This window comes from Pelophylax lessonae (assembly GCF_965119305.1).
Source record: "Pelophylax lessonae genome assembly, chromosome: 10".
In the NCBI taxonomy this organism is placed as follows: Eukaryota; Metazoa; Chordata; class Amphibia; order Anura; family Ranidae; genus Pelophylax; species Pelophylax lessonae.
Window position 1 is genome coordinate 83861042 of NC_138777.1, and position 144179 is coordinate 84005220.

General features: G+C 40.1%; 1 protein-coding gene across 1 annotated transcript; it reads right to left on the bottom strand.

Moving 5' to 3' along the window:
- Positions 1–45797: 45797 nt before the first annotated feature.
- On the bottom strand, positions 45798–110180 carry LOC309565516 (mucin-5B-like; the record flags this gene model as incomplete). The annotated part of the gene is made up of 64 exons (XM_082270485.1): positions 45798–46387; positions 47799–47916; positions 48398–48443; positions 51286–51405; positions 51516–51614; positions 51826–51945; positions 52327–52434; positions 52795–52914; positions 53303–53401; positions 54481–54600; positions 55009–55107; positions 57844–57963; positions 58926–59024; positions 59109–59237; positions 59556–59654; positions 59739–59867; positions 61513–61553; positions 61992–62096; positions 62195–62372; positions 63118–63149; positions 63321–63421; positions 63919–63988; positions 64323–64501; positions 65120–65318; positions 65443–65626; positions 67426–67676; positions 69968–70142; positions 72926–73179; positions 73341–75484; positions 76790–77043; positions 77608–77910; positions 78079–78174; positions 78658–78704; positions 79374–80342; positions 82387–82578; positions 85642–85685; positions 86677–86821; positions 88663–88791; positions 88927–89083; positions 92012–92251; positions 92983–93162; positions 93288–93398; positions 94811–94949; positions 95044–95195; positions 95317–95417; positions 96137–96183; positions 96484–96739; positions 96929–97055; positions 97446–97540; positions 98594–98758; positions 98845–98982; positions 99088–99157; positions 99394–99504; positions 99722–99860; positions 101890–102007; positions 102116–102241; positions 102353–102569; positions 102663–102769; positions 103378–103468; positions 103555–103669; positions 104665–104926; positions 105309–105359; positions 106124–106267; positions 110120–110180. 64 exons carry the CDS (start codon positions 110178–110180, stop codon positions 46150–46152), a joined length of 11475 nt encoding a protein of 3824 aa, XP_082126611.1. The 3' UTR covers positions 45798–46149.
- Between the last annotated feature and the right edge of the window lie 33999 nt (positions 110181–144179).

Here is a 144179-nt window from a genome sequence, read left to right on the forward strand (position 1 = left end):
CAGCGAACACAGGAACGCTCGATGTTTGAGTTGAACTTACGTTCAACTCAAACTCGAAGCTCATCCTTAATTGTCAGGAATATTTTATGTTCATGCATTTGATGCCCATTGTCAGGAATATTTAATGTTTATGCATTTGATGCAATGGGCATCAAACATATGAACATGAAATATTGATGAAAATGGGCATCAAGCGCATTAACATGAAATATTTCTGACACATTTTTAGGAATATTTTATGTTTATGCGTTTGATTCTCATTGTCAGGAATATTTCATGTTTATGTGTTTGATGCCCATTGTTATTAATATTTTATTCTTATGCGTTCGATGCCCATTGTTAGTAATATTTCATGTTTATGCATTTGATGCCCATTGTCAAGAAACAATGGGCATAAAATGCATAAGCATGAAATATTACTAACAATTTGTCAGAAATATTTCACGTTTATGGGTGTGAGGCCCATTGTTAGGAATATTTCATGTTTATGCGTTTGATGGGGATCAAACACATAAACATGAAATATTCCTGACAATGGGCATCAAACGCATAAGCATGAAATATTCCTGACTTTCATGCTTATGCGTTTGATGCCCATTGTTTCTTGACAATGGGCATCAAACGCATAAACATGAAATATAACTAACAATGGGCATCAAACGCATAAACATAAAATATTCATAACAATGGGCATCAAACGCATAAACATGAAATATGCTTTATGTGTTTGATGCTCATTGTCAGGAATATTTCCTGTTTATGCATTTGTTCCCCATTGTAAGGGAATATTTCATGTTTATGCGTTTTTGATTCCCATTGTCAGGAATATTTCATGTTTATGCGTTTGATTCCCATTGTCAGGAATATTTTGTGTTTATGTGTTTGATTCCCATTGTCAGGAATATTTCATGTTTATATCCTTGATTCCCATTGTTAGGAAAATTTCATGTTCATGCATTTCATGCAATGGGCATTAAACACATAAACATGAAATATTCCTGACAATGGGCATCAAAGGCATAAACATGAAATCTTCCTAACAATGGGCATCTAATGAAATGTAAACTGCGTTACTGCATAAACTGGCCCAATACTAGGCTTTATCACTGCATAAACTGGCACCAATACTAGGTGTTATTACTGCATAAACTGGCTCCAATACTAGGATTTATTACTGCGTAAACTGGCACCAATACTAGGCTTTATTATTGCATAAACTGGCACCAATACTAGGGGTTATTACTGTGTAAATTGGCACCAGTACTAGGGGCTATTACTGCGTAACCTGGCATCAATACTAGGGGCTATTTCTGCATAAACTGGCAAAAATACTAGGTGTTATTACTGCATAAACTGACACCAATACTAGGGGCTATTACTGCATAAACTGACACCAATACTAGGGGCTAATATTGCATAAACTGACACCAATACTAGAGGCTATTACTATGTAAACTGACACCAATACTAGGGGCTATTATTGCATAAACTGGCACCAATACCTGGTGTTATTACTGCATAAACTGACACCAATACTAGGGGCTATTACTGCACAAACTCACATCAATACTAGGGGCTATTACAGCATAAACTGACAACAATACTAGGGGCTATTACTGCATAAACTAAAAACAATACAAGGGGCTATTACTGCATAAACTAGCACCAATACTAGGGGCTATTACTGCATAAACTGACACCAATACTAGGGGCTATTACTGCATAAACTGACACCAATACTAGGGGCTAATACTGCATAAACTGACACCAATACTAGAGGCTATTACTATATAAACTGACACCAATACTAGGGGCTATTATTGCATAAACTGGCACCAATACCTGGTGTTATTACTGCATAAACTGACACCAATACTAGGGGCTATTACTGCACAAACTCACATCAATACTAGGGGCTATTACAGCATAAACTGACAACAATACTAGGGGCTATTACTGCATAAACTAAAAACAATACAAGGGGCTATTACTGCATAATAACAACAAAGAGCAGAGCCGCTCAGGTGTCAGTTCAATGGGTGGTGCTGGTCAGATCCGCCGTCCAAGCTATGAAGAATCCAAGAAAGTAGACCGCACTCAGGAAAGTAAGATGAAAACAATCAAAACACCTTTATTCTTCTTCGGTGCAGCAGACAGACAGTACAATGCACATAACAGACGTGCCGGGGATATTACTCCATAAACTGGCTCCAATACTAGGGGCTATTACTGCGTAAACTGGCACCAATACTAGGTGTTATTACTGCATAAACTGACACCAATACTAGGGGCTATTACTGCACAAACTGACAATGATACTAGGGGCTATTACTGCATAAACTGACACCAATACTAGGGGCTATTACTGCATAAACTGGCACCAATACTAGGGGCTAATACTGCATAAACTGACACCAATACTAGGGGTTATTACTGCATAAACATGCACCAATACTAGGTGTTATTACTGCATAAACTGACACCAATACTAGGGGCTATTACTGCATTAACTGACAACAATACTAGTGGCTATTACTGCATAAACTGGCACCAATACTAGGGGCTATTACTTCATAAACTGGCACCAATAATAGTGGCTATTACTGCATAAACTGACACCAATACTAGGGGTTATTACTGCATAAACATGCACCAATACTAGGTGTTATTAAGCCATAAACTGACACCAATACTAGGGGCTATTACTGTATAAACTGACACCAATACCAGGGGCTATTACTGCATAAACTGACAACAATACTAGGGGCTATTACTGCATAAACTGACACCAATACTAGGGGCTATTACTGCATAAACTGGCACCAATACTAGGTGTTATTACTGCATAAACTGACACCAATACTAGGGGCTATTACTGCACAAACTGACAATGATACTAGGGGCTATTACTGCATAAACTGACACCAATACTAGGGGCTATTACTGCATAAACTGGCACCAATACTAGGGGCTAATACTGCATAAACTGACACCAATACTAGGGGCTATAACTGTATAAACTGACACCAATACTAGGGGTTATTACTGCATAAACTGACACCAATACTAGGGGTTATTACTGCATAAACATGCACCAATACTAGGTGTTATTACTGCATAAACTGACACCAATACTAGGGGCTATTACTGCATTAACTGACAACAATACTAGTGGCTATTACTGCATAAACTGGCACCAATACTAGGGGCTATTACTTCATAAACTGGCACCAATACTAGTGGCTATTACTGCATAAACTGACACCAATACTAGGGGTTATTACTGCATAAACATGCACCAATACTAGGTGTTATTACTGCATAAACTGACAACAATACTAGGGGCTATTACTGTATAAACTGACACCAATACCAGGGGCTATTACTGCATAAACTGACAACAATACTAGGGGCTATTACTGCATAAACTGACACCAATACTAGGGGCTATTACTGCATAAACTGGCACCAATACTAGGTGTTATTACTGCATAAACTGACACCAATACTAGGGGCTATTACTGTACAAACTGACATCAATACTAGGGGCTATTACTGCATAAACTGCCAACAATACTAGAGGCTATTACTGCATAAACTGACACCAATACTAGGGGCTATTACTGCACAAACTGACACCAATACTAGGGGCTATTACTGTATAAACTGACACCAATACTAGGGGATAATACTGCATAAACTGACACCAATACTAGGGGCTATTACTGCATAAATTGACACCAATACTAGGGGCTAATCCTGCATAAACTGACACCAATACTAGGGGCTATTACTATATAAACTGACACCAATACTAGGGGCTATTACTGTATAAACATGCACCAATACCAGGAGCTATTACTGCATAAACTGACAACAATACTAGGGGCTATTACTGCATAAACTGACACCAATACTAGGGGCTATTACTGCACAAACTGACATCAATACTAGGGGCGATTACTGCATAACCTGCCAACAATACTAGGGGCTATTACTGCATAAACTGACACCAATACTAGGGGCTATTACTGCACAAACTGACACCAATACTAGGGGCTATTACTGTATAAACTGACACCAATACTAGGGGCTAATACTGCATAAACTGACACCAATACTAGGGGCTTTTACAGCATAAACTGACACCAATACAAGGGGCTAATACTGTATAAACTGACACCAATACCAGGGGCTATTACTGCATAAACTGACAACAATACTAGGGGCTATTACTGCATAAACTGACACCAATACTAGGGGCTATTACTGCATAAACTGGCACCAATACTAGGTGTTATTACTGCATAAACTGACACCAATACTAGGGGCTATTACTGCACAAACTGACAATGATACTAGGGGCTATTACTGCATAAACTGACACCAATACTAGGGGCTATTACTGCATAAACTGGCACCAATACTAGGGGCTAATACTGCATAAACTGACACCAATACTAGGGGCTATAACTGTATAAACTGACACCAATACTAGGGGTTATTACTGCATAAACTGACACCAATACTAGGGGTTATTACTGCATAAACATGCACCAATACTAGGTGTTATTACTGCATAAACTGACACCAATACTAGGGGCTATTACTGCATTAACTGACAACAATACTAGTGGCTATTACTGCATAAACTGGCACCAATACTAGGGGCTATTACTTCATAAACTGGCACCAATACTAGTGGCTATTACTGCATAAACTGACACCAATACTAGGGGTTATTACTGCATAAACATGCACCAATACTAGGTGTTATTACTGCATAAACTGACAACAATACTAGGGGCTATTACTGTATAAACTGACACCAATACCAGGGGCTATTACTGCATAAACTGACAACAATACTAGGGGCTATTACTGCATAAACTGACACCAATACTAGGGGCTATTACTGCATAAACTGGCACCAATACTAGGTGTTATTACTGCATAAACTGACACCAATACTAGGGGCTATTACTGTACAAACTGACATCAATACTAGGGGCTATTACTGCATAAACTGCCAACAATACTAGAGGCTATTACTGCATAAACTGACACCAATACTAGGGGCTATTACTGCACAAACTGACACCAATACTAGGGGCTATTACTGTATAAACTGACACCAATACTAGGGGATAATACTGCATAAACTGACACCAATACTAGGGGCTATTACTGCATAAATTGACACCAATACTAGGGGCTAATCCTGCATAAACTGACACCAATACTAGGGGCTATTACTATATAAACTGACACCAATACTAGGGGCTATTACTGTATAAACATGCACCAATACCAGGAGCTATTACTGCATAAACTGACAACAATACTAGGGGCTATTACTGCATAAACTGACACCAATACTAGGGGCTATTACTGCACAAACTGACATCAATACTAGGGGCGATTACTGCATAACCTGCCAACAATACTAGGGGCTATTACTGCATAAACTGACACCAATACTAGGGGCTATTACTGCACAAACTGACACCAATACTAGGGGCTATTACTGTATAAACTGACACCAATACTAGGGGCTAATACTGCATAAACTGACACCAATACTAGGGGCTTTTACAGCATAAACTGACACCAATACAAGGGGCTAATACTGCATAAACTGACACCAATACTAGGGGCCATTACTATATAAATTGATACCAATACTAGGGGCTATTATTGCATAAACTGACAATAATACTAGGGGCTATTACTGTATAAACTGACACCAATACTAGGGGCTATTATTGCATAAACTGACAACAATACTAGGGACTAATACTGCATAAACTGACACCAATACTAGGGGCTGATACTGCATAAACTGGCACCAATACTAGGTGTTATTACTGCATAAACGAACACCAATACTAGGGGATATTACTGCACAAACTGACACTAATACTAGGGGCTATTACTGTATAAACTGACACCAATACCAGGGGCTAATACTGCATAAACTGACACCAATACTAGGGGCTAATACTGCATAAACTGACACCAATACTAGGGGCTAATACTGCATAAACTGACACCAATACTAGGGGCTTTTACAGCATAAACTGACACCAATACTAGGGGCTATTACTATATAAACTGACACCAATACTAGGGGCTATTACTGTATAAACATGCACCAATACCAGGAGCTATTACTGCATAAACTGACAACAATACTAGGGGCTATTACTGCATAAACTGACACCAATACTAGGGGCTATTACTGCACAAACTGACATCAATACTAGGGGCGATTACTGCATAACCTGCCAAAAATACTAGGGGCTATTACTGCATAAACTGACACCAATACTAGGGGCTATTACTGCACAAACTGACACCAATACTAGGGGCTATTACTGTATAAACTGACACCAATACTAGGTGCTAATACTGCATAAACTGACACCAATACTAGGGGCTTTTACAGCATAAACTGACACCAATACAAGGGGCTAATACTGCATAAACTGACACCAATACTAGGGGCCATTACTATATAAATTGATACCAATACTAGGGGCTATTATTGCATAAACTGACAATAATACTAGGGGCTATTACTGTATAAACTGACACCAATACTAGGGGCTATTATTGCATAAACTGACAACAATACTAGGGACTAATACTGCATAAACTGACACCAATACTAGGGGCTGATACTGCATAAACTGGCACCAATACTAGGTGTTATTACTGCATAAACGAACACCAATACTAGGGGATATTACTGCACAAACTGACACTAATACTAGGGGCTATTACTGTATAAACTGACACCAATACCAGGGGCTAATACTGCATAAACTGACACCAATACTAGGGGCTAATACTGCATAAACTGACACCAATACTAGGGGTTATTACTGCATAAACTGACACCAATACTAGGGGCTAATACTGCATAAACTGACACCAATACTAGGGGCTATTACTATATAAATTGACACCAATACTAGGGGCTATTACTGTATAAACTGACACCAATACTAGGGGCTATTACTGTATAAACATGCACCAATACCAGGAGCTATTACTGCATAAACTGACAACAATACTAGGGGCTATTACTGCATAAACTGACACCAATACTAGGGGCTATTACTCCATAAACTGGCACCAATACTAGGGGCTATTACTGCGTAAACTGGCACCAATACTAGGTGTTATTACTGCATAAACTGACACCAATACTAGGGGCTATTACTGCACAAACTGACACCGATACTAGGGGCTATTACTGCATAAACTGACACCAATACTATTGTCTATTACTGCATAAACTGGCACCAATACTAGGGGCTAATACTGCATATACTGACACCAATACTAGGGGCTATAACTGTATAAACTGACACCAATACTAGGGGTTATTACTGCATAAACTGACACCAATACTAGGGGTTATTACTGCATAAACATGCACCAATACTAGGTGTTATTACTGCATAAACTGACACCAATACTAGGGGCTATTACTGCACAGACACCAATACTAGGGGCTATTACTGCATTAACTGACAACAATACTAGTGGCTATTACTGCATAAACTGGCACCAATACTAGGGGCTATTACTGCATAAACTGGCACCAATACTAGTGGCTATTACTGCATAAACTGACACCAATAATAGGGGTTATTACTGCATAAACATGCACCAATGCTAGGTGTTATTACTGCATAAACTGACACCAATACTAGGGGCTATTACTGTATAAACTGACACCAATACCAGGGGCTATTACTGCATAAACTGACAACAATACTAGGGGCTATTACTGCATAAACTGACACCAATACTAGGGGCTACTACTGCATAAACTGGCACCAATACTAGGTGTTATTACTGCATAAACTGACAACAATACTAGGGGCTATTACTGCATAAACTGACACCAATAGTAGGGGTTATTACTGCATAAACTGTTTGCTGAAATTGCTTTAAACTATAAAGAAAAACTTTTGAGAGCTTTCCTCTTTCTTAGGTCTGAAGCAATACCTGAGGAAGAAAGGAAAACTCTTGAAAGCTTGTCTTTTAAGTGTCAGGTTAGTACAATAAAAAGGTATCATTGCATACTGCATTACTCTTGTATTTTGTAACCTTAGTTTTATATATATATATATATATATATATATATATATATACATTTATTTTGTTTTTTTTTAAGTGGTATGATATAGGGGTGAAAATTATGAGTGTGCCTTTCCAGTTTTGACTGTGGCATCTTCTGTGCCACCCCTATAAATTTTTCCTAGAGTTGCCACTGATGCCGGTGGGAGGGTAAGGAAGGTACACTGACTTTCGGCTGCTACAGGAATAAAATTCAGATTGGTTCCAGTAAATGCTATCCCCCACCGCCCTTTATTTTCAGGTTCCAAGGTCGGCACGAAAGGATCACAGTCAACTTGTCACTGGTCTGTGCACACCTATACAAACATATACTGTACAGCAGGGGCATTGAATTAAAATTTACCTAATCAGTAAAATAATATTCCAGTGGAGGTCTGAATCACATGTTTGTGCAATGACTTGGGTCCTTCACATCACAGCACCCCTCCTCTTATATCACAACCCCTTTCTTACATCAGTACCCTCAGTCCCCCATTTCACTTTACAGTTTCCCTTTCACAGCAGTGTCTTTTGCTCTCCTTCACATCATAGACCCCTGCAGCTCTGCTTCCCCTGCACTCCGCAGCTTTGTCCCTTCAATTTCCTACCTTACACAGGTACACAGAGCAGGGAGCGGGAGGCAAGACAGTTCTGGACAGAGGGTGGGAGAGGCAGCTGCTGGAGTTAACTTTTTATATTAAAATGCTGAGGATCGGTTGCTGGTTAACGTGAAAAAGTAACTCCAGCAGTACCTTGTCAGGATTATTGGGGGGATTAAATAAAAGAAAAAGGGCATTTTAAAATGTTATGTGTATTCAGTCCTATATAGAGATTTTGAACAGCACAGCTTCCATCTTATTAGGGGTGATGGAAAGTTCATATGTCCTTTTTAAACAAAATGTCTCTTACAATGAGGTCTTATAATTTCAGCAGATATTTCTGTTTGTCTTTTGGTAATAAATATAGGACTTTCTGACATTTCACCCGATAAAAGCCTAGCCAGGGTGGCACCAGATGTTAAGGGGGTTGATGTCTTGATTGTCTGTATTTTATAATGAACAATAGGTTCATTTAAACTATATAAGTTTTAAAGATACATTATATCATATGTAAGAAAATATTAACAATAATTAGGTCATTATATTGTAAGGCATGTATATATTTAGAAATGCTCTGTATACCATATTTTGGGTTTATATTCTTTTTAAATAATAGTCTTACTTAAGTTGAACTAATTACTTAATTTTAAGGTATATAAAGGAGTGTTTATGTAAGGTTGTGTTTAAGTTTTTATGGTTATCATAAATACTATATCTCAGACACTATGTCTGAAGTGTTTGACCGAATTCAAATAATTAATGGATCTTCACTAGCCATATGTCAAAAAGGTTATCAGTATAATAATAGTATTATTATTCTATATACTGAACCTAATAAGCAATATAATACTGCCCTTTTTGGAGACTTCTACTAAATGCAGTCTCTGGGTACATTAGTAATTCCCAATATAAATATATATATTGTATTAAAAATATATTATTTAAATGGCTTTACCAGATTCAATCCCTGCCAAAATACATGATGGAGATATTAGATGGACATATGTGTATTATGAGAGTATGGGCAAGTTTTTATGTCTTTTTATAATTATTCTTAAATATAAAGAAATTATCATTTAATTCTATTGTCCAAAATACTGGAGGCGTGCCAATGACCTCACCAGTTAATGGATAAGTAATCCCAACCAATGGGGATAATGTTCCTCCTTCTGGGTTTAACTTATGGTAATTTTACTGGTCCTTTATTCAATACAATATAAAAAGGAGACCCCAGATGTAATAGGACACATTACTGACAACATTCATTACACCTACAACACACGTGCTACTCACATCCATCTATATACTCATCTATACATACTCCATCTTGCTCCATCATTTATCTGAAACATTGAAGGACGCCAAATGAAACTCCTCTCTAACTGGCCACCATTTTGGGAAGGCAGCCATCTTAAGGACTCTGGTAACGACCATTTTAAGCTAGCAGTCATCTTAAGTGTGGTAAATATACCTTGCTGTCTATTTGATTTTATTCAATATTGTTTATTTCCTTCCTTATATGTTTGAAATTGCATATTTAAGGGTAATGAGGTTACAATCCCAGCCGTATGAACCATAGTAGATTTTTCTCTAGAAAGCTGATTTTTGTTTGTATACATTATTATGAATATCAGATTTAGCACATATTAGCGTATTAGTCTATTGTTTTGCTTAGCCTATTCTCGCTTCATCTGCAGCGAAGTGACTGTCCGCTGTGCAATTCACAGACAATTGTGGTCTGTTTATATAGAACACTGACCTACGGTTTATGCTATACCTGGGGAAAAGGTAATCTTGCTTTTATTTTTAATTTCATTATTGAGCTACATATTGCATTTATTGTTTGAAGTTTGTATTTTATGTAGAGTTATCTTTTTTTGTCACTTCAAGTCTAATCATTTATTGTGAATACATGTCTTGTGAATAATTATTCTTATATATTCCCTACTGTAGACTGTACTCACTAAGATTGGTATATGCTGTTAAAAAGAAATTAATCGATTAAAAACGTGTTACATATTGATTTGTGGAAATAAGTTGAGATTCTCCTAACTTACAGATCTTTTCTTATTGACATAAATAGACACTGTTATATTCAGAGCAGTATAAATATTCTGAGAACCTTCTCCCACCCTCTGTCTAGAACTGTGCTGCTTCCCAGTCTCTGCTCTGCTGTGATAATGACAACAGTGAAGCTGACCTCAATGCACTGTTTCATTGGGCAACTATGTGACACATGAGGTTTAATGTTTATAAATGTAAAGTTATGCACTTGGGGGCTAAGAATATGCATGCATCATACAGACTAGGGGTCAGGGCCGCTGATAGGGGGGGACCACCATCCCTCTTGTAGGGGGCCCGAGCACACAGGGGGGCCCACACAGAGAGGGGGATTAGTGATGGACAACAAATACAGAAATCTTCCTCCAGCACCTGAATCTGATCTGTCCCTCTCCCTGCTATCAGCTTTTATCTGCCGAGAAAGAGACAGTCGTCTCTCAATAAACCCCCTCCCTGTGTGGGCCTACCTCCCAGCACTTATCTCTGCTCAGGAGTTTAATTGTAAATTGTAACTTTGTTTCTCTCTCTCTGTCTCTCTGATCACTGAGCTTCAACTGCCCAGCCTGTATATTTTTCTCATCTCATCTTCTTTTTTATTTAACATAGTTTTTTTTTTTTAGATTTAGCAGGAATTATGCGAGTTATATTTGTGTCTGCTAATAGTGATTTTGTTGTAATTTTAGCGAAATATATCTTTAATATTTTCTTGGGGGGGCCCTACCAGGTAGTCTGTATGGGGCCCCTCGATTTCTAACAGCAGCCCTGCTAGGGGTAGTACAACCAGGGCTGGTGCAAGGATTTTTGACAACCTAGGCCAAACCTCCCCCTTCCCCCCAACTCCACCCCCTTTGCCCTGCCCATGTAAACGGTGGAGTCTACACAGACCTACCTGATTCCCACATTTACCTACCTGACCACTACACTGACCTATTTAACCACTACACTGACCTACCTAACCACTACACTGACCACTACACTGACCAACCTAACCCAGTGCTGTATCTTGGCCTAGGCCAACAAGGCCCAGGCCTAGGGCAGCACTTTGCAGGGGGGCAGCAAAAAAGCTGATGGGGCTGCACTGATATGCTGCTCTGATGGGCACTGATATGTTGCACTGATGGGCACTAATAGACTGCACTGATGGCCACTGATGAGACAGGCTGATAAGCTGCACCGATAAGGCAGCACTGACATAATGCACTGATAGGCTGCACTAATGGGTACTGAGAGGCTGCATTGGTGGCCACTTATGGGGCTGTGCTGATGGCCACTGATGAGGCCGCACTGATATGCTGCACTGATTAGGCTGCACTGATGAGCACCTATAAGGCTGCACTGATGGGCACTGATGAAGCTGAACTTATGGAAACTGATGAGGCTGCACTGATGGGCACTGATAGACTGTGGTTGTGGTCTGTGGTTTACAGATGGCAGGGCGAGTCATAAACAGGAAAGGGTGTGGCCTTTACAGGAAGGGGTGGGTCATATTTAAATTAGAGGTGCCCAAGTTTAGTCTGCCTAGGGCAGCACAAAACCTAAATACACCACTGACCTAACCACTACACTGACCACTACTCTAACCACTACACTGACTACTAACCACTACACTGACCATTACACTGACCACTAACCACTAAACTGATCACTACACAAACCTACTTAACCACTAGACTACTACACTAACCACTACACTAACCACTAAACTGACCACTAACCACTACACTAACCTACCTAACCACTACACTACTACACTAACCACTACACTGACTACTAACCACTACACTGACCACTACACTGACTACTAACCACTACACTGACCACTACACTGACCTACCTAACCACTACACTGACCTATCTAACCACTACACTGACCACTACCCTAACCACTACACTGACTACTAACCACTACACTGACCACTACACTGACTACTAACCATTACACTGACCACTACACTAACCTACATAACCACTACACTACTACACTGACCACTAAACTGACCACTAACCACTACACTAACCTACCTAACCACTACACTACTACACTAACCACTACACTGACTACTAACCACTACCCTGACCACTACACTGACTACTAACCACTACACTGACCTACCTAACCGCTACACTGACCTACCTAACCACTACACTGACAACTACCCTAACCACTACACTGACTACTAACCACTACACTGACCACTACACTGACTAATAACCACTACACTGACCACTACACTAACCTACATAACCACTAGACTACTACACTAACCACTACACTGACCACTAAACTGACTACTAACCACTACACTAACCTACCTAACCACTACACTACTACACTGACCACTACACTGACCACTAACCACTACACTATCCACTGCATTACTACATTAACCACTACACTGACAACAAACCACTACATTAACCACTACACTGACCACTTCACTTACCTACCTAAGCTTTGCACTGACCACTACACTGACCTACCTACCCACTTCACTGACTACTATCCACTACATTGACTACTAACCACTACACTGACCACTACACTGACTACTAACCAATACACTGACCACTACAGTGACTACTACACTGACCACTAACCACTACACTGACCACTAACCTACCTAACCACTGTACTACTACACTATCCACTACTCTAACCACTACACTGACCACTACCCACTTCACTAACCACTACACTGACCACTACCCACTACACTGACCACTACACTGACTACTACAATGACCACTAACCACTACACTAACCTACCTAACCACTGCACTAATACACTATCCACTACACTAACCACTACCCACTTCACTAACCACTACACTGACCCCCTACGCTGACTACTAACCACTACACTGACAACCACACTGGCTACTAACCACTACACTGACCACTACACTGACCACTAACCTACCTAACCACTGCACTACTACACTATTGAGGTGGCAATATGGCTGCTTGTACAAAGATGGTTGAAAAAGTATTAATCTCTTGTCTCTCTCTCTTGACTTCTTTCATGTTTCATGAGCTTTCAAAAGCTAAAAATATATCTGATATGCTGAGATATTCTGCAACAATTAAAATTCCCTCCTCTCATAAAGAGGAACTCCGTCTGGACATCTTGACCACGGAACAATTTATATCTGAATCAAAAGTCCCCGAAAAATTCCCTGATGAAAATCACAGACATTGCAATATAGGCTTTTAACCCTATGCTTACTGTAATAAATTACTAACCCTGATTGGACAATAATATCTTAATACAACCTACTTTTTATATGTCATATGCTATATTTAAACTGCAACACAGAATAATAAATTAGATCATTTTGGGAATCAGCCATTTTGAGTCTTATCTAATCTCTATATGTAGCTACATATTTCTGATTTGGTATAACTGACTAACAGGTAACATGTATTTTGTACCTGAAAGAAAAGATTCCACGACACTATCCACTACACTAACCACTACACTGACCACTACCCACTTCACTAACCACTACACTGACCACTACACTGACTACTAACCACTACACTGACTACTACACTGACCACTAACCACTACACTGACCACTACGCTGACCACTAACCACTACACTAACCTACCTAACTACTGCACTACTACACTAACCACTTCACTGACCACTACCCACTTCACTACACTGACTACTAACCACTACACTGACTACTACAATGACCATTAACCACTAACCACTACACTGACCACTAACCACTACACTAACCTACCTAACCACTGCACTACTACACTAACCACTACACTGACCACTACCCACTTCACTAACCACTACACTGACCACTACACTGACTACTTACCACTACACTGACCACTAACCACTACACTGACCACTACACTGACTACTACACAAACCCCTAACCACCACTACACCAACCTACCAAACCGCTGCACTACTACACTATCCACTACACTGACCACTACCCACTTCACTAACCACTGCACTGACTACTAACCACTGCACTTACCACTACACTGACTACTACACTGACCACTACACTGACTACTACACTGACTACTACACTGACCACTAACCACTACACTAACCTACCTAACCACTGCACTACTACACTAACCACTACACTGACCACTAACTACTGCACTAACCTACCTAACCACTGCACTACTACACTATCCACTACATTGACCACTACCCACTTCACTAACCACTACACTGACTACTAACCACTACACTGACCGCTACACTGAATACTACACTGACCACTACACTGACTACTACACTGACCACTAACCTCTACAATAACCTACCTACCCACTGCACTACTACGCTATCCACTACACTAACCACTACACTGACCACTACCCACTTCACTAACCCCTACACTGACTACTAAACAGACCTCACACAACATCCCCCCTCCTTTTCCCAGTACAATATATTTCACTTCACTAAACCGACTACTAACCACTACACTGACCACTACACTGACCACTAACCACTACACTGACCACTACACTGACTACTACACTGACCACTAACCACTACACTAACCTACCTAGCCACTGCTGTACTACAATATCCACTACACTAACCACTACACTGACCACTACACTGACCACTAACCACTACACTGACTACTACACTGACCACTAACCACTACACTAACCTACCTAACCACTGCACTACTACACTATCCACTACACTGACCACTACCCACTTCACTAACCACTACACTGATTACTAACCACTACACTGACTACTACACTGACCACTAACCACTACACTAACCTACCTAACCACTGCACTACTACACTATCCACTACACTAACCACTACACTGACCACTACCCACTTCACTAACCACTACACTGACCACTACACTGACTGTAGCGGCCGCTCCCATAGAAAGAGGGGTTTCGCCATCAGAGATGTTCTCTTCCTCCCCCTAGTGTGAGGGATGCTGTAGAGTAGAGCAGGTATCGCTCTCACCATAGCTAGTGATTGAGCGATCCAAGCAGAAGGGAGATAGAGCTGGTATAGCCTTCTCCCACAAACATGAGATGACACTCTATGCTGTGAATCTAAGCAAGAACTGTTTATTACATTCACAGACATACAGTTTTACACGCAGCTAAGGGGCACTCCCCTTAGCCTTGCAGGGGGGGGGGAATGAGACAAGGACCCACCAATGAGAACTGAACATTTGTACATTGAAACAGGCTACAGATATCCTAATGCACACCCCCTGCGGAGATATGTCTCCAGCCCAGACCAGTGTCTGTGTCATGAGTCCACACAATTAGACACAGAAACAGGAGGGGGGGGGGATGGGCTGTAACATTACATTACATTAACTCAATGCCATGAGTCAGTTGTTCAGAGGATGAATACAGGGAAAATAAAATGCAATAAAAGTGCAATGTCCCAAAATGACACGAAGGGGTTTACAATCCAGGGACAGGGTGATCCGTCACACATAGTGATGGTTAGTACTGTCACATCTCTTCCCCCCAAAGGTAGACTAATCCAGGTACTAGACCTCCAACTGGTCTGTGCCTGAGTTAGTCGGGTAACAAGTCCCAAAGAGTCAATCCAGGGAGTTCCAAGTAAATCTGCCATGGCCCTCTCCTCCCAAACCAAAACCTATCCCATATGACCGCACTCCATCCAAACATTCAAGCGTCTGGACCTCAGAATGTAAGTAGGTCTCCGTGATGTGGGCCCGGGATCTGGACCGGCAGGAACGCTGAGGTCAAGTGGCCTAGGTCGTTCCCCAGTAAGACATCGGTGGGGAGCTCCTGTATCAACCCCACATCAATCAGACCTGACCCAGCACCCCAATTCAAATGGACCCTCGCAGTGGGTATCTGGTGCACCCCTCCCCCTGCTACCCATACCACTACTGAACCTCCAGTTCGGGCGGCATCTGGGACCAAATGTTGCTTGACCAAAGTGAGAGTGGCTCCCGTGTCTCGGAGACCTCACACAGGCTTTCTGTTTAACTGGACAGATTGGCAATGATGCTGGCGGTTCTCTGTAGCGGCTTTCACTGGGTCAGCTTCGTGAAGGGTACCCAATTGCACCTCGGTGGGTTTGAATATTGGTATGACTGGGCGAGCCTCTGCGTGATAGTAGGGGACCGTTGTCTTTACTGGAGGGGGTGACCCTGGTCGGATCCACGCAGCTTGGTCCATGCTCTGGGTACAGTCTCGTTGGTAGTGCCCAACCTGCTTGCACCTGTAGCACTGTACCCCACTGCCGGATTGGTATCTGCGTGCCTGCGAGTTGGAGGAGTCCCCCCCTCTCTGTGGTAGGGGTGGTCCAAGATTGGTAATCCGGGGCTTGAGCATTGGTCTGAGGCTAGGTTGTTGCTGCCTGTGGCCATGGTAGTAGTGGACGGCTGTCCGTGTTGGGGAAGGTGGTCCTGCTCGAAGCCATGAATCGTGGTTCCTTCTCTGGTCACAGTTTCTCTGGTAGTGTTCGAACTGTTTGCACTGATGGCACTGTACCTGGCGTTGCTGTTGGAAGCGTGGTGGTGGGCAATTGCAGGTACCTGGACTTCGGGTTGGTGCCACGGGTCCTGGAGCAGGTCTTATGGAGGGTTGCTCTGTTTTTCTGGAGTCAATATACTCATCAGCCAGACGAGCTGCTTCGGGTAAGGTGAGCGGTTGCCGATCCCGAATCCATACCTGTATCTCCGGCTGCAGGGTATTGAAAAAATGTTCCAATAGAAATAGCTGTAACACATCTTCTCCTGATTAGGGATGATCGAACTTTTGAAAAGTTCGGTTCGGCCAGAACATCCGAACTTCCCGAAAGTTCGGCTCGGATTTCAGAACCCCATTGAAATCAATGGGACCCGAACTTCGGTAATCAAAAAACACAATTTTTAAGCCCTAAAACCCAATAAATGCCCCTAAAAAGTGCCTAGGGTTCTGGGTCATGCCCCATTAACTATTAATCACACAAAAAAAAGTTCTTAAAAATTTTCATTTTTGATAAAAAAGCCAATTATTGAAAAAAAAAAAAAAGATTTTTTTGATTTTGACTTCGGATTTAGTATCTGGGGGGTCTAAAAGTTGTACATGTGAAGTTTCAGCTCTGTAGCATGTCCAGAACCATGAAAAAAAAAAAGATAATTTTTCAGTAGAACAGGGATGTGGGACCCTCCTTTAACACCTATATGATCTTTTTTTCTGTTTCTGGACATGCTACAGAGCTGAAACTTCACAGGTACACCCTTTAGACCTCCCAGACACAAAATCACACAAAAAAGTTCTTAAAAATTGTCATTTTTGAAAAAGCCAATTATTGAAAAATTAAAAAAAAAAAAGAGAGATTTTTTGATTTTTACTTTGGATTTAGTATCTGGGGGGTCTAAAAAGTGTACATGTGAAGTTTCAGCTCTGTAGCATGTCCAGAACCATGAAAAAAAGGATTGTTTGTATTAGAAAACTTTCAGCACAGGAGGTTGGCTTCGCTGCTGTAACACCTTGCCGGTTTAATAGAAGGCATTTTTTTGGGTTCTTTGCAGTCAGGAAAAACATCTGAACTTGTGTATAGTGGTACTGTGCACAAGTTCTGATGTTTTGCCTGCCTCCAAAAACCCCCAAAAAATGTCAGCAAAAACACACCTGGGCATTTTTTCTTTGACGCTAGCGTTTTTTTTGGCATTTTTTGGGGTTCTTTTGAGGCAGGCAAAACATCAGAACTTGTGTATAGTGGTGTATATACACACATACATATATTTATATACACACCTAGACATATATAGGTGTGATAGTAGCAGAAATATATGCTTTCGCTAATGAAATCATTTACAGTAATATATTTCTGCTACTATCACACCTATATATGGCTAGGTGTCTATATACATATAATTATGTGTGTATATATACCACTATACACAAGTTCAGATGTTTTGCCTGCCTCAAAAGAACCCCAAAAAATGCCAAAAAAAATGCTAGCGTCAAAAAAAAAAAATGCCCAGGTGTGTTTTTGCTGGCATTTTTTGGGAGTTTTTGGAGGCAGGCAAAACATCAGAACTTGTGCACAGTACCACTATACACAAGTTCAGATGTTTTTCCTGACTGCAAAGAACCCAAAAAAATGCCTGCTTTGAAACCGGCAAGGTATGAAAACCGAGGAGAGAAGCTAACCCCCTGAGCTGAAAGTTTTCTAATACAAACAATCCTTTTTTTTCTGGTTCTGGACATGCTACAGAGCTGAAACTTCACAGGTACACCTTTTAGACCCCCCAGACACAAAATCACACAAAAAAAGTTCTTAAAAATTGTCATTTTTGATAAAAAAGCCAATTATTGAAAAAATTAAAAAAAAAAGATTTTTTGATTTTTACTTTGGAATTCGTATCTGGGGGGTCTAAAAAGTGTACATGGGAAGTTTCAGCTCTGTAGCATGTCCAGAACCATAAAAAATAAGATTGTTTGTATTAGAACACTTTCAGCTCAGGGGGTTGGCTTCGCTGCTGTAACACCTTGCCGGTTTAATAGAAGGCATTTTTTTGGGTTCTTTGCAGTCAGGAAAAACATCTGAACTTGTGTATAGTGGTACTGTGCACAAGTTCTGATGTTTTGCCTGCCTCCAAAAACCCCAAAAAAATGCCAGCAAAAACACACCTGGGCATTTTCTTTTGAGGCAGGCAAAACATCTGAACTTGTGTATAGTGGTATATATACACACATAATTATATGTATATAGACACCTAGCCATATATAGGTGTGATAGTAGCAGAAATATATTACTGTAAATGATTTCATTAGCGCAAGCATATATTTCTGCTACTATCACACCTATATATGTCTAGGTGTGTATATAAATATATGTATGTGTGTATATACACCACTATACACAAGTTCTGATGTTTTGCCTGCCTCCAAAAACCCCCAAAAAATGCCAGCAAAAACACACCTGGGCATTTTTTTTTTTTGGACGCTAGCGTTTTTTTTTACATTTTTTGGGGTTATTTTGAGGCAGGCAAAACATCTGAACTTGTGTATAGTGGTATATATACACACATAATTATATGTATATAGACACCTAGCCATATATAGGTGTGATAGTAGCAGAAATATATTACTGTAAATGATTTCATTAGCGCAAGCATATATTTGTAACGCTCCTGCGTTTTTGTTATAGTGAGCTGGATTTGCAGCTGCAGAATCTCCACTAAGTAGTCATGTAGAGATGTGTTGAATTACCAGATCCAACTCTCCAGACTCATCACTGTGGACCCGCCTGCTTCAGCATACAAATACACATACACTCTATAAGATGTTCCTGGAGTGATAAGATGTATATGACAGTATAGAGGTGATGTGCTGAAGGGACAGGCGTGAGCAGTGATAGCAATGATAAGCACTTGATAGTAATGTTCAGGAGAGTGGTAGATGGTAATAGGTAGAATGCGAGGGGTGTGGCTTGGTCCCGATCCAAGATGGCTGCTTAGCTCCGAGCTCCTGCACCTCACGGCCCGATCTTCTCTCTTTGCTGCCCGAAATCACCCCTTACCTGCTACCTAACCATGGGGAGTACATCACGGAGCTCTTCGGCTACCCGATCCCGGTCCCCGCGGGAACCGGAGTCCCAGCCCAGCCGGAATATACCCGAAATCTTCCGCACCCAGAACAGGGATCCTCAGCGGCCTACTCCCTCTCCCTCCAGCCTACCTTGCTCCCGCTCGCCGAGTAGGGCCCCCCCGAGTGTTGAGGCCTCACCGCCTGAAGCGAGCGCTCCCAGACCAGTGGCTTCCCTGTCGTTTGCTGACCTGCAGCTGGTGGCCACGGATATCAAAATGGACATTAAAGCTACCTTCTCTGCGGCCATTGCGGACCTCCGGAGTGACTTTCAGGCCATGGCCATGCGTGTGGATGAGGTGGAATCTACAACTGTCCGCCATGATGCCTCACTGTGTCATGTTCAACAGGTCACGGAATCCCACGCAGCACTCTTGAGGGATTTGAATCGCCACATGGAGGACCTGGATAATAGGGGTCGGCGAAAGAACTTGCGGGTTCGGGGCATCCCGGAGAGTGTAGAACACCAGAACCTTCCACAAGCTGTGGCGGCCATTTGCAACGATCTGCTGGGGAGACCCCCTGAAACACCAGTCGTCCTGGAGCGGATCCACTGTGCCCTACGCCCTCGGGGCAGGGACAATGATCCACCTAGAGACGTGGTCTGCTGCCTGGCGAACTTCCAGGTGAAGGAAGACGTTCTAAGGAATGCCAGAATCCGACAACATCTCACATATAATGGCGCCGAAATTAAGATGTTCCAAGACCTCTCCAACATCACTTTGCAGCGACGAAGAGAACTGCGCCCCCTGCTGGAGGAGCTCCGCTCTAGAGCCATCGTCTACCGCTGGAAGTTTCCCTTCGGGCTCTCGGCCACCTCTCAGGGTCGCACCGCTCTACTTTGGGTCCCGGAGGACCTGGAACACTTTTGCTCCACGCTGGACATCCCCTACGTCCACTTACCGGATTGGTATAGTGAATTCCGTCTCTCGCCACTTCACCGTGATGCTCCGATGGAGGGAGTGCATCCTGCAGGCAACTTCCGCTTTGGCGTCGGCAGACGCAGAGCTCACCAGCCTTCTTCTCCTCCGGCTGAGGGAGCTGGCCCAACCCGCAATGGCAGTCCGATGGCATCCCCTGACCACCGCCGAGCACGATACACGCCGTGATCTGTGCGGCGTCTTGGTGTGAGTACCTGATGTCCCCTGTGTCCGTTGCCCTGGATTCTCCTACGTTTCTCCGGCTGTAGCCTGGCTGCCTAATGTATGTTTCCATCACCTACGCACTGTGACTGCCCTTTACATAGCCTGGACACTGAGAAGACGCTTTGATCGACGGGGCCCCCTGTCCACTTGATCCCCCCCCTCCTGAACGCTATGCTGAGCTGTACCCCTGTTGGCCTACACGCTGTTTGCTTCGGCCACCTTCTCTGTTCTTCCATGGATTCATTGCTCCCTGGGGCGTTCGTCCTCCCCCCCCCCGCCCTGCTTTATCCTCGACAGACGTTACATGTCGGTACTGTGGCGGTGGCCCTCCCCCCCCCTCCTCCACCAGACTCTGTCACCGTTCCCTGTGCTGTGCTTAGAGGGATTAGGTATATACTGTTTTGAACGGTACCCTATGCCGTCACCTCCTGGGATTTGTACTTGACTTCTGACTCTGCTTGCCCCGCAGCCTCCTGCTTTTTGGACTTGGAGTTTCGCCCTGGGCCACTAGCACCACATCTTCCAGCATGCCTCTGCACATACAGCAGCCCTCTCGGATGATACTGGCTGCTGATATCGCTGACTTTCCCTAGGTGTGATGCTGGTCATGTTTGCTCCGGAAGGATTTGCTTTTTCATTGTCATTGCGGTGTCGTGCACTGAGGGCTGCGGGCTGTGTCTTGCATTGCCATGCCAGCTGGCTCCCTCGGTGTATGACCCCTATTTGACAGCCTTTTGGGTGGAACTGTTCTGTGGTGATCGAGATCTTCTGGTGGGGTTGGGGGGGTGGGGTGGGGGATGTTGGTGGGGAGGGGGGGGGCTGGGGGTCTCGAACTGGGCCTATTCTGTTGTTACCTTTTCATGATCCACTATGTCTCTTAACCCTCTGTCCTCCTGCCGTTCCCTTGGCGGTGTTGATGTTTCCACCGCCTGGGAATTGCCTGAGTGCAGACTAGCTCTGTGAAAGTGCCTTACTGGCTCCTTGGTGGGAAACAATTTTGTGATGTTGTGATTTTCATGCACACTAATATTCTTATCTCTACAGGTGTTATGCTTTAAGGTTGGGGCACAGGCTTCTCCCTCCCTTGTTTCAGGGTGACATTAGGTACTCCATGGGTTTCTCCTTCCCTTCCCCCATACCCTTTTGTTTAGACACTGATACACGGCTCACGGTTACTTTGGGTTGGGTTATGTTGCTTTTTGGCCAAATTTGTCCAGACTGTTGCATATTTTGCTGTGTTCTACCCCCTCCTCCGTTCTCTACTTCTGTACTCCTACATTTAGGGCTGCCCCCTCGCCCTTTCCTTATGGGACTGGGCTGTATGCCCCTGTATTTAGGCTTGTATGCCAGAGCTACTCCCCTGGTTTCCTTGCATTTATAGGGCTCTTTTTTAAGCTTTCAGGGCCTTCCAGGTGCCTGGTGCTGACTCCCATTTTTGGATACTCTACCTTCCACACTCGCCAACGGCTGAGGTGATTTACCTCTCCCGAACTTGATCCGATATTTTTTCTCCCCTCCCTTCCCTAGTTGGGTAAGGTAGCAGGTCTACTTACACCCTCGGTTTTTGTCCCCTACCTGCTCCCCCCCTCCCTGCTTGTTCCCCTCCCTTACCTCTCAGACCTTTCTCTTTCCACTCTCTTCTCCCCCCCCCTCTTTTTTTTTTTTTTTTTTTATAGGGTTTTGGCTCCTACCAGTTGCTAACATGCCACGTGCCCCTTCGTTGGGCCCCGACGCCCAAAAACTGAAAATAGTTTCCTTTAACACTAAGGGTCTTAACACCCCACAGAAGCGGTCAACGGTTCTAACGCATATGCGCAGACTCAGAGCGGACGTGGTCTTTCTTCAGGAGACGCACTTTCGCTCTGATGCTATTCCCCGCTGCCACAACAAGTATTATCCTACCGTTTTTCATGCTACGTCGGCTGACTCTAAGACTAAGAGGGTTTCGATTCTGATTGCCAAGTCTGTTCCTTTCACCATCTCGGCCTCTTTAGTGGACCCCCTGGGTCTCTATCTCTTTTTGACTGGATCTATTCGTGACCAGCCTCTCACTCCGTTGAATGTTTATAGTCCAAATTGCTCCCAAGTTTCTTTTTTCCGTGCTGTGGTTGCTGAACTGATTCCCTTCCAGAAGGGCACTCTCATTTTTGGGGGTGATTTCAATGTCCCTTTGGACCCTCTGTTGGACACTTCCACGGGTTCCTCTTGCCTTCCCTACAAGGCTCTGAAACAAATTAAATTGGGCCTTCAGGAATTGTCCCTGCATGATTCTCGGCGCACTATGCATGCACGTGATAAAGATTTTACTTTTTTCTCCCCCCTGCACCGGAAGTATTCCAGGATAGATTATATCTTTCTATCCCAAAAGGATTTGATTTATCTTGCGGATGCTACAATTGAACCATCTATTATCTCCGATCATAACCTGATAACGATGACACTGTCTCTGCCTATCTCTGTTCCACGGGACAGAATCTGGAGGCTGGACGCCTCCCTGCTGACGGACCCTACCCGACTTTCCGAAATCCGCTCCTGCCTAGTGGATTACTTTTGATGTAATTCGACTCCCGATACATCTCTGGTCACTCAGTGGGCTGCACACAAGTGTGTGGTCCGAGGTAAACTCTTGGCGCTAGCCTCTGCGCTGCGGAAGCAGAGGGAGGCGACCATCTCTGAGTACTTGTCTCAAATCTCTGCCCTGGAGAGGGCTCACAAGAAGACGCTGGCTCAGGCCACGCATGACACTCTCATGGACACTAGAGAAAAGCTTCAGTTGGAGTTAGACAGGAGGACACGCAGGAGCTTTTTGCTTTCTCAGAAGCTTTTTTATGAGCATGGCAATAAGAGTGGCCGCCTCCTTGCGAGAGCCTTGCATGCCCGGAAAGCCAAAACGGTCGTCCACCACCTTCGCTCGGATTCTGGCTCGCGTATCTCTAACAATAGGGATATAGCTGGCGCATTTGAGAGGTTCTATTGTCAGCTGTATAACTTACCACGTGAGAAATCTCCCTCCTCTACCCCTGAATCGAGAGTGCGTGCTCTCGACGACTTCCTCTCCAGGAATCTGACTCAGGGGATTTCGTCGTATTCCAGGGCTTCTCTTGACACCCCCATCACCCTTCTTGAATGGACGTCGGCACTCAAGCAGCTTAAGCCAAACAGGAGTCCGGGCCCGGATGGCCTGTCTGCGGCTTACTATAAATCTTTTGCCGATGTTCTATCCACCCCATTTCTGGCGGCGTTAAATTCTCTTTTGGCTGACCAGCCCCTGTCCCCATGTATGCTTGAAGCGCACATAGTTGTTATCCCGAAGGAGGGGAAGGACTCGACCGCTCCGTCCAATTATAGACCGATTTCGTTGTTGAACGTGGATATAAAAATCTTTGCTAGAATCATGGCTAACAGGTTGCTTCCTCTCCTCTCTAAAGGGATACATCTTGATCAAGTTGGCTTTATCCCTGGCCGGGAGGCCAGGGATAACACCATTAAAGCTATAAACCTCCACCACGTCCTTTCCATGTCTCGGCAGAGGGGGTTCCTCCTCTCCCTGGATGCCGAGAAGGCGTTTGACAGGGTGTCGTGGGACTATATGGAAGCTGCCCTTCGCGCTTGGGGGTTGGGCCCGCGCATGTTGTGCTTCCTTATGTCTCTCTACGCTAATCCGAGTGCCCGGGTCCGGGTAAACGACACCCTGTCGAATGCCTTCCCCGTCCGCAATGGAACTAGACAGGGGTGCCCTTTGTCCCCCCTACTTTTTGTTATGACATTGGAACCTTTCTTGAACAGTATTAGAAATAATCCATCTATTCGCGGGGTCAAGTTTGCTTCCAAGGAATACAAGGTGGCCGCTTACGCAGACGATCTCTTGCTGTTTTTGACTGAACCTGTTACTACTCTGCCTTCGGTCATGCGGGAGTTTCGTCAATTTTCCTCTTTGTCTAACATGAAAATCAATTTTGCCAAATCTTTTGCACTGAATGTCTCCTTATCCCCTCAAGAGGGGCAAATGTGCAACACCAACTTCCGCTTTGTTTGGAAGCAAGACTCCTTGACATATTTGGGCATACAGATTCCGGCTGATCTGCGAAATTTGTTCCTTCGGAACTTTCCCCCGATTCTTTCCAAAATTAAACAGGATCTCCTCGCTTGGACTCGTTTGCCTCTATCTTGGTTTGGGCGAGCTGCGGTCTTAAAAATGAATGTTCTACCCAGGCTGCTATATGTTCTCCAAACAGTTCCCGTGGCAATTCCGCGGTCCTTCTTTGGGGACTATAAACGTCTTGTGTCCGCGTTCTTATGGAATAATAAACATCCCCGTATACATTACAACCTCCTCTGCTTGCCCAAACACAAAGGAGGTATTGGTCTTCCTGACGCTCGGAATTATCACATGGCGTGTCACTTAACTAGAATCATTGATTGGAACGTTCATGAGCCGTATAAGGACTGGGTGTCCCTGGAAGGTGGCTTCACTACACTTGATTTGGCTACGACCCCGTGGTTGAGTCCCACTCATTTGCTGCCCTCTCTTCGGCTTCACCCTTTGATCGGCCCTACTCTCCTATCTTTCCGCACAACGTGCAAAACACATGGTGTCTTGAGGGCCCAGGGTCCGATGACCCCGCTCAAACTCAATCCTGACTTTCCCCCCGGCATGCACCATCATTATTTACTTGACCACTGGCCGCAGGCACAACTGCGCATTCACCATGTCAGCGACGGAGAGGAGGTCTTTTCGGCCTCTTCTATTGCTCAGAAAGCAAAGAAACCCCTTGTTCCACCTTGGTCCTATCTTTTGCTGGCCCACTATGTGCGAACATTCATTAGAAAGTTCCCCTGTCGGGATTCCCCGACCACGTTTGACGGGCTCTGTCAGCAGGAAGGCCCCCTCCGTAGGCTTATCTCTATCACGCACTCTCTCCTGTTTGAGGACTCGGGTCAGCTTGTTCGTACCCGCTGTGCTGCCTGGGAGAGGGAACTGGCCTGTTCGTTCTCTGAAGACGAATGGGAGCAGATTTTCTTGAAAAACCACAAATGTTCGCGGAACGTTACGACCCAAGAAAACGGTTATAAAATTGTTTCTCGGTGGTACCGCACCCCGACGCTCCTTCACAAGATTACACCTTCCATACCCTCCACTTGCTGGAGGTGTCTGGCGGACACTGGCTCTCTCCTCCATATTCTGTGGTCTTGCCCTCGATTGACGGCTTTTTGGACAGAGGTCCACCGACTCATCAAACAGGTGACTACGGATGATCTGGACTTCTCACCGGCTCAATTCCTACTGCACCACTCCCCCTCCTCACATGCTTCCTACACAAAATCGCTTACTGTCCAGATGATCAACGCGGCGCGCCAATGCGTTCCTGTTCTGTGGAATTCAATGCAGGCACCTACGATTAAACAGTGGCTGCGTATAATTGCTGTTATCGCGGAAATGGAGGAGCTCATCCATGTTGCCAATGACACCCCCACTAAACATCACAAGAAATGGGCATGCTGGGCTCACTTCACAACCACACCGGAATTTGCTACACTTAACGCTTAAGCTACGCTTGTTTCTTTGGTGATACACCTTGGTTTGGTATCATATTTTGGGGCTACTTAGATGGTACATTGGTTTTCCGAATCGACACCCTCATTCCCGATGTTTCTATTATTGTTGGCTATCATTACATACGAATTGGCATTAGCTCCCCCTTTTTTTTTTTTCTCTCCTCTCTTTCTCCTGTCTCCCCCTTCCTTTCCCCGCCTTCCCCTCCCCCCTCCTTGCCCTGCCTCCCTCCTTCTCCCTCCCTGCCCCCGACCTCCTTTAGGTGCTCTGACCTGTCTGGCTGGTCCACACGGCTCGCACCTTTCCACAGCCCTTCCTGATGACCATTTTTTGTTCTTTCTTTTATTTTCTCCCTCTTTTTGATTCCCCCTCCCTACCGTTGCTGTGCCTGGGCCGGTTGGGCCCGGAGCGCGTTCATGTGCAAGGTCATGACCCTTTTGGCTTAGAGTGCCTCACAGTGGTTCTCCTTTTCTTTTGTGTTCCTAAGCTGTACGGGTTTGTTACTGTTTTTCTGTACTCCCTCACATTTTTGGATATAGGGATTTTGGATCTGAACCTTCCCCTCTCGGGGTTTGGTATATCATTACAGGTTACACATTCTATGCAAGATTTGACAGATGCTCCTGGACCGATACGCATAGCTTGGAGCTTGCGACGCCTTACGTTGGTCCTGGGTCTTATTGGCCTTTTTATGTCTGCAAATGTGGGTGGGGAACTCAATTGTTTTGATGTATACTGTATATGTATATTTACTTGCATATGGTTGTCATTTTTGCTGTATTGTATCTTTATTATTCAATAAAAAGTTTTGAAAAAAAAAAGAATGCAGATAGGTTAGTAATCATGTATAGTAACAGGTGGTAAGGACAGCAGATGACATATACAGGAGAGACTAACCCAGTGCAAGGATAGATGGTAGTAGACTCAAGAGCTAGCAATCTATGTAACAGTGTAGATGATAGGATTAGTAATGCATAGATAGTAACAGTCCTTAATGTGCAGAAGTAGATAGTGTAAGTTTGTTATGAAGGAATCCCCTGTGGGGTACTTGAAATAGCCGCTCAGAGCGGCGCTCAGTGATGATGTCATGCGGCTTAAAGGTATATGCGTTCCACCTAACTGAAAAGGTGGGACGCAATATGCAATGAAAACTGGGCAATAAGGGTACCAAAGATACCAGAATCTTACAGTACCCCCCCCCCCCCTTAAGGCCTGCTCCAGAAGGCCTATAGCACTGGTTTCTCCGGGTATTTAGAGTGAAACCTTCGTATAAGCCTGGGTGCGTGAACATCAGAAGTATCCAACCAGGTGTCGTCTTGGGGTCCATAGTTCTTCCATCTTATGAGATATTGGAGTTTTCCTCTGTGGATACGAGAATCCAAAATCTCCCTAATCTCAAATTCTTCTCTGCCTTCAACTTGTACTGGAGGTGGAGGCAAGATGGTAGGCCTTATTCCTTGGTTAGGAACATGTGGTTTCAGTAGCGACACATGAAAGATGGGATGTATTCTGAGATCTGCCGGTAAAGTGAGTTGCACTGCAGCTTTTCCAATGAGTTTCTTAATTGGGAAGGGTCCCAGAAATAAAGGTCCAAGCTTTTTGCTAGGGATCTTTAACCTTAAATTTTTCGTCGATAGCCAAACGAGGTCCCCAATAGCATATTGAGGAGAGGGTTTCCTACGAAGGTCGTAGTACCTTTTTTGTTGACTATGAGCGTGTGAGATGGTGGTATTAAGTAAACCCAGAGAGTCTTTTATTTGGGTAAGATAATCCGAGGCTACTGGGTTACTTGATGGTAGGATGCGTGGTGGAAGAAGTGTGGGATGAAACCCATAGTTTAAGTAGAACGGACTTTGCTTGGTAGTGCTGTGGGTTGCGTTGTTATAAGCAAATTCCGCCAGAGGAAGGAGGTCCACCCAATCATCCTGTAGGTATGAGGTGTAGCAACGTAGATATTGTTCAATGCACTGGTTGACTCTTTCAGTCTGTCCGTTGGTTTGAGGGTGGTAAGGAGAAGTGAGCTTTCGCTCAATCCGTAGTATATGACATAGAGCTTGCCAAAACTTGGAGATGAACTGTGAACCACGGTCGGATAAAAGAGTCTTTGGAATTCCGTGTAACTTGAACACATGTTTCATTAGTAATTCCGCTGTTTGCTTAGATGAAGGTAGTCTGCGAATAGAAATTAAATGTGCCATCTTTGTCAGATGGTCCACTGACACTAGAATGGTATTAAATCCTTTGGAAGGTGGTAGTTCTACTATAAAGTCTAAGGACACAACTTCCCATGGAACCTGGGGTATTGGTAGACTGCAAAGTAGACCAGATGGTTTTGTAGTGTCAATTTTGGACCTTGCACAGATGTCACATGAAGAAACAAATTTTTGTACAGACGTCTTCATATCAGGCCACCAAAACTGCCTGGTAAGCAAATTAAGGGTTTTAGTCATACCCATATGTCCTGCCATTGGCACATCATGTGACAATTCCAAGATCTTGGTGCGCATAGTGGGGGGTATGTAGAGTTTGTCGTTGTAGTAGAGGAAGCCTTCTGCATCAGTACTTAGTTGTGGTGGAGGTGAATCCAGTCCTATACTGTGCAAAATCTCTTCCTTCAGGGAACGAACAACACCAATAATACGTTCATAGGGTATTATAGGAATAGAAGGGATTTCGGCGCAGTTATCTTCGGTTAATCGTGATAGCGCATCCGCTTTTTTATTTTTGTCTGCAGGCGTGTAGGTCACTAGGAAGTTGAATCTTAGGAAGAATAATGACCATCGTACCTGCCGGTGGGAAAGAGTTTTGTTAGTCTGAAGGTATTGAAGATTTTTATGATCTGTATATATGAGTATTGGTAATCGGGTACCTTCAAGTAGATGTCGCCAATTCTCTAGTGCCAGTTTTATGGCAAGCAACTCTTTTTCACCCACTGGGTAATTCACCTCTGGGCTGCTTAGTGATTTAGAGAAGAAAGCAACTGGGTGGAGTGGTGAAGTATTTGTTGGTCGTTGGGAGAGAACTGCTCCTACTGCCATGTTTGACGCATCTACCTCCAGGATATATTGGAGGGATGGGTCTGGATGGCGTAGTATGGGAGCAGAAGTAAAGCTTGATTTTAACAAGCGGAAAGCTCCATTTGCTTCTTCTGACCATTTGAATGGTTTCTTTATACTTGTAAGTTGTGTGAGAGGTCTCACAATAGCAGAGAAGTTCTTAATGAACTTCCTATAGAAGTTTGAAAATCCGAGGAATCGCTGTAATGCCTTACGAGTTGTTGGTATAGGCCAATCCAGAATACACGATATCTTGCTCATATCCATCTTGATTCCGGTTTTAGATATGATGTATCCTAGGAATAATATTTCTTCTTTATGAAATAGGCATTTTTTTAATTTCATGTATAGATTGTGTGCGAGTAATCTGGATAACACAAGTCTTACATGTTTTATATGTTCAGACAAAGATCGAGAATAGATAAGTATATCGTCCAGATATACCACGACACAGACATCAAGCAAGTCTCTGAAGATGTCATTTATGAATCCTTTGAAAGCTGCGGGAGCATTACACAACCCGAAAGGCATCACAAGATATTCGAATAATCCGTATCTGGTTCTGAATGCTGTCTTCCACTCATCTCCGTCACGGATTCGGATTAGGTTGTATGCCCTTTTTAGGTCCAATTTAGAAAAGTAGGTAGCCCCACGCACTTGTTCAATGAGTTCAGGGATGAGCGGTAAAGGATAGCGATCCTTTATCGTAATGGTATTTAATTGCCTATAGTCAATAATAGGCCTAAGACTTGAATCCTTATTGCGGACAAAGAAAAGTCCTGCAGCTGTGGAAGAAGTAGAGGGTCTGATGAACCCTTTCGCCAAATTCTCATCCAAGTATTCCTTGAGATGAGAAAGTTCATCCTGTGAAAGAGGATTAACATGACCGAAAGGCAATTTGCTATTAGGGAGTAGATCGATAGAACAATCATAGTCCCTATGGGGAGGCAACACTTGAGCATTTTTTTCAAGGAAGACTTCGGTCAGATCCTGGTAGCATAGTGGTGTAATCTCATCTGACACCACAGACAGGATCTTTCCATAAGATGGGAGGTTACACGTGATCTCGCAATAGTGAGAAGGGAAGGTTAGAGTCCGCGTTTTCCAATCTATGGTTGGTTGATGTATGTGTAACCAGGGGAGTCCCAAAATAATGGGAAAATGTGGTGAAGGTAGTACATCAAAAGTGGTGGTCTCCATATGGGACTCATTAGCAGTGACAAGGAGTGCTTGTGTCTGATTGGTGATTGGAGCAGAAGATAACGGAATACCGTTAATGAAACTAACAGAGACAGGTTTAGGTTTTGAAATAATAGGTATTTTATTTAAAGTAACAAAACGTGTATCGATATAGTTCCCACAAGATCCTGTGTCGATCATAGCCTTGGTGGTGATCCTAGTTTGGTCCCACTGTAATGTCAAATGAATAAAGAGATAGGGATTAGAAAAGGAAGTCGTTAATCCCCCTAGCAAGACATGTGAACACTCATCCTCTTTTTTGCGGACAAGGGGACAGACGCTTATCAAATGATCCGGGGAGGCGCAGTACATGCAGAGATTTCTAGATCTTCTCCTGGCTCGTTCAGTAGTCGATAAAGGTGGGCGTATGGTTCCTACCTCCACAGGAGTAGGGTCAACGGCCGATTCCCGAGAAGGACTGGACGATGGCATTCCCATCTTCTCAGCCTTTCTTTCTCGCAATCGCCTGTCAATGTTGATACTGAGTTGTATTAAGGCATCCAAAGTGCCAGGTAAATCCGCTCGGGCGAGCTCGTCTTTAACGGCTTCTGACAACCCAAGTCTGAACTAAGTTCGCAGAGATGTATCATTCCACCCTGAATCAAGGGTCCATCTTTTGAACTCTGCTACAAAGTCTTCAACAGGTCTCCTTCCTTGTTTTAAAGCCCTTAATTGGATATCAGCAGTACTCTGCCTATTGGGGTCTTCATATAAGCTAGCGAGTTCCGCTAGGAATAAAGGATAGGAGTTGAGAAGAGGATCATCTTTCTCAAAGAGAGAGTCTGCCCAGGCCCGTGGATCACCCGTCAAATATGAAATAGTGGTACAGACTTTAATTTGATCAGTAGGGTGAGTACGAGGTTTTAGCAAAAAAAGCAATTGACATGCGTTTTTGAATTCACAAATTTTTTTCCGATCACCTGTAAACACTAGAGGAGGGTTTATTTTAGGTTCAGGGGGCTGAGCAGCAGTAAGCTGTGAAAAACAGGCTATCTGCTGTCTCAGAGTCTGATTTTCATCTTTTACTTCAGTAAGAGCAAGTATTAATGCATTTACTTTTTGTGTTAATTGTATCACTTGAGTGGGTAATTCTGCTGAATCCATTTTTTAGGTTCGTTCAATCTGTAACGCTCCTGCGTTTTTGTTATAGTGAGCTGGATTTGCAGCTGCAGAATCTCCACTCAGTAGTCATGTAGAGATGTGTTGAATTACCAGATCCAACTCTCCAGACTCATCACTGTGGACCCGCCTGCTTCAGCATACAAATACACATACACTCTATAAGATGTTCCTGGAGTGATAGGATGTATATGACAGTATAGAGGTGATGTGCTGAAGGGACAGGCGTGAGCAGTAATAGCAATGATAAGCACTTGATAGTAATGTTCAGGAGAGTGGTAGATGGTAATAGGTAGAATGCAGATAGGTTAGTAATCATGTATAGTAACAGGTTGTAAGGACAGCAGATGACATATACAGGAGAGACTAACCCAGTGCAAGGATAGATGGTAGTAGACTCAAGAGCTAGCAATCTATGTAACAGTGTAGATGATAGGATTAGTAATGCATAGATAGTAACAGTCCTTAATGTGCAGAAGTAGATAGTGTAAGTTTGTTATGAAGGAATCCCCTGTGGGGTACTTATCACTAGTGAGGTTAGTAAGTAGAAGGGTCCGGTAGTAAGGGAGTGATCCGGTAGCGAGATACGGGATCAGTAGCGAGGTTCCGGTCTGTTCCAGGTAAAGAGAATAGCTGGAGGCTCCGGCAGCATAAGACAAGGCTGTTAAGCATGCGGTTTGAACAAACAACCTGTGAGAGAAAGCCGGCGATTGAAATAGCCGCTCAGAGCGGCGCTCAGTGATGATGTCATGCGGCTTAAAGGTATATGCGTTCCACCTAACTGAAAAGGTGGGACGCAATATGCAATGAAAACTGGGCAATAAGGGTACCAAAGGTACCAGAATCTTACAATATTTCTGCTACTATCACACCTATATATGTCTAGGGGTATATATACAGACATATATGTGTATATATACCCCCTATACACATGTTCAGATGTCATGTCTGACATCAAACATATCCTCAAAAAAGCACTGGCAGTGGCAGCCCCTGCAGCATGAAAAATGCTTGGCTGGTGAGAAGCCATATTCCTGTGCCGAAACAATTCAGAGAAATGATCATTTCTCTATAGCGGTCACCCTGCTATGGAGGGGTTTTGTCACCCTTCCATAGCAGTCACTGTCAGTTAACCCTACACTACACTACGGTCCCCTTACACTTAACACTTTCCCTACAGAAACTACATTTTTGAAGCTAACTAAAGTGTAAAGGAGCACCCCCTGTACACATGTTCAGATGTCATGTCTGACATCAAACATATCCTCAAAAAAGCACTGGCAGTGGCAGCCCCTGCAGCATGAAAAATGCTTGGCTGGTGAGAAGCCATATTCCTGTGCCGAAACAATTCAGAGAAATGATCATTTCTCTATAGCGGTCACCCTGCTATGGAGGGGTTTTGTCACCCTTCCATAGCAGTCACTGTCAGTTAACCCTACACTACACTACGGTCCCCTTACACTTAACACTTTCCCTACAGAAACTACATTTTTGAAGCTAACTAAAGTGTAAAGGAGCACTCTAAATACACTAGATATCCCTTTCCTCACACTAATAAATGCTAAATGACACTTTTAAAGTAAAATTAACAGAACTGCTTCCACTCTCTTCCATGTCCAGTATAACAATGCTAGGAATATGGCTGGGGCGATCTTATATACTGGGAGGCGTATTCACTAATGATTGGTCTAGGGACCCCCTAGTTACTCCAATCACATTCCTAGCATTCTCCTGCCCCTCAATTGGCTTTTGCTAATGGTTCTGGTCCAATCACGGGCTTTTAAAGCCCATTTCCTGAAGCATTGCATTTTGGTCGGTTCTGGTTGCCGAATTCCGAACTTTTTGGGCAAAAAGTTCTAAATTCGGCCGAACCTCGAACACCCAATGTTCGGGCCGAACCGATGGTGGACCCGAACCGTTCGATCATCCCTACTCCTGATATGGCTTGACAACCGATAATCCAGAGGGAGGCTGTTCTGTAAAGACGGTAGGCCCACTCTGTGTAGGAATCCCCGCTGTGCTTTTTGGACTCCCGGAACTGTCTCCTATACGCCTCAGGGGTGACTGAGTACCGGGCAAGCAAAGCCTCCTTGACTGCTGGGTAGAGGTGAATCTCCTCATCAGGTATAGCTCTAAAGGCTTCGGCAGCTCTACCTGTTAATTTCCCGGCCAGGATGGTGACCCATTCGCCCGTGGGTACTTTGTGTAAGGCACATTGTCTTTCAAAGTCAGCTAAGTAGCCATCTATTTCCCCCTCCGATTCCTGGAAACTCTTAAAGGCTGCGAATGGTACCTTTTTCCGCTCTGTTGGGGCTGGAGCATTCTCCACAGTTGGGCTCACTGGTCTCTGGATCTCCGCCATGCGCAACTGGTATTGTCGCTTCTCCCGGTTCTCAGCGATAGCAGCGTTCATCACCTGGGAAATGATGTCTGCAGCAGGATTGGGTCCATACAACCCCAACCGCATACGCACAGTCCGCATCAACTCATCCTCCAGGTTCGCAGCTACTGCTCCAGTCACACCGTCGTTTCGGTCCATTTCCATCAGCTCGGCCAGTAGTTCCTTTTTGATATGGTTATTTGTTGGTCAGCCACGGTTCTCCAACAAATCCTTCAAGGTTGACCTCTTCAAGCTTCCGTAGCGATTCTCCCTCTGCTCATTTCGTTCTTGGAACCAGTTGTAGCATCACCTCTAGGGGAAAAGAACCATCCCACCGCTGCCACCTGACTACTAACCACTACTCTGACCACTACACTGACTACTACACTGACCACTAACCACTACACTAACCTACCTAACCACTGCACTACTACACTATCCACTACACTAACCACTACACTGACCACTACCCACCTCACTAACCACTACACTGACCACTACACTGACTACGGACCACTACACTGACTACTACACTGACCACTAACCACTACACTGACCACTACACTGACTACTACACAGACCACTAACCACTACACTAACCTACCTAACCACTGCACTGCTACACTATCCACTACACTGACCACTACCCACTTCACTAACCACTACACTGATTACTAACCACTACACTGACTACTACACTGACCACTAACCACTGCACTAACCTACCTAACCACTGCACTACTATACTATCCACTACACTAAACACTGCACTGACCACTACCCACTTCACTAACCACTACACTGACCACTACACTGACGACTAACCACTACACTGACCACTACCCTGACTACTACACTGACCACTAAACACTACACTGACCACTACACTGACCACTACCCACTTCATTAACCACTACACTTAACCACTACACTGGCCACTACACTGACTACTACACTGACCACTAACCACTACACCAACCTACCTAACCACTGCATTACTATACTAACCACTACACTGACCACTAACTACTACACTAACCTACCTAACAACTGCACTAATACACTATCCACTACACTGACCACTGCCCACTTCACTAACCACTACACTGACTACTAACCACTACACTGACCACTACACTGACCACTAACCACTACACTAACCTACCTAACCACTGCACTACTACACTATCCACCACACTAACCACTACCCACTTCACTAACCGCTACACTGACCACTACACTTACCACTACACTGACTACTAACCACTACACTGACTACTACACTGACCACTAACCACTACACTGACCACTAACCACTACACTAACCTACCTAACTACTGCACTACTACACTAACCACTACACTGACCACTACCCACTTCACTACACTGACTACTAACCACTACACTGACTACTACAATGACCATTAACCACTAACCACTACACTGACCACTAACCACTACACTAACCTACCTAACCACTGCACTACTACACTAACCACTACACTGACCACTACCCACTTCACTAACCACTACACTGACCACTACACTGACTACTTACCACTACACTGACCACTAACCACTACACTGACCCCTTACACTGACTACTACACTAACCCCTAACCACCACTACACCAACCTACCAAACCACTGCACTACTACACTATCCACTACACTGACCACTACCCACTAAACTAACCACTGCACTGACTACTAACCACTGCACTGACCACTACACTGACTACTACACTGACCACTTACCACTACACTGACTACTACACTGACTACTACACTGAACACTAACCACTACACTAACCTACCTAACCACTGCACTACTACACTAACCACTACACTGACCACTAACTACTACACTAACCTACCTAACCACTGCACTACTACACTATCCACTACATTGACCACTACCCACTTCACTAACCACTACACTGACCGCTACACTGACTACTACACTGACCACTACACTGACTACTACACTGACCACTAACCTCTACAATAACCTACCTACCCACTGCACTACTACGCTATCCACTACACTAACCACTACACTGACCACTACCCACTTCACTAACCCCTACACTGACTACTAAACAGACCTCACACAACATCCCCCCTCCTTTTCCCAGTACAATATATTTCGATGGATCCTCCTTAGCGCTCCATGGCTTCCAGTCTCCATCCTCAGGCTCCTTCAGCCACCCAGCCACTCCTCGGTATCCCCCGCTGATCCAGGCACAGCCACTGTATCTGCACTCCACTGCCAATAGGCTGCTGCTGTGGAGTGCACCTCATGGGGGGAGCCAATAGTACAGCACACTTGGGCCGGTGCAAAGAGGTCGGGTGAGTGGCGCCGCAGCGCCGGCCAGAGGAGCAGCCTTGGGCCCCAAAAATACTTGCAGCCCTGGACCAGTCCACCTCTGCCAGTGCCACCCTGACTATAGTGCGCTCTAGGCCGGCGCCTACCTCCCCTATAGGTAGCGCCGGCCCTGAGCACAACTGGGGGAATCAATGGTGGAGAAGGATCTGGGTGTTCTGGTAGATCATAGGCTTAAAAATAGCATGCGATGCCAAGCTGCAGTCTGCAAAGTGAGCAAAGTCCTTTCTTTTATAAGGAGAGGTATTGATTTCAGAGGGAGAGATATCATTTTATCTCTGTACAAATCATTAGTTAGATCTGGAATATGCAGTTCAGTTTTGGGCACCAATTCTCAAAAAGGATATCAGGAACTGGAGAAAGTGCAGAGAAGGGCAACCAAACTGTTAAGAGTCATGGAGGACCTCAGCTATGAGGATAGATTAGAGGAACTACATTTTTTGTCACTTGAGAACAGGAGATTAAGGAGGATATGATCAACATGTAAAAATATATAAGGGGTCCATATAGTGAACTGGGTGTTGAGTTATTCACTTTAAGACCATCACAGAAGAAAAGGGGGCACTCTTTACATATAGAGGAAAAGAGATTTTGTCTAAAAATACAGAAAACTTTTTTTTCACAAAAAGATGTGAAATGTGGAATTGACTCTCTCCAGAGATGGTTCTGGCCAGCTCAATAGATTGCTTTAAAAAAGCCTGGATTATTTCCTAGGTGTATATAATATAACTGGGTACTAACATTTATAGGTAAAGTTGATCAGGGAAACATTTGATTGCCTCTTGGGGGATCAGGAAGGATTTTTTCCCCTGCAAACTTGATCATGCTTTGCTGGGGTTTTTCACCTTCCTCTGGATCAACTGTGGGTACAGGATTGTGTATATGGGAATGTATGATTCATTTTTTTTATTAATTGACTTATTTTTATTGGTTGAACTAGATGGGCTTGTGTCTTTTTTCAACCTGACTAACTATGTAACTATGAAAGCTGAGGGAAGGAAGCAACTCCTATATGGCAGGACTATGGCGGTCTGGATGGGAAATTTTGTACTTCCTTCGTGAGGCTTCACGCATCGAGGTTCCAAGTCCACTTCCTAGGGTGGCTCCATTCCACAGTGGACCCAAAGATAGGGATCTAGCTGCTCATTGGAGTACACAACATGCCAGACCACCCCACCTACAAAACTTCTTTCATTGGCCACACCTGCTTCCTTTCCCGAGCTGGCTGTTCTTCCTTCTTGCTCCTCTCCACACTTCATAACCCAAAGTTTTAACTTGTAGTTGTCCACTTTGTTCTCCAGTTCACCCAAACACTGTGAAAGCACATTCTCTCTCTTCAAGTAAATCAGAACAGATGCTATCTCTTAACCATAACTTCTAATGTAACATCATATCATTTGCACAAGAACTATAAAGACTGATCAAATTTAGATTTTGTCTGGATAGGACATTTTTAGTTCACCCTATAGGAAGACACGCGGTGTGGTCCTTCTCATATTGTTTGAGCATTACTAAATGTTTTTCGTATTATATTGTATGATGTTAAACATTTCTGATTTATAACCAACTTTATATAGCAGCAGCTAGAGGTTGATTTACAATCATTTTTTTTGGTAATAAGTGTTCTTTCCTCTGCTACATGAGCGCTTGGGTATTTTCGCATTTGGTTCATATTATTTTACATGTTTTATTTTTTTTTCATGGGCTGAATATGTTCCAACATGGCAGTGTATGTCATGGCTTTGGCGGGCACTTTCCCTAGGGGGGAATGCTACAGCAAACTAGAAGGCTTGTCTATTTAATGCTGTCCAGGGATTGCTCTTCCTGGTACTCCTGATAAGTTCATAATGATGAAACATGTAGGGCAGGGCTTGAAGTATTTTGCTGATGGTAAAGCCATGTACCTGATCAGCATTGGAATGGTTTTAAAGTGATATTGAGGATATTGAGGATTTTATTTAGTTATTATGTGAGTGAATTTTTTATTGTTTTTCTTAAATAAAAAAAAAAAAAAAACTATGTCAGTTCTTGTATCCTTTTCAGCACTGATCCATGCTTTGTCACCTGAGCTGAGAGGATTACTGAATTTAACAAGTGAGAGTTCTGGGAAGAATTGCATGAGATCTGGGAGAGTCTAGCTAGGTTTTTAGAGTCTGATTGATTTGACCTTTTTATTGAGAATCAATCCATAAGGTGAGTGTGTGCCCAAAAAGGGTTTGGTGGATGTGTCTGCTATTACACAATCTGATCTCATTGAAATGAACTAAGTCAGACTTGATCACGATTGATAAATTAATCACAGTTTTATTCACGGACGTTTATTTGAAGGACTGTTATACGGTGATGTTGGATTGCAATTACACACATGTCTATAGTTATAACAATTCTGAATTATGTTATTGGGTTTTTTGGTATTGGTTATTGGGTTTTTAGACAAATATGTTAAGTGATTTTTGTATACCTTACAATGCTCATCCCGAACCATTTGCCTATTACTGTTGGTCACATTTACATCTCTGTGAGATCTGGAACCAGAAGCAATGAGGATTTTCTCATTGCAAGTTTCGGTTTAATGTTTACAAGCCATTACCAGCTTGTACAAGCATCTGATCAAATATATCTTGGTTTGATCAGATGCTTTTCAGGCCAGAGGAGAGATATGGGGTCTGCTAGTCCCCAGATCTCTCCAAGAGGACCTGTCACAGCCTATTCTTTTACAAGGGATGTTGTTCATCCCTTGTGATAGTAATAACATTGATCACAAAAAGTTAAATAAAATAAATGTAAAAAAAATGTCAAGTGCCCCTGTCCCCCTCATGCTCAAGTGCAAATGCAAACACATACGTAAGCCCTGCACACAAATGTAAACAGAGTGGGGTATTGCTGCTTCAGAGTGAGAGCAATAATTTTAGCTCCAGTCCTCCTGTGTAAGGCTGGGTTCACACTTATGTGAATTTGATGCGGGTTGCATCAAGATTTTCATTTTTTCGACCAATCAAGGAATTGTCTCCTTATCTCTTTTTTCATAGAATTCTTCCAATAATGGCACTATGTTTCCTCCCTTCTTACTCTTTTTAATAATCACCTTTGATGCTTCCTTTAATTCCTGGAGGGCCAATCTTTCAACGGAATCTAGATTGTTGCTTTCTTGGCATGTCCAGTTCAGGCGAGATAGATCTTCCTGTACTAGGTTCAAAAAGACCCCCAGCCCTCTATTTTTCCTAAATGGAGGCATCATTGTTGATCTAATCTGAAAGTCTGCTTCGCTTCTCCCTGACAAATGGAATTTAACTACATTTTTTTTTTTGCTTTGGTATGTGTTCCCAAGGGCAGTGCTCAGCCCTCCATTCCCTATACAAGGCAGAGTTCAAAGTTAAGACGGACAACAGTCCACTCAATTACATCCTCACAACCACCAAGTTAGATACCTCAGAGCATTGCTGGTTGGCCTTGGCTGGATTTAGTTTTAGCCTAAAGTAATGACCAGGAGTTGGGAACAGAGATGTTGATGCCCTGTACCAAAGGCCATACAACACTGAAGCCACAGAAGAAGGGTGGACTCAATTGATGCTGTAGGGAATATAGGTCTGTGTCAGGGATTCAAGCATCAAGCTTGTGGAGCAACATGAGAGACTCTACTGCAACCTGACCTAAGTGAAAGATGGAGTCTTACCCACCCTTAGCAAGAAAGATTCAAGAAAGGATGAAGTAGAGGACCCCTCTGCTGTGTAACCCATCTGCTTTGCTGATCTTGAGAAAAAGTGGCAGCTGTTTTTTCCTGAAAAACAGAAAAGTACAGTACTAGTGGCTTTTCGTGATGAACATGGCCACCTAGAACCTAAAGGGTTTCCTGGCCTTGTAGGATAACTGAAATAGAGTTATTGATATTGATGTTTGCATTGTATACAAGGGAAGACTCTACCCTCTACAGCCATCCCAGTGGACAACCTGCAGAGCCAAGGTCCCACGGAGCTGGTGTAAATTAATTTCCTGTGCTTGGAGCCTGACATGGGTGGACAAGGGAACATCCTGGAAATGACCGAACACTTGACCTGATATGCCCAAGATTTCCTAATGAAAAGTTCACAAGCTTCTACTGTAGCCCAAATCCTAGTGGAAAAGAGTTATACCTATGATTCCAGAGGAAGCAGTTCTGATGAAGCCATTATCACTTTACACAGATCCACTGACACACAAGTGCATCAGACCACTGTATCAGAGTGTGATGCTTCCATATTTTCACTTGGCAAACTGTTTAGATCACATGGGCTAAATTATCACTGCTATTCTGATGACACTCAGATATACAGTACATCCACAATAAACAAGACTTTGGCTGCTTCTCTCCTATCTAAATGTCATCTTCTCTAAGCTGATTCAGATCAGATCTAAAAATGTTTTTCTTTAGACAAGCTTTAACGTAATTCTCCCTTTTTCCTTTATTTTATCCTGTGTATTTCTTGTGTTTTCTTTGTAATGTGCTTTGAGAAGTTACCTTAAAAGGCGCTATATAAAATAAAGTTTATTATTATTATTGTATTCAAAACACCGTGGCGGGAATTTCCACCAACCACATTTTGCGTTAGGAATATTCATAAGATACGTTTAGTTAGTTTGTAACTAGAACTAATGTTTTTTTGTGGACCAAAGACATTCATTGGAGGGAATGTATAGGCCTGGCTGGCCACCCCTTTAGGGTGCAGGTGTCGCACAGCTCAGGCATTCTGAAGCTGCATGGCCGCACAGCTGCACCCTCACAATGATAGGCTAGTGCAGCAAGGAGACATTGGTGGCCTGAATGTAAGCCACACCCACCAACACACAAGTTGAAGGGAGATAGGATGCAACAGAGGACAGTCTGCAGAGAAAGAAAGCTGCAGGAAGCCCCACAGAGGGAGTGTAGGGAGCACAAAGGAGGAGAGTTGACGAAAGGCTGAAAAGAGAGAGAGACACTGTGTAGGGAAAGAAAACCCCAAGTTATCAGAGCAATGGGGACCCACGAGGCAACCAGGGAAGGGGGTACAGGGCAGGATAAAGAGAAAATTGCAGATCTCTTAACTTTCACCCTTAGAGATGTACCAGAAGCACATGGGCCAACAGAGAGATAGCTGTATTCTTGAGGTATCTATTGACATTGCATAACTCTAATTTGATGCTAGAGATTTTGAAATGATCATCTGATACCTGTAACTATACAGTATTTTACTATTAAGTATAACAAAAGTTAAAGCATCAAAACTGAAAGAAATGTGAATTGTACATTTTGGTGTACTATTACTCAACAGATAAGCAAAAGTAAGCCTGGATCGCTTGTTCAAAACCTATTTTCTGTTTTGTTCCTGTCATCTGACTGTCCACATTTAGTAGCTTCTATCCATCTCAACAAGTATTACTTAAAGAAATATATTTACTTGGACAAGTCTTGCAGCAACCATCTTCTGTGGTCGTGATTGTACCCTGAAGGATAAAAACATAGAAGACAAATAATTATTGTGTCACTTAGAAAGTGTTGACTTTCTTGCACAGTCCCATTCAACTAATTTAGGGATATTAGACAAGTTTAGTCTGCATAGAGAAAAAAGAACAGCCCAGAAGATCTACTCTTCAGTATGTTTATTTGTGGACAATAGCAAGATACACACCATATAAAGTCTTTACCATGATCCATACAATATTATGTTCATAAACGCTGTTATTTGGAGGTGAAAATGAGCCATTACCAAAACCAATGGAAATGCATTTGAAAATTTCCATTAGAAGGGGCATAAACTATATGTTAGACAAGGGTGCCTGATTTTTTTTTTCCATGAGCAATACACTGCTTGAAGTGCTATAGTAAAGTGGTCAATTATAGGCAATGTGTTACAAAGAACTGTGTTCAGATCAACAGACAGACCCCTCTCGCAAAAGCCGTTAAGTGAAAATACCAGACTACCTGCTGGGAACTGATTTATGTTTACCTTTATTGGTAAAACTCCTGCAGCTCACTGTTTAACTCTGAAAATCATCCATTAAAAAAATGCAATGCCATGACATATCTCTGAAAATGTAACACCATGTTAATTTGTTACATTTTTAGTCAGAAACTGTGAGGCCTACCTCCTGTCTGCTCCACTGTGAGGGATCCAGTGCTATCTACCTTTTAAGCACTTTTATCCAGCCTACAGGAGAGTTCATCATGGGACATACTGCTGACCAGAGGATATTCAACTGACATCTGAGTTGTGAGAGGCGTTTGGCCACCCTTATGTGTATGGAAAGTGTTTGCTGTCACTGGAACTTTACTGCCACCAACAGAGCTCTCCCCATCTGCATCACCATTTTTCCTCCTAGCTGTCTAGTGGAGCCTATTAACAGTAGATAGGCCACACTGTTAATGTTATTCTCTTAAATTCACCTTTAGGGATATTTATTACTGTGATATTTCATCTGTGTCAGCAGGGTCGTTCCCCACTTATCTGTCTAGTACATTTTGTCAAGGCCATTCACAGGGGATAAAATAAGAAATATGTAATATACTTTGTTGTAACTTTGTGTAAGATTCTGGTACCTCTGGTACCCTTATTTTCCATTTTCTGTCAATATGCGTCCCACCTTTCTAATTAGGTGGTACGCATACACCTTTAAGACGGATGACGTCATCGCCGAGTGCCGCAGAGCGGCTATTTCAACCGCCGGCGTTCTCTCTCACATTGTTCGTTCAACCTGCCTGTGTGTCCACATGCTTACAAGCTTGTCTTGCTACCGGAACCTCCAGCTACTCTCTTTTACTTGGAACAGACCGGAACCTCGCTACTGATCCCTGTATCTCGCTACTGGATCACTCCCTCACTACTGGACCCTTCTACTACTAACCTTACTAGTGATAAGTACCCCACAGGGGAATCCTCCATAACCTTACTTACACTATCTACCTCTGCACATTAAGGACTGTTACTATCTATGCATACTAACTCTATCATCTGCACTGTTACATAGATTGCTAGCTCTTGAGTCTACTACCATCTATCCTTGCACTGGGTTAGTCTATCCTGTATTTGTCATCTGCTATCCTTACCACCTGTTACCATACTCGATTACTAACCTATCTGCATTCTACCTAATACCATCTAAATACTCTCCTGAACATTTCTATCAAGTGCTTACCATCTCTGTCACTGTTCACACCTGTCCCTTCAGCACATCATCTTCATACTATCATATACATCCTATCACTCCAGGAACATCTTATTGAGTGTGTATATCTGTATGCTGAAGCTGACAGGCCCACAGTGATGAGTCTGGAGAGTTGGATCTGGTTATTCAACACATCTCTACATGACTACTGAGTGGAGATTCTGCAGCTGCAAATCCAGCCTACTACAAAAACGCAGGAGCGTTACACTTTGTTTCTGTGGTTGGTGAGGAGATGTAGATTACCTTATTATTATTCAAAATGTTTAATCATTACATCCACCTACAGGACTTACTACTGCCTAAATAAAGCCTATTTTTACTACTGGTGTGTTTATGAGCTGTCTGGGCTATTTAAATTGCAGGTCGCCACTGGGAATGGCAGAACCAGGACCAAGAACCAGAAGTTTCTTAGGGAACCATTGCTGCACTATAATAAATTATTGTTTAGTTATACTTAGCAATGGCTTTTTAATTGTAATTTTAACTCTTTGTTACAGTTGATGTGTGAATTTTAAAAGTGTTTTTAGTAGGCTGAAATCTTTGTAAAGGGTATTTATTTATAAACTTATAGTTTATACCTTATTGTATTTTTGTATTTTGGTATACAATAAACAAATTAGGTTTAAGCTTTAGTTATCCTTGGTATTGTGGATAATGCATTAGATTGTGTGCTTTGCTCATTTAATTTTGTAAATATGAAAATGTTTTTAGAAGTTTCATAGTAAAAATGTTGTATACAGTTATAATTACTAAAATGTATTACTGTTATTTTTTGGTAGAAAAAGAATTTGGAGGTATAAAGGATATAAAGAAACTCAACAAGATTATAACATGCTTAAAATATTGTTTTATTTAAATCAAACTCTTTACTCCGGAGATGAAAACATTCTCTAGATCCAATGACCCACAAGAAAGACTATAGACACCTATCACAATTTTCCACTCAAACACATAAATACAGCAAAGTTCCCATCCTTAGAAAATAAAAATTTAAGAATGAACATTTTAACAATACAAAAAAGTACAATCTTATGCTCACCTATTAGTGAAATCCAGTTTAGCTATATAGATTTATCTAAATGTATTTACTTTGTAAACAGAATCACATTTTCTAAAAGTGATAGTATAGTTGCCTTCATCTAATGAAATACAAAAATGGACCTGAGGTTGTATTACCTATCTGTTTATCAGGGCTTTAGCAATTAAACTACACAACATATATAAAATGCTTTGTATGTTAAATCTACCAATCTAAATATTTTCTACATTTGCTTTAAATTATTAAAATAATAATAATAAAAATAAAATCTCTTTATAGAAGAGTTGTTCAACAACTTTTTATAATGGGAAAGTAGACATTAAAATAATAATATAACACAGACTCTGTATACAAGGATGAAAGGATATTTGCTGTGTTGTAGTTTATGATAGGAAGTGATGCCAGGAAGCACAATTTATATTAAAGTATAGCTTGTTTAAAGGAAAACCCAGCAATAGTAAGAAGTCCCATGCCATATCTAAAATGGAAGGGCAGTTGGAGACTTCGTTGAAGAGATGTTGGCAGTGAGGAAGCAAAGCAGGGCCCAGTGGTAGAGGGTAATCTCCAGAGTATGTAGATGTTGGTTAATATTTAGTTATAGTTCATATTTCAAAAGTTCTCTTTCATCGGTATATGTGACGTGTATCTGTACTCAGGTCATTGTTCAGTTGATTTTTTGCTGCTGTTGTTCCTGATCGACTTGTTGCTGTTCTTGCTGTGATATGGAGGTTTGAATGTCCTTATCACATTCTGTGGTCGCACAACCACACTCTTCAGCATAAAGGTATGTGTAGACAGTACTTGTTCCATCCAGACATTTCAGATTCACTTTCTTCTTGCTTGTTTTTACTTCTTGACAACAGCTGCACTTGTGCTCCATTTTGTTAGAGTCAGCAGAGTACCTGAAAAGATTAAATTGTGAGACTATGAGTGCAAAAACTGATCTTTCCAATGGCCAGCCATGTTCAGAATAATACATTACAAAGAGACCATGTCATATCTTGTCATATTATGGGTAGAAAAATAAACAATTACTAGTACCCTAAGCTAAAATCAATGGACATGTAACATTACCCCATAGAGGAAATGCTGTTTTCTTATCCTTTGGCAACAGCAGCGTAAGTTAAACCAAATTAGTTTGTACCATATATCATTTTGTGAAGTACTATTCTGTCTAAACCAAGTTCAGTCATGATGTTTAACCGTTTGTGCTGTATATAAAGTAATTAAACATGACAGTGAAGATGAATGTTTGAAGTCAATGGCTAAAGGAAGGCAACAGAGCATGCATTGACTCAACTCTTCGATTTTATCATTTATAGTATATCTAAAGCCAAGAGCAAAAATATATTTTGTGTCTTTCAGTCCTTAGAAGTTGTAAATGCATTAGTACAGTGTTGTCACCCTAGGACAGTAATTGATAGAATTTATATATATACATTAACTGTAACAGCCAGAGAAATCAGGTTTTACTCTGAATGGAAGCATGAATACTATACATGAAACAGTAGCAGCACAGCCAATTGTTCTGGTTTACCCCTCTAGGGTAAACATTTTAAGGGGTAGCTTACAAGTTCCTGACCGCCCGCCGCACATTTACTGCGGCAGGCTGGCTTTCCTGCGCGAACCGACATAGCTCTACGTCGGTTGCGCGCATGATGCTGGGAGGCGAGTGCGTGCCACCGGCAGCGCTCCCGCTCCCACTAGGAAATGAGGATGCTGATCCACAGGATACCCATGATCGCTCCAGACTGAGAGAGAAGGAGGGTCAACTGTTGTAAACACAGCAGACCGTTCTTCTCTCTGAAATGATCACAGTGCGCCTGTGATCCTTCTATATAGGAGTTAGTCTCTGTGGTAATTTCACAAGCCCATAAGCGATAACTTTTGCGCAAACCAATCAAAATACGCTTATTACGATTTTTTTATACGAATTGGCCTAAAAGGATGAAAAATTTTATTTTTTATTTTTTTAATTTTTCTATTTTTGGGAATGTGAAAAATATATATATTTTTTTTTTCAGAATTGTCACTCTTTTTTTGTTTATAGCCCAAAATATAAAAATCCCACAGGTGATAAAATACCACCAAAAGAAAGCTCTATTTGTGGGAAAAAAGGACATCAATTTTATTTGGTACAGTGTCGCACAACCGTGCAATTTTCTGTTAAAATAACGCAGTACCGAATCTCCAAAAATGGCCTGGTCATTAAGGGGGCAAATCCTTCCGGTCCAGAAGTGGTTAAAATCGATTTCCAGCACAGATCTTATAAATGACTAATTGCAAATTAGTATCAAAAGAAAAGTATCTTACATGGATGATGTCATACAGCCTCCACCACAGTATGAAAGCTCCACAACTTGATCTGATTCACAAGTTCCAGACTTGATATGTCGAGATTGTTTTTGAACCTGGCATCCTTTTAGGGCACCTGCAAAGAAAATGATGAAGAATGTTACTTATAGTGAAATTATTGCAGCAGTCCTTTAAATTAATCTTAGGATAAATATCAACTTTAAAACAGAGAGTCATCTTTTGATGGGAGGTAAATAGTGGCTTACAATATATGGCATATGTCAAATCAATTGTCTTTCCTAAACACTACTTGACCAAATTCTTGAGGTATCTATTGACATTGCATAACTCTAATTTGATGCTAGAGATTTTGAAATGATCATCTGATACCTGTAACTATACAGTATTTTACTATTAAGTATAACAAAAGTTAAAGCATCAAAACTGAAAGAAATGTGAATTGTACATTTTGGTGTACTATTACTCAACAGATAAGCAAAAGTAAGCCTGGATCGCTTGTTCAAAACCTATTTTCTGTTTTGTTCCTGTCATCTGACTGTCCACATTTAGTAGCTTCTATCCATCTCAACAAGTATTACTTAAAGAAATATATTTACTTGGACAAGTCTTGCAGCAACCATCTTCTGTGGTCGTGATTGTACCCTGAAGGATAAAAACATAGAAGACAAATAATTATTGTGTCACTTAGAAAGTGTTGACTTTCTTGCACAGTCCCATTCAACTAATTTAGGGATATCAGACAAGTTTAGTCTGCATAGAGAAAAAAGAACAGCCCAGAAGATCTACTCTTCAGTATGTTTATTTGTGGACAATAGCAAGATACACACCATATAAAGTCTTTACCATGATCCATACAATATTATGTTCATAAACGCTGTTATTTGGAGGTGAAAATGAGCCATTACCAAAACCAATGGAAATGCATTTGAAAATTTCCATTAGAAGTGGCATAAACTATATGTTAGACAAGGGTGCCTGATTTTTTTTTCCATGAGCAATACACTGCTTGAAGTGCTATAGTAAAGTGGTCAATTATAGGCAATGTGTTACAAAGAACTGTGTTCAGATCAACAGACAGACCCCTCTCGCAAAAGCCGTTAAGTGAAAATACCAGACTACCTGCTGGGAACTGATTTATGTTTACCTTTATTGGTAAAACTCCTGCAGCTCACTGTTTAACTCTGAAAATCATCCATTAAAAAAATGCAATGCCATGACATATCTCTGAAAATGTAACACCATGTTAATTTGTTACATTTTCCTATGTGCGATTCATTTCCAAGAATTGGCTCTAGCCAAACTGTCCAGCCAAAGAATACAGGCATTGGTCTGGGGATGGGATTAACAAAACACATACTGGCAATGCATACTCAGTAACATTGCACGGTCTGCAAATGTAATGTTACTGTGGATGAGGACAGTGGTGTGTCAGCAACTGCACTTTTCTATCACACAGGGCCTTCTACATACAGTGGTCAGAGATATTCCTTGCTTCCCTGCCTTGATTGTCACTAGAGAAAACTGAAAAGTGAGTTCAAATGTAGAGGTTTTTAAATTAATAGGTAATCCACGTAAATCACAACATAATTTGACATCAGGAATAGTTTTACAATTCGACTGGTTACAGATCAGCTCTAAAAAGTGCTAATGTGCAAAAGTCGAGACAATTTTTTTTTTACTAAAATTCTGTAATAATTTGAGGTGTGTAGCAAAGCTCTGGCTATATTGCTTTTGCCATCATGGGACACTCTTTACTGAAAATTACAATGAGTTTTGTTTCCTTCAGTGGCCAGCACAGGGATTATTGCTCATTTCCTGACTGCAGAGAGAGAGATAGACCACTACTTAAAGCAGGAGATCATGGGACATGTAGCTAAGGTCCCAATGGATCTAATGCTTCTGCAAACTACAAGTACCAGCTGGCTGGAGAGAGAAAGAATTCTGAGTGAGCAGATAAATAGAACAGTCCAGGGAGAGGCTCTCTCCCTTCAGATACAGGTCCCGAAGCTACAGGAGTGAGAGGCTAATCTCCCCTGGTTGGTGTGAGAAGGTGCCATGGCATGGACGGTGTGGAGGGCCCTTCCATGAGGGAGCCTTATCCCTGGAGGGGGATCCTCAGCTACTGGTCTCTCATCAGCAGAGTGGCTATTCAGGGCCACTTTCTCCTATGCCCATGCAGACGTTGCTAAGCCCCTGGGTCATCAGGTTGCCAGTTGGGCATTCTTCATCTGACTGCAGGTCCTTCAAGAGCCTGTTCTGGGACATCCTTTCACTACAGCCTTGGTATCTCCAGGATTGGTGAGTGGGCAGAAGCCCACCCTTAATTTTGCTTTCAGAGACACTGATTGCAGACACCTTTACCCCACCCTTTACTTCATCAAAATGCTTTTCACTGGAAAGCACCTTGCTCATTCTATCCATTTTTGCTGGTCGTCATTGCACAGCGACATCTTTGGGCCCCTTCATAGCTATCTGAAGATTTCAGACACCCTTACTTCCAGGACTTCTTCACACAAAATAATCAGCTTTCAAAACCTGTTTATTTTAAAGGGGAACTCTCACTCAGGTTTTACATATTGTGTTTTGTTATTTATTTTCGCCTGAGGCATCAGGGTATAGAGGGGCTGAATAAAAAAAAAACTTCTTTTCCCCCTCTTATACCTGAGTTCAAGGGTCCCCTTTAAATATTTGTTGGCCTTTATTGTCAGTCTCACTGCTATTGCCATTTCTTTGGATATCTCTATAATTTTGTTTTATGCTAACATTGCAATCAGGGAAATATCCACATTTCACATTAGTCTTTCCCTTTTTAACTCAAAAGTATTCAGTAAAACAATTTCTGTTATTTCTTTGGTGACTTTTGCATTTGCATTTTCTCTGTAAAATTATGTCAGAACCCAGGGTGTCAGGGGTGGGGGGGGGGGCTTGCAAGGTCAGGGAAACCTCTGGGGACAGTCCTCTTCTAGTGAGGTGGTGCTACAGGTATATTCATTTAGACCAGGGGTCTCCAAACTTTTTAAACAGAGGGCCTGTTTTTCATCCTTCAGACTTCAGGGGGGTCTGACTGTGGCCAGCAGGAGTGGAACTTTTCCTGGCATCAGTGAGAGTAAACATCACATTTGGTAATAGGTGGAGGAACAGTGTCCCATCGTTGGTATCATTGGGAGGAATAGTACCCCATTGTTGGTGTCAATGGGAGAAATGATGCCCCATTGTTGGTGTCAATGAGAGAAATACTTTCCTGCTGTTGATGTCAGTTGGTAGAATAGTATTTCATATCAGTGGGAGGAATAGTGCCCCAAAGGCCAGATAAAGGCAAGCAAAGGTCCACATCCGGCCCCCCGGCCACAGTTTGGAGACTACTGGTTTACACTAAAAAAATGGTAATGTCTTCCTTAAGAAATATTGGTTTTACTGGTATATTATTTTAGTCACATTATTGTGGTAAATTGTTTAAAATAGTACATATTACATGAATACTAACCTCCAAACAGTCTTTAGGATTGAAAGCTGGGCATGTTGTGGTCTTTTCTTTCATGTCAAGGGAGCTGGTACATTCATATTTGATACATTTGTCTTCTGGTGACACGTACACCTCTCCAGGCTAAAAAATACAAATAACTACTGAAACATGTTCACAGACAACAATAAGGTATTTCCCTAAGATACATATGTCTAATATATATTTATATATATATATTGCAACAGGTTTACCTTCAGGATTTGTGTAGATTTGTCCGGCAGTGTCATAACACATCCAACCTTTACACAACTTCCACAGCACTTTTCTGGTGTTGTCTCATATTTGTAGCCCTGCAACAGTAAAAATGACACAGTTCAGCCTTTTTTACCTCAGATATATTGACATAGATTTATTTAAAGATTTTTAATTGTGGGTACACCGTTTCATATGCTTACATCCTTTGTAAATGTAATTACTGGAAGGGTTTTTGACACATGAAAGAATTAAAATTTAGGCTATAAATTAAACTAGAAATTGATTTTAGCAGGAAAAAACCCCTACCAATGGACAGTCTTCAATTGGACAAGCTCTTCTGATTTCTGTTGGGTTGAACTGATCGTCGATAATTTCACAGTCATATTTGACACATGGTTGATCAGGTGGGCTCCATGTTTCACCAGGCTAGAAAAGAACATTGTGTATGTAACTAAAAAATAGAAATCTCAGACGCAAAAGAACAAAATGTGAAAGGTAATTTTTCAGCATTGTAGTGCTATCAGATTTGCCCTGAGTATAAAGAGTCCCAATTTAATTCCTTCCCACATTTCATCCCACTGCAGGCCTACATGGACCAGTTTAGTGCATTTGTGAATGCTGCAGATGTCAAATAATTTAAAATATGTTTTGTAAATCTGCGTTTTCAGAACTTGAGGTCAGACTCTGATTCTGAAGAATAGAAATAAGACATATAGCACCAGAATTGTCATTCTTACTTACTGTAGGTGCAAGGGATGCAATGCTTATTATAATAATACTCATTAGCAATAAATAATTGGGCTGTACCTGCAAAATCTTTGTAGTGTTGTCCTTTAGTTTCATAACACAAGACACCTGTACACATTTACCACAGCATTCTTGTTCAGCAGTCTCATATTTGTAGCCCTGAGAAAAAGGAAATGTTAATTATTATGAGCAATATACTAATTGAAAGAAAATGCCACATTACATAGCTGGACTAGCTGTTTTTCAAAAAAAAAAAAAAAAAACAAATGCATTTCTTTACTTTTTGCAGCCAGCAGTTTCTGCGCAGCAAATTGCCTCAAAAATATTTTTGAAATATTTTTTTTTTAATATTCACAGTTTGATTGCTTTCCTTGTTTTCCTTGCCCCTAATGCCCTTCCAAACGTATCTATGAACTATTGTAGTATAGCAGAGATAGACAATTGAATTACTCAGTAGAAGGGTTGTACCCCCTATAGTGAAATTTGTAATTAAGACTAGAATTTATTTTAATAGGTTTATAAACCTACCAGTGGACAGTCTTTAATTGGACAAGTTCTTCTGATCTCTGTTGGGTTGAACTGATCGTCGATAATTTCACAGTCATATTTGACACATGGTTGATCAGGTGGGCTCCATGTTTCACCAGGCTAGAAAAGAACATTGTGTATGTAACTAAAAAATAGAAATCTCAGACACAAAAAAAAAAAAGTGAAATGTAATTTTTCAGCATTGTAGTGCTATCTGATTGGCCTATTTGTCCTAAGTATAAAGAGTCCCAATTTAATGCCTTCCCACATTTTATCCCACTGCAGGCCTCCATGGACCAGTTTAGTGCTTTTGTGAATGCTGCAGATGTCAAATAATTTAAAATATGTTTTGTAAATCTGCGTTTTCAGAACTTGAGGTCAGACTCTGATTCTGAAGAATAGAAATAAGACATATAGCACCAGAATTGTCATTCTTACTTACTCTAGGTGCAAGGGATCCAATGCCTTTTATATTAATACTCATCAGCAATAACAAATTGTGCTGTACCTGCAAAATCTTTGTAGTGTTGTCCTTTAGTTTCATAACACAAGACACCTGTACACATTTACCACAGCATTCTCGTTCAACAGTCTCATATTTGTAGCCCTGAGAAAAAGGAAACGTTAATTATTATGAGCAATACACTACTTGAAAGAAAATGCCACATTACATAGCTGGACTAACTGTTTTTGTGAAAAATCAACTGCATTTCTTTACTTTTTGCAGCCAGCAGTTTCTGCACAGCAAATTACCTCAAAATATTATTGAAACATATATATATTTTTTAATATTCCCAGTTTGATATTGCTTTCCCTGTTTTCCTTGCCCCTAATGCCCTTCCAAACTATTGTAGTATAGCAGAGATAGACAATTGAATTACTCAGTAGAAGGGTTGTACCCCCTATAGCAGGGGTGGGGAACCTACGGCCCGCGGGCCGTATGCAGCCCCCGAAGCCATCTTATCCGGCCCTGCCATTGGGCTGCCTCCTGAGGGGAAGGGGAGGGGGAGCGCCTCCTGATTACACACAGGGCGGGTTCCTCTGCTTACCCGACGCGGCCGCTGTCATACAAAGTCACGCCTCCTACCTATGCTAGACAGCACAGTGGTGACGTCTATCATAGGAGTCGGTCCAGGAGGCGTGACTTCAGATGAGAGCGCCTGTGCCGGGTAAGTAGAAGAACCCTGCTCTGTGTGTAATCAGGAGGCGCTCTAATCCCCATGCGCTCTGCATTGATGGGGGGGCACTAATCATTCTGCATTGATGGGGGGCACTAATCATTCTGCATTGATGGGGGCACTAATTACTCCGCATTGATGGGGGCACTAATCACTCTGCATTGATGGAGATCGCTAATCACTCTGCATTGATGGGGAGCACTAATAACTCTGCATTAATGGGGGAAAACCTGGAAAAGCAGTTGCCAATAACAACATCATCAATACCAGCTAACATCACACACCTCACCAAAGAGAAGCAGTTGCAGCCATCACATTAGGGGTGAGTTAATTAAATGTTTGACCTAAATATAACAGGCACATTTTTAAGTTGATAATTTTGTACGGCCGCCGAATGATTTTATAAATACCCAAATGGTCCTCGGCAGAAAAAAGTTTCCCCACCCCTGCCCTATAGTGACATTTTTAATTTAGATTAGAATTTATTTTAATAGGTATATAAACCTACCAGTGGACAGTCTTCAATTGAACAGGTTCTTCTGATTTCTGTTGGGTTGAACTGGCCGTCAATAATTTCACACTCATATTTCACACATGGTTGATCTGGTGGGGTCCATGTTTCACCAGGCTGTTTTAAAACAAAAAGCAGAATATTTTTTATATAAACAAAATACATTTAGAAACCTTAGATATAAAAATACTAGATTTTGAGTCTAATTCGCAGGCACATTTGGAATTGAGGATAAAATGTCCCAATTTACTTCCTTTCCACATTTTATCATATAACAAGCCTCCACACTGGATGTCATTTTGGAATTTTGTGAGTGCTACACATGTCATATAATCCAAAATGATTTTGCTTTATGTTTTCATATGTTTGCACAGATAATGAGGTTTATGAGGGCTGCTTCATGGATGATGGAATCCCAGAAATTACATAAGACATATAGTACCAGAATTGTCATCCCTGCTTTGGTGTCATAGGTGCAATGCTTATTATGATATGACTAATCTGCAATGATTCATTAAGATGTACCTGCAAAATCTTTGTAGTATTATCCTTCAGTTTCATTACGCAAGCCACATGTATACATTCGCCACAGCATTCTCCTTCAGCTTTCTCAAACTTGGTTCCCTGAAAGAAAAGAAACAATAATCAGTATTTAAATCAGTACAAATATATTTAAAACCTTATTATTTCTGGAGTGTTGCTTTGCTAAATAAAAACCCCAAAAATCTTTGTATTACTTGCAGCAATTGCAATCCCTCTGCTGGAATATTTTGATAATTTTCCCCTCTTCCAGGTAGTATGGAAGATTGCTCACCCCTTGCCATTTCCCACACATACCTATTGGCTAGTGAAGCAGTCTCTCGTACTGATAGGCCAATAATAATTTGTGATAGGTGGAAGGTAGTGGAATTGTCTAAGCTTTGCCTTTTTAAAATGCCCTGACATTTACCCATAGCAGCAGCAGGGAAATCTCATCTAGGCATGCTCGAGCATATATGGATGTATGAATTCTATAACTGTTTATAGCTTTTTTTTTGGATGGATTCACTTTAAAGAGCTGTTTTAACCACTTCCAGACCACCCACCGCATATACTGTATACTGCAGCAGGGTGGCCCGGCTGCGCAAAATCACATACATGTACGTGATTTTGTGCACGCTAAGCTGAAACACAGATCTCTCTTTTCCTTTAGTACATCCACTGCCCACACAGTTAGAAAGCACTCCCTAGGAGCACAATTAACCCCTGGTGTTAACCCCTTCCCTGTCAGTGTCATTTATACAGTACAGTACATGTTTTTTTAGCACTGATCACTGTATTGGTGTCACTGCCCCCAAAAGGTGTCACTTAGTGTCAGATTTGTCCGTCACTATTTTTGCAGTCCCGCTAAAAATCTCTGATTGTTGCCATTACTAGTAAAAACAATAAAAAAATAAAGTCCATAAATCTACCCCATAGTTTGTAGACGCTATAACTTATGCTGAGACCAATCAATATATACTTATTAGGATTTATTTTACCAAAAATATGTAGCAGAATACATATTGGCCTAAACTGATGAAAAATTTAGATTTTTACATTTTTTTATTGGGAATGTTTTAGCAGAAAGTAAAAAATATTGTTTTTTTCCAAAATTGTTGTTCTTTTTGTTTATAGCGCAAAAAATTTAAAAACCGCAGAGGTGATCAAATACTACAAAAGGAAAGCTCTATTTGTGGGGGGAAAAAAAGACATCAATTTTATTTGGGTACAGCGTTGCACGACTGCGCAATTGTCAGTTAAAGTAACACAGTGCCGTATTGCAAAAAATGGCCTGGTCATTAAGAGGGTAAAACCTTCCAGAGCTGAAGTGATTAAACAAAAAATAAAATGAATCAGTAAGCTACTAATGCTACAGTAAACATTGCATTAACTCAGAAAGCACACACATATGTATAGAGAATCAGTAGGGCTAAACAATGATTATCATACTCAGAAGCAAGTCAAATGCAGGGGCTTCTGAATTTTTTGATTTGCCGCTGAGTTGCTCATAGGGTCTTCCAGCAATTTATGGGGTTCTTCAAGCTGTTTTAGTTTCTATATTTCTTTATTAGTTATTCATATTTAGGAAAAACAAGGTGTACAATGTATACAGCAGGTCAGATGTTTCAACTGGAGCATATAAAACCAATGGTAGATAAATACAGGTCAATGATAGGCGTAATCAACATGAACAGAACTTAAACCATACATAAAGGAACTATAAATGCCAGGATTGTTGCTTCAAGCTGTTTTAAAGCAGAACTTCACCCAAAAGGGGAAGTTCCGCTTTAAGGACTCGTTCCCTGCTCCTCTTGCATAATTGGCACTTTTGAGGATCTGTTCTTCTTTCTCCCTTCCCCCTGCAGTCTTCTGGGACACTGACAGGTCCCAGAAGACTACATCCATCAATACAGGTTGCGCCGCTTGACTCTCACATGCGCAGTGGGTGCCTGTCTGTGAAGCCGCAAGCTGTCACAGCCGGGTGCCCATAGTAAAGATGCCGGCACCACCAAGGGAGGACAGAGGAAGAAGACGGCTGCGGTGAGCTTACCGCTGGACCGTGAGACAGGGGAGTGTCTGTTTTTTAAAGGTCAACAGCTACACTTTTTGTAGCTGCTGACTTTTATTTTTTTATAGGTGCCTGGAGTTCCTCTTTAAGTTGCTTTTGCGTTCAATTTGATTTGTGTGTTAAACAAAAACATCTGAGATACATTTAAAAGACCCCTTTTCTAGTATTAATAAGTACATTTAAATTTCCAGTGTGGGCTGATGGTTGTAAAAACACTTATCTTAATATTTTACATATTTTACATTGACATTCTGGCCAAACATATTTTTCCATGCTTTGTTTAAACCCTGTTATTGCTCTCCCTGTTTTGTTTATTCCCTAATTTTCTCCCCTAGTTACAAACCTAATAATTAACTTAGGTAGCAAGGTAAAGCAACAAGCAGCTTTGAGTGTCTTTGGGTGGCTGTTGCATTCATATGCAACTCAAAGTCAAAATCCTTTATAGATAAGCAGAAACTTCCACTTTTTTATTTCCTGCATTGCTAATTATCTTCCAACTTCCAGTGCAGGTTACAGCCTGAGCGATGGCTATGAGAAACTGCTTAGTAGTGGAATGTATTTCACATCAGGTTTTCTGTATGAGAGAGTCAGCATTGATGTTGTCTTAGCAGCATCAGCAGGTGTGTTTCATGAATACCAGATTCCAAATGAAAACATCATGGATTAGTGTAGTACAGAAATGTTAGGATGAAAAATCGCCCAATAAGAGGGCCATTTTCCTTGTATACATCTCAATGTTTATTTACCTTTCATAGAAAAATAAAACTTACCAGTGGACACTCTTCACTTGGACAAGGTGTTGGGATTTCCGTAGGAATGTACTGGCCCTCAGTAATTTCACACTTATATTTGATACATGGTTCATTGGATGGGCTCCATGTTTCACCAGGCTAGAAGGTTTAAAAAAAGAACAATATTTATATGAATAAAATGTAGGAACCTCAGTAGAGTTGTAGAGTTATTAGCTTTACAATCAGTGTGGTTAATTTGGTCCTGAAGACGGAGAGTCTTAATTCAGTTGTCCACCATATTTCATCCCACTAAAAGCCTTCCTCTTGGATGCTGTTTAAGGCTTTTATGAATTCCGTGATTGATATATTCTTTAACACATATTGGGTGATGGATTGTGGCTAGTGAAGCACATTTTATGCTATCTTACTCAAAAGGGGGAAACTGAGACCTTCAGATTAGGGGGCAAACATAATCAAGTATTCCTTTCATTACAGGGGCAGATTTGTATGGGCTAAAGAAAGTGAAGCATGTAAAATGTGCCATGTGCCATCTTCCAGCATCAGCTTTCTTTGTGTCACTTTGCATTTATTACCACGATATCACAGAACTGCAAAGGAAGGTGGTGGTTGAAGGCTTATTTTTCGTAGACACTGTGATCATGGGTCTTAATGGGGAGCAGGTTGTCATGTCCAGCATGTGTCACTGACTTTGATTTCCACTCTGACCGATGCCTGAATGGTGATGTATCTTCACAAAGGCCACCAGTCTAACATATTTTGTAATATTGGTATCAGGGAAAACTGACCCCGATGGGTCCCATCCTGTTACTCAGTAAGACAAAGAGCATTTCATTGATCTGCCTTCAATAGGCTAAATTTTATCTGGTACCTACAGGTCACTTACTATATTCCTATTATGCAATATACTGCCTAAGCAAATCAGCTGCATTCTATGAAATTGTTTATACTATTAGCCAAGTCTTAATTTCATTTTTTAACAGTTTCTTATTATTTGCATTAATGTCTCGTGTTGGGAATGAAGTAGCACTGCAAAAGCAACAGAATCTAAATGAGAATGCATACTGTATATCACTAAACATCATTGCTTCATCAAGCTGTACCTGCAGAACCTGTGAAGTACCATCCTTCATTTTCATTACGCAAGCCACCTGTGTACATTTGCCACAGCATTCCCCTTCAGCCTTCTCATATTTGTAGCCCTGGGAATAACAAAACGTTGTTTAATATTTGAACCACCAACATTTTTTTTTAAATATTTTATTTTTGCAAAATGGTATGCTTACCAGTAGACAATCTTTTTCACTGGGGACAGCGCATTCCTTGCTTGTGATGTGAATGTCAAAATGGTCTCCATTCTGGACACACTGATGGTAAGTACAGTTGTCAGCAGAGGTGGTCCAGATCTCACCAGGCTAGAAAACAAAATGAAAATATTCTTAAAGCAATCAATATAATTCAGTTGATTAGTCTACTTGCTGTTTTTTTTTTTTTTGTTATTAACAAGCAAATAAGTACTAAATACCCTATGCCAAAAACGCACACACACACACAGCTTTGATTCACATGTATGTGGAGTTTTATCTCATATGGTATTTTAGCATGTCCATTATACACAATTCTAAATGACAAGCAAACCAAACTCAAATTAAAGTAAGGGCCAAACATAGAAGGATAACACAGTAGGGGCTTGTTCTTCACCAGCTAATACCATAGAAAAGAAAGGTATTTACCGGAATAGTCATAATTTCATCATTTTTCATCTTCATTGTACATTCAACCTGTACACAGTGACCACAACATTGACCCTGTACATCCATGTACTGCCAGCCCTAAAACAAAGAATAAACAGCAGTTAGAGACACTATAAGAATTTTATACTCTTAAAATTGTTGTTGCTCAGACTGAGGTCTAACCTTCTCACATTCCTTCTTGCAAGAAATGGGTGTGCAATTCACCATATACAGTAAGGTTTCGGCATCTTTGTCATGTGAGCATACACAGTCATGACATGAATCTGTGGCTTGAGGGATTTTATGTCCAGGCTATGAAAGGAAAAAGAAAGGGGGGTAAATTCCATATAATGCTATCATTTATTTGATAAAATAAATATTTATGATTGTGGTACATCACCCCTATTTGTATTATGTAAATATGTAAGACATCATGTATTATAGTGTCCCAAAGAGGACTTACAGTACGTGTTTCAGAATGATATAAATAAATCACACTCAAAGCTCTTAGTAACCAGTTATTAACCTTAATTAGACTTAGTCAGTAATAATGCTTAAACTTTTTCTATATTTGTTTATGGGGGTTCATTCATTTTTTTTTTTTTAGTGTTAAATAAATTTGCAAAACGGAAAATATATAAATGAATCACACTCAAAGCTCTTAGTAAGTTATTAACCTTAATTAGCCTTAATCAATTCCATCCTTGCATTTTTCCCTATATGTTCTTGTTCTGCAATTTTTTTTTTTTTTTAAGTAATAATGTTTAACTTTTTTCTATATTTGTTTATGGGGGTTCATTCATTTTTTTAGTGTTAAATAAATATGCAAAACTGAAAAAAAAATTAACATTTAATTCATTGGTAAATAATTTTGCCACGCATTGTACAAAATAAGGGACACATTATAAAATATCATGTGCACGTTTATATCTACAGCAACACTAGTTGTTTTAAAATTAACAGTAAAACTATGAAAAAAGTATTGTCTTGCATTGTGACATATTTTTGTCAATAGATCGAATAGAGAATATTTTTTAAGAGAGTATTGTCAAAATCCACTTTGTACAAGCAGTAAATAAAAACTTTGACCTCTCTGGTTGCTTGCACTTTGAAGTAATTTAGTCTCGAATATAACAACAAATAAGCTGTCCATAGACCGTTCAAACCTTGGCTGGTTCAGCGGGGACTGGCCGAGATTCGATTTGATTCGAAACGTGTACGGGCAGGCTGAATGTACCCAAGTTGATTGGTTGATCAACTTGGGTGCAACCAGCCTGTAGGATTTTACATGCGATTATTGCTAGCAGCTATTATAGCCACTAGCATTAATCACTGTGTTCTCCTGGCGGGCATGGTTTTCTCCAGTCTCCCCACCGGGTGAAAACAATATCTCCCTGGGAGAGATTAAGTTAGTGTTGATGGGGGTATTGAGCGATTTTCTTTGTTGCAACAATGTCTCTGGCTGGCTTCACAATAAAGTTAGTTTCAGTCCATTTCTAACAACTCAGAAACATTTGTAAACATTGATCCAGTCCATAAGGCTACTATAGGTATGAGGACTGAACTGGTTAAAGCAGATACCAGATTGTCTTGCACATCGCTACAATACATATTTAGGGAGTATCTAAAAGCAAAATGATTTTAATGGAGTGGGAAAGGATTAGAACCTCTGTCATGTTTTTATCTCTCTCTGTCTCCTCACCAGGGGGATTCACCTTCCCTCTCTGTCCCGGTGACCAAAGTTGTGACTGAAAATAATGGGAGTGGAAATATTTTCACAGCCACACCTGTTCTGGTGCTAAATATCTAAACCTATGCTATCCAAAACCTCAAAAAATAGTTTTCCTCTATTACAGTATATACATTATTTTGCCATCTAAGTCATATCATTGTAACACATTTTGGGCTTTTATTCCTTCAGTAAAATGTAATGTTTTGCAGTTTAGAAGTTTCTTACCTCATAAATGTCATCATGATAAACACAGACTCGCATTGGAACTGTGGAAAAATATGAGAATATTTTAGGATAGTCTTATTGTGATGATACCATCAAATTTGTTTTCTACAAAGCTATTGTTCATGCTGAGTAATTACTAATTATGCACTGAAATTAAGTAAGTAAAAATTCACTTTCCAAAGTGGTTACTAAAAAATGTACAGCATTATAATATGCAATGTTTCTGCTTGTGATGGTCAAATAAGTGCAATTTGCAAAATTGCAAGCAGGTAAAAATGTATCTTCCCTTCTACAAGGTGATGTGCACTGAGAAATTCCGTCTGAAATAATCAAAAGTGCTACTAAATTAAATCCATTGTAGGTCAGCACAAAGTTTATTGCTAAAAATCCCCTATAGAAACAAATGTGATGTTTCAAACAGTACCAACAGCTTTTATAAGTATGGAGTCTAAGTGGAGAAATCTTAATTAGGTACGTACTGCAGTCGTATTTTGGACAGCAGTCACCCTCCAGAAGTACAGGCATAGCTTCAAATCCAAGTGGACACATTTTTTCCTTGTTCAGACAGTAGGTACTGTTACATTCTATGGGCAGACAGATCAAATGTTAGTATTCCTACAGCAGTAGATGGGATAATCAGTGATTAGATTGTATAAAATATACAGACAAGATGTTAACTTACGGCATTCATTCAGCATGCAGCATGGTTCTTCTGGGTTTGGCCGAGTCACAGGGATGAAGCCTTCCTTTTCGCAGGTGATGGGTGTTAGTTTGGGGCAAGACAATGGCTCACACTGAACAGTGAGGGAATTGGCTTCACAGACACACTTCTTGCAGCCACTGGTCCAGGTCTCTGCAGGCTGCGAATATAAAAAAAAGATAAACTACATGTTGGTAAAAAAAGGCTAGAATTTAATGTACAAACACAGCCTCAAATTTCTTGTTTGACAAAACTCTTTACTATTTACGCAGTGAGTGTGGACATTTTTTTCACGTCTATGTAAACTTACCCTGTACTTGTATAATACTAATATTTCTGTGGTAACTATATAACTATAGAGTATGTTTATCCACTGGTATTATTATAGCAGGGGATAAAGGAAATAAATGGCTTTTTAATTGGGCCCAATACATATAATTATACATCTGGTATCAAAAGGAACAGGAGGCATGTGAAGGAAGAATTTACAACACAGTATGGAGAATGTGATGTATTAAAAGTGTTTTAAATGTAAAACTTTTTTTGCATTAGCTTCCAACTGTTATTTTAAAAACGTTTGTTAATCATTGCAGTCTATCAGCTTCCAACTGTCATTTTAACATTTTTTGTTAATCATTGTAGTCTATCAGCTTCCAACTGTCATTGTCAAGCTTTTTGTTGCTCATTGCAATCTATTAGCTTACATTTTCAAGAATGAGAATATTTCCTGCACAGGAGAAGTGAACATGCAAACAAGGGATTATGTTCATTTAAAATGTTTGTAAAGTGAAAATCCTATTTTTTTAGGGAAGGACTAATACTCATAATATAAAAAAAAAGTATAAATTAAAATATGTAAAATGTAACTAGTATTTTTAATGTTTGAATGTTTAAGTCCAACTCACAGCTTTGGGCATTCCATCAGGACCAACACAAGCTGCAAGAAAGAAATAAGAAAACTTTTTTTAATGACATTATTGAAATCTAAAAATGAACTAAGAATTTAAAAAAAATATATATGAATTACAGTATATTTGTACTTTTTATAGTCCTTTCAGTTGCTTACTAGTTTATATACTAGATTATATACTGTATTTTGCATACTTACCACAACTCTTGACGCAAGTATCAGAGTAGGAATTGAAAAGGGTTGTTCCAGCTGGACAGAAGCAGCCTTCAGTTGTGCCAGTAGCAACATTTTCCATTTGTCTGTAAAAAGAAAAATGTAGTAATGGCATTGAACTGTGGTGGATCACAATTTGGAACTAATTATTGTGACACTTGCCTATACCGATATAGACCTCAAAATAAATCAGTTTAAAATGTCTTTAAAATAGTCAAATTGATCAAATTTAGAATAATGCAGGATGGATCTAGAGACTTTTTTTTACTATAGATAGGAAAAATGTAAGCAGAACAAGTCCCAACACAAAATTAGATTGAGTACTCTTCCTTATACAATGCCTTCTATGGTTTAGTATTAATGCTTCAATATTGACAGGAAAGATAGCTTATTGCAATAGCTTTCCCAATCCCTGTGATCCTTATATTCTGTTTTGGTACAGTCATTGAATACTCCAACTAATTCAGGAGGTGTGGTTTAAGAGAAGGAGAAAACATAAACCAATGAACAGTAAGAAAGATGTGTTGCAAAAAAAAAAAAAAAAAAAAAAGAAGAATGCTTTATGTTTGTTAACATTTCTTACTTGTTTTCACAGGTCTTAACATGCACTGGTCCACAAGGATTATACACTTTTCCAGCTGGACAGTTGTATGCTATATTTTTAAAAAAAGAAAAAATAGAAAAATTAGATTACACCACAGATAGATAGATAGATAGATAGATAGATAGATAGATAGATAGATAGATAGATAGATAGATAGATAGATAGATAGATAGATAGATAGATAGATAGATAGATAGATAGATAGATAGATAGATAGATAGATAGATAGATAGATAGATAGATAGATAGATAGATAGATAGATAGATAGATAGATAGATAGATAGATAGATAGATAGATAGATAGATAGATTTTTTTTCTCTGTTATATGAATCAATGATCCTTACATGGACATTTTAAAATAGAGTCAGTTATAGAACTTACGGCAATGGCCTCCAGTTTTTCCTCTCCAGTCTACACAGACTCCATTGGCACTGCATATGGAAGCATAAATCTCCAAACTGGAACACTGAACTGAATCGTTGCTAATCCGGCAGGCATCAAAGACGCAACCTTCATGGTAAGGCTTGGGTGGTAGAATCTTGTGGCACTCAGCAAAGATACTTGAAAGAGAGGAGTTGAATTAAAGTGAACCTGTCATGCAACCACAGTATAAAACAAAAGCATACATTATAACCACTCTATAAAAAAAGGGAATCTGCCTTGCATCATTTGTGTAAAAACAATAACGTGTTATAATCACTCAACAATTACACCCAACCAGAGTGAAAGAAATGCGTCAGTCAGACGGGCCAGAGGGAGAAGACTAAGTTGAAGCTGAAATTCTACTCATCTTTCTATGGTTGACTTTGCCAGTGTATGGCCTGAGTCTGTTTGGTTTATGCAGGCTGGTGTGATGATGCACTCCCATGGGGCTGATCCATAGTAACCTAGGCTCAGAGGAAGTGAGTTGAGTGATGCTGGTGATCATTCAACCCACAAGACTAGCCCCATTTAATGGTCAAAAGAATTTAACCAGGGAAAACTCTAGATTTAAGGTGAGTATTGCAAATAAAGTAGATTTATTTTTTTAACCTATCCTGGGCACTTTACTAAAAATTATTTTATTATTTTTTTAAAAAATGAAGTTTTGCTTTAATCTTCTGGAACATGCTTGTAAGGTGAATAAAAAGAAACTATTATGGAATTTGCTTTATTTATATAACTATAATCTAACTTACTCGCTTAAGATGACATCACATAGTTTTGAAGGTTTACAAGTTGGTGGGGGAGTTGGATGAGTTGGTGTTAGGGGAGGTGGTTTACTGCAGCCAGGTGTTGTGGTATTAACCCTCCAGTGCGGAGCCATGGCAGAACAATCTTTTACAATCTTGCCATCTGGCATTCGACAGTCTTCAGTGCTGTTGTTGGAGCAAGTGCCTTTGTGGGGAAAAAGCATCAAAATATTTCACTCAACGATAAAAACGATAAAAATACAATGTAAAACTTTACAGAAAGCCATAACCCTAATAGTTAATGAAAATGTTAACAGGCATTTACATACCACATTGTCCCTCTGTGTTGTAAGCAAATTTACTAAATGGCAGGTTAATGACAAAGATCATTCCGCTGAATGAGATGAAGGCACCTAGTTCTGGAATTTCCACATTCATATTGATACCAGCAGAAGTGATGGTAATGCCATCTTTGGTAAAACCTGGAGAGATCCAGTTATTGTTGAACCTAATCTGTAGAGTGGATAGAACAGGATACAGTCAGTCCCAAAGTATCCCCATAGGAAGTAAGCACTTATTTACTCTGGAATTCAGTGCAAGATCTATAGTTGTGTCCAGACCAAGACCTTTCTCTTAGCTTGAAACCCTGATCTTTGAATGTTCTTAAAGTAATTGTAAAGTCTAATTTAAAAAAAGAAAAACAAATAACAAACATTTTATACTTACCTGCTCTGTGCAGTGGGTTTTGCACAAAGTTGTCTGGATCCTCCTCTTCTCAGGTCCCTATTTGGTGCTCCTGGTCCCACCCTCCTGTTAAGTGCCCCCACAGCAAGCTGAGTCACCCCAAGCCGAGTCACAGCTCCCTGTGTCCATTCAGACACGGAGTCATGACCCGGCCTTGCCCCCTCTGTCTCCTGATTGGCTGACCGACTTTAATTGACTGTCTTAGCCAATGAGGAGGGGTGTCCCGGGCAACTGAGACACTCCTGAAACATCGCTGGATAAAGATGGGTTCAGGTAAGTATTAGGGGGTGAGGGGGGCTGCTGCACACAGAAGGTTTTTGCTCTTAATGCATAGAATGCATTAAGAGCAAAAACCTTATGCCTTTACAATCCCTTTAAGCAGTAGCAAATTTGGCTAATTTCACACATTGAATACCATAAACAAGGTCAACCCAGTCAGTATTAACATGGCCCTATTTCCAGCTCCAATACTTCCTGAATGACCCCTGCACTAGATCAAACTATGTTCTATCACCCACCCCTGAATCCCTATGCTTCTCCCACACATTAATGTCCCATCAAACATCGATCTACTTGCACTTGTCCCTAACACTCTCTCCAAAGGAATTCACAGTGGAAAAGTAGGAATTTATTAATATCTTATATCTCCAGGGTTCTATTAATGTTGACATTCAAGAGATGAATTACAAGTTCAGAACCAGCTGGTACCCGAACCTTGTAGTTTTATGCCACGTCTCAACTGACCTGCCTGACACCTGCTTGAAATGGAACAGTAGCATAGGCCTATATATCTTATGGCACTGCCCTGATCCAACCATTTTATTCTACAGCCAATTGCCTATTGTCTGACATTGCTCTCCCTTTTTAACATGCTTCATACCTGCTCCATCACACTAACAAGAACATGAAACAGTACAGGAATTCCCTGGTATTTCACCTGCTGAAAGATGCACAATTTTATTGCCACAACATTGGAGATCCCCACATGCTCCTACAATTCAGGAATGGCTTCCCTGAATTGACTCAGAGGCCACTTTAGATTAACAAATTCTCGTTAGTTAGGACAACATGTCACACTTTTTACTTACTTGGACCCATTGACACCTTTTCAAACACTAAAACATTCTGCCACCCAGTGCACCCATACTCAGATTCTCCAAACAGCCAAAGTTTAACCAAGGTCAAATTAGATTTGGCTCGCATTGTCTGAGAATGGGCAGCAGGATCTCTACCCTCATCTGTAACACTCTCTGCATACAATAGTAAGGAAGAATTTTAGCCCTTTCCTTCTTGAAAATCTAACCTGTCACCCCATGCCCAGAATTTTTCCTCCCACCTAGGACCCCCAGGCAAAGTTTACAAAGGCAACCTTTATTACCTAGAAATCCTTTAAGTAACATCAGTTTCTGTTGCAAGCTGACAACGATAAACAACTACCTCGCAACTGACATTAATTAATGGAAGTGTATGCATTATTTTGGAGAATAAGGATGATGTTTGGTATCATTCCAAGTCCAACTAGACAACAATGCAATGGACTCGTATGAAAAAAAATATGCATCTCTTACCCTATTTCTCATCCTTCCTTCATATACCATACGTGTTAAAACAATCTCATTGGCTTTATAGTAGATCAAGATAGACTGTGGGCAGGATAAGCCATCGTCGGCATCACAGAAATAGTTGTCAACAAGGATCCGGAAATTGTCATACTTGGGAGTGATCTGCTGAACAAGGACATATGTGCAGTTGTCCAGGAAAGTGTAGTAGGTTCCATCAAAGGTTATGTAATGTGGATCACCCCATCCACTGCAGACACCTGTAAGAAGGCAAGCAATTTGTCTGCATTATTATGCACTTGCACCATGTAAAACAAAGGATTTCAAAGTGTATGTATAGCTAGAACTTTATTTTTTAATTTATTGTTTAGTTTGGATGGAATTTTAGTGTTGACTATATTTAGTACATCTTTGCAATACATGCAAACCTAATTGTGATCTATCTCTTTAAACATGCTGCTAGTAAAGGAAAATTGTTGATGTGCCTGAAATATACCGGGGAAATAATAAAGGAAATCATAGACACCGAAAGCACAACACCGAAAGTGTCTGTGCTTGTACTTGAATCATGCCCTGTCGCAGACAGATACATGAATCTGTCCATGTCTGCACTGAAGAAGCAGCGTCACACTGCAGACACATGGCTGAGGAGTTTTATATTTGGATGGACAGAGCCTGATGGGAAACTGAGAAACTAGTTCCCCATCAGGTTTACTTTATTTTTAAATGACAGTGCAAAGCAGTGGGAAAAACCCATAGCCGCTAATTAGTCCAATAGCCATTTTTGAATTGGCTTACTGTCACGTGCTGTCAATCAAAAGTAAAGCGGACCTGATAAGGGACCAGTCTTTCAGCTTCAGCTTCCCATCAGACCCTGTCCTTCCAAAGACAAGCCATTTGCCCACCTTTGGGTGATGACATCATCTATTTCCCCATCTACATTTAGTTTTTGGCTAAGAAATTACAGCTGAATGGAGATGGGGATTCAGCACACATACATGACAGCAACCCAACACATCCTGTACACCAGTTCAGAGTTTGTTTAATTACTGCCAGATTTATCTGAGAACTGGTGGTAATTTTATTAAGAATTTGTTGCTGCAACTTTAGGGACAAGTCCCTAAAGTTGCGGTAGGAGAAACTACCTGAATTTGCTGGATGTACTGGAAATGTTACAAACATTGGTGCAAATGTTTGCCTGAATTAGGCATAGGCAGTTCTCAAGGGGACTACCACTGTAAATTCGTCCTTAGATATGTTTTGAGTTCCCCTAATAATGTGCTCCTACCTTCCTCTTTGTCATGAAAATACAGTATATTTCCTGCTTTGATTTACTAAACATGCGGTGTCAGCCCTGCCTACTTAATTTCTGATGGATTACAAAAAAACAGAGAGCTTTCCTCATCTCCCTCCACCTTCCTTATCTCTATAATCCCTCCTTGTACGTAGAAAGTTTTGAAAGTTATCATCTCACAAGGTTTCTGGAAAAATCAACACTTATTTGCACCTATAAAACAGATATTACAAAATACTTTCAATGGTATATTTGACAGGCCAGAAGGGAGCAAATAAAAGAAGTTCATTGTTAGGGTTTACACACACTTCAACCTTCTCTATCTGTCCTGGATACCATTGCCACTGAGACAGTAAGTTATAGAAAATCCACATATTAAAATTGTTATCAGTACGAAAGGAAAGGGTAAATCATCCTAGGGGGACACATGTTTCATTAACAACTATGAGGGGAACCCCCTCACTTTGTGGATAATTCCTCTCACTTCTTGTTGTTGGGGATTCTCCAGGAGAGAAAGTGAAAGAATTTTAAGTTTACAGAGGAACTAAACCCTCCTACCCTTTACAGCCAATGGAACTGTCATCTTAGCCTTAGCTTGATCTGCAGTTACCATGGTGCTGCACATGTAACACCAACAATTTAGGAGCTTAACAGTTTGACTAGGAACAAAAGCAAGTATGACAGTTATTATTGTCATGCCTTGAATGTACATGTAAATTGGTTGGTTTAGTTACGCTTTAAGCTATTCTAAAAAAAATAAAAAAAAATTAAAAAAAGGTTTTACCTACACATAGCTTTTAAAATGTAAAATCCAAAATCCAAAAACTCCTCCCACACCTTTTCTAACACCTATGCTACTCTGGTCCAGTTCAGTGGCCCTGTATCAGCCAGCTCCAGATAAAGAGGAAAGGGGAGAACGCTTGGACAATGTTTGGAATTCTTGAGCAGTAACATCCCCCATAGGCTTACTATAAGCCCTAAGTTGTTGGCACTACCTTCTCTCCCCTGCAGACGCTGCTAGCTGATACAGGCATGACCAGACTAGAGCAGCCTGAAAATAGGTAAGTATACAGATCTTTCTTACACTGGATAGTTAGTATAGGTGTTTTTTGGGGGGTGGGAGGAGGACTGTGCAGTTTGGGATTGGTTATCCATCCCAGAACTGGACTTTGAGTTATAATTAAGATCACAAACAGAAATTACTATTATATTATAAATGCTTGTTTGGCAAGGAGGTTCTTCTTTTATTAAACTTACATTGGCATTCGTAGTGGTAACAGCAACCATCTGCACTCTTTTTCTTAATTGGTGGGAAGCCATTAGTACAAGTTATCTCTTTGACTTCAGGGCAGGTCACCGGCTTGTGAGTAGTGATGTTGTTTCCATGGCATGTGACCTCTTCACAATGGTCATTTGTCCATGTCTCATTGGTCTATAGAATGGGAATATTTATTTATTTACATTTTATAATGTTACAGCACAAACGCATACAGTGGCATATAGAAAGTTTTTATGGATTCTTTTGATGGCTATTCCTTTTTTAGTTTTAAAGAGACATTGTCACCTTGCTCATGCAAAGAAAAGAGTAGAGTTCACTCATAGGCCCCTTTATATTTACCTTACCTTTGCCTGATTGCACCTCCTTACTCCTCAATAGAGGATGAGAATACCCAATATATCCATGTATAGGGGAATATGTGACCAGCTGTCCTGTGAGAGTATAGGTGCCCAACAGACAATCACTAGGCCTGAACACTGTCACATGACTGGGAAAGTGACAATACCAATGTGGGTCAGTAAGGAGGGGGGGGGGGGTGGTTGGCAGGAGGCTTTTCACACGTTCTGTCACTTTGACCTGCATGGGCAGTGTAACTTTGGGATGGATATTCTAAAGACAAAAAGACTGTACACTCTGCAAATAAAGTTGCTCCAGAACGTAGTAATGAGAGATGAAGCTTCACTTTGCAAAAAATACCCAATCACATGCGAGAAAAAAACAAAAACAAATTTTGCCTACACATGTTTGGATGATTGAAGTCAGCAGAGCCTCCTTTCAATTACTAAGCTCTGGAGCAAGTGCTCTTGCTGAGTGCAACTATGCTTGCAAAGTGCACTGTCTATTTGCCTTTAGTAAATCCACCTTAGTGTCTCCTTAAACATACAGCTTTATTAAGTATATATGAACTTTCTATATACATCATGTTGTAGATGTAATAGCAGCAGATTGGGTGTACATAAACTGAAGGGAGGATCAATACAACCAAACCAAACATCTGACTCATGGAATCTTAGATGAGCATGTATCTATCCTGCAATTTTCATAAATCTTGGGTATAAAAATGTAGAAATGTTACATATAAACACATTTACATTTAATTTATATTTAAAATGTACGTAAAGGCAATTTTTCTCTTATTATTTCTGGATAGTGGGGAAGAACTAGGCACTCTGTCAAGTTGTTATTGCTGCCTGGGCCTCCACTGGAGAGATATTCCTCTTTATTTGACAGAAAGAAATAAGAAATCCAAAATCGTAAAGTTATCACCAGAGAAAAAAATAGGATAAATAATCCAATAGAAACAAGCATTCTAGCAACAACTGTCTGCCCTCATTTTAATTTTAATTTCCTGTTGCATCTTCAGGACAGGCAGTGAGGGGAAATCTCCCCAGTGGGATATAGACAGCAAAAAAATAAAAAATAAAACATGTTAGGGTTTTAATTTTTGTATACACTACCCAAAACTAAAAAAATGCTTTGGCTGTACCTAATATGGTAATGATATAAACAATGTCTTTACAAAGTATTAAATATAATATATATTTTCACACTATAATTCTACCAACACACTAGGAAAAAACAAACGCTAACATTTGCCAGACAACCCTGCTTTAGATAGAATGTGACAGGCCCATGTTTGATACACAAACCACACAACACACATACCTCATGTGCAAAACTGCAATTGTGTGCACAACCCTTTATAGTACTGCAACAGAAAATTGAAAAAAATGGCAAGCTCTCCAAAAATCCAATGGAACAATTCAATAAATGCATAGTGACCAGATAAAAAAAATGTTTTGGGAATACTAAGCTCCCGTTAATTGAGGTAACATTTTACCTTAAGAGATTATGCGCGTTAACTTTTGAAAGGGTTCACTTTTGAGACACTCATCGTGATCTACTAAAGGAATTGAGCATATTTTTACTTTGCAAAGTGAATTTTCCCTTTTTTAGGGGAAAATTGCACTTAGCTTAGTGAATGAGGGAAACATAAGTGAACGTTTCCTTTACAAAGTGAAGATTCACTTTTCCAAAATGAATATGCTTAATATACCGTATTTATCCGCGTATAACACGCACAAGCGTATAACACGCACCTTCACTTTAAGAGGGAAGTTTCAGGAAAAAAACATTTTAAATATTTAAAAATAACAGTATACTGCCCCTTTCATTAAACAGCCCCCCTATACATTTCACAGTTCCCCCCAATGCACAGTTCATACCCCCTTTTATTTTAAAGCCCCCTTTACATTGCACAGCCCCCCTGCACTCACAGGAAACCCCCAGTCTCCTGGGACAGTCCTGCAAGCGTTCTCTAAAGTAAAAAAAAATCACTACCAGACCCTTTTCATAGATGTATCCTTTGTGTCACTGTTATTGTAAGCCGATGCCTTTAAATACCTCATTAGCTCCGTTCGTACATGGCCGGTCATGTGACTGCTTTCCTCTGACGTGTAATGGACTGTCATGTGATCGCTCTCCTCCACCAATCTGAAATTACACTCAGAGGAGGAGGAGGGGCGGGAAGGGGAGAGCAGCCAGCACGAACAAAGCTATCAAGGTATTTAGAGGCAGCATTCTTCAATGACATAATGTCGGAACGATCTATAAAAAAGGGCATGATTTTTTCTTAACTGCAGAGTACGCTGGCAGGGCTGTCCCACGGCCAGGAGAGGAGGGGCAGCCAGCCTGACACCATTCCAATGTGTGGATACCCGGGGAGGACCCCCCGATCCCCGCCCCCCCCTCCTGGAAAAAAAATATCGGCGTATAACACGCACCCACTGTTTGCACTACATTTTCAGGGGGAAAAAGTGCGTGTTATACGCCGATAAATACGGTACTTAATTTATTTTATAAATCAGGATCTTTATAATGAAAAAAACAGATATTCTTATTCTGAGGTTAGTTATAGGGAGGTTTAGTTCAGTTACCTTTCTTGGTGGACAACCTTCTACTTGTGTAGTTTGAACAACTGTGGTTGTAGTAGTTGTAGGAGTAGTTGACTTTCTACATGTTGTACGCCTTTGGGTTGTTGGTGAGGTTGTAGTTTCTGGTATAGTTGTTGTGAGAGTAGCTTGGGTTGTCGTTGTACAAGGTCCTGTAAATCTCTCAGCCTCACAAAAGTCATTGCAAAAGGCATAGAAAGAGCACCCAGCTTCATCAGTCTTGTTGTAGATAATTTCTCCTGCAGAAGGAACCCGAATATACATAAGAAAGAAAGAAAGAAAGAAAGAAAGAAAGAAAGAAAGAAAGAAAGAAAGAAAGAAAGAAAGAAAGAAAGAAAGAAAGAAAGAAAGAAAGAAAGAAAGAAAGAAAGAAAGAAAGAAAGATAAAGAAAGATCTTACCTGGTGAGTAGTATTTGTCACCTACGCGGCAGAAGCAGCGCTTGTGAGTGGTTGGTTTTGAAGTGGTTGTAGATTTTGAAGGTGTCGTGGTCTTTGGTGTTGTTTGAGTTGTTGATTTAGTTGCTTCTGTAGTTGTAGGAACTTTGGTTGTAGTAGATTCTGTAGTTGTGGTTACAGTGGTAGGAGTTGTAGATTCTGTTGTTGTTGGTTTTGTAGTAGTTACTTTGGTAGTAGTGGGAGTTGATGTTGTTGTTGTTGTTGTTGTTGGCACAGGGGTAGTGCTACAATGACTATAGTCATCACAGCATAAAACTTTTATCTGGTAGTTGTAGCACTCTTTAACTTTGCCAATTTGGTCTTTGTTATTACAAACCAAGCCAACAGTGACATCACATTTAACGATCTGCCCCACATCTTCAATGCTGATGCCAGGGAACTCCTCAGCTCTGCACTCAATACTTTGTGGGTATTTACAAATGTGTTTGCCTTTGGCTATTATATTTTCATATGTCTCCTTGTCTCCTCCATCTAAGCCAGAACTTGGAGTATTAACATCAATCCATGGTGTCCACTTGCATTGTGGCTGACACCCTGTAGGGGTAGTTATTGTTGGTTTTGGAGTAGTAGTTGTGGTTGTAGTTACAGTGGTAACAGGTGTAGTTTCTGTTGTTGTCGGAACTGGAGTAGTAGTTGGTTCTGGGGTTGTAGTTACAGTTGTAGATGTTGTTGTTGGTTTTGGAGTAGTAGTTGGTTCCGTGATTGTGGTTAGAATGGTAGTAGTTGATGGAGTCGGAGTTGATGTAGTTATTGTTGTTTTTGTTGTTGGCACAGGGGTAGTGCTACAATGACTATAATCATCACAGCACAAAACTTTTATCTGGTAGTTGTAGCACTCTTTAACTTTGCCAATTTGGTCTTTGTTGTTACAAACTAAGCCAACAGTGACATCACATTTAACGATCTGCCCCACATTTTCAATGCTGATACCAGGGAACTCCTCAGCTCTGCACTCAATATTTTGTGGCTGTTTACAAATTTGTTTACCTTTGGCTATTATATTTTCGTATGTTTCCTTGTCTCCTCCCTCTAAGCCAGAACTTGGAGTATTAACATCAATCCATGGTGTCCACTTGCATTGTGGCTGACACCCTGTAGAGGTAGTTATTGTTGACTTTGGAGTAGTAGTTGTGGTTGTAGTTACAGTGGTAATAGGTGTAGTTTCTGTTGTTGTCGGAACCGGAGTAGTAGTTGGTTCTGGGGTTGTGGATACAGTGGTAAGAGGTATAGATTCTGTTGTTGTTGGTACTGGAGTAGTAGTTGGTTCTGTGGTTGTGGTTACAGTTGTAGATGTTGTTTTTGGTTTTGGAATAGTAGTTGATTCTGTTGTTGTGGTTATAGTGGTAGTGGGTTTAGATTCTGTTGTTGGTTTTGGAGTAGTAGTTGTTTCTGTGGTTGTCGTTACAGTGGTAATAGGTGTAGATTCTGTTGTTGTTGTTATTGGAGTAGGAGTTGATTCCGTGGTTGTAGTTACAGTTGTAGATGTTGTTGTTGGTTTTGGAGTAGTAGTTGGTTCCGTGATTGTGGTTAGAATGGTAGTAGTTGATGAAGTGGGAGTTGATGTTGTTGTTGCCACAGGGGTAGTGCTACAATGACTATAATCATCACAGCACAAAACTTTTATCTGGTAGTTGTAGCACTCTTTAACTTTGCCAATTTGGTCTTTGTTGTTACAAACCAAGCCAACAGTGACATCACATTTAACAATCTGCCCCACATCTTCAATGCTGATACCAGGGAACTCCTCAGCTCTGCACTCAATATTTTGTGGCTGTTTACAAATTTGTTTACCTTTGGCTATTATATTTTCATATGTCTCTTTGTCTCCTCCATCTAAGCCAGAACTTGGAGTATTGACATCAATCCATGGTGTCCACTTGCATTGTGGCTGACACCCTGTAGCTATTGTTGGTTTTGGAGTTGTTGTCGGAACCGGAGTAGTAGTTGGTTCTGGGGTTGTAGTTACAGTTGTAGATGTTGTTGTTGGTTTTGGAGTAGTAGTTGGTTCCGTGGTTGTGGTTAGAGAGGTAGTAGTTGACGGAGTGGGAGTTGATGTCGTTGTTGTTGTTGTTGGCACAGGGGTAGTGCTACAATGACTATAATCATCACAGCACAAAACTTTTATCTGGTAGTTGTAGCACTCTTTAACTTTCCCAATTTGGTCTTTGTTGTTACAAACCAAGCCAACAGTGACATCACATTTAACAATCTGCCCCACATCTTCAATGCTGATACCAGGGAACTCCTCAGCTCTGCACTCAATATTTTGTGGCTGTTTACAAATTTGTTTACCTTTGGCTATTATATTTTCATATGTCTCTTTGTCTCCTCCATCTAAGCCAGAACTTGGAGTATTGACATCAATCCATGGTGTCCACTTGCATTGTGGCTGACACCCTGTAGCTATTGTTGGTTTTGGAGTTGTTGTCGGAACCGGAGTAGTAGTTGGTTCTGGGGTTGTAGTTACAGTTGTAGATGTTGTTGTTGGTTTTGGAGTAGTAGTTGGTTCCGTGGTTGTGGTTAGAGAGGTAGTAGTTGACGGAGTGGGAGTTGATGTCGTTGTTGTTGTTGTTGGCACAGGGGTAGTGCTACAATGACTATAATCATCACAGCACAAAACTTTTATCTGGTAGTTGTAGCACTCTTTAACTTTCCCAATTTGGTCTTTGTTATTACAAACCAAGCCCACAGTGACATCACATTTAACGATCTGCCCCACATTTTCAATGCTGATACCAGGGAACTCCTCAGCTCTGCACTCAATATTTTGTGGCTGTTTACAAATTTGTTTACCTTTGGCTATTATATTGTCATATGTCTCCTTGTCTCCTCCATCTAAGCCAGAACTTGGAGTATTGACATCAATCCATGGTGTCCACTTGCATTGTGGCTGACACCCTGTAGTTATTGTTGGTTTTGGAGTTGTTGTCGGAACTGGAGTAGTAGTTGGTTCTGGGGTTGTAATTATAGTTGTAGATGTTGTTGTTGGTTTTAGAGTAGTAGTTGGTTCCGTGGTTGTGGTTAGAGAGGTAGTAGTTGACGGAGTGAGAGTTGATGTCGTTGTTGTTGGCACAGGGGTAGTGCTACAATGACTATAATCATCACAGCACAAAACTTTTATCTGGTAGTTGTAGCACTCTTTAACGTTCCCAATTTGGTCTTTGTTATTACAAACCAAGCCAACAGTGACATCACATTTAACGATCTGCCCCACATTTTCAATGCTGATGCCAGGGAACTCCTCAGCTCTGCACTCAATATTCTGTGGGTGTTTACAAATTTGTTTGCCTTTGGCTATTATATTTTCATATGTCTCCTTGTCTCCTCCCTCTAAGCCAGAACTTGGAGTATTAACATCAATCCATGGTGTCCACTTGCATTGTGGCTGACACCCTGTAGAGGTAGTTATTGTTGACTTTGGAGTAGTAGTTGTGGTTGTAGTTACAGTGGTAATAGGTGTAGTTCCTGTTGTTGTCGGAACTGGAGTAGTAGTTGACTCTGAGGTTGTGGATACAGTGGTAAGAGGTGTAGATTCTGTTGTTGTTGGTACTGGAGTAGTAGTTGGTTCTGTGGTTGTGGTTACAGTTGTAGATGTTGTTTTTGGTTTTGGAATAGTAGTTGATTCTGTTGTTGTGGTTATAGTGGTAGTGGGTTTAGATTCTGTTGTTGATTTTGGAGTAGTAGTTGTTTCTGTGGTTGTCGTTACAGTGGTAATAGGTGTAGATTCTGTTGTTGGTATTGGAGTAGTAGTTGGAGTAGTAGTTGATTCTGTAGTTGTGGTTACAGTGATAGAAGTTGATGTAGTGGGAGTTGATGTGGTTGTTGTTGTTGCCACGGGGGTAGTGCTACAATGACTATAATCATCACAGCACAAAACTTTTATCTGGTAGTTGTAGCACTGCTTTACTGTTCCAATTTGGTCTTTGTTATTACAAACCAAGCCAACTGTAATATCACATTTAATAATCTGCCCCACATTTTCAATGCTGATACCAGGGTAATCTGCCGCTCTGCACTCAATATTTTGTGGATATTTGCAGATGTGTTTGCCTTTGGCCATTATGTTTTCAAATGTTTCCTTGTCTCCACCATCTAATCCAGAAGTTGGAGTATCAACATCAATCCAAGTGGTCCATTTACACTGTGGCTGACATGAAGTTGTTTTGTGCTGGGGAACTGATGGAGGCTTTGATGGTGTCTTGGTTATTACAGGTATAGTTGTGGTAGTTGGAATAGTTTTTTGAGTTGTAGGGGTTGTTTCTGTAGTTGTAGATGTTGTTGTCTCTGTTGTTGTGGGTGTTGTAGTGGTTTCAGTTGTTGTTGTAGTGATAACTGGAGTTGGTGTGGTTTCTGTAGTTGTAGATGTTGTTGTCTCTGTTGTTGTGGGTGGTGTAGTAGTTTCAGTTGTTGTTGTAACAATAACTGGAGTTGGTGTTGTTTCTGTGGTTGTAGATGTTGTTGTCTCTGTTGTTATGGGAGTTGTAGTTGTTTCATGAGTTGTAGATGTTGTTGTCTCTGTTGTTGTGGGTGTTGTAGTTCTTGTTGTAACAATAACTGGAGTTGTTGTTGTTTCTGTGGTTGTAGATGTTGTTGTCTCTGTTGTTGTGGGAGTTGTAGTTGTTTCATGAGTTGTAGATGTTGTTGTCTCTGTTGTTGTGGGTGTTGTAGTTGTTGTTGTAACAATAACTGGAGTTGGTGTGGTTTCTGTGGTTGTAGATGTTGTTGTCTCTGTTGTTGTGGGAGTTGTAGTTGTTTCATGAGTTGTAGATGTTGTTGTCTCTGTTGTTGTGGGTGTTGTAGTTCTTGTTGTAACAATAACTGGAGTTGTTGTTGTTTCTGTGGTTGTAGATGTTGTTGTCTCTGTTGTTGTGGGAGTTGTAGTTGTTTCATGAGTTGTAGATGTTGTTGTCTCTGTTGTTGTGGGAGTTGTAGTTGTTTCATGAGTTGTAGATGTTGTTGTCTCTGTTGTTGTGGGTGTTGTAGTTGTTGTTGTAACAATAACTGGAGTTGGTGTGGTTTCTGTGGTTGTAGATGTTGTTGTCTCTGTTGTTGTGGGTGTTGTAGTTGTTGTTGTAACAATAACTGGAGTTGGTGTTGTTTCTGTGGTTGTAGATGTTGTTTTCTCTGTTGTTGTGGGAGTTGTAGTTGTTTCATGAGTTGTAGATGTTGTTGTCTCTGTTGTTGTGGGAGTTGTAGTTGTTTCATGAGTTGTAGATGTTGTTGTCTCTGTTGTTGTGGGTGTTGTAGTTGTTGTTGTAACAATAACTGGAGTTGGTGTTGTTTCTGTGGTTGTAGATGTTGTTGTCTCTGTTGTTATGGGAGTTGTAGTTGTTTCATGAGTTGTAGATGTTGTTGTCTCTGTTGTTGTGGGTGTTGTAGTTGTTGTTGTAACAATAACTGGAGTTGGTGTGGTTTCTGTGGTTGTAGATGTTGTTGTCTCTGTTGTTGTGGGAGTTGTAGTTGTTTCATGAGTTGTAGATGTTGTTGTCTCTGTTGTTGTGGGTGTTGTAGTTGTTGTTGTAACAATAACTGGAGTTGGTGTTGTTTCTGTGGTTGTAGATGTTGTTGTCTCTGTTGTTGTGGGAGTTGTAGTTGTTTCATGAGTTGTAGATGTTGTTGTCTCTGTTGTTGTGGGCGTTGTAGTTGTTGTTGTAACAATAACTGGAGTTGGTGTTGTTTCTGTGGTTGTAGATGTTGTTGTCTCTGTTGTTGTGGGAGTTGTAGTTGGTTCATGAGTTGTAGATGTTGTTGTCTCTGTTGTTGTGGGAGTTGTAGTTGTTTCATGAGTTGTAGATGTTGTTGTCTCTGTTGTTGTGGGTGTTGTAGTTGTTTCAGTTGTTGTTGTAACAATAACTGGAGTTGGTGTGGTTTCTGTAGTTGTAGATGTTGTTGTGGGTGTTGTAGTTGTTTCAGTTGTTGTTGTAACAATAACTGGAGTTGGTGTTGTTGTTTCTGTAGTTGTAGATGTTTTTGTTTCTGTTGTCGTGGGTATTGTAGTTGTTTCATGAGTTGTAGATGGTGTTGTTTCTGTTGTTGTGTGAACTGTAGTTGTTTCAGTTGTTGTAGAAGGAGAGGTTGTAGTCAGCTTGTATGTAGTTGTTGTCTGTATTGCTGTTGTTGTTTGTGGTTCACAATGACTGTAATCATCACAACAAAGCACTTTAATTTGGTAATTCAAGCAAATTTCAAAATCTCCTTCTTGCTCTTGATTGTGACAGACAAGACCAATAGTAACATTGCATTGAACAACTTGGCCAATTCTACCAATTGGCTTTTCTGGGAATTTTTCTGCTCTACACTGAATGCCATCTGGTTTTTTGCAAATTTTATGTCCTGCTGCTTCGATTTTTTCAAATGTCTCAAAATCACCCTCATCTTTACCTACACCTGGTATATCGACATCAATCCATGGTGTCCATCTACATTTGGGCTGACAGACTGTTGTAGATGGTACAATTGAAGTGGTTGGCTCTGTTGTCGTGGATGGAGTTGAAATGATCTCTGTTGTTGCAGATGATGTTGTTGTTGAATGTGTTGTTTTTGTTGTTGGCTGTGGGGTAGTGGGTTTTGTGGTTGCAGGAGTTTCTGTAGATGTCTTAGGTTGAGTTGTTGGTACACATGGTACAAAACTACAGCATTTTACTCTAATCTCATAGTTATAGCAAATAGGTGGTAGCTGTTCCTTATTCCAACAAATCAGTCCAAATGATACATTACACTGTACATTTTGCTCAAGCTCTGATATTGCTGTATTAGGGAACCTTTCAGCTCTGCATTCTATTTCTTGAGGATGGTTACAGATAGAGATTCCTTTAGCTCTTATGTTTTCATATGTGTCAAAATCGCCATTTTGCATTCCAAATTCAGGATAACTGGCATCGATCCAATCAGACCACTTGCACTCTTCCTTAACACAGATTGTCGTGCTGTGAATTGTTGTTGTTCCTAAATAACAAAAAGGATAAAAGTTGAATCATGTTGTCTGAAAAATCATAGACCATGTATACCAAAGGAGAGTGCAAGCTAACAGAAAATGCAGAAGGACTACAGTAAAAGGTAAGAGTACAAATGTGACTTTCTGCTATTTTCCTGCAGCAGCCTGCATTTTTACATACTTGGAAAAACCTTTAACTGACAGACCTGCACTTTGTATTAAACGTCATTGAGCATCATGCGTTGAAATGTGTGTTGATGCATTTCCATTGATTTAAACGGAAAATGCATCAAGCATAAAACACAAAGGTGCAAATCCAACCTCACTGTTATTGGAATTATTTAATAAAAAGTACAAGAAGCAAAGTGGCTAATGCAAAATGCAGGAAACCATAGCAACCAAGCAGAATTCATGTTACTAAAGTGTGATTAGTATATGGCTGGGCACTTACAGATGACTGCTAGTTGTGGAATTATGAAAGTTGCACAATCATGCTATTTCATGTATTTGCAACAATAAATGATAGTTGAATAAATAAGAGTGATCACAACAAAGTTTATTTTGGCAAGAAATATCTAAAACCAATCCTTTTTCCTGCTATGGGGCAGGTTATAGTGCAGCGCTCTTATTGTTATGGTTTCAGTATCTTGATGAAGGTTTTACTGATGCTGAACAAATTTCAATATTATTAAAATTACAGTGCATCCCACAAATGGTGGCCCTAAAGTGCACCTATGCCCAGACTATGAACATTGAACTATTTATATATTCTTACTAAATAGTAAAATAGCTTTATAACAAGCCAACCCTGACTTCTTTAGCCACTTGAGTCATCAACTAAGGGCTCTTTCACACAGAGCCGGTCTGCTCCATTCAGCCAAGGATCTATGACTGGATCCCCTGATGAATCGGAGCTGAACGGGACAGTTGTCAGAATTTTGACATCTGTGCCATTTCAATGTTTATTTGCATTTTGAAAATGAACACAGGCAGGCTCATGATGGCTCTTTTGGAGGCGGGATGTAAATAACTTGTGTTCATTTACATCAGGCTACCTCCGATCCATCACATTTATGACCAGAAAAATGGAAGAAGACAGTTTTCATTTTTTTATTTTTTTTTTGGACCTGGATGGACTTGGAGGTAGGTGGGTGTAAACAACTCAAGTCCATTTACATCTGCCTGCCTCTCCATAGAACTGCATGGAACATCTGATCAGGTCCACCTAAAAATTGACCGATGGACCAAACTGGAATGCCCATGTGAAAGGGCCCAAAGACTTTCAAGTCCACTTTCAGTCACTTTTCTAGCAGCTTAGAAACACCATTAGAGGGCTAGCAGTCTGCCAAGATATGCTCTCATACAAAGAAATAGGATTTCAATGCCTATTTTGTAAAAGTTAAAATTGATTGCTTTAAATGTTTATAGATATAGAAATAAATGTAGGTTTGTTTTTAAAGTGTTTTCGCTTTTGAGAATAGAAAACTTTTTAAATAGCTATGCATGTGCAAGGTGTCTGTCTAAAACTGTTTTGAAACCTTTACAGAGAGAAATTTTGAGGCTGTCATTACTATTTTTGAGTCCTGCAAGGTCCTAAACAAAAGAAAATACCAAAAAATTGGTGAATTTGCTACAACTTTGCAATTAATTGTTTCTTCCCATTGAAATCAATTGAGTAAAAAAAAAAAAAAAAAAAACAGCAATGATTACTCACAATGTTACTTATTTGGAGCATATTCCACTGTCACTTGATTGAATAACTAAAATTGCCTATGCGCTTGCTTGCATCCATTGCCATGTGTTCCAGTGAAAGTAATTTATCACTAGAGGTTTTAGTCCTGCGATCACATGACTAAAATTCCTCCTTTTGGGGCCAGCCTAAGATTGATTCTCAATGATTGCTATTAATGCTGCATCTATCAGCTTTAGCATCTCCCTGCTCTGATTTATTGAATAAGACTCTCTATGTTGGATTTTGCATTCACCTTTAATATACAGCAGTTAGTATTTTTGGGTATGTATGCATTACCTACTGTAACTGTAACTGTGACTTACCTGAAGTAGTAGTTGGATGTGTTGTGGAAAAGGTGAAAGGAGTTGGTGTTGTATGACACCCGGGAGTAATATCTCTGTATATTGTGCCATTTTCTTTGCAGATAGCAGTGATGCAGCCTCCAATTCCATCCGTAGTGTTATAAATGACATCATTGTAATGGTACATTTTGCCCTGGTACTCACAGTGGCATGCTGTTTAGATACAAACAAACACAATAAATATAGATATACACTTAAAACTAGCATTCATACACCTGAGAATAAAGTGGTACCAATTCTTTATGAACACAGTACAAAATAAAAATGAATTTGTTTGAGGACCCATTCAGGTTTATGTTCTGCTGTAATGAATGGAAAAACATGTTTCCACAAGTACCATGGTACCAAGACAGGCAGCAATGTGCATGCTGCAAAGTGGTCCCAATGAATCTGAATAGCACCCAAAGCACTAGTACAGTCACAGGCAATGTACATGTACTGCATCTTTCATCATTGCACATAACGTGTGTTTTGGAGTGCTGCGGTGAAATGTTATCATTATTGGGCTGCCTTAATACAATGAGTGTTAATGTGCAACATAAGGTGCATTAACGTGTAAGCATTAATGCCCCACAATGCACTGTTAAAATGTGAATGTGCCCATGAAAAGACACTAGAGTACGCAGCGCCTTGCAGATTGGTTGAATTTTCTATACATATCTATAATTTGAATTATTTTAAAATTCTGCTACTTCATCTGATACTAATACTACTAATAATAATTAATATTGTTATTATTATTAATAATAAATATTACCATCATCATCATAATCCTTTTAGTCTCGGTTCACACTTGTGCGATGTGGGAAGGCTGCGAATTCGCAGCCTGTTCCCGCATCGCACCCGCACATCTGGCAGTTCACACTGCCATATGCGATATGCAGGGGGTGTCAATTAAATGTTAACGACACCCCCAGTTTGATCGCATATCGCAGTGCGATCTGACAGTTCGCACAGGATCGGATCGCACAAGTGTGAACCACTGTGCGATCCGATCCTGATGCGGCTGAAAAAAAGTGTCATGTGCGAGTTTGGTGCGGATACAGTGCGAATTCAGCCATACAAAGTATATGGCTGAATTCGCATCTGCACCTCCGATCGCATGTAATGAAGGAGCAGTGCGCTCTGAATTACATGCGATTGCCGCAGCTGCAATAATGTGAACCGGTACTTAGTGTCCTCTAAAAGAATAATTACTAACGCAAGTTACACAGCAGTTTTGATCAGTTCAGTAGATTTTTGTGGGCTTTAGATAGGTGTTCACTCCTAACATATGGCCCTAGCATTTATTTTTAACAAAAATGATGCAGTACTATTACATTTTAGCTTAGTCTAGGACAGTTATTCATATTTCACATTTGTTGCTTTCTTTGATATTGTAATCTATACTCAGGGCTTTTTTTTTTCAGAGAATAGGTGAAGGAACTCCCCCGTCCTAAGTCACTTTGTGTCTCCGCCCCCTACCCACCTCCTAGCACTGACCCTTGGTTCCACCCTCTACCCAGCTCCCAATACAGCCCATTTTGGAGAATATAGAGCCAAGTATTATTTTGTAGTGTAATGTTTGGAATTTGGTAATAACAAGAAAAACAATAAAATAGATCTCCCTAAACAGTAGATCCCTTCCAGCAACAATTAACCCCCAGTAACAAAAGATCCTCCACCAGCAACATTAGATTGGCATGCAAAAATAGATCCCCTCCAGCAACAATAGATCCCCCAGCAGCCAGCATCAGTAGGCCCTCCAGCACCCCTTGCCATGGCATACATTCAGTGCTGGAGGTGCCGGAACTGCGTTCCCCCGTGTTCCAACAGAAAAAAAGCCCTGTCTATACTAGAGAATGACAATATAAATATGGTTAGTTGCTTATTATATATCAAATTTTTTTAAACAAATTTCAATTTTTTTTACCAGTAGTATTAAACATCTGCTTGCTACTCCATGTTAAACTGCTGTGCCGTTTACTATTACAGGCAGTCCCTGGGTTACAAACAAGATAGGGACTGTAGGTTTGTTCTTAAGTTGAATTTGTTTGTAAGTTGGGACAGGTACCTTTTTTCAGTGGAGCTACAGCCAAAAAAATATTTTTTACATTTTATGGATAGCATAGGGAATGGTTAATACCCCTCAAAGGTTTGTTTTGCTGTCTCTACCCCTGTTCTGAAGATTTCAATTCCCTTTTTGTCCCTGTGACAATTGGATTTTGAAATTTTTGGGTTGGTGTGGAAACAAGAATTAGTGATAAAACTTCAGTGGAGACTCCTTTTTCCCATGAGAACTCTTACAGGAGTTAATTTCCCTTCCTAAGGGCAGATTTCCTCTCATTACCTGTTGTCTCCCTCCGTTTGTAAGTAGAAGTCATTTGTAAGTTGGATGTTTGTAACCTGGGAACCACCTGTACCTTGTTTTTTTTTTTTTTTCTTCACTAGAAATAACTTATACTGTACACATGTTTGAAAAAAAATCTAATATCATCTAACCCTAAATGGTAACTTGATTTTAACACTTAACTCTAACCCTCAACCAAATTCTAAAAAGTAATCGAACTATAATGGCTCATGCACATAGGCATACAATACTCTGCAATAAGATCTGTAATTCATGCAGATCTAAACAAAGCAGTATTGCATTCCTTTGATCCATGCACATCGATTGTTAGCAGCTTAAAGCTGTGTAAACTGAAAATGGAAAAATCTACTCTCAAAGATGGGTGTATAGAACATATTTTACACTGTATACATGTAAGTGTATGGAGCGCAGTTCATGCTGTATGCATGTAAATGCCACTTGCACCCTGGGAACGAAAGATGCTAAGTGGAAGGAGCTGCCTGTGTCCTAGCAACCAAGGGAGCTTTAAAGAAGTTGCTGCGTGTGTCCTAGCAACCAGTAGGATCAATAGGGTACATTTGTGCTATATGTTGTACAACATTAGCCCAAATGTTGCATGCATACAGGATACGGACAAGACTTTACATAGGATCTTGCTGTCTATGTAAAAAGTTTTGGCTATATGTACACTTTAGGTTAACCGCTAACAGAAAGTTAACTCTCAATGGGCTGTACCTACCTTACCAGGCGCTGAATCTATCAACCCTCCATATCACTGTTTGCCAAGATCTGGGTGATCTGGGCTACTTATTCTTACTATTACTACATACTATTTCTACCACTGTTTATGAATTAGAAAAACTCCCCCAAAAATGTGTAGTATTTACCTTCTTTCTTGTATTTACACTCCACTCCAGACAAGCTGCATACACTGAAAAGGTAAAATTTAAGATTAAAGGTCATCTATAGTGTTGGACCGTAAATGCAAGAATATATATTTTTTTAAAGGCAATTGTCAAATAACACCAGTAATTTTCTTCTCAGAGTGTTATGAAATAAACTAATTAACACAAGCAATTGTCAGGGCTATTCCGCAGGTTCAAATAATGCCTAAATGGTTGCTGCTGGTTACTTACACTATAAACGGACAAAGGTATGTGAATCCCCACCAAATTATTGAGTTCAGGTGTTCCAGCGAAAGGTACTGTTAATGCGACAGCATACAAAGATATTTGAAATAATTATGCACTTTATACCTCATGGCAACACTTTGGGGAAGGCCCTTTTCTGTTTTATCATCACTGTGCCCCTGTGAACAAAGTCAGCCCTATAAAGTTTAGGTTTTGTTTGGTTTGTTGGGTTTAGTGTGGAGAAACTCTAGTGACCTGTGCAGAGCCCTAACCTCAACCCCACAGAGCATCTTTGGGATGAATTGGAATATTGATTACCAGCTAGGACGTCTCGTCCAACATCAGTACTTGTTGAAAACCTTCTCAGAAAAGTGACAGTTGCAAATGGGGTGTGCAATTCCATATTAATGTCTATGGTTTTGGAACGGGATGCCCAGCAAGATCATATAAGTTTAATAGTGGTCAGGTGTCCACAAATGTTTGGCCATATAGTGCAGTGGTTCTCAATTCCGGTCCTCGGGACCCACTAACAGGCCAGATTTTAAGTATTACCTTGGGGAGATGCAGACTAGAATACTGCAATCACAGAGCAGCAAATGGGATCACCTGTGATGTAATTTAGTTATCTTGCAAACCTGGCCTGTTGGTGGGTCCCGAGGACCGGAGTTGAGAACCACTGATATAGTGAATATACACATTATTTTTTATCAAAGTGCACATTTTTTGCAAAATTACTATGCACTAATCAGCAGCAAGCTAAGCATGCTTTGTTATGCCTTGTATAATGCTTACCATGTCTGGCAGTTTTCAGTAGCGGGTACAGTTTGTCCAACTCTGAAATGATTTCCTTCATCATCATAGCAACCACACTGAGGTACACATTCCATTTCATCTTCATCAAAGAATGGTTTAGCAGCTGGACAGCTAGGGTAACATCCTGATTGGGGTTAAAAATAAAAAAGTTATCTTTAAAGCGGAGTTCCGGCCACAGAATCGTTTTTTTTTATCAATACCTCCCAAACTGTCACCCCCCCCCCCTTTATACATCAACTAATCCTGTTTTTTACAGTACAATAATCGATTGGCAATTAGAAAATCTTACTTTATAAAAAGTCTCCTGAGCGCCGCCATCTTTGTCCTGGTTCCCCTGAAGCCGCTGTGTTAATGAATGCTCTGCTTCCTGGTTCGAAAAGGAGAGGGACCGGTGAATGCAGCGCGAAATCTCGCGCATGCCCAGTACTATGCGATCGGCATAGTATAGGGATGCCTATCCTCGCGTTATTTCCTGTTTGCAAATAACGCGATGAGAGGAGCGGCCGGCAGCCTACGTCACTGCCCATTGCATCCTGGGAGCGACGAGTAAGAGCTCCCAGGACGCATTGCGGGGCAGGAAGTGACGACACGGGCCGCGGCCGAGGAAGGAGGAAGTGAATGTAAAGGTGAGTATATTATCCTCTGTAATAAGGTAAGTTTAAAAAAAAAAAGCTGGGAATATCCAATTCTAGCTCAGGTAAGGATAAGGAAGCGGATGCCATAAAATTTAAAGGCATGATTTTGTGGCCGGAACTCCGCTTTAACAAACATTTTTTTTTGCCAAAAACTTGTTGGCAAACATACAAAAGTGATTACATTGTATCAAGACACTGGTGGGGCTTAACCTTATTTTTCCATAAATGCACTTTTGTGTAAAAACAATAAAAAGGGTTAGGATAGAAGGAGGGATGACAGCAACCTCTGTCTGGCATACCTTCTGACCCCAACCATACCTCCTGTATTAGTATCCTCTTACCCCCCTGTAATTGTAATTTACCCTTTACAGTACGCCCATATAAGCCCTTTTTTTTCTCTCACTGTGGCCTCTTGATTATTACTCATTGGAAACCTTACTGTCTCCTCTATATGGGATATTGTATATCACCTTATCATTGTCTTTATGGCTTTATTGAGAGAGTAGACTGTCCTTGAACAATACTGGAAGCTCCCTACTCAACAAAACATTATTTCAAATGTGGGACACTTTAGGCTCCATTCACACTAGAGCGACTTGTCAGGCGACATGTCAGCCTGACAAGTCGTGCTCCCTCGTGGTCCATTGACTGCTACAGGACCCGTTCTAATAGGAGCGACACAAGTCGCTCCGACTTAGAAAAAGGGTCCTGTACTACTTCGGGGCGACTTGCATAGACATTCATTATATGAAGTCCGTACAAGTCGCGCCGAAGTCCCGGTGCACGGGACTTCACAAGTCGCCCCCAAAGTAGTACAGAATCGTGCCGCTGCAGTGTGAATGGGCTCTTATACTGATGATGAATGTGATTGGTTATTTGTATTTCCAGTGTGAACACTTTTTGTTTAGGCTCATTGTTTGTAATAATTATTTTCTTAAAAATGACAATTAAAGAATGCAAAAACAATAAAAAGGGATCCTATATGCAGTGGTCCTGATTTTAAATATTTATCCCGTGCTTTTGAGTTTCTGGAGACCCATCAGGTCTATGACTAGTCACTAACACATATCAACTACTCTACTTTATACAAAAATTGCATTCCTAAACTGAAAACAATCATCAGCTGAGCTCTTCTATTAGCTCTTCTCTTCTATTAGCTGGTATTAGCTGGTATTCTTTGTATATGCCAATATCAATTATCAATCATTCTAAGTCTGATAACAAGCAATAAAAAGCATTAACAAGATAAATATATAATGTAAAAGCTCATGAAGTTTGAAATAATAAAAAAAAAAAAAAATGATAGCGAGAGATGGCATGATGGCCTTACCTTCCAAGCCTGCAAGCTCATGTACACATTTTCCACTGGGGTTCCTACAGGTCTTTAGGCAAGGTGCTCCACAGGGTTTGTAGTGCCATTCACACTCTCCTTCAGGGTTGTAGTAATCGCAGAAGAGAGCTGTAAATAAAAAAGGAGAATTTTTTATTTAGAGAAGTATAATACTATTTTACTATGAAAAGTATTATTTACTCAATGAGTGCAGCATAGGAGGGATAGGAGACCTCATATAATATGTAAGAATTGAATACTCACGGCAGATGCTGGGTGTTCTCCAAGAAACACAGATTCCGGTTTCTCCACAGGCCTGGGCATAAGCAGCAACGGCGGTACAGAAGCACTCACAGTCCCCACCAGAGTCACAAGCACAAGCGTCAGCCACACAAGCATCATAGTACTTGGAAGGATCAACCTGTCAAAATGAAGTATAGAAAGTTTTTCTAACTATTATGCTTAGCTAACTTTAGGAACCTGTGCACACAGGCTTTTTCTGAAGTCAGAACTGCATCCCTCCCCTCACAATCAATAGTAAGACAAAAGCAGCTTAAAACAGCTTGATGCAGTTTAGAAGCAGGTCAAGCGTTGGTATGAAAATAGTAAACTGCAGGTCAAAAGTATTTGTGCAGAAATTCTGAATGATCTCAGATGTATCTCAAATGCAAGCTGAATGCACCAAAATGTTTGGTGCTTTTGCCCATTGATGAAAAACCCAAAACAGCTTTTAATCACTTAATGATTCTGAATAAGAGAAACACATTGCCCTTCCTCACCCCTTAAAAAATAAGTTCACCTTTCAGAACATGATACATGCTCCACCCATATTTAAGGTGAAACATGTATCATGTTCCAGCTCCAGTAGCCATTCCCTCTGCTCTCCTCCTCAATGTGACAGCAGAAGGTGGATATTCCCCACATACCTGCTGAAAAGAGCATGGCTGTGTGGGGTGTCATCCAAAGGACCATGTCATTCATTCACAGTGACCTGCAAATGATAAAACCACAAGCACCATCACCGTCAGCCACTGAGGCTGACGGCTTTTAGTTCTCAATGGACTGCAATGACGCTGACGAGCTCTTCCATAGTTGATTCACAAGCGAAACAGCTTGTAAACAGTCAGCCCGTATGGGAGGTGTGGGCTGAAAGCTGCACGGCTTGTCTGCAGAAGCCTGACATCGCACCTCTGATCCACTGTTCACGGGTGCAATGCTTTCCAGGTTCCTGTAGGAAAACATAATAAATGCACATTTTTTTCTCTGTTAAAATATATGCATTTATTATTTTTTTCATAAAAGATGAACTTATCCTTAATGCCCGTACACACGCGTCGAAAATTGGCAGGGAATTTTCGGCCAACGTCCGATCTGCCGATTTTTGGCTTGTTAGTATGATGCTTCCGACAACCAACTCCGACTTTTCGGCCGAAAAAAATCTGGTGTGCAGGCTATAAAATTTTTGTTGGCCGTCAACACAACGGCCGATTTTCGTGCAGTCAGTACAGATTTCCACAGGGAAAAAATCTAATGAGCAAGTCTGGGCATGCTCAGTGAAGAAAAAACACAAAGAAAACAAACCAACACATGACATCACTTCTGAAGTAGAATTTTGTTTGCCGAGAAAATTTGTGTGCAGTCTAGGCACATTCCAACCAACAAAACACAACTTGGACAAAAGTCGGACGATCGGTCGGCCGATAATCGTTGCGTGTGTACGAGGCTTTAGGGCTAAGTTGACAAATCTGGGGTTAAGAGAACCTGAGCGAAATTGTGCATGCTCCCAACCTGCAGAGAAATATGCTGCACTATAGCAAACACCTGGGGGTGCCATTAAATGCTAATGGATCACCCACTCATCGGCAACTGCAGTGCATTTTCACATGTGATATGCCGTATGGTGCCACAGCACCATGCAGTACAGTGCAGTGTATTTTTTAACAAAGGATCAGGGATTTCCTTCCCTAAGTTTCTGCAGGTAGCGCAGCCCATTCATTTCAGAATGCAGGCCACTCAAGTGTGAGCTTAGACGTATTGTTCTTTACATTCTTCACATTATTGCAGTGCTTGCTGATCCATACTGATCAGCTTAAACATGCTTCTAAACATGCTGTTACGCAATTTGTTGAAATCTTATTTGTATGACACAAACATTATCAAACTCGGAATTGATAAAGTTGCATTTATTCAAAACAATAAGGTTTGTGATATGAAATAATTAAAGTGCCAACGTGCTATGTAAGTAATTATAGAACAACTACATGTAGCAAAATCAAAAACCAGATACACCAGGACACTGACGCAGCTCTCAAGCCCCGTACACACACGCAGATCGTCGTCATACAAACGTCGGCGGACGAAAGATCTGCCGATTGTATGCGTGTTAGTATGGTGCCTCCGACAGATGTCTGCACACAATCCGCGGACAAGAGTCTTTCTTGCAAACATGAAAATTTTTGTCTGCAGACACCAGAACGGACGATTGTTCGCCTGTCAGTACAGAAATCAGCCGACAGACCGCAGATTTGCAAGACTGGGCATGCTCAGAAAATAAAAAACACAGGGAAAGTTAACCATTACATGACATCACTTCTGCAGTCAGCTGAAGTCTGCGGACAAAATTCTTGTGCTGTCCTTGTGCTGTCTTTGCACTTTTCAACAGACACCGACATCCCGGGGAGAAAAGACGAACATTTGTATGACGACGATCTGCGTGTGTGTATGGGGCTTCAGGCATACATTTTTAAAGTTCATATAGGTTTAAATAACTCCTCTTCATGAGTATTCAAACAAAGGTGCTCGATCATTCAATCACCAGTAGCTCTCCAAAGTTGTGATTGGACGTTCAAGCACTTTCGTTTGAACACTCATGAATAAAAGGTATTTAAACCTATATGAACCTTATGAATTTATACCTATATCAGTGTCCTAGTGTATCTGGTTTTTGATTTTTCTACATGTGAGTGTTCTACATTTACTTACACAGCATGTTGGAACTTTAATTTGTTCATATCACAACTGTTGATGCTTTGCGTAAATTAAACTTTAATCATTTCTGAGTTCAATATTGTTTGTGGCACAGCTCTTTTTTAGAACGACTGTATCTGATCTGTGATAAAATATCTCACAGCAGCGCCGCTGCTTCTTATTATTACTTTTCTGATAGCAACACTATTGTCATTTTTATTTGCACTTTTTGTATTATTATGATTTATTCCTACCTCCAAGAGCAATTTTATGAGTAGGAATATTTTTATGATACTATTAGCAGAAAAAAACAGCCATCTGCGACTTTACATTGTATATATATTTTTTAAAAAGTAAAAAGTTATATAATTGTTATCCACACCTGAGCATGGCAAGCAGAGAAGACTGGACTATTGATGATGCTACATTGTTTCTGTGCCCAGGATTTCCTGTATGGGTTGGCAGTGCAGGCATCTTTGGGTATATTGGCATCTGGACATGACTGAGAGATTTTCCAGCTATTGCCAAACTCGGCAACATCTCCAACTACAGATTGGCTCCTTGTTGTAAAGTCGTTGTTTCCATTTCCATCATAATTACCACACAGACCGCAAACCTTGCCCTGTGAGCGGAAAAAGTATTAGTACTTAGTTCATCACAGTATTGAATTAAGACATAAATTAGGATTTATAACCATTAATTATTTTTATATCATTCTATTTAAAATAACATTAGGAATTTTTGTTTAGCCTAAATGAGCCAAAATTCAGTTTAAAGATTACAAAAAATAAAGAAATCCTTGAAGCTTAAACAGACAAATATAAAAGACACAAATTAATGCAGCTCTGTATTTCTTTACACAGACAATAATTGTAGTTGTTAAATGCAAGCAAATCAAGTACTTGAATTTGAATTGATAGCAGTCCCTATGCAGCAGAGCTCACATTGGGAAAAAGAGAAGCAGCACAATGAGCTTATCAGCTATGCTGCAGTGCTCATGTGATAACAAGAAACATGCTGATAGGAGGAGAGGGCAAAGATCAGCTCATCAGTCTGCTGCTTCTTTTCACTGTCCACTCACAGGCTGGGGGAAAGACAAGGCCTATAAATGTTACTGAACTACAGCAAACAAAATTATTGGGTTGTTTACCCTGCCAGGCAAGGTTATGCTGTGTGGCAGAATTGTATAAACCTCTGAACTGGAAAGACAAAAATACAACGATATTTTCATCCTCTTTCAGTTTGTCTGGAGTTCAGCTTTAATATGTTTCAAATATTGAGTGAAATTATCTTTGTTTGCATCAAATTACTTTTGGTACTTTTGCAATAATACCGTAGAACTTAATGTTTTACCTCAAACTCTTTGCTGAGCTTGATAAATATGCTTGTCTTTCTGTCCCACATCAGGATGAGCCCATTGTCAGCATCAATGACAAGGTAGATACCCATGTGTCGGACCTTGTAGGGCACAACTCCTCCAATACCCCTTTCCACCACTTCAATGTGCTCCTCATTAAGAACAAGTTCATAGTTCTGTGAATAGAAATGTAGGCAAGTCAGAGAAAAAAAAAAAGGCAGAATTATTACAAATACCTTTATTAAACCTGATATTTTTATATAAATGAATTATTCATGCAATATGATAATATGTCTTTTACCTCCATGAAGACTTTAATGCTCTTAGAGCATGTTGTTCCAGTGGTGCCACATGGGATGTTCTCAGTGATGACACGGAAGGTGCTGCTGTTTGTGGCCTGGCCACAGTGGTCCTAAAATGAAATAGAGGAGCATGAAATAATACAACAATAAACATACAAGTATCAGCATGCATAAGGTTTTTAAAGTTAAAGTGGAACTAAACTCTCTCAATTCAGCATTAACTATTTATATTCCTTGTGCTGCTACTGTTAATCAATAGATAGGAAGCTATATTATATTTATTTGTTTTAAACTTCTTCAGTTGCTTTCTGGTTTCTGGCCTAGACCAAAATGATGTCATACATCTCATGAGTCTTTTTAGTAATTTTGTTTTCTTTCATGTGGAAGAGGGGAGGGTTTTATTTTCTCAGCTAAGCACACCCTCCTGCCTGCATGCCTGAGCTATGGTCATAAGGATTCCAGGAAGTAAAATGCTACATGAATCAACTGCCCTTACTCAAAATGGTCGTGGCTAGAAATGCTAGAGGGTGTTTTTCAAAGTGATGTCTCAAAAAAAAAAAAAAAAAACATGGAGACATGGATGGATGAGTGAGTTTGTTTTACATATTAAAAATGAATTAAATAGCATTTTCAGTTTGTGGTGCTCTGATAAAGTTGAGTTCTGTTTTGAGCAACCTTTGGGCCAGGTATCCACCTGCGCTCCAAGAATGTCTTTTGCATATTGAGGGTTGTAGTATATCTCAGTAAATCATAGCTTAGGCACCCTTAGCCAGTATTAAAATTAATGCTTTTTGTAAAGCAATGAGAAGCTGAATAATGGATCCCTTACACAGAGTTTGCTGGAAACTTTCCATTCACATTAGTTGTAGGAATATCTACTCAAATTAGCTTGGACTTTTTTTAGCCAGTAGCAGCTTATGCAGCAAGAGAAGGGAATGTTTGGAGTGAACCTGCAGAATTTTACATATAAGATGCCCCCACATGCATCATTTCTTTTTCAAATATAATAACTGTGTATGTTTATGCAATTTTTGTTTTTTGTAGAGTTGAGTTTTTGGGTTATTTTCCCTGTTTTTGCCCCTGCTATACAGAGTTCTTTTAAAGAGATTTTCTCTCCCCTTCTGCCAATTTGGCAACAATTTTACGAGAGATGAAACATTTCTAACAGAAGCACAGACAGCAATAAAAGTTTGATAATGGTTCTAAACTTCCCCTACTCTATGGGAAAACATTTTTTATTCCTGTTTTTGTTGCTGTGGACCTCACTTCCTGCCTGGTAAAACCATATTCACAAAGTGCAAAGTAAGAGGAAATTTCTCTAACAGAGCTCCAGATAGCATTAAAAACCTGACAGGGGTTCTAACTTTTTCCCACCCCACCCAAGAAAAAAGCTTTGGCTGGACATAAACTTTAAACATTTAAATGTACGTATAGTGTTACTCATACATTACAAATTTCAGGTAATAACTAAAATTTGACAATATTAATAATAAAAACATAGTTGTCTTGCAGATCACTTTACCTGGGCAAGTACGTATTCACAGTCTCCACTAAAGCTGTAGCGTTTACCATCAAAGGTAATGTAGTGTCCATCTCCATACACAGCACAGGTAGCCAGGCATGGGTTTTTGGTACACTGCCACATCCTATTCTTACAAGTGCTATATAGAAAAATAAAGAGCAATTAGATTTGTTCAGCCAACTGAATACTGAATGTAGTTTACTTTGCATAGTAGCATTTTTTTTTTTTCATACCAGGTGTTGCATTTCATTTTTATTTGTTCCCCTGGCTGGTAAGTAGCATCATTGTGAACACATGGACAGTCGTCTTCTTTAATGCAACCTCCTTTTCCATCTCCAACCAGACCAGCAGGGCACACACAACCAGAGACACATTTGGCACTGTACTGTATAAAATAATATCAAATGCCAAAATTAGGATAAAGGGAATTCACATTTTCAGATACAATCAGATTTCCATTATTACTTTCTTTCCATATTTTCCTATGCAGGGATTATAAGACTTACACAAGCCATATCCAAGGTCTGACAGCTTTTCTGGCACTCTGAACCTTTGGTGCCAACTGTGGCATTCTTGCAGTCAAAGTAAACCATTGGAGATTTGCAGGCTGGGAAGACAATGCAAAACATGATATATAGCTATATTATAAATATTGCAATGTTTTGTTATGCAATATATTATTATATACTGTATTACATAATAGAAAATAAAAGGGTACGTTAAGTATAAAACAAGTGCTCTATATGATCTGAGATTGGGCAAAAAATATGATTATTATTACTTATTATATTACACAGCATAAAGCAATAAATTATAGATTTAGCGTATTAAAAAATCTAGACAACATACAACATATAAAGAATGACATGGAAAAGAAAGAAGAAAGAAAATGTCCTCGCTTGAACCATCTTGCTAAAGAAATTGGAGTCTTGGTAGAGAAAGACAATATCTTTGGCCAAAACCTTATAAGGCCATAGGGTAGATCTCTGTTAGCTTGTTGAGTTTGGAAGGAAATAATATAGATGTTGTGCAAGTTAGTACAAACTGAAAGACTCAGAAGTTTCCTGGATGTGAGGTCTAAATCAGGAATAACAGCAGGTCCTTGCATTTGTGAGGTAGGCATAACAAAAACATAATAAAAAATGATTGCATATTTTAGGGCTTAGTGGGAGTCACCTGTGGAAAAGGAGATGTTGAACAATCTGAACAATGCAGGGGGCAGAGTAAAGAAGAGAGGACTTTTCAGAAGGGCTAAAAAGTTACAGCAAATGGAGAAGGCTGTCTGGTGTAATTTATTGTATATTTTTTTATGTATATAAACATTACCTGGTTCAATATTTCCGATACAGCTTAATTTTCCTTGGGCACAAGTGCTATAAATTAAAAAATACAACAAAAACATTAATGTAAATCTAATAGGGTATTTATTGATACTAATAAGTGATATGTACCAGCAAGGAACAAGTGAGTGGCTTCATCACATAGATTTTAAAATATTAGTAAGTATCTTATGTTAGCAGATTATTATTATATAGAAAAATATGGTAAGTATTGTAGGGCAGCTGAACAATGCAAACATACCAACTTGATGATAGTCTTTTCAGCTGCCCTTCACTGTTCCTGAAATTTGTATAGTAGATAATGTAGAATTTAAAATCAATATCCACACTCACCACATAATGCCATTATCATGGACAACTTCTCCAGAAGGCACAGCAGATCCCTTGTAGTAACATGGGCAGGCGGCAGCAGGGATACATTTGCCACTGTCATCCATGTAAAATCCTTTGGCACAGATGCAACCATCAACAGGTATGAATTTGATGCTGCAGGTGACATCAGGTTCACTGAGAGAACGGCAGGTTGGCTGGCATGTACTGGTGGAGTAGGTGTAGTTCAGTGATTTGGGGCAGGTGTGCGTGTACTTAGCTGTGTAGAAAAAAATCAGTAAAATGTATAATATTTATTTAAAAAAACAAGCATTAGGAAGATGTGTAAAAAGCTCAAGATAGGGTGGGTCAAGAACTGAAAAAAAAAAATAATAATTTGTGTATTTTAATATTAAGATTATGTGTAGAATGTAATACTTTAGACAGATTACATTAAAAAAGCACTTACTGCAAACATTTTCTCTCCATCCAGTCAGTATGATTCCTTTAGTAGCACAAGCCCGGACATAGGAAGAGAGGGCGGCGCACATGCAATCCTCACTTTTTTCACAGTTGCAGGTGTCAAACATACAGTTCTGATACAAAAAAAACATATAATTCAGTTAAACTATTTTATTAATTAATTATACATTTCAAAACTATTATTAACTTGTTGTGAGAGGCCTGAATAACACACCTCTAGATGGACAGAGGTTGATAAAAGAAAATGTAGATGGGATGGGATTGGACACTCAGTTTTACAGTCTTGGACAGTATAACTAGTATGTTTTATACATCTGTTACTATTGCTTAATTCATTTTTTATTATGATAGAACCTCTGAAAAAACTCTGACTTATGTCACATTAAAGTGTCAGTTGGTAGGTATAGTATAATACTTTATGCAGAATTGTAATATATCCACATTTAGAATATAAGATACATTCTTTAGAAAATCCATAATAAAAATATCCCCTTTTAGCTTACTTGTTTGTAAACACCAGGATTAATAGCAGCATGGCAGGAAGCAAATGGTCCAGTTGGGTCAGAAATAAGGCCACACCAGTGTTGGGCATACTTCTCTGTAATGAAGCACATAAAACAATTAGATGTCTTCTTCTAATAGTTGATGACTATGTGTTTTTCAAGTCTATATGGATATTATACCATTTACATTTAGTAGAAGCAAAACGTAATATCATCAGTATAAAGTGATCTTAAAGGCTGAAGGTTTTTCACCTTAATGCATTCTTTGCATTAAAGCAGAGCTCCACCGAAAAGGGAAAGTTCAGCTTTAAGCACTCCTCCCCCCTCCTATGCCACATTTGGCATGTCATTTTCTTGGGGGGAGTGGTTACCTAGTTTTGACAGGTACCCACTCCCACTTCTGCTTGGACCACCTAGGCGATTCGAGCGAGAGTTCTCCTCTCCCCCTCCCTCCCTGCAATCTTCTGGGACTCGTCACAGGTCCCAGAAGATTGTCCGACCATTCAGGAGGCGCAGCACGACTTGCATATTCACAGTGCACATTTGGCTGTGAAGCTGCAAGCTGTCACAGCCAGATGCCCACAGTTGTAATGCAATTGTGCACAAGAGCAGCTGCTCTCTCCCCCCTCATTGGCAAAGAGACAGTAGCAGGAGCCATTAATTCCTGTTGCTGTCAATTACAGCCAGTGAGGAGGGTGCGGGGGAGGGGGTGGGCCGAGCTATGCTTTAAGCCTCTTATGGACACATAGAGTCAGCTCAGAAGAGAGCCCGCACAAGTGCCCCCATTGCAAATGGCTTGCTATAGGGACACTAAGCAGGAGGTAGGAGCCAGGTGCACCAGTGGGGGACCCAAGAAGTGGAGGATCAGGGCAGATAAGTATGACATGTTATTTTTAAAAAAATAACTGTGAATCTTTACAATCACTTTAAATTAAGTATGTTTTCCTTTTTTTTTTTTTTAAACTGGAATGATACCCTTTTTAATGTCTAACCAAAACAAAAAAATTGGCATAGTTATTTCAAGAACTAAGAAGAAAGGTTGCTCTTACTGTCTCTAGAAGGAGCTTTTATGTTTCATCTGTATCTACAGTATGCTCTGATGTTGTGATCTCTTCAAATACAGTTTCCATTTAGAAAACAAATCTTACCATTTTCCACACTGAGGGAACAAGGGTCTTCGTAAACATTTTTAACATTTGAGCAGGTTCCCTGGGTTTTCCATGTGTTGGCAAAGGATGCTGCAGTGCCTTCAATTACACCACTGATTGTTTGGAAGTCATCTGACTGTTTGTCATTGAAGTTTCCACAGAGACCTGCAAATTATTTGCCAGTTAATAAAAGATTAGGCATTTGTATTAGCTTACAAAGCAGTAAAAAAACATCATAGTGTTAAACTTACCACATGTCAGGCCCTTATAAGCTGGGTCTAGGGCAACATAGACCTGCATGAATGGAGTGAGTTGAGCCACGATCTGTACTCCCAGATTGGTGTGAACAATGATATAGAATGAGGAAGGTCTGAAGATGGTGATATTAGCTAAAAAATAAAATGCCACCCTTAGATCATGTATAACAAATTTACAAAGCGTTAACTAGCTCCACAAATATTTTCCTAGGAAACAGTATCCTCAATGTTTCATACCTGCAGATACGGGCAGCTGAGTATAGATGCTGTTGACAAAGACACTGCCGCATGGCTTGATTACAATAATCTGTTATAATAAGGCAACAAAAGGGGAGCATAAGGTCAAAATACAGCAATAATAGAACTAGGCAATATTCATATTAGGAGAGGTATGAAAATAGGAATAGAATTAAAGTCACAGAGAAATTCATTTATTGCATTTGCATAAAGAAAAACACTATTTAATCACATTAGAACTTTGTTTAAGCTGCCTGTAGAACAGTTTGGGATGTTTGTCATCCATTTATATAAATTGACACTTACAGTTTCTCCTCCATTAAGAATGATAGTTGTACTCTTGAGGCAAGTTTCACTTTCAGTCAAACCACATTTACGCATCTCTGCCAGTACAATGAAAGACTCGCCATCACAAGCCTATAGAGATGGGAAGAGTTTAGGAATACAAATTAAAAAGTTGACAACATTTCCAGAATATTGCATTTTTTTAACATATACAGATCCATGAATGGTATCGTGGTATAGAAACTTTTTCAAGACTCAGAAAATTCAATATAATGGCCAATATGATATTCATAAAGAGTTATTCATTTATTATTTACAGAAATATGCAATAACTAAAGTATGGACTTGCCTTTGAAAGGACATAGTTGCAGTCACCATGAATACTGTAATGAGTTTGATCATAAGTGGTAATGTGAGACCCCCCTTCGATGGAACAACTGGCGGGGCATGGCAGGTTCTTACAGGACCATTTTCCTCCTGAGCACATGCTAAAAAAATTGAACAACCAATAAATCAAGCTTGAAGTTAAGCCACAATACTTTAATTCTAGGATATCTAGAAAATAAAAAAGCGTTTTAAATAGCAAATGAGCCTAAATTTTATGAACAGGTCCAGAAATGTTAAAATTGTATTTGCCAGCTAACATGTAAGTAAACAGTATTTTTTTGAGTGAGATCCAGAAATTCATGTTTGAAAGTAAATATTGCATGAAGGAGTGTTTGATTCCTGTAGTAGGGAAATTACTGCTAATAAAACACAAAGGTCAACAGTAGTCAACAAACTAAATCTCAGGTACTTCCTTTGTGTGAATCTGTAAAGAAACTATATCGTTTAAAAAATAAATTAAAATTTGATACACCTTCAAGTGATTTTTTCCCTTGATGCTTGCAGCTTTATTTATTCACACGCTTGTGTGCAGATAATCACATACACAAACTAAATTAATTGAATAATAATTGTAATGCAAACAAAAAAAAACAATCTGTTACAAAAGGTGGGTGCTACAACAGTACGTATTCTATTATTCTATAACTGTAATAACACTTTTCATTTTGTTCTTTTAGGAAAGTGTTCAACCCTCTCTGAATAAAACTTAGGCTTGAGTAAGGTGCTGTAAAGGGATATATTACATTCTTGACCCTCTTGGCAACAGGAGATTAACTTAAACTAGTCACCATTGCATGCAAATACAGACACTTCCCATTGATGGCCTTTTTTGTTGTTTTTTTATTACTAATAATACACTTTTATTTGTTTCATCATTAATTTTTCCAGAGTACCTTATGATTCCTTGCTAAGTAATAGCTTTGATGGCTAAAGGTGGCCTTTCTCCAAAATGTGTAGAGAGGCACAGCACGGCAGATTAACTCTAAGAGCTAGTTCTTATCTCTCCAAGCCAAAGTCAATATTCAAAAAAGATTAGAGCCAAGCTGAGAACAAAGCCTATCAGGGTGGTGGTATGTTACAAACCCTTTATGCAATATCACCTATCTATTAATCAAAGAGGGGAGTTTGCACTTAAACACCCAATGTTTAAATGTAGGGTGTTGTTACTATTAAACTGAGCCCAGGCTTATATTAATATTGGCTGTGCACACCACCCAGTCGGTGAGAGGGCTTTGGCAGGCCAAAGTTTCATAAAGACCTGAGATAAGGGTTCAATGTCTGGTAATGCTCATATTTATGGAGTTAGATATATGGTCTATTAATATGGTCTTCAGGCAAGGGAAATAGTTGCACTTTCTGGCAGCAAAGGGTGCTGTACCTGTAAGCCTGTTTATAGTAAATTGAATTGCAACTGTACAGCTATTCTTATGAAGGTGTTGCAGTCAAATTGTTAGATTGTTAGATAGTCTACAAAAAAAATGTTTCCAATATATTTCAATGTAAATTTTATATATCCCCCTAAAAGAAAAAAAAAAAGATACTTCCAAAATATGCAAAGGAGTACAATGGAAGCATGTACTTTAATACAAAGTCTATAAGTGCAAAACTACCCTTTCTGGCCTTCTAACTTGTAGAATAAGGGATTGCCCATCTTATACAGTATAATATAAACTAGTAATTTCCCTTATTTGTTCAAAGACAGTTCTAGCATAAGCCATGTCATACTAAAGCAATATCTAAATTTTGGTGAACTTTTGTTTTGCCTACGCAAGCAAAGTAGCAGTCTTCTTTTACTGGAAGCCCTGTAAGTAGTCAGTACTCTTCTCTTGTTGCTTACCTGATATGCTGCCAGAGCCCTCCAAAGTACTGTGCACATTTCCCCATTCTAAGAATGTCCCACTCCTTGCCCCCATATGGCAGCACTCAGGTCTTAGGAATTACTGAATTGTGGGGGTGTAAGGGAAAAGTCACATAGTCCCTATACTGGGGAGTACTAAATATGTAAGAATGTAATGACTCTGTACAGTGCCACATAAAAAGCGAACCTTTTTCTTTGCCTAGAATAGGAAAGTTACCCGTTCACTTTATTTAGTACCTGCACATTTTAAAATGTAGAGCAAGTAAACTTACCAAGCACTGCAAGGCGTTGAATAAGCTGTTCCGGCAGCATAGGCATTACTATTGAAAGTACAGGAGCATGTTTCAAGAGAGACACAGCCTGAGTAGTTGATGTCATCAAATACAGTTCCTGTAAGGGATATGGAAATAATGTGATTTATGTTTAGATCCAGTGGAAAATTCTACTTTTTTTTTTCACTCTATTGGTCATCATGGTAGGTAACTATAAAAGGCAAACCTGGAGGACAGAAGCAGCCTTCCATGCAGTGATTCTCACACAGAACTGATCTTTCTGGGTTGCTACAAGTGTCAGGGCAAGGGGATCCACATTCCTGGTATACCATGTTGTAAGGACAAGTTTTGGCTGTAGGGAAACAATGGAAATTATGCATTCAGAGCTCACATACTTTGCTTTTGATGGCATGTTTAAAATATGTTTTACTAAAAACAGTAAAAGTAAAATAAAGATACATACGACATAGGTCTTTTGTCCTCCAGTTCTCTGGTTGTCCTCCAGCATGGGCACACTGCCTTGAGTATTCAGCAAAGGTATTACACAGACACTGAGTGGTATCTTTGCCTACACATCGGCACAAATCTTGCACACAAGTTTCAATATATTGTTCTACAGCCACCAAGGAATGGCAACTTGAGAAGGATGCACTAAATAGGGCAGTTTCACAGACTTTCTCCTGGAAAGTACATGTAGAATCATTAGAATAGCTGTCTGGCAGATGATGGTCAAACACATGTCATTATAATTTGCTGTGATACGTGTGACTTACAAAGTCAGTGCAGTTGCTCTTCAGTGTAGGTTGCACATCATGACACATTTCTGTGGGTCCGTCCAACTTCTGCAGGTTTCCAAACTGAGCTGCTGTCATCTGAATACCTGCAAAATAGCATGTGTTTCCAGTAATGAGGTCATGTGGGTTTACCTGTTTTGTATTTAGGATGGTATATTAGGTTCTATTGTAGTAGAAACAGTTCATGTAGGGCATTTTTTTGCTATCCTAAAGATCTTCAAGGTAGACATACTTGTCAAAAAAGAGTATAACTAATTACCTTTCCTGCCATCTATGCTGATAACCTCTGCTCTATTTAGTAGAAATCATCTTCCAAATTCTGCTGAGAAACCAATACTTTGGGGAGTACCAGCCTCCTGGGTCCATCACCATTGTGTCCTGTAATGATGTAGAGGTCGGCAGAAGGAAACAGCGAGAGCTGCAGGGACTAAGGATATCGACACATCTGAAAGTGTTGGTCACCCGATGGACTTTGAGGGGGGAAGGGGGGGCGGGCAGGAAAGGTAAGTATTTACACTAATTTTTACAGGTATGCCTTCCTTAAAGATTTTTAGAACAGCGGCATGGTTCATTGTTACCCACCTAAGATGTAGTATGCATAGTATGCTTTGCAGTTTTACCACAGTGTAGTTGGTTTCAGGTATATTTTTATGTTCCCAGATAATTTAATTACAGAAAGTCATGAGAAACTTACCATTGGCAATGAACTCATTGTGGATAGAAATGCCATTGAAATCTCCACAAAGTCCGCAGGTTGTGTTGGCATACTTAGATTCTAGTTCCAGCTACCGAAGGGAAAAGAAAATAATGTTATAGAAAAAAAGGCAGCACCAGGAATAAATACCATGAGAAACATTTTCTGCTTTCTTACCAAGAGGCTGTCATCATCATTCCACATGAAGACCAGGCCAAGTTTGGAAGTCACTGTAAGGTATACACCACGTTTCTCTATCTGAATTCCAGAGCCACTGAAGGGCAGTTGGATTCTAAGGAAATATTGAAAAGGAGATTAGTTATTATCATGTTACCTTAAATAAAGTACTAAATTGTTTACAATATTTTGCAGGGCTCATCAGAAAAGATTGTCAGCTCCTATATATAATCATATGCCTTCCTGAAAGTGACAGATGTAAATCCAGAAAAATGTTTCTCTTGGCTTTGGATAGAGTATTGCAAAGTTACAGAAATAAACATAGGTTACTAGATTAGGAGAAGGCTACTACTCTACCTAATGGAGCCCTGGAAAGCTGTAAAAAAAACCTGACAGGGGCCCCCATCCAAAACTATAAACAAAGGCTTTAGACTTAACATGCACTTTGTCTTTAGAAGTACTGTGAATGGAATGGGTCTGGCTGAACTATGTAGAAGACAATTTGCATGGATCTAATAAATTTGGTATTTTTAGTGAGATTGTCATGATATATTGTTTGATACGCATAAGATATCCAGTTTGTCCTATAGTTAATGGAAAGATTCAGAAAGAACAGAGTGACATAAAAGTCAGCAATGTTGGAGTTTGCCCAGAGACACATGCACATGCTGCTTTTAAAGTTTTGTTTGTTCAAATACTTTCCAACTAATAGGTATGCCTGTTATTAATTTACTCCTCCGTCAGTAGACTTTCAGCATGGTATAGTTAAAGATGGACTTAGTGGTTGGGTGCTATAGCAGTAATGCAGTTGGAGTAAACCATCACATAAGTCTAGCTATTTTTATTGAAAAATGCTATATAATTAATCAAGGCCTACGACTATAGCTTGACAATAATGCTACATAATGTAGCATAATGCTACATAATGTAGTACATAATGCTAATTTCTCTTATAGCAATTATATAAAGTTTGCCAAACAATATATCCATTCTTTTTTATCCACAACGGGCTCAAAACCATTGCTAGCTGCAAAAATTCAATGTGCTGCCTTTACAGTAGCCACAGGATCTTCTATGGCTATAGTTAGGCTTTTGTCCTTATGCACTTACATATTGCCATTGACTGAAACTGTTTTGCGTTCTATTTGTACTATAAGCCCATCAAGTTTCATGCTGATCTTCTCAATGACGGGGACATTGTCCACAACAGTCCGTCGCATCTGGATGTTGAAGTCCTCATAGGTGCTCTTGCAGTGAGAGGCAAAGACATAATTGCATGTACCCGGGAAGTAGAAGATATCCCCATCAAAGTTCTTGAAGTGGAAGTTTCCCCAGGTGCTGCATACCCTGTTGTTATGGGCCACATTCAAAGCTGCAAAAATGTATGGAAAGATGTAATACTCATTTCTACATCAACACTTCACAAAAACGCTTGGCTATTTATGCAGATCATTTTGGGATTTTTTAAGCCTCCTTAATATCATTTTATTATCAGAGCTCATCTCATTCGCTGTTTCCTGATTGACTGTGCGAGCTGATTTTCTTACATCTGAAAATCTTTGTAAAAAAATAAATAAAAAATTGCCATTCACAACATAGTGAGGGATACATTTGTTTTTTATTTCCACCTCTGAAATGCCAGTAAGGTAACAGCTTCTCCCTTTACTTGGGAAAGGTAATTACACATGTAAAGTATATTGTTTACACACTATACATAACCAACGTCCAATAAAGTTAGAATCTTTATTACCTACCTTTTACTGGAAGGTTAGTAGACACTTGGATCACTGATATTCTCGGTGCTCCTGTTATTGAAACTGAAAAAATAAAGGAAGAATATAGATGTTGTTCAATGATTACAGTATAGAAATACAAAACAAATGCCTCTTTAAGTTTTTCATCATGCCTTTTATAGTTGCATGGCTATCAAATTATGTCTGATTGTCAGTATTGTCCGTCATCATATAGTAGGAAGAATACTTTATAAGGTCTGTAGTAAGGAAAAATTGTTTTACTAAAATATCTGTAAGACTTTAGAGGGCCATTTTCTTGTACTTTGTATAAACAAAAGCACAAACAGAAATGAACCACTGTACTACAATTGTATATCTATATATGTATGTATATATATATATATATATATATGATACAGCATTGTCTGACACATGTACAAAGATTACATATTGATAGTTAATAATTATAAAACAATTCAATTAACTATATACTTTGGTTGTTATAGTTAAATATTCCCTTATATATGGTATACTAATAAAAATGTTTGATTCAATGCTATTTTTTTTTTTTTTAACACTGTCTGATTATAGTGGCATTGCATATGGCATTAGCAAACACAATAGACAAATACTATAAAACAAGGTTCATTTATAAATAAAATGTTCGATTGGATCTTTTCTTTGGTGTAGGTAAGTTGTGTGTACCCATAAATCAGTTAGGAATTATATTAAGAATAATCAGGCAGGGTGCTACATATGGTTTATCTAAACAGGCATTTTTTTTTTCTAATTACATAATTTATTTTATATGATCACTATAGACAATTCAAATTTACCAGTCTGTCCTTGTTGCTGTTGTTGTATTACTTGCTGTTGTTGTTGTATTACTTGCTGCTGTTGTTGTACAGTCTCATCAGCATTGTAGTCAATAGTTTCTGTTTCAGTCTCTTCTACGGCATAATCTCCAAACTGTAGTTGAGCTACAACAAAAGAAGTAAAAGAAATCTCATATAAATGCTGACATTACAAAGAATACAAAAATTGTCCTTAGGATGTATAATAGATGGTCTCTCTATAGGAGTTAATAGTATTTTATGCACATAATGCACATAATGCATGCAGAAGAACAGAGGAAATAGCTGGGAAAAAATGGCAGCTGTCCACACAGTATGGTAGAAACATATACAGATGAGTCTAAGGCATTTGGGGGTCGCTGGCGATTTGGAAGCAGTAACACAAATTATAATTATTCAAAGCTGGAGTTATTCTTTAACTTTTTAAAAGTTCAACTTAGGCCCTAAGTTATTGAAGTCTAATGTTGGTTTGCTCTGTTTAATTACCTTATATACTTAGTCTTTACTTAACATATAAGTCACAAGCCATTATAGCTATACAGTGTTTTTCTTAAGCGTTATGTAAAATCGCTAACCTACCTATAACTAATAAGTGTACTGACAAAGAGCCCATCTAGCCACTCAAGGTTTCACACTGTTTTAAATTGCCAAAATATATAACTGACCCAAGATCTGTGGCTCAGTTAATGCAACTAATTCCCTAAATCAGAGATTCCCAAACTACGGCCCTGCAGCTGTTGGAGAACTACACATCCCATGAGGCATTGTAAAACTCTGACATTCACAGACATGACTAGGCATGATGGGAATTGTAGTTCCTGAACAACTGGAGGGCCGTAGTTTGGGAATCCCTGCCCTAAATGATCTAGCTGCAGGACTTGTGTATTATCTGGTGAACACCAATAGGCAGTTTAAGCATAACCTTTATGGCTCTGCTTAAAAAGATGTATAGGAAGGTTTTACCCATCTCAGATAGCTTTGGCTGTTTTACTTAAAACAGGTAAAGACCTTTAATGTTTATGGAAGCCAAAATACAATAAATCCCTCTCTATATACAGTATATATATATTTTTTTTTACTGTGAAAGAAACATACAGGCAGTCCCCGGGTTACAAACATCCAACCTACAAACAACTCCTACTTACAAACTGAGGGAGGCAACAGGAAGTGAGGGGAAATCTCCCCCTAGGAAGGGAAATTCACTCCTGTAAGAGTTCTCATGGGAAAAAGGTGTCTCCACTGAAGCTTATACCTTGTTTTCACAACAACCCAAAATATTCAAATTACAGTTCCCATAGGGACAGAAAGTGAGGTGAAATCTTCTGAACAGGGGTACAGACAGCAAAACAAATTGTACAGGGGTGTTAACCTTCCCCTATGCTATCAAAAAAACTTAAAAAGTATTCTTTTGGCTGGAGCTACACTTAAAAAATGTACCTGTTCCGACTTACAAACAAATTCATCTTAAGAACAAACCTACAGTCCCTATCTTGTTTGTAACCCGGGGGCCGCCGGTAGTTACCTGACTATGTCTACCTAACCTCAATGAAAAAAGCAAGGATATTATCATAACACAGAAAAAGAACCACAAGTTTTTTCTGAACCTCTAGTGAAACTAACAATGAAAACCTGATTTTCATTGTGTAAGGCAAAGGGGGCACTTAAATGTTAATATCTGTGTTTTCTGCTTAACAACACAAGAGTTATCTACATGCAATACATTCACCAAATTTTCTTTTTTTACATTAAAACCCATAAAGAACTTACATTTTCCCCAAATTAAAAAGATACATTGACAAGTCTGCCCTGTCATTTTTTAGAAGGAGGTCAACAATGGCAGTCTATATTTTGCTCTTGGGATATTTTCTTTACCAAATATTATTAGTTCAGAGTGCAAATGGATTGGTTGAACTGGATAGACTTGTGTCTTTTTTTCAGCCAGACTAATTGACAAATGTCTTTCTAAAGAGTGTTCATCTTTAGAATTATGCAACTGGGCAGAAATATAGTTTGAATTAAAACTTGTTTGTTGAAAGGATGGCCAAACTTTGAAATTTCCAGCCTGGGTTTCTGCTGATGCCCAGCACTGACAAGCTTAAAGGATCAGTTAGCCCAAACAGGATACTTTGGTGTTTGGTAGATGCTGGATAGCTCAGTTCCCCAGTGGTTTCTATTACCGGGAGGGGGAACTCTGATCTTTCTAGCTGCTTTTAACATTTTGCAAGAACAAAGCAGAGGAAAAAGTGCTAATACCCCAGTGGGAATTGGATCACCCAAAATTCCAAGGTTTGGGAAAAACAAACAAAAACTCAAAATCTATGGCAGCGAGATCTGACCACTACAAATACCCAGTGATAAAATGATCTAACAAGTGGTTCAGCTCACCACAGTCCCTATATATGTGAAATATTACTGTTGGCTGGATCTCGACATAATAAGGCAGCACAAAAAGCAGACAAAGGGAAACATCCATGTCAATGGTTCAGATTTTAGTTTACTGAAGTGAGATCTGTGAAAGATAATTTCTGCTTCATTGCTATGAGTGATGGCACCCCACACATCATCAGTGCACTCTATACTACCTTATTGAATAATTCCATACATTTAAAAATCTGGATGTCATGTATTTTTAGCTGTTTTTTTTTTTTTTTTTATTGGTTGAGCCAGATGGACTTGTGTCTTTTTTCCACCTGAATAACTATGTAACTATGTCATAATTCTGTACTGGCATATTCCCTATAACAGCCTATTGGGTGCCTATCTTGTTATATATTGTATCGCCATTTATAAGTGCAAATTCAACTGCAAAAAAAAACTGCTCATTGAAACCAAGATGGATTCCCCCTTCCCTTTAAGGGCAGAGAGATAAAACATCTTTTTATTGTCCTGTGACAGATTTTGTTCTGTATCAGTTCTCAGCAGTGTGTATATTGTGTACTCGGCAGCATCTCTGTTTGAACAGTAACTGAGCAAATGTCTAGCAATCAATCTGTATTGTGTTTTCATCCATGTACTTTATTGTAAATAAATCAGTACACCAATTTGTCTATTTTAGAAAAGCACAATAAGGACTGCTAACAGTTGTTCACTGGATCCTTAATATTGTAATGCATACTCTAACTGTACTGTACTGTTTGTTAGTATGAATAAAGTGATTACTATGACTGTATTATATAATCCTTTAAACACACTTGTCTACGCTGCATCAATAAATCTGCTCTGACACCACTAAATACAGAGAATTGCGCAAAGGTAAATACATTCCTTAAGGTTTTATAAAACTCAGGCTTATACACACATATACACAAACACTGATTCAGATATAAAAATACTAAAATGTTATCATCCCTTCTCAACAAAAAAAGGTGGGGTACAGCTAACAACTATAAAAATGATATATAAAACACAGTTGTTTGTAATAGACTGTTAAAGTTATAATCAGTGGTATATCAGCACTGAAATAGTAAGCATCTAAATCAAAAAAAACTAAGAGGAAGATTTACTAAAATTGGAACACTCAGAACCTGATGCAACTGTGCGTGTTAGCCAATCAGCTTCTAACTTCAACTTGTTCAATTAAGCTTTGACCATAAAACCTGTAAGCTGATTGGCTTCTATGCACAGCTGCACCAAATTATACACACTCCAATTTTAGTAAACCCCCCCCCCCCCCAAGAGTCTATAGATATTTTTTATATATGTAAAAGCATTATATTTTAATAGAACATAAGTATCACTGAAAAATTAAAATGTTCTTTATTCTATCTGGTAAGCAGTTTTTGGTCAGTTTTAAAAGTCACTAGATTTAAAAAGTCTCATATAGCAATCTCCTCTTTCTAATATAACTATTTCAGTATAATAGTAATTATTTCCTTTAAAGAAGTGTGCATTTTTAAAATAAAGCTTAAACTAATTCAAATACAATTCTTATTAGATTTCTCTGTGCAAAAGACATAAAGAGTGGGTAAGGATACCTACCATTCAGTGGGGCCAAGAGGACTAGTAGGATCCACAGCGGGATCCTATTGGAGGTCCCCATCTTCTAAGTAGCTGAGGCAGCAGAGAAGAGGGTTGGTAGGGAACAAGGCTGGACAGTCCTGTGGTGATCTTTATATACACTTCTCAAGGTACCTTGGAACAATGCCAGGATTGCTCCACACAGGTAACCTGGGAGGAGTTGCTGGTCTTTCCTCTAATTGCAGGTGTAAGGGAGGATGCTGGAACAATATGTGGACTGTACACTCTGACTATGTACACTTACACTTTTACTTTATTTGAGAATTTGCAGTCTGTAGCAACAGATAAATATTATAGATGCTTCCCAGTCAATTCAAGCTCTCTGTGCTACTATGTTAAACTTTTATTGCAAATTCTGTATGATGTATGTTTTTCATATGCTATTCAGAAGGTGAAATACTGAGGATCATTAGACCATTAAAACTTTTTTGATGTGAAAAAGCTTACTAGAGTAAGTGATAATTTCTAGTGCTTTAATTACGTTTACTTTCACACTGTCTTTTCTATGGTGGTTTAAGAACTTTTTTGGTTATTACTCTTGTTTCATTTCAGTGTCTTTAGGATAAAGGGTCATTTTCTGTTTGACATCTTGGTTTGGCGTCCCAAATGTCTGTGATTTCTCAGTTCTATCATTTCTATGAATATTATTATGGGTTAAAATAAGTAAATTAAAGCAGCCAGCATCTTGCATAAATGTTGCAGATTAAATACATATTTTATGTATTTGTCATTTGTGATTGATTTGCATTGTTATATGTTGCTTAACTCTGAAAAACTTAAAAAGGAAATATGCTCCTGACACTGACACTGAACAGAACAATTAAAGTTGAACACAACTAACTATTAATACCTACCCATACAAAGGACAATCATATACATTTTAATTTTTGGATGCAAAGTAAACTCCTATGAACTTTGTTAAAAAAATAAATATTATAAACGGGGTGGCACAATTATTACTAATACATTTTAGGTATTGTTTGCATATAGTTTGCCTGTTGTCATTTTAGCTTGAATCAATTATATGTAAATTTTAACAAATCTACCAAATGTTCTGTGGTCAAGTACAAATTATGAAATATATACATATGCAGTACAGAGCTTTATGTAATTTGAAGACTAAGAGCAGGCATTTATACTTGTAGTCAAATATTTGACATTATGGGGGGCATTTACTAAAAGTGAAGCTTTTAGAATTTGGTGCAGCAGTGCATGGTGTTCAATTAGGTTTTGACTATAAGAAGCTACAATGAAGTTTGCACTGTAATTTTTTTTACAGGTTTACTTACTGTTATATATTCAGGTTGAAAACATCATATAGTGTTTGGCAGCCCATTGACTAGCCAAAATATATTATTAACTATAGATGATTGTTCTAGCTGGGCACTTATCCTAATGTGTATTCACATTCTGTTTGTTGCTGTCATAAGGGTGTTATGATGGGTTGCAAATTTTTATTTGCCTTAAAGTCATCTTTACAACCAAGAAAAGTCTTCAGTTTTCAGTCAATTTCTCATTTATTCCCATGAATAGGCATCTGGGTGTGTCAAATGCCTGGTCACCCTCTGTGCTCTGTGGTTCCATCTGTAAGTCCCTATGTCACTGTAGGACAAAGAAGTGATGTAGGGGCTGGCAAAAGGAACCAGACTTTTGAAACACAAGGTAGTTTGTTAGAGGCTAAATATTCTTAGCTCTTCAAGATAGTGAAAATCAGCAGCACAGTTGGTGAGAAAGGTAAGCAATCATTTTTTTATTTGCAAGGAACACCTCTTTTAGTTTTACAAAATATCCACAGAGTCACTTAAAGGAGAGAAAAAGTCTAAACATAAGCATGCAGAGTTCCAACAGATTACGTGAAAATAAAATCTTACATTGTGAAGACGAATATAACAAATATTGGCTCATTGGTATTTCCTACTTACAAGCAGCAAAGGCAATTCCCTACCTTCTTTCCACTAATTTGTCCAGCACTCACCATTAGTTTCACAGGAAACATACATTTTTTAAAATCCTTGACGACCTCAGCTTAATTTTTACTGATGTTTAAACTACTAAAATTTATACTTAATTGAGCAGAAAGACATTTGATTGGTTTCAGTAATCATAAATAATGCAGACCTTTAAAAGGTTTGTCTCCTATTAGGTCTTTTTGCTTGAATAAATATACCATGTAAAGTGTTTTCTTATATCTATTTGATAAGTGCAAAAAAATATCTGTAGATTATGTCAGAAATCTAGTGAGCTGATAAGTTCTCATACTCTTTGCCTGTGTTGCATTCTTAACCATAGGAATGAGCTTTAGGTTCAGATCAATGGCAGGTTTGACCTAAATTCTAGTAGTTCAAGGTTCGCTGATTCGGCAAACTAAATGGACAGGTATGGTTGCTGTAGCCACAAGTCATTAATTTTATGGCAGTATCACTAGAGTAATGGCATCATATATTACCAAGCCAGCAAGTAGCCTGGGAGACATAAGTAGCCAACTATGGTCATCAATCAGCTAGTTTATATTCAGCAACTAACCTGGACACTGTCAGCAGTGTGTCTGGCAGTAATGGGATCATCGTGGCCGGGGTGTCGTATTTTTTGTTGTTGGAGTATTGTTCAATGCGATTTCAAAGGATTCTATGTAATGATAATTTTTCTCTGTATTTTTTTTTAATATTATAATAAAGGACTTTAAGCATGGTGTGTTTCTTTATTTAATTTGTTTTTTACGTGAATAAGTGACCGGGGACATTATGCACCCCTTATTTATTCAAGTGGGGGGGGAAGACATCTGGGGATTCTTATTTTAAAGGGGGCTTCCAGATACCTATAAGTCCCCCTCCACAATCCCCAACATCCACTGGGCCAGGGATGTGGGGAAGGGGCCCCATTCTAGAAATATATCATCCCTATGTAGAAAGCATATAGCCTGTAATAGTTGGAGGGGGGGGGGATACATGCTTGATGCCTCTCCTTTTCTTGGCCAGACAGGCTTCCTGCTCAGATAAGTCTTGTATGGATTTAAGGGGACCATACTAAACGTTTTGTGCAGTTTTGTGCATGGGGTCCATTATAAAATCCATACCAGGCCCTTTTCCTGAATTGGGGTCTGGAATAGATGTTAACGGGAAATACCTGAAAAACAAAAACGGAGGGTATCTGAGGGCCAAAAAATTGTAAAACACTCTTTAATGAACATGCCATATCATACTTTAAGGCCTTTGGTCCCATTAAGGTTTGGGTATACTTTGGTTTATGAAATATAGTGTTTCCTAGAAGCGTTTTTTTGAATACCTACATAACCGTTGCATTATAGACTGATAGAATAATTTGTCGCCAGGATCGCCTTAACCAAATGGTTTGCTGTCTCTCTGTGCCAAGGTTCTGCATGTGGTGGACTGGGTTGATAAATTACTGGGAGGGGCTGGGCATGACCCAGCTGTCTTAGTCCACGTTGGAACCAATGACAAAATATATGGAAGGTGGAGGCTGCTTAAGGACCAATTTAATGAACTAGGCTGCAAGTTAAAGGGAAGGTCCTCCAAGGTGATATTCTCCTAAATATTGCCTGTGTCATACAGGAAAGACAAGGGGAGATTATAGAGCTGAATGCATGGCTAAAGACCTGGTGTAAGAAGAAGGGATTTGGGTTTTTAGAGCCTGGGCTGACTTTTCATTGGGGTGCAACCTATATGATAAAGATGGTTTGCACCTAAATGGAAGGAGGTCTGTTGTGCTGGGGGAGAGGTTTATAGGAAGGCTGGAGGAGTGTTTAAATTAAGAATGGGGGGGTGAATTTGATTATAATGAGGCAGACAGGTCAGACAGGGATCAGCCCCCATTGGTAAGTGGAATGGGGAAAGATGGGGGGAGATATATGGTAAAGGATAAGAAGGTTCCCATGTTACAAACAACCATTGGAAATGGTACTATTTGTTCTAAAATAAAAAAATGCAAAATAAGTTTGCAAAATGTGACAATGAATTTAAGTGTTTGTTCACTAATGCCAGAAGTATGTCAAGCAAAAAAAGGTGAGTTGGAAGCTCTGGTGCATGAGGAGAACATTGCTTGAATTGATATTGCTGAATCTTGGCTTTATTCTTCACATGACTAGGCTAATAATATTCCTGGCTATGCTCTCTTTTGGAAAGACAGGGTACAAAAGAGAGGTGGTGGTGTCTGTCTCTATGTGAGAAGTGCTCTCAAAGTGAGTGTGAAAAAGGACCTAGTTGATGGAGAGTGTGATGAGACTGAAGCAGTATGGGTGGAAATGTACATGGGTGTTCATAATACAAGGATTATCATTGGAGTTTGTTATAGACCTCCCAGTATTATTGAGGAGGTGGAGACTCAACTCCTTGCACAGATAACAAGGACTACAAGGGCTGGGACAGTGAAAATAATGGGGGATTTTAAGTACCCAGACATTGACTGGAGTAATGGCACTGCTGGAACAGTTAAAGGTCAAAACTTTATAAACCTATTACAAGACAATTTTATGGTGCAGTTTATTGAGGCACTGGCCTGAAATTATGCTCTTCTTGACCTGATAATCTCAAACCATGCAGAGCTTATTACCAATATTCATATAAAAGAACATCTGGGTAGCAGTGACTATAATATGATTTCATTTAATGTTAGCTGTAAGCAACAAACGCATACAGGAAATATAAAAACACTTAACTTTAAGAGAGCAAATTTTCCAAGAATCAGGGCTGCTCGCCAAGGCTTTGGCTGGCCATACATGATACAATTTTCTTACAATTTTCTGTCCAATTTTCTTGAAATTTACCTTCAAGTATGTAGTACGAAGGCCTGCCTAATTAGATGCAAGTGAATGTGTTGTTTAGCTTTGACCTCACATTATGTGGTGTGTGGTAGATCTAACAGAAAATTGTACAACAAAAGTTGAACATGTATATGGCCAGCCTTAGACTGGGAGGAAATATTGCCATAGATGAACATGGAACATAAATGGGAATTCTTCAAAAAAACTGTATGCAAACTAACTGAAAAGTATATTCTCATGAGCAATACATTTAAAAGGCTAAAAATAAACCTATGTGGCTTATGGGCAAAGTTAAAAAAGCTATAGATAATAAGAAAAGCGCTTTTAAAAAATATGGAAATAAAGGAGCACTATCATTGTTTAGTTGTTACAAAGAATATAAAAGAATATGTAAAAATTCAAAATGAACGACCGATTGCAAAAGATAGTAGGACAAACCCCCAAAAATTCTTCAAATGTATTATTAGTAAAAAGGTTAGGTCTGAGCATGTAGGCCCTTTACAAAATAATCTGAAGTGGGTGACTGAGGACAAAGAGAGGGCTAATTTATTAAATGTATACAAAGGAGCATAGGGGAGCTCATGACCTTAAGGGGGATGGGATTGACACAGTCCCAAATGATCCACAATGGCTCAAAAGTTATATGGTCCAGAAATATTTAGACAGAATAAAGGTGGATAAAGCACCAGGACCAGATGGTATCCACCCACGCATCCTAAAAGAATTGAGCTCTGTCATTTCAAAACCTTTGTTCCTAATTTTTAGGGACACGTTAAGGACTGGAATAGTACCACTGGATTGGCGTAGGGCCAATGTGGTGCCTATATTTAAAAATGGATCAAAGTCTTTGCCAAGTAACTATAGACCTGTTAGTTTACCTTCTATAGTCGGGAAGAAACTGGAGAGTTTAAAAAAAGACTACATAGATGAGTTCTTTCTGGAAAAAAATATTTTAGGCAACAGACAGCATGGATTCATGAAAGACAGAAGTTGTCAAACAAACCTGATTTCTTTTTATGAGGAGGTAAGTAAAACCTTGGACAGAGGGGTGGCTGTGGACATAGTATACTTGGATTTTGCAAAAGTGTTTGACACAGTTCCCCACACACGACTAATGTGTAAGGTAAAGTCTACAGGCTTGGAAATATTTTTATAAATGATATATGGTCTGGGATTAAAATTACCATTTTAGTCTGTACAGATGACACCAAGCTATGCAGTGGAATAACTTCCTTACAGGATGTCTCCAATCTCCAACTTAGAAGCCAACTTCAATGTACTGTTTCAATGGGCAACTATGTGGCAAATGAGGTTCATGGCTGATAAATGTAAATGTTTGCACTTGGGGGCTAAGAATATGTATGCATCATACATACTAGGGGGAGTATAACTGGCGGAATCTATAGTGGAAAAGGATCTGGGTGTTCTAGTAGATCATAAGCTTAATAATAGCATGCAATGCCAAGCTGTGGTTTCCATAGCAAGAAATGTCCTTTCTTGTATTAGGAGAGGCATGGACTCCAGAGAGAGGGCAATGATATTTTGTCTCTCTACAAATCATTAGTAAGACCTCATCTGGAATATGCAGTTCAGTTTTGGGCACCAGTCCTCAAAAAGGATATGAGAGAACTGGAGAACGTGCAGAGAAGGGCAACCAAACTGATAAGAGGCATGAAGGAGTTCAGCTATGAGGAAAGATTAGAGAAACTGAATGTGTTCTCTCTTGAGAAGAGGAGATTAAGGGGGGATATGATTAACATGTATAACTACAGTACATAAGGGGTCCATATAGAGAACTTGGTTTTGAGTTATTCACTTTAAGGTCATCACAGAGGACAAGGGGGCACTCTTTTTGTCTAGAGGAAAAGAGATCTTGTCTCCAAATACAAAAAGGTTTTTTAACAGTAAGATATGAAAATGTGGAATAGATTTCCTTCAGAAGTGGTTCTGACCAGCTCAGTTGATTGCTTTAAAAAAGGCCTGGATTATTTTCTAGGCGTAAATAGTATAACTGGGTACTAATATGTATAGGTTTTTCCCCTGCTGTAGCAAATTGGATCATGCTTTGCTGGGATTTTTCACCTTCCTCTGGATCAACTGTGGGTATAGGATTGTGTATAAGGGATTGTATAGTTGTGTTTTCTTTTTTATTTTTCATTGGTTGAGCTAGATGGACTTTGAGCTGGATGGTCTTTTTCAACCTGACTAACTATATATAACTATATTAATAATAACTCATAATGCTAAAGAAATTAATCGCACTAAAATATCTAAAACATAATATATAAAATCTGGAAAGTTTTAAATTGGGATACATAGTGATAAACACTGCTTAAAACTTTGATAGACTCATGTAGTTTCAAATGAGTAGCTGAAAAACCAGAGAGAACATTAAACATTGTAAATCAATGTTTCTTCACCGCCTTTTAAACATCGCATTCACTACTCCAGTGCCAATAAAGTACTTCGGAATCTAGGGGGTGGGAAACACTCTGGGCCTAAAGCATGCCTTATCATTTGCTTGTTTTATCGCAAAGCAAAATATCACTACCACAAAATATATACCTGCATATCCCTGTTTATATATGTACACATAATAGGTAAATATGTACTCATATCTTTATTTGAGAACATATTCTTTATGTGTCGTTATTATTTTTCTGACTTTCCAGTAGTGGAAACATTAACAGGCTGACTGTGTAATGGAGAGGTGTGGGCACATAAGTGATAGAATATATTTTCCATTTTCAGGTTTTAAAAGAGCTTTAGGATTCAGTGGTTTATAAAAGACTGTCTCCATTGCATGACTAAGGTCAAAAAACAGTCAAAAACAGTCCTACCGCATATTATACCAAGTTGCTAAGGTTATTAATGAACATATGATTTTGTATTGGCCCTTAAGCTACTACCAGCCCAGGACATGCCCAGTGATTCAGTAAAAGTTTATGGAAACTACCAGTTGAAGTGATTTTAAAGTCTTGTTTTAAAAAAAATAATAAATAACAAACATGTTAAACAAGGACTTACCTCCTCTGTGCAGTTGGTTTTGCACAGGGCAGCCTGGATCCTCCTCTTCCCGGGTCCCTCGTTGCTGCTCCTGGCCTCTCCCTCTTGGCGAGTGCCCCCACAGCATGCAGCTTGCTATGGGGGGCACCCGAGCCGAGCTGCAGCTCTGTGTATTCATTCAGACACAGAGCTGCCATTAGGCCCTGCCCCCTCTCTCTCCTGATTGGCTAACTGACTTTGATTGACAGCCGTGGGACCCAATGGCACCATGGCTGTGTCCCAGCCAATCAGGAGGGAGAGTCCCCGGCGGCCGAGTGGACATTGTTGGACAGAGAAGGAGCTCAGATAAGTATTAGGGGGTGCTGGGTGGGCTGCTACACCCAGAAGGTTTTTGATCTTAATGCAAAGAATGCTTTAAAAAACCTTCTGACTTTCCAACTTCTTTAGTAGACTCTCAGTTTAGGAGTTCCTAACTATGCAAATGTAGCAATCCTGATCATCTCCATAATATGAAATCAAATGCATTTACTATACTAACTTTTAGTTAGACATGAAGGTATGAATGAAGCCAACAACACAGTTTAGAATTTTTTTTAATATTTGTTTGGATGGTTTATGGTGACCGGACCCAGTTGCACATATAGGAAGACAAAAGTAGAATACTGTATTACAGATCCTGCATTTGGTAGCACATTAAAGTGGAACTACACTCCAAATGAGCACCACAAACCAAAAATGCTATTTAATTAATTTTTAACATTGAAAGCAAACTCTCCTATCTATCCATGTGTCCATGCTTTATTTTTCTGAGAAATCACTTCAAACCCCCCCCTCCCCTCCTAGCGTTTCTGGCCATGGCCATCTTGAGTAAAGGCAGATGATTTATGCAGTATTTACTTTTATGTAATCCATCTGCCCTTAGCCCAGGCATGCAGGCAGGAGGGTGTGCTTAGCCTGAGAACCCCCCCCCCCTGAAGACTTCTGGGATGTATGACATCATTTGCCTAGGCCTGGAAACCAGGAAGTAACTGAAGAAAGATAAAAGAAAAATGTAAAATAGGTAAATATAATATATTTAACAATGCTAGCAGCATAAGGATTAAAAATAATGTTGATTGAGAGAGTGAATTTCCACTTTAAAGTATTTCTAAAGCCAAAACTATGTTTTGTTTTTTGTTCAGTTTTGGATAAAGTATTAGTGAGTTAGAACTCTTGTCTGAGTTTCCGCTAGGGAGATACACCTTCTCTTGTACTGGAGGTCAATATGAGGAAAATCCCACATTTTAGGTTGTTACCAGAACAGGAAAAATAAGGGGAATCTTCCAAAAGGGACAGTTGTTCTGGTTTCTGGTAAACAAATAGCATACAGGGCTGTAGGCCAATCTAGCTTTACATATTATATCCTTTGAAACCTAAGTAAGAGAAAGTGATTTGCTGTGGAGACCTGTATTGCTCCTATTTTGTTTTTGTATTGCAGGACCTGTTCTATTCATGACTGTAGGTATCAAGGAACCTTCTAGTAGCCTTAACATCCCCCCTCCCACCCCCCTCCATGTTTCAAATAACTATCCTTCACATGGAGCTTTAGTGCTGTTGATTGAAGGACTGCGCAGGGAACATGTTAGACCACTGGAGGCCTGGACCATTACACTCTCTATAGAGCAGCAGTCCTGATCTCTAGGAAGGTTATATCTTAGAGCAGCCTTTCTTAGGGCTCTTTCACATGGTCCGCCTCCGTAGGCGGATTCGTGCTGCTCAGCGGGGATCAATCCGCTATCCCCGCTGAGCCGGTGGATGACAGCTCCGTCTCCGCTTGCAGTGCGAAGAGGGAGGTGTCACAGCCCCCGCTGCTCTCTATGGGGGATTGGATGAGAGCGGACCGCCTGTCCACTCTCATCCGATCCGATCCAATACCTGAACGGATGGAAAAATAGGGTTTCCATCCGTCCAGATTTCACGGACAGGATCGGATACGGGTGTCAGCGGAGGTGTCTCCGCTGACATCCGCTGCCCCATAGAGCTGCATGGAGGATCCGATCAGATCCGCCTAAAAAACAGACAGGCGGATCTGATCGGACCGCCCGTGTGAAAGAGCCCTTAACCTTTTTAAGGATCCCTTGAAATGCCTTTCTGGTCTTAGTGAACCCCCTGCTAATAATTCAATAATAATAATTCAAATGGCATAAAAAAGGTATCCAGATTGAAAAAAACGCGGTGTGCCGGCGTGTTTACGTCCTACGTCCGGCCTAGGGACAATACTTAGAATGTAAGCACGCTAGATGCCTTTTTTATGCCGTTTTACCCTGATCATTATGTAAGTGCAATACTTGGAATAAATTACTAAATGTTTGAATTTACTATACCACGAGAATCTGTTTCTATTCTGAGGTGATTCGGTAATAGATCTTTGGATACGAGTGAGTGTGATTTACTGTCCCCATGTGAATACATTGGATACATACAGCTATTTCTGGGATCCAGTCACCTACAGGAATCCTGTATTTATTGACCTCTCTATAATTTGAGGGTCCATCATATATTCACGTGGTGATGTTGATGTTAACCCTTCATCCTTTTCACTGGTGGCAGGAGAAGTTCTTCTATTGTGGACTTTTAACTGGACTTTAATTTTTCCCCATGTTGTATCTTCAAAAATTGTATTGGGGTTGTTATGTCTTTTTTTTAATTCATTGATTGTTATATACTAACTATTGGCGCTATCTTTGCTTTTATATTTTTATATATATATATATATGGTACATTAGTGTGATGCTTAAAAGGAAGAATGCATCTTTTATTTTGGGTCCATAGGAACAATCTCTGTTAAAGGTAGCTAAAAAGATCATTGGTGTTAATAATTACTCATATGAGAGAGAGATGTTTTTCATTGCTCAAGGAACCCCTAGCAACGTTTGGAGAAACCCTGGCTAAGAAAGGTTGTCCAAAAGGATTAATTTCCAAACACAGATTTTAAAATTTAGTGATTGTCTGGAACTATGCATCTTGGCATCCAGAACGGTGTCAAATGATGCTATGACCTTGGTATGAGACATAAAATAAACAATTGCTCATGAAATGTAGGACTTGGAACAAGCTGGAGTTGGACACTGTCAGAAAGAGGATGACAGAGTAGCCTGGCACAATTGTAGGTGTGCCCAGAATAGAGGCCACTGCTTTTCCTTCCAACCTCATGTCACTACATGACGTAGTAGGGTCTTGGAGGCCATTTGGAAGATCTGTTAAGCTGGGGGGGGGGGGACACAAGAGATTGATACTTCCAAAAGTGTTGTTTTTACATGCATTTCAACAAGGAATATCTGTGCAGCAAAGTGTTATAAAGTCCTCATTCACACAGGGTGTTTTAATAAAAAAAATTAGCCAGTACCAACACCAGAAAAAAGCGGCTTTAAAAACACGCTTTTAGAAATGTTTTGCATTGGCGTTAATGCGTTTTTAGTAGTGATTGACCAATATTGGTTTTTCGTTGCCGATACTGATACCGATATTTTGGTCAATGCATATCAATATCGGCCGATATTTTCTTACATTTAAATTTTTTTTTTTCCTTTGACAGGTACTCAAGTGTACTGCACTTAAAAGCATTCAAAAAGCCAAGTTTGGCTGTTTTGAATGCTGTAATTTTTTTAATCTGGCGCCAGTACCTGGAAGTGATGTCATGACATCACTTCCAGTTTTTTTCATGGAGACCCGATCAGAGCCAAATGCGGCTTTGATCTGATCTTCGGCGGCCATGCAGGCTGGTTGCCCGGGTCTCCCACGGGAGACGGAGGGAAGGGGGGACGTCCCCTCCCGCTCCTTGTAATGACAGCCGAGCGGCTTCTCAGCCGCATCGGTTGTCTTTACAAGACAGCCGACCGTCGGCTATGGACGCCGGTACCAGGGTGATGTCTCTAGCTGCAGGCATCACTTCGGTACAAGCACTTTCCCGAAATATCGGCATAATCGGTCACCTTGGTGGCCGATTCTGATATATCAGGGAAAGTGCAGATCGGCCCTCGCTATATCGGCTTTGCCGATAATCGGTCGATTCCTAGTGTTTAGTCGCATTAGCATTAGCAGCATTTTTCTGCTCTCTTCTATTTTTCCACTCCCAAATCCAAACACTACAACTTAAAAACACTTGAAGTGGCGTGTTTAGCGACGTGTTTAGCTGCTCCAGAATGCACTGGCCCTGTGTTTTTTTTTGCATCTTGAAAAAGCCTATGCCACTTACAGCTTCTAAATGCCTATGTGTGCATGGACACATACAATAACGTGGAGAGGCATTTTTAAGATGTAAAGAAAAACACCTGATGCCCTTAGTAGTAGCTGTAAAAACGTCCGTTGTGCATTAGGCCTAAAGCAGAGCTAAACTCTCTCAGTCAACATTAGCTGTTTTTAATCCTTGTTCTACTAGCCTTAGTAAATAGATAGAAAGGTATATTACATTTACTTGTTTTAATCTTTTTTTACTTTTCTTCAGTTGCTTCCTGATTTCTAGGCTAATATGATGTCATACATCTCATAAATCTTCATGGGCGTTATACAGTATGCTTTTCATCTGAAGCAGGGGAGGAATGACTTTCACAGTTAAGCCCACACTCCTGTTTGGATTCCAGGAAATAAATGCTACATAAATACTCTTACTTTTATTGCTTTGAACATTGAAAATAAATTGAATAAAGTTTTTCACTTTTTGGTGCTTAGATACAGTTGGGTTCCAAAGGAAAGTATTTACTGTCTTCCTTCCAAATGTGTGGAAAATTGGAAGTTTTATCTTATGTGAAGTTAAAGTTACAGTTAAGTTTTTTTATATAAAGATCACATTTTGTATTATTACAGAATTTAAAATATATAAAATAACTGGATAATTAAGTACTAACAGAAAAAGTACTCTCAATATTCTCGCTGATATATGCATCATAGTACAGGTAGGTACAAATACTTCAATATCCAACTAGTCAACTCTTACATAGATAAAATAGTTGGGCAGTGAAGTATTTGTACCTGTCTGTATAATCAATATATCTATTAAAATATGTTTCTATTAGTACATAATCAGCCAATGATTTTTTTAAATTTCAACTTTTGTTATAATAAAACATTTTTATGAAAATAACCATAACCTTTATTAGGTGGTGCCTCAAAAGTCCCATATACCTATAGCACTATCCCCTTACAGTAGTTAGTATTGGGGATGTTGCTACCTTAAGTCACACCTTATTTGTTTTATTCTTGCATATTAGAATACTTTTTTGACCTTAATGATTGCGGAATGTGAGTAGCGTGACAATTTTAAGATTTCATGTTGCAAAATTACGTATTACCCCATGGCTCATCAGAGTAGAGAGTTGCTACAGCTGTCGTCTATAGTAAGTACATCATATTATATCAGGAAGTGTATGTTTATCTGTAAATACACCAAATAATAGCAAGACAAAGGGAAACATTGCACAAGGATATGGTAAATTTAGAATAGGAGTGACAAATGTGTATTTAGTGACACTTATGAAGAGGAATTTCTGTCTTCTCTCCAAGGTTATTTAACCATTTATTGAGAATAAGATGAAATTAATATTGTTAAGACTAAAATTCATGAGCAATCAAAAGAGGCCATCCAGCATTGAAAAGGTGATTAATTAAAGCTGAACTCCGGGGAAAATTTAAAGTTACCTATGCAGTGCAGAAGGAGCCCCACTATCCAGACTACAATCATCACTTTTTTCTAGGGTACCATAAAAAGCCGTTTTATTTACCTTATTTATCACTCCCTGGCAGCCAGTACCCTTTGTTGTGAGCAGACCTTCCGCATCCTCACTTACAGTTTAGGACTGCTGGGACAAGATGATGTCACAGCACCTACGGCCAAAGGAATGTGAAGAAGAAGCAGCTTAAGGGGTATAGGTGCATGGATAAGAGGAGGTCTGCAGGAATAAAGTAAGTAAGGTATCCCCACTAGGGATGATCAAACTTTTGAAAAGTTCGGTTCGACCAGAACACCCGAATTTCCTGAAAGTTCGGTTCGGATTCCAGAACCCCATTGAAATCAATGGGACCCGAACTTCTGGAATCAAAAAACACCATTTTGAAGCCCTAAAACCCAATAAATGCCCCTAAAAAGTGCCTAGGGTTCTGGGTCATGCCCCATGGACTATTAATCACACAAAAAAAAGTTCTTAAAAATTGTCATTTTTGATAGAGAGCCAATTATTGAAAAAATTATTGAAAAAAAATGTCTTTGGATTTAGTGTCTGGGGGTCTAAAAAGTGTACCTGTGAAGTTTCAGCTCTGTAGCATGTCCAGAACCAGAAAAAAAAGTTTGTTTGTATTAGAATTAATATAGAACAGGGATATGGCTCCGCTATTTTCACACCTTGCCGGTTTTGTAGCAAGCGTTTTTTTGGGCATTTTTGGGGGGTTTTTGGAGGCAGGCATAACAACAGAACTTCTGTGTAGGGGTATATACACACACACACACATGTATGTATATATACACATACACATATATAGGTGTGAAAGTAGCAGAACACTATGCTTGCGCTAATGAAATAATTAACATCCATATGGCTTCTCTGCTATAACACCTATATGTGTGTATGTGTATAAATACATATAAGCATGTGTGTATATATACCCCTATACAGAAGTTCAGATGTTTTGCCTGCCTCCAAAGACCCCAAAAAAATGCCAAAAAAAAAATGCCTGCTGCAAAAACACACCTGGGCGTTTTTGTAGCTGGCGTTTTTTTGGGCATTTTTTGGGTGTCTTTGGAGGCAGGCATAACATCAGAACTTCTGTGTATGGGTATATACACACACACACTTGTATGTATATATACACATACACATATATAGGTGTGAAAGTAGCAGAACACTATGCTTGCGCTAATGAAATAATTAACACCCATATGGCTTCTCTGCTATAACACCTATATGTGTGTATGTGTATAAATACATATAAGCGTGTGTGTATCTATACCCCTATACAGAAGTTCAGATGTTTTGCCTGCCTCCAAAGACCCCCAAAAATGCCCAAAAAAACGCCAGCTACAAAAGCGCCCAGGTGTGTTTTTGCAGCAGGCGTTTTTTTGGGCATTTTTTTGGTGTCTTTGGAGGCAGGCAAAACATCTGAAGTTCTGTATAGGGGTATATATACACACACGCTTATATGTATTTATACACATACACACATATAGGTGTTATAGCAGAGAAGCCATATTGGTGTTAATTATTTCATTAGAGCAAGCATAGTGTTCTGCTACTTTCACACCTATATATGTGTATATATACATACATGTGTGTGTGTATATATACCCATATACAGAAGTTCTGATGTTATGCCTGCCTCCAAAGACGCCCAAAAAGTGCCCAAAAAAAACGCCAGCTACAAAAACGCCCAGGTGTGTTTTTGCAGCTGGTGTTTTTTTTGGGCATTTTTTTGGGGTCTTTGGAAACCCCGTTTATATGTGTTTATACACATACACACATATAGGTGTTATAGCAGAGAAGCCATATGGGTGTTAATTATTTCATTAGCGCAAGCATAGGTTTCTGCTATATACACTTATATATGTGTATGTGTATATATACATACATGTGTGTGTGTGTATATATACCCCTACACAGAAGTTCAGATGTCATGCCTGACTCCAATCATGTCCTCAAAAAAGCCCTATAAACGCCTGCAGCAAAAAGCAGGGTGACAGGGGCGAAGCCATATCCCTGTTCTATAAGTGTTCTAAGAGAAACGATCTGTTCTCTATAGCGGTCACCCTGACATGGAAGGGTTTTGTCACCCTGCCATAGCAGTCAGAGTCAGTTAACCCTACACTACACTACAGTCCCCTTACACTTAACACTTTCCCTACAGAAACTAGATTATTAAATCTAACTATAGTGGAAAATAGTACCCTAACTACACTAGATATCCCTTTCCTCACACTAATAATTGCTAAATGACACTTTGAAGCAGAAGTAACAGAACTGCTTCCACTCTCTTCCGCGTCCCTGTATTACAATGCTAGGAATTTGGCGGGGCTATCTTATATACTGGTGAGCGTATTCACTAATGATTGGCCTCTGGACCCCCTAGTCACTCCAATCACATTCCTAGCATTCCACTGCCCCCTCAATTGGATTTTACTGATGGTTCTGGTCCAATCACGGGCTTTTAAAGCCCATTTCCTGTCCCATTGCATTTTGGTCGGTTCTGGTTGCCGAATTCCGAACTTTTTCAGCAAAAGGTTCGGAATTCGGCCGAACCTCGAACAGTCAATGTTCGGGTCGAACCGATGGTCGACCCGAACCGGTCGATCATCCCTAATCCCCACTATAAGAGTAACTTAGAGCTTTAACACAAGCCTTCAGCTTTAGCACAAATAATGCAAACATTTTAATGTTCTTCATTCATGCACCACTCAAGAGAGTCTAACTTTTTTGGTACTACAGGCTTGCAATCCAGACCCCTTAGCTAGAAAACATCTGCATCTAGGTCCTGGATCTCCTTGAAGACTATAAAAGTGACACTGAACTATGACTTAATTCAGAAAAAGTATTTATATTGCTGTCAGTCTTCATCCCACTTCCTATTATAGGGTGGCTACAATCATTCTCCATGGTACTGCTGTATGTAGGAATGTGGCCACCCTCTCTTGCTTGCTGTCAAGATGGATTAGGAACTATGATATATGAACTAGTGGGATGTGAACTGAGCATAGAGTATAGCACATAACCAAAACTAGCTTGCACTGCTCCTCCCAAATAATCAAAAGTGAGAGACAAAAAGAAGAGGTTTGGAAGCTCACAGAGGACATTACAACCAAGCAGAAAAATGCAGCAAGAAATTATTTTGTGAAAAATGGATTAAAAGGCAATTAAAGTAGAACTATAGGTACAATTTTTTTTTCCATTTTGATTTTCCATCAGGAAAAGGAGGTTCCTTACACAACACAGATGTGCTACTTTACAGGCAGATTAATAGGATCCCCCATGCACTATATTTAAATAATTTTTACATTTTCATTGTTTTACTTTAAAAATCATTAAAATCACTGCTCCTTTATAAACAGTCTTTAAAAAAAAATGCATTTATACATGTCCCCCAGGACAGTAACCAGGTCCCCATATCCTTTTTATGGGCAATAACTTGCATATAAGCCTTCAAAATGAGGACATTTTATTTTTCAAGTTCTGATCCCATAGACTTTAATAGGATTTGCGGTTCGGGTCCAAACTCTTTTCATGTTTTGGAGTTCTGGTGTGAACCAAATGGGGGGAGGGGGGTAGTTCGGCCCATCATTAATAGCAAATAGGTTTGGATAGTGCTAGGTATAACACATACAATAAAAGTAGTGCAGTGACCTGGAGTAAAGTAGTTCCTCTACATATAGCCTTCTAGAATAGGTAAATATTAAAAAAAAAATATTTGGGGGTGGGGGGGCTAATTTTGGTGCATGTAATCATCTCAACCACATCCTTTCAAATTTTTAGGGAAACCCCTGTTGCAGGTAAGTCGTTTTCTCACTTTATTACAGCAGTAGAAATAACTTCAGTAATTCATATATTGACAGTGGAAGAGGAAAAATAAATTCACATTTTGGCCACCAGCTTTCCGGCCAAGAATAGGAGACTACTGATAGCTGCAGTCAGACGTGGATTGTCAGCTGGTAGTTCAAAGAGGCAGAGAAAGCATTTTTTTTTTCAAGACATATACCATGCATCCTATTAAAAACTCAGTGTGGTGCTGTCAATACTGAAACAATTTGAGGCAACACCAGAGCATCTGAAGCAAATTGCCTGTCTGATTATGGTTTCTTGTACAAGAGGGACTGTCCCGCTGAGCAAAATGATAAAGCCACTGCTAGTTTCTGTAGACGCTGCATTAAATTGCTGGCAAGTAAATTTAAATAAAGGGGTGGAGACAGTTTTAAACATAAAAAGTGGTGTGGATTTCCTCCCAAATTTCATACCAGTTGGTCCCTACAAAAAAAAAAGATGGGGTCCCCCTCCATACCAAACTCATGCAGCCTGTCAGGTCAGAAAAGGGAGTGGAGGAGCAGGCAACCTTCCTCCTGAACCATACCAGACCACATGCTCTCATCATGTGGAGTGTCTTGCCAGGGGGACTCACATGGCAAAGCACCTTGTCCCCATGCTGATGAACAAAACAGCCTTTTCCCTGCAGCCTTAAGTGCCAGTAGCCCTGAGTGGGAGCTGTCACTTCTAGATAATTAAAGTGATACTAAACACACACACTGTTTAATTTCCATTCTCTCTTCTCTTTCTGTATGTGGATGATGGCACTGTAATTATTTTATTTAAAAGAAAAACATCTAAGTACATGTTTCCTTTGTATTATACAGCTTTCATGTGACCCAGCTCTCTCACAGCCTGTCTGTAGGGAAACAGTGGCAGGAGAAGCTTCTAGTCCTCTGCTGCTGGTCACATGTTCAAAATAAAAACAAAAAAACAACAACTTTAAAATACAGAGTAAAAATAAATAAATAATATCAATAAACTGTTTTAAATTGGCATACAAACATACACTATATTGTTAAAAGTATTGGGACGTGGGCCTTTATACGCACATGCATTTTAATGGCGTCCAAGTCTTAGTCCGTAGGGTTCAATATTGAGTTGATCCACCATTTGCAGCTATAACAACTTTAACCCATCTGGGAAGGCTGTCAACAAGCTTTAGGAGTGTGTCTATGGAAATGTTTGACTATTCTACCAGAAGCGCATTTGTGAGGTCAGGCACTGATGTTGGATGAGAAGGCCTGGTTTGTAGTCTGCACTCTAATTCATCGCAAAGGTGTTCTATGTTGTTGAGGTCAGGACTTTGTGGGCCAGTCAAGTTCCTCCACCCCAAACTCACTCATCCATGCTGAACCTTGCTTTATGCACTGGTCCAAATAAGTTGGTGGAGGGAGGATTATGGTGTGGGGTTGTTTTTCAGGGGTTGGGCTTGGCTCCTTAGTTCCAGTAAAGGTAACCCTTAAGGTGCCAGCATACCAAGACATGTTGGACAATTTCATGCTCCCAACTTTGTGGGAACAGTTTGGGGATGGCTCCTTCCTGTTCCAACAAGACTGCACACCAGTGCACAAAGCAAGGTCCATAAAGACATGGATGAGTGAAGTTGGGGTGGGGAACTTGTCTGTCCTGACCTTAACCCAATAGAACACATTTAGGATGCATTAGAGTGGAGACTGCGAGCTAGGCCTTCTCTCCAACAACAATGCCTGACCTCACATATGCACTTCTGGAAGAATGGTTAAACATTCCCATTGACACTCTCCTAAACCTTGTGTTCAGTCTTCCCAGAAGAGTTGAAGCTGGTATAGCTGCAAAGGGTGGGCCAACTAAATATTGAACCCTACGGACTAAGACTGGGATATCATTAAAGTTCATGTGCATGTAAAGGCAGGTGTCCCAATACTTTTGACAATATAGGGTATATATGAAATCAAATCTTTATTATTTTGGGAAAATTACATGGTGTGGGTGGATCTCTGCCAGTCACAGGCTGTGTCATGCCCCTCTAGACTGTGTCTTAGAATAAGAGGGAGTTGAAGCCACCATTCATCTACATGTAATATCCCACCACCATAGTGTGGAGCTCTTTAGTGGACATGGCAGATTAGGGAGGGAGTGGGTTGTCATTTACCACTGTGAATAAACCTACATGTGTGACTCTATGGTCACATTGGCTGCTCAGATGTGATAGGGAGCAAATGCCCAGCATAGAAACTCACTGAAAACTGAGCAAGTTCAGTTTCCACCGCAGCTGTAAAATCTCTAGCTGAATTGGGGACCAGAACAGAAAGTGGAGATAGAGAGCAGCAGGATCAACCAGATGTTTTGTCGAATACAGAAAACGAATCTCATAGTGACTGAGTGAGTATGAACAGCATGCAATACATCATTTATTGATAGTTTTCTATGATGTGGGTTTAGTAAAACTTTAACCACTTGCCTACTAGGCACTTAATCCACCTTCCCGCCCAGGGCAATTCTCAGCTTTTAGCTCTGTCGCACTTTGAATGACAATTGCCTGGTCATGCAACACTGTACCCAAATTAAATTTTTAGCATTTTTTTCAAACAAATAGAGCTTTCTTCTGGTGGTATATAATCACTACTGGGTTTTTATTTTTTGCTAAATAAGCAAAAAAAAAAACCTGAAAATATAAAAAAAAAAAAAAAAACAGTTTTTATAGTTTATTATAAAATTTTGAAAACAGGTCATTTTTTCTTTCTTTGATGTGCGCTGATGAGGCGCCACTGATGTGCCTGATAGGCACTGACAGGCTGCACTGATGGGCACTGATAGATGACACTGACGGGCACTTATAAGGTGGCATGGATGGGCTCTGATAAAACGGCACTGATACGGTGACACTGGTGGGTACTGATAGGTTGCACTGATGGGTGGCACTGATGGGCAGCACTGAAGGGCACTGGTAGGAGGCACTGCAGGGCACTAATAAGTGGCACTGATAGGTGACACTCATGGGCACCAATGGGCACTAATAGGTGGCACTGATGGGTGGCACTCATGGGCAATGATAGGCACTGATAGGTGGCACTGATGGGTGGCACTCATGGGCAATGATAGGCACTGTTAAGTGACACTGATAGGCATCACTGATAATGAGGCACTGATTGGCACTGATACTTGGCACTAGTGGGCACTGGTGGGCACTGGTAGTTGCCACTGGTGGGCACACATGCTCCTCTCCTCTTCAGGACCAATGTCCCTCTGACAGCAGTGATGATCGGCTTTTTTTCTCCTCACGAAAAAAAAAGCTGATCGCTGGCTGCTGTTTACTTTTTCAGCTGTCATTGGCTGACAGCTGATCACGTGGTAAGGTGCTGGGACCGGCCCCTTACTCCGATCTGTGATCAGCCAAGTCTCATGGACGGGAGGACGTACATGGACACCCTCACGGCAATTAAGGTCCACGCTGTAGCCATTTTTTGGCTATAGTGTGGACTGGAAGAGGTTAACAAATATTGTTTTTTGTAAATTGAATTTAATATCATATAATATTTTTAATGCTATATTTATTGTATGTTTTGGATTTCAGCAGTATTTACTGCACATTATTTTTTGTGTAATTGTTTTATTAATTGTGATATTTGACTGAAACAGGTTACATGACTGAAATATTGCATGTGATGTGGCTTAGTGAATTGAGCCTTGGATAATGCTTTTGGTGGTTGAAAGTGAGACCAGGGGAATATTTTGCAAGATTGTGCTCATCTGTGACTTGGCCAAAAAAATGGTCCCTTTTGGATCTACAGGTAAGAGAATTAGTAAATACGTGAGTGATTGGAGTAGAGCAGTACAGATATGAGGTATGACTCCTTGTTTGGCTGTAGTACTATACATCATTATGAATAATACGCCTTTTGGAGATTGAAAGGGAAAAGTCTTGGCTGTACTTGTGGTATTGCAACTATTGGTAAAAGTGTGTTTTAGGGATAAAGCATATTTTAGCTGCTGAAAGGATTTCAGGGTATTATTATTATTAAAGATGTGATTAATGTTTATAATCCCCAGTGCTTTCAAGAGCTCAAAGGTTCTCAGTTTGTTGATCTCAGGAGAGAAACGTATTTTCCCATAGGGGAGTGTAAGATGAGCGACTGGTATAACATAATAAACCCATCCAGATTTTCTATTTAAGGAGCAGGGTAGAGGAAGACTGTAAATTAAACAAGAGAATAATTTCAAGAGTCGATACTAGAGATTCTGCTCCAAGTATATAGCATAAGTGCATGAGCAGGGTCCACTTTTCTGTATTTGTCATTTCAGCTATGCATTGCAACTGTTCTGTAATATAATGTAGCCATGTGTTAAATAGTGCTAACCTATCCCTGTCAATGGGACACTGCAGAATCTCTAGTTTAGGTCTAGCTTGGCCAGTTTTCCTAGTTAAAACAACAAGGGGTGTGCAGTGCTTCACTGTGATTAATAAAAAGAAAAGTCCTGTTGTATAAATAAAGTCCCAAAACATAAATCTGTGACTTGACTTAAAGGAATCTTCTGTGTATATCGGAGTAATTCCAACAATATGTGTGATATGTCTAACCCCTTAACCAGAAAATAGAAAAAAAAGCCAGTATTAAATAAACACACATCACCCAATGTGTTTGGGAAAGGTTCATCACTACCGTGCACCTCCACCAATCTAAACACTCACCAGATGGCAATCAATGATATGCCTTAGATTGTTGCTATGCAGCAAAGAGTCATCCTGCTCTGGTGTATTGTTTGAGTCATGTTCTCCAGTGGGATCAAGTACTGTGCAAAAAAGAAGCTCACCGTCACCAACAGGAGCCCAAATGATGCTCATATAGTGTTGTATTTTATTAATCTTAAACTCAAGTACATAAGCTAGCAGCAAGAGGGTCACTGGTTCGAGTCCCAACCATGACACTATCTGCCTGGAGTGTGCATGTTCTCCCTGTGCCTGCGTGGGTTTTCTCCCACACTCCAAAGACATGCTGGTTAATTGGATACTGTTTAAAAAAATCGGCCCTAATGTGTATGTATGTGAGTTAGGGACCTTAGATTGTGAGCTCCTTGAGGACAGGGACTGATGTGAATGTGCAATGTATATGTAAAGCGCTGCGTAAATTGACAGCGCTATATAAGATCCTGAAATAATAAATAAAAATATTGTTATTTTTTTAAAACTTGTCTTTTTTTGTTTATAGCGCAAAAAATAAAAATCGCACAGGGGATCAAATACCACCAAAAGAAAGCTCTGTTTGTGGGGAAAAAAGGACGTCAATTTAATTTGGGTACATTGTCGCACGCCTGCGCAATCGTCAGTTAAAGTCACGCAGTGCCGAATCGCGAAAAAGGGCGAGCAGCCAAATCCTCCGGGGCTAAATTGGTTAAAATTTCAGTTTTGTTGCAGTGGGTTGTATACAGTATATTATAGAGATGAGCTACTTCACAGGCAGGTCAAGGACAACCTCAAGGCATGTTATTTAAAGGAATTTTGCATTTTTTATGTTTTAGTTTAAGCATTTAAAAAAAAATCACTGCTCCCAGTAAAACATGTTTGGATTGGTACTTGTTCCCCAAGGCAATGGTCAGTCCTTAATGCCATCTATTTGCCTAGAAAATAGGCAGAAATTATTTTTAACATTTGTCTCCTATTTACTTCAATAGGGTTCAGATTCACCACCAACTTCTGTAATGTTCTCAAAGCCTGCCTAGAATCAAACCCAGGTGCGTTTAGCTCATCTCTACTGGTCAATTTGACGGAAGACTGGTGTTTGACCCAAGGAGATGCATGAGAAATGCTGATCCCTTAGAGACACAAAAGAGAAACACATTATCAGTCCCTGCGCAGATCCTGGAGATTAATTCTCAAGCTGGGGAACCTTGTAGTTTGGCCAGTGGTGAAACACATGAGTAAAAGCGTGGCAGCTCTCTTAACCCTCCATGGGATATGAGGCAGAGAAACTAGGCAGAAAACAAAAGAAAGAGAGCGCACACCGCCCTAGTGTAACACCATTTAATGAAAATAATTAGAGCCATAAAAACAGGTACTCACAAACAAGTATAGTGTCATGCATGGAAATGATATCCCCCGATCTGATGTGTGTAGGGTACTCTCCTCCTTGCCGGCTCAGCTGTTCGTTCCCGCAGTAGTACGTGGATAACGTCCAGCTAAGGCAACCACCTCGGATGACTCAAGGTAGCTCAATGCGGTGCGCCTGCCTATGGTCCAGCCGCTCGCTGCACGCTCTGCAAGAGCCGGATACTGTAGCTGACAGTGCGGTGATCGGGGATCTCCCCTCTGTGTAACCGCACTGTCGGCTACAGTATCCGGCTCTTGCAGAGCGTGCAGCGAGCGTCTGGACCGTACGCAGGCACACCGCATTGAGCTACCTTGAGTCATCCGAGGTGGTTGCCTTAGCTGGACGTTATCCACGTACTACTGCGGGAACGAACAGCTGAGCCGCCGGCAAGGAGGAGAGTACCCTACACACATCAGATCGGGGGATATCATTTCCATGCATGACACTATACTTGTTTGTGAGTCTGTTTTTATGGCTCTAATTATTTTCATTAAATGGTGTTACACTAGGGCGGTGTGCGCTCTCTTTCTTTTGTTTTCTGCCTGATCCCTCAGAGAAGCCATTATAGGAAGCTTATCTAAGGATGTGATCAACTGTCATTTAGGGGGATTCTTATCTTCTCAAGACAAAAGTGACTATGTTCTGTAATTGTCTATAATTTTTAGATAACTCTAATTTCTCAATTTTTATAAACATGTTTATGGCTCTGCTGTCATTTTTCCAAGGCAAGTAGAAATACTGCTTTTAAATTCTGGTTACTAAAGAGAATATATTTTTTTTGGCTCATGTGTGCCGCAGGTGTTTATAGGTAAACTATTTTGTTGCCACCAGGCATGTAGTTCATGTCAAGGAAATTAATATGTTTTCATTTTTTAAGGTGTGAAATTCAACTATAACATGACAGGTGCTATTGTTTTCCATATGAAAATAAAAAGGTATTACCACAAAATTGCTCAACCGTTCTACTCTTTCAACTTTTTCTCTTTAAACACTAAAGACCTACCAATGAGGAAGATAAACCAAGGTGTTGTCCTTATTATAAATGCTCACTGATTGTGTAAATGAGATTAATCTACCATGTAATTCAGTTCATCATCATGAAGATTCCAAGCATCATACAAGAATGTGTTACTATGTGTTCACTAAAATAAATCTTGGAATAACTGTCCTCTCTTTGAGATGCTTTATGTAAGAACGTAGCCTGTAATCCAAAGAAACTGCATGTCAGCACGATGTACATCAATCAATATGCAAAACAAAACAGAGCTTGTTTTTAAACTGATCTTAGCACCTGATTTCTGCAATTTTACCCATCATAACATATCTAAGGCATTGGGGAAGTTTAAAATTTCAACTGTAGTCAGCCATAAAGTACAAATTAGTAGCCTATTAACTAGATTCTACATAAATGCAGTGCTATATCTGTCCCAAGTCCATTGTAAGTTTGTCTTAAAAGAAGCAATTTTTCTAGAGTTTTATGATTAATGTGATAGGAGCCTGTAAAGCATTGCACCCACGATCAGCAGCTAGTGGGTGTAATGCCACAGCCCTGCAGACTGTCTATGTAGCTGTCTGCCCACACCTCCAATACGAGCAGGCAGTTACATTCTGACAGAAAGCTCAATGAATTACCTAGAGTGCTCAACAGCGCCCTGGTAGTTTATTGATAACTACCAGAGTTGTATAAAGTACTCGAAACCCATACTTGAGTAAAAGTACAAGTGCTTGATCAAAAAGTGACTTGAGTAGAAGTGGAAGTGCTCGATCAAAAAGTGACTTGAGTAGAAGTACTGAAGTATTCAACATTTTTTGTACTTAAGTATTGCAAGTAGTTTTTTAAAAATTTGGCTACTCAAGTACAGAAAGTAAAAGTACCAGTAGTTTTTAAAAAAAAATTGCTACTCAAGTACTGAAAGTAAAAGTACAAGTACTGTGTTATGTAGTTATTAAAGAAAGAAGTCAAAAGTTTGAACATCATATTGTTTTTTATTATTTTAAATGCAGCTTTTATTTATACATACAGTAGCATTTATTTTCGTATGCCCTGATAATACACATGTTTTGAGCTTCATGAAACCTTCCATCTACTGTTCTGGCAGTGGTAATTTTTATAATAGTTACGAGTAACTATGCAGCACAAAAAAAATATATTGGAGTAGAAGTATTGAAATCATCGAAAAAATGTAGTGAAGTAAAAGTGGAAGTAGGAGAAAAAAAATCTACTCTAGGAAAGTACAGATACTGCCTTTCGGTACTTAAGTACAGTAGTGAAGTAGTTCTACTTAGTTACTATACATCTCTGATAACTACAAGCCGAAAGCTGCAAAAGATGTTGGTACTTGTAATTTTCCCATTCACAGAACACTGTGATTGAACAATGTGTTTTTTTTAGATTGTGATAAGCGAGGGTCGGTGCATCTATAACATGTTACATGTTACACCCTCAATATGGGTGTAACATGTAACATGCTACAAAAGGTGAACTCCTTTAATAGCAACAGCGGTAAAAATATTGCTTTAGTTTGTTAAAACATAGACTCAAATCACAAAGGTATTTGAAAAAAAAAAAAACTGTTTATAGTTAGTTAGTTAATTTGTTAAAAAGGTGTTTTATTTGACCAAGAAAATACTACAACAGAGGTCGGAATTGAAGTTTGGCTATCTGAAAAAGCTAGTTAATAGTGGTTCTTGTCTGTTGGGTCTTGGGCACTCGGAAGACAACCTTGGTAAGGGGGGGGGGGGGGGCGGAGGGGGGGGGGTTCTCACAAGATTGGGACCCACATCACTTAGGAAGGTAACACAGACAGAAGAAACCAAGCACCAAACAATCATTTCAAAAGTCTATTTATCTTTACTTCTTGACATTTAAATCACAGCCAATGGGTAAACGGCAGCCAACGTGTTTCGGGGGCCAAAGGATGCCCATTCAACAGGGCTCAGAAATTGTTGCTGGAGTTCCAAAACATACTGTAAACGCACCAGAAAATATAAAAAAAATACTTTAAAATTACATTATTAAGTGTTCTTGCATGGCAAGACCACTTACTGTTATCTCACATATATATTCTTATTATTTTAGCCAAATTTACCACCCTAACTCCTCCCACAGTTTTTATACTACATAGACAGTAATATAGCAAAACATGCAGATTTGTTCCCAATTGGTGTGCTATTACTTTGTGGAATGTTTTGCCGATTGCCGAATGTCGAACACGAAATATCTGCGTTTTTGTGGCGAAATTGGTCCAATAGGAATGAATGGCGGAATGTTCAAAACTAGAGTGGGAGCTGATAAAAGCTAGAGTGGGAGCTGAAAAATCAGGACATGATTTCTAAATTGCCACCACTCCCTCATTTTCAAGCTCACCTACACAAATCTTATATCAAAATGTTTAGCTATCCCTGCTTCCACTAAAAATGTCCATGGCTAAGCCATAGTCCAGATAGTTTTCACAATATAACCATTTGTTTGCAACTCACGCCACCCATTGACATTCATTGAAACTCCACTCTAGCCACCTCAAATTTGAAGGGCACTTTCTAAACTGCCACTGTGCCTTCATTTTTAAAAATTATATAGAGACATACTATGCAACATAATGTAAGTCTGGGTCTTGTGATTCTCACAATATAAGACTCTTCATTGTAGGATTTATAATTTTTAAACTAAAACTGTTTGAAGATGGCAACCGCCAGTGAAGTTAACAAGTTGGAGCAGTTTGTTTTTAACTGCTCTTCTCTGCCCTTGCTGCAAAGTGATTTGCCATAGGAACCCAGGTGTGTGAGCAGCCAGCAGAGTGACCAAAGCTAGAGTGTGAGCTGAAAAATCAGGACATGATTTCTAAACTGCCACCACTCCCTCATTTTCAAGCCCACCTACACAGTTCTTATATCAAAACGTTCAGCTATCCCTGCGGCCACTAAAAATGTCCATGGCTAAGCCATAGTCCTGATAGTTTATAGTAATATGACTGGTGGAGGCAAGAATACTTCACATAATTTCCCCAGAAATTGTAACTTTTCTAGTTGTATATAATATTATTATATTAGAAGAATTTAGCTCCAACAGTTTGCGCAGCACTTTACATCATGAGGACAGACATTACAGTTACAATACAATTCAATATAGGAGGGATCAGAGGGCCCTGCTCAGTAGAGCTTACAATCTAATAGAAGGGTCGAGTAATACAAAAGGTAATAACTGTGGGTGACAAACTGATAGAGAAAGTAAAATGTATAATTGTTAGGTGGGGGCAGAATAGGCTTCTCTGAAGAGAAGAGTTTCTATGGATTCCTTAAAAGTGCAGAACCCAGTGGAGAGATTTTCCGAGAGTGGTAGAAGACACTGAATAGCGGCTGGTAAGGTGGATGAGTCTGGCAGCAGTATTCATGATGGCATGAAGGGGGGATAGCCTATGTAAAGGTAAGCAAATGAGGAAGGAGTTGCAGTTGTCAAAGTGAGAGATAACCAGGGAGTGAATTAGAAGCTTTGTGGTGTCATTGGTTAGGAAGGGCGTATTGTGGAGATGTTGCAAAAGTTTAGGCTGCAAGCTTTGGACCCCTCCCCTGCCACCTACCTCCGGCCCCAGCAGGCTTGGAGTTCAACTGGGACTCGGGGAGAAGGTGCTGCCTCTTCCAAGATGACTGCGCCCTGCCCGCCTTCTTCTGCTCAGGTACTTAAGGCGCTGCAGACTGAGCTCCCTGCACTGATAGTTCCAGTGCTGGCTGCAGAGTATGTGCAGGTGACAAGTGCTGCTGCAGTTCTACAGGTATCACTAAATGATGGACTGCTTGGGTGCTCTCTCCTCTCCCGTGTGACTCCTCCTTCCCCCACCGCCGATTTCCTCCTTACACAGCAGGTAGAAGACAGAGGATGCGACATGTCTGAGCAGAAGGCGGGAGCCTGTGATTTGTTGCTAGGGGTGGTCCTAGCAACCAATCTTTTGCCTGTTAAATGGAAAGTTGGACAGCTCCCGCCATCTGCTTGGACATGCCGAATCCTGTCTTCTATCTGCTTTGTAAGGTGAGGGAGGGGGCATTCACATAAAGGGGAATGGGTTGCAAAGAAGAGAGGTGGCTGTAAAGGGGATACATGAAGGTAGGGACTGTAAAAGGGAGTGGGTTGCAAGTAAGGGGGAGGGGGGGGAAGTTGTAGAAGAGACTGGAATACAAGGAGGGGGGCTGTGGAGGGGAGAGGGAGACATGGAAGGGGGGCCTGGAATGCAGGAGGGGGGACTGTGGAGGGGACTGGGATACAAGGAGGGGGGTGTGGAGGGGACTGTAATACAGGGAGGGGGGCTGTGGAGGGGACTGGAAATCAAGAAGGGGGGCAATGGAGGGAACTAGGATACAAGGAGGGGCCGTGGAAGGGACTGGGATACATGGAAAGAGGGGCTGGGATGCAAGGAGGGGGGCTGTGGGTAGGACTGGGGTTGCAAGGAAGGGGCGCTGTAAATGGGACTGGGATACAAGGAGTGGGGCTTTGCAGGGTTCTGTGGTGCAAGTAATGGGGGTAGCTGTGAAGCGGACTGGCGGGCAAGTAAGGGGGGCTGTAAAAGAGACTGGGGTACAAGAAAGAATGGTTAAATAATGGACTTGGGTACAATGGGGGCTGTGAAGGGGACTGAGGTGCAAAGAAAGGGGGATGTGAAGGGCACTTGGATGCAAGGAAGGGGGGCTGGGAACACTGATGTAAAGGGAGATTGTCCGTGATGTGAAGGGGGAAAGAGGGCATTGAAGTAAAGGGGGTTATGATGTAAATTGGGGGATTTGGATGCAAAGAGGTATGTGATGTAAAGCAGGCACTGTATTGTAAAGGGGTGCTGTATTGCCACTATTTGCCTTCAGGCTGGGTCCACAGGCTTAGGTGCGAGCCTGCAGACCACGGCTGAAGAAATAGATGGAGAGGGGCTGCAAAAATCTTCACTCTGCCACCTCCACCATATACATGGGCAGGCAAAGGGGGTAGAGTCAGGGGCGGAGCGAAGGGGGGGTGGTGGCAAAATGTGGGTTCCCCTAGGGTGTTAAAAGTCCTTGCACTAGCCCTGGTAGGATGAGAAACAATGAAGAATATGACTAAGCCACAAAAAAGGATGAAACGCGTCTGAGGAGTTCTCTACAGGTTGAGAACAAAAGTTATATTTTACCCATCTCATTACATTTAATGTGCCTGGGTGCAGATGGCTAACATTTTGTTAAAGTCTACTGGAGCCTGACAAGCCGAGTCTGTCTGCCTCCCTGCCCTCCCTGTCCAGCCAGTTCCTGTCCCTAACCTGCCCACATGCAAAATTTGCAACAACTGAAGTGAGCTATTGCTTTTTAGAAGCGCTGCCCTCACTTAAGATGGCTGCAGGGACTAGCAGTGTTCAATCGGACAGCAGCCCACCTGATTTCATGCTTGGAGGTCTAGAGGAATGTACATTCAACTTGTCCTTTACTCTCCCTGCATGGTGGTTGCAACAGGGCCACCTGTGTAGGGAGGTCAACCAACACCTGCCTACATGTGTCCATTGCTTCAGGTCAAAAGAGGAGGTTAGACTGAGAAGTTTAGAAGTAGGAGTGTTAGTATATATAGGAATGTTGAAGTCACCCAGAAGGATTGTGGAAATTTCAGAAAAGAGAAAGTAGGGTAGCCAGGCAGAGAAGTCATCAAGGAGGTTTAATACCAGTCCAGGAGGCTGGTAGATCACAACAATTCTTAAAGAAACTGGAGAAAATAGACAAATATAATGTGAATCAATGAAAGAGAGTGACAGAGAGGAAAGTGAGTGGAGAACCTGAAAGGTGCCATATGAGGATAGAAGGATTCCCATTCCACCTCCCTTCTTTCCACTGGGACTGGGATAGTGAGTCCAGGGAAGGACACCTTGCAAGGGGGAAGCTGGAGAAACCGTGTCAAATTCATGAAGCCAGGTTTCTTTAACAATAAGTAGATTAAAGCAGTTAGTCATAAAAAAAAGGTTGTGGACAGAGGTGAGTTTGTTACAGACAGAACAGGCATTCTAAAGGTTGCAAAAAAAAAGGGGAGTCTGGTTTTGGGAAGAAGAGGAATAGAAACTAAATTGTGTGGTTTGCTGCTGTTGCCAAAGGGTATGGGTTGATGGGAGTGCAATTTATATGAAAGGACATACCCTGGACCCTGGAGGTTTATTAGTACGCGGGTTTAGAATTAGCAGGAGTTGGTGAGTGTAGCGATAAGGAGAATACAGAAGTAGAAAAAAAAAGCTGTGGGGTGGAAAAGAGGGGCAAAGGAAAGAGTTTACAGAGAGAGGACACAGCTGTGAGAAGCAGAGCTAGAGAGTGCATGTTACAGAGAGGAAGGAGAGCTGAATTGGAAAACAAGGTCACCAAGGTAATCAAGGTCAGGTGGGGATTTTCATTTTGTGCAATCACTAAAGTGCATAGCAGAAGTGCCTCTTTAATCAAAGACCCACTTTATTAAAAGAAACCCAGCCTATGCCACCCTAGCATGTGCCCCCCTAGAATGTCAACAAATTTAACAACTTCAAGACTGGACTGCTTTACCACCTTCCTTCCCAGGCCATTTTTCAGATGTCAGCACTGCCACATTTTGAATGAAAATTACTCAGTCATGCAACATTGTACCCAAATTAAATTTGTGCAATTTTTTGAGACTGATATAGCTTTCTTTTGGTGTGAAAAAAAAAAAAAATTCCATTGTATTGCTGTGGCAGTGATTAGAGACAATTACTTTTGGCAGTGCCATACAGTGATATCAGAGCAGCCAGTCATTGTACATGATTACCACTACAGCAGTACAATGTCACTATTGTGACACTGCACTTGTTCTTGTGACAGTAACATTTTTTTTTTACATACCAACACCAGAGCAGTGCAGTGTCACCATAGATCAGGGTTTTTTTTTTCCCACTAGGATTACTTATACAGTCATGATGTGTCAGAGAAATGGCCATGCTGCAACTGGCAACTCCGCCAGTACTTCCATTGGCCGCAATGGACTAATTGTCAGTGAAATGGCTGTGCTGCAACTGGCAAATTTGCCAGTACTTCCCATGGCTGCAATGGACTCAGGCCATAGACTAATTCACTGGCCTATAAAAGGACTCTGCTCAGCCCATCTGATTGCTGGATTGTCTTCAGCTCTTCCTGTTTCCTGTGCATTGCTACTTCCTGGATTCCAGTTTGACCCGGCTTGTTTCTGACCTGTCTGCTCTCTCTCCTGGCTTTGACCCACGGCTTCATCTGACCCTTCGATCCTGCTCCAGTGTTTGACCCTCGGCTTGTGTGACCATCCTTGCTCTCTTGTCCTCTGCCTGACTTCTAGTGTACCGATCCCGGCTAACTCAACGGACTTGCTTCTGCTCAATCCCCTTGTCTTGGCGACCTGTTTGGACTGATACCTGTGTATGACCCTCGGCCTGGCTTTTACCTGCACATTGCTTGATTCCCTGGAGGCCCTGCAAGTTGTCCCAGGATACCCTGCCAAGGACAAAAAAGATAAAGTGAAGTCTCAAAGGAAGCAGCTGTTGCTGGGTGATTCAATCATAAGAAGTGTGGAGCTTAAAGAAAATGGTTTTGTGAGATGTCTCCCTGGTGCTACTGCTAGGCGAGATAGAAGACGTATTATTAATATTGTTAAGCAAGCAAAGCAGGAAGGGGACGTGGATGTTCTTGTCCATCTAGGGACAAATGACCTGGCTTGCAATGAAGTGTCAGAGGTGAAAAAATCTTTTATCACACTTGGAAATGACATACAGGATTTTGCATCCACCATTTAATTTTCTGAAGTTCTGCCTGTGCATAAAGTTCAGAATAATAGGCAGAGGCGCATAAAGGAGTTCAACATATGGCTTAGCAAATGGTGTCAAGAGCAAGGATTTGGCTTTGTTTCTCATGATAGCTCTACTTGGAATAGAAAGGAACTGTAAAAAAAAGATGGTTTGCATCTTTCTCTCAAAGGAACAAATGTACTTAGTGAACAACTCCAAGAATTTGTGAAAGAGTATTTAAACTAGGAAGGGGGGCAAAAGAGTAAAAATACAAGAGTCCAATTGCCCCCCGAAACAATGCCAGAACAGGTCAGAAGCACAGAGGTTAACAAATGATAAGCTCAGAGTCCTGTCTACAAATGCTCGCAGTTTAGGTAAAAAAATCAATGAACTTGGGTCAATAATGGCATCTGAGAATGTAGATTTAGTGGCTGTTACGGAGAAATGGTTTAATGAAAGAAATGACTGGGACATAACCATACCAGGGTACTCTTTATACAGAAGAGACAGAGAAGGCAAGAAAGGAGGAGGAGTGGCCCTGTATGTGAAAGATAGCATTAAATCTAACCTCATACAAGTTGGTGAGGCCAACATAGAGTCAGTTTGGGTTACGTTGCAGTTTGCTAATCATGCAGTAACTCGTGTAGGTGTGATATATAGACCACCTGGTCAAGTTAAAGAACTAGATGATCTACTAGTTGAAGAAATAGCTAAAATGACAATGAAAGGAGAAGTTATCATTATGGGAGATTTCAATCTTCCAGATATAAACTGGAAAACCAAAATAGCAAGTTCTACCAGGAGTACAGATATTCTAAATTCCCTACTGGGGTTGTCTCTGCAACAAGTGGTTGAGGAGCCAACCCGGAGGGAGGCCATTTTGGATTTGGTATTCACAAATGGGGATTCGGTATATGATGTCATTGTAGGCGAAACCTTGGGATCTAGTGATCACCAGTCAGTGTGGTTTAATATAAGAACTGTAAAAGAGTCACACCACACAAAAACAAAAGTTTTAGATTTTAGAAAAACAGACTTTTCAAAAATGAAATTAGTCATAAATGAGTCCTTATCAGACTGGAACGGATTACATGGAGTCCAGGAGAAATGGGACTACTTAAAAGGTGCATTATTAAAGGCAACAGAAAATTGCATTAGACTTGTCAGTAAAAGCAAAAAAGGAAGAGACCACTGTGGTACTCAAGTACTACAAGTGGCCCAAATCATTAAAAATAAAAAGCTAGCATTTTGTAATTATAAAAAAAACCCAGAGCAATGAAGATAAGGAAATCTACAAGATTAGGCAGAAAGAGGCCAAGCAAGTTATAAGAACTTCTAAAGCGCAGGCAGAAGAAAAACTAGCTCAGTCTATGAAAAAGGGGGATAAGACATTCTTCAGATATATAAATGAAAAAAGGAAATTAAAACAAGGAATAACTAAATTAAAAACAAAGGACGGAAGGTATGTAGAAGAGAATAAAGGGCTAGCCGACTGCCTTAATGAATACTTCTGTTCAGTTTTTACAGAAGAAAAAGAAGGAGAAGGACCTCCACTTGAAAGGATGACTAATGAATCGTTTGATGCATGTGTCTTTACAGAGGAAGACGTTCTAAGATTGCTGTCTAAAGTGAAGACAAATAAGTCACAGGGTCCTGATGAGATACACCCAAGATTATTAAAAGAGCTTAGTGGTGAGCTGGCAAAACCATTAACAGATCTATTTAACCAATCATTAGTAACAGGAGTCGTCCCAGAAGATTGGAAATTGGCAAATGTCGTGCCCATTCACAAGAAAGGTAGTAGGGAGGAATCGAGCAACTATAGACCAGTGAGTCTGACATCAATAGTAGGCAAATTAATGGAAACCCTATTAAAGGATAGGATTG